The sequence below is a fragment of the Coregonus lavaretus genome (assembly GCF_964263955.1).
Source record: "Coregonus lavaretus genome assembly, contig: HAP1_SCAFFOLD_1065, whole genome shotgun sequence".
Taxonomy (NCBI): Eukaryota; Metazoa; Chordata; class Actinopteri; order Salmoniformes; family Salmonidae; genus Coregonus; species Coregonus lavaretus.
The window spans coordinates 1-144,179 of NW_028164086.1; the positions used below are offsets into that span (position 1 = coordinate 1).

Consider the following 144,179-nt stretch of genomic DNA (forward strand, 5'->3'; position numbering starts at 1 on the left):
TCCCATCCCTCTTCTCTTCCTCCCTCCCACTTCCTCCCTCCCTCCCTCCCTCCCACTTCCTCCCTCCCCATCCCTCACTCTCATCCCTCTTCTCTTCCTCCTCCCACTTCCTCCCTCCCTCCCTCCCATCCCTCTTCCTCCCTCCCATCCCTCTTCCTCCCTCCATCCCTCACTTCATCCCTCCTCTCTCCCTCCCACCCTCTTCCTCACTCCCATCCCTCACTCACTCTCATCCCTCCCACTTCTCCTCTCATCCCTCCCTCTTCTCTTCCTCCCTCCCATCCTCTCTTCCTCACTCCTTCCTCTCTTCCTCCCACCCTCTTCCTCACTCCCATCCCTCACTCTCATCCTCCCACTTCCTCCCTCCCATCCATCCCTTCCTCCCTCCCATCCATCTCTCTTCCTCCCTCCCATCCATCTCTCTTCCTCCCTCCCATCCCTCTCTCTCTTCCTCCCTCCCTCCCATCCCTCTCTCTTCCTCCCTCCCTCTCTCTTCCTCCCTCCCTCCCATCCCTCTCTCTTCCTCCCTCCCATCCCTCTCTCTTCCTCCCTCCTCTCTTCCTCACTACCATCCCTCTCTACCTCACTCTCCTTCCCATCCCTTACTCTTTCAAATTAAATTGTATTTGTCATATGTGCCGAATACAACACATGTAGTAGACCTTACATTAATGGTTACTTACCAGCTCTTTCCCAATGATGCCTACCTCTCTCTCACTCTCTCTCCCTAAATGCTGTCCACTACAATTATCTGTTACCAGCTTCCTCGGTCCCTGGGCTTTTAATACTTGGCATTAAGCGATGGATTTCTGCAACAATTACTTTGGAGTCTGGCCAAACCCTTGGCTACAGATACACATAGCTAACTCAAACTGCAACGCAACACTAACAGAATGGGACTTGTACTATGAGATATGGGTGTGTAACATAGCGAACTCGCTAGTGCATAAATACATTAACCTTACAGAACACCATAACAGCTTTAGCTAGAAAGTGCGTGCAGACACACACACTCCACTTAACGTGTCCAAGGTAAATCCAGGAACCCAAGGCAGCAGAGACTTGAGGGACGGTAGGGACAAGATCAGAGAGAAGAGATTAAGATAAATGGCGATAAATAAAGAGGGAAGAGATTCTGAAATGACGGAGGAGGGAGAGAAAATGGGAGGATGGAGCGAAAGTGGGGTTAGAGAGGCAGAGGTTTTCCCCCATTTTTATTTTCTGTGTTTCCATGGTAACAGCAGGAGGTGAACTGTCCAGATAAGGGATGAGAAACATGGGTCTGAGAATGACTTGAGGTAAGTTTCTGCAGAGGCCATGCTACTCACTTACCAATCTGCAGGTGTTTGTGTTTGTGTGTGCATGCGCGGTTGTGCGTGTGTATTAATCTGCTCCAACAAATGAATGATGCCTAAGCCAAGTTCTGAGAAGAGGGTTACTAAGGTCTCTGTGTCACAGAGGCAAGTACACAAAAACACATGCAGGATGCTGAGGGCTCGCTCAAGGCAGAGGAGTACACTGTGTTTTAGTAAACTCTGACTCACACTGCTGACTAAAGTGTAATTCCGTTAGACAATGAGAGTTAACACTGTGTTGTGTTACATCTCCTCTGGAAAAGAGATGAGAGGCTGCTGACAGAAACAGCATTCTAGGAAAGACGGCAAACAAAAAGGGATGTCCTCTCTCTTCCCCGTACTCTTTCTTACGCTCCCTCATTCTCTGCCTTTTATGCTCCCTCGCTCTTTATCTCTCCCTTTCTCTCTCCCTCTCTTTCTTGTCCCCAGAGGGCACACAGACATAAAGGAAGCAGAAAAGCGGGCGAGGGCTGGGATGAGTGTGTGAGTTTGTCTTTCCTAGAATAAACACGTGGCGGGGCTAGCTTCAGGGGAGAGAGTGCCGTCTAATGATAACAACACAGGAACTGGCTGTCGTGGCAAGCACAGAGACAGGAAGTCTCCATCAGTGTCATCTCTGGTCCCAATGAGGGCGGGACCACACGGAAAGAGAGAGCTGCTATTAGTGAACCGACTGATAAGTTACTGGCCCAGAATAGAATGTATGTATGCCACAGGAATACACACACACAAATAGAAAATGTGATGAAACGAGCTATTGAGCTATGAGTGGTTTGCCAGAACGCAGTTATGACTTGTGCATGTTGTTCAGTAGTGCATCAAATCAAAGTTTATTGGTTGTGTACACAGATCTGTTATAGCAGTTGCAGCGAAATGCTTGTAACTAGCGCCAACAGTCCATTAGAATGTCTCGCAAATACAATACAAATACACAAATAATCAAAACATCAAAACAAGAAATCAAGAAATGTCAGAACGATCAATTATAAACACGTGGTGTGTATAGGCAGTATAATTTCTAAAATAAAATGTTATGTACAGTAGTAGCTACACTGAGTGTACAAAACATTATGAACACCTGCTCTTTCCATGACATAGACTAACCAGGTGAAAGCTATGATCCCTTATTGATGTCACTTGTTAAATCCACTTCAATCAGTGTAGATGAAGGGGAGGAGACAGGTTAAAGAATGATTTTTAAGCCTGGAGACAATTGCGACATGGATTGCGTATGTGTGCCATTCAGAGGGTGAATGGGCAAGATGAAAGATTTAAGTGCCTTTGAACAGGGTATGGTAGTAGGTGCCAGGCACACCGGTTTAAGTGTGTCAAGAACTGCAACCCTGCTGGGTTTTTCACACTCAACAGTTTCCCGTGTGTATCAATAATGGTCCACCACCCAAAGGACATCCAGCCAACGTGACACAACTGTGGGAAGCATTGGTGGTAACATTGGCCAGCATCCCTGTGGAACGCTTTCGACACCTTGTAGAGTCCATGCCCCGACGAATTGAGGCTGTGCTCAGTGCAAAAGGGGGTGCAACTGTATATTAGGAAGGTGTTGTTAATGTTTCGTACACTCAGTGTATGTTAGGATGGACTATGTGGAGAATACAGTAGATACATACACAGTGAGTAAACAACAGTATAGAAACAGTACAAGAGGTGACCAGCGTTCAATGACTCTATATTCATGGAGCTTTAGTCTCATGGTGCAGGGCAGAGTACCGGGCAGGTAGCCGGCTAGTGATTGCTGGTCAACAACAGTCTGATGGCCTGGAGATAGTGTATGTATGAGTGTGTTTCTGTGTGTACCATTGTGTGTGTGTGTGTGTGTGAGTACAGTTAGTGTTTCCCCTATATTTATTTAGCAGGCGGTAGCCCACCGCTGCTAAATTGTTGCCACCACTGCAAAAAATAAAATATATATATAAATTATTTCTGCTGAGACACACTTTTAAATGGATAGTCGTTGGCTCAATGACTGGAAGTCTATGGGAACAGCTAGCATGTCATTGTGCTAACGCCCCACTACTACCAGTTTTAGTGTATACCACTGTGTGTGTGTGATAGTGTATACCACTGTGTGTGTGTGTTGTCTGGCTATCTGTAATGAATCTCTGAAAATGACTATGCCTGCCAATATGGGGCTGATCAGAGAGAGAGCGAGTGGGATATAGACAAAGAGAGGGATCGAGACAGAAAGAGAAAGCAAAAGATGAGAAGTCTGAATGACCTATCCAAGTTCCAACTGCCTTTATGACAAAACATACCATTATATTTTCATTACGATCAGCCTCAACTGTCCATCAACTGAGTTCTAAACATGGGGATTGGTTTCCATGGCTACAGACTGTGTAGCACGATGTTAGTGTGTGGTAGTGTGAGAGAAAATGAAAGTGGAGAGGTGAAAGAATCTCATACCAATAACCAAACATACACAACACTTCTACTCCAAGGTCAGGGTTGGGCTCAGTTCCGTTTCAATTCAGTCATGAATGGAAAAGTCCACATAGAAAATCCCTTTAAATGTATCTCCTGAAGTGGTCGACCCCAGATAAGTTGGTTGTAAACAATCCGTCAGAAACGGTATCTGTCAGGTAAAGGTGGAGATGTCTACCAGCGGTCTGATTCTTTCAGATCAGTATTGTTATGGTGATGGTTTTGTGAATAACTCTCCCCCTGCTGTGTTTTACAGTGAAAAGTTCTACATTCGGAAACATTTTATGCGTGAAAAACTTTATTTATCAAAACACAACCAGCAGATATCTTTAATAAAACAGAAACACAATAAATTAATCACTAAAGCATACTGCGATGTCAGGGATCAGACAAAGGCATTCAGGCCCCTGACAGTTGTTTTGATCAAACTAAAAGCTGTCACATTACTGCTCTTCTGCATTTCTTCTTGAAGGCTGCATTATAAACATTCAAAACAACAACAAAAACAGAAATTAACAAACCGGTTATTTGAACACAAAACAGAGTGGAATGTCACTTAGAACCCGAGGACAAAGGAATGTGCTGATAAAACTGGCAGCGCCAGAGGATGTACACACACACGCACGCACACACGCCTAACTGAATAAATATGTCTTGCAGAGACTGCAGCATTAGGTGAAGGAGAGACTAGCATACAGTAAGCTATGTATTATCCATTGTGCTCAGTCTATATCTGTCTGCAGTGACACTGACATACCCAATGAGAACAGTCACAGAAGGAATCAGAACAACATGAACATGGGAAAGGACATCAAACCAAAACAAAGAACTCAGGAAGTAAAATGTGAAGGGGCCATTTGAAATCAAATGGAAAGAAAACATGATCTATGGTTCGTGTGTGTGTGTGTGTGTGAACACGACTGAGACAGGGTAAAAAAACGGTCATCTATGTCTAATCTCTTGGAGCCTGACTGTCACACATAACCACATGCACGCGCATCGTATTTCACCAGTGCATGTTTCTGCACTAAAAGGCTCTCCCAATGTGTTTCAGATCACTCTTCAGCCAGCCGATAACCGTGACACACACACCCTCATCAACAGCTGGCTATTTAATAATTCTGCTCACCATATAAGTTGGTTGTAAACAATACGTCAGAAACTGCATCTGTCATAATGGTTAATCAACGCCTTTTCTTTTTTTACAACCAACTTATATGGTGAGCAGAATTATTAAATAGCTAGCTGTTGATGAGGGTGTGTAAAAGTCCCCCCCTCCCCCCTCCATCTCTCCATCTCTCAGTGCCCTGCTTTGCTTTTTAGTTTGTATTAATAGAGCTTCAGTCTGTATGGCTGGGGACTTGATGGTTGGGGCTGAGGCCAGCTCCCCAGTGTAATGTGAGTGGACCTTTATGAAGCCTAGAGGGGAAGCAGGAAGATCTTTGTTGTTTCTATATCACAGTGAGGGAGATGGGGAGGGATTGACTGATCTTGTGTTCTGAGAATGTTTCAAGGTCTTTGATACGCCCTCTCTCACACACAGATACACACACACACACACACACCCATGATCACAGATACACAGTCTCTCTCACATTCATTCCCTCACAAAAACACACACACCTAGAATGCAGAAGATTATGATGACTCGTGGATTATGTTTGGGGATTAATTGATTGAAGAATTTGTTCATTAAGACTACACAACTCAAGGTCCAAACCGAAATAGATCTAACAACCATGGTATAGTGCAGTACAGACACAAGGCCTGCAAATATTGCAGATATAAAACATTACACAAATTCCAACCACATACTCAACCCTTCCCCCTGGGGTGAACAATCTTTCTCTTCGTTTGGGATGAACAATGACCTTGCTCTTCGTTTGGGATGAACAATGATCTTGCTCTTCGTTTGGGATGAACAATGATCTTGCTCTTCGTTTGGGATGAACAATGATCTTGCTCTTCGTTTGGGATGAACAATGATCTTGCTCTTCGTTTGGGATGAACAATGACCTTGCTCTTCGTTTGGGATGAACAATGATCTTGCTCTTCGTTTGGGATGAACAATGATCTTGCTCTTCGTTTGGGATGAACAATGACCTTGCTCTTCGTTTGGGATGAACAATTCAGATTCTCCACGATGGAAACACTTCTGGTTTGGCTGTTGGTATGATCGGAACGTCGAAACGTTCCGGTCCAAACACATTCGTCTTTCATCTGCCGGAGTAGGGGAGATGGGGGGGAATATTTGTGGAGAGGAATAAAAACAGAATGTTTTTAACTCGGCCTGGCTCTGTATCCCTCCATCTCATCCCTTCATCTGACAAATGAAGGAGGACAAGAAAAAGAACAGCATCACAGAACAAAGCAGAACTTCACAGGAAAAGCAAAGAATTTCAAATAAATAATGTTGTCTTTAGGGTGGAATGAAGACCTTGGGTCTGCTGGAATGGTTTTGTGTGTGGTTGTGATGTTTTCCTCTCTATCCTTCCCTGGAACTCATTTCACATCGATTGTACAGAGCAAAAACGGTTGCAGGAAAAGGATGTTCAAATATGAACATGAAAAATAACACAGGCATAGATACTGTATGAACACATACGGACATACACACCAGTGGATGCTGCTGAGGGGAGGACGGCTCATAATAATGGCTGGAATGGCATCAAACACATGATGTCCATGTATTTCATACCATTCCATCTATTCCGCTCCAGCCATTAACACGAGCCCGTCCTCCCCAATTAAGTTGCCACCAACCTCTTGTGATACACACATTAACCCTTCAACAGCCCTTCATCAATACCTCAGTGGATTAGCCATGTTGGGGGCTTGGGACGGTGGGTGGGGGGTAATGAGCTGGTAGTGGAGATGGTGGGGTACATTTGGGGTTTGGCTGGGTGGAAGCATGACCAGGAGTATGGATGGTTGTGGGTGACTACGTTTGTAACAGGTTGGTATGTGGATGGATGGCAGTGGAGCGAGAGAGAGAGCGAGAGAGCGAGAGATGGAGATATAAACAGCAGTTAGTCCCAGAGCTGTGTCCCCTTGTCCCATTGTCTCTCAGCGGGGTGGTCTGGAGGGACAAACACAGTCGCAGCGCTCGTGGTGCGTCAAGTGGACCTCCTCTAGGGCCCAGCGGACACGAGCTGTCTGACGTCGCAAATAACCTCCCACCTCAGGAGCATACTTCAACACCTAGAGGGGCGTGATGGAGAAGAGGAGAGGGGGGAGGAGAAGTGAGAGAGGAAAAAATACAAGAGAGGTGGGGGAGATGGCAAGGAGAGGAGAGGGGAGATGGCAAGGAGAGGAGAGGGGAGGGGCAAGGAGAGGAGAGGGGAGGGGAGGGGCAAGGAGAGGAGAGGGGAGAAAATGACTTCAATGGAAAACAATGAGATGCTTGTTGGCTTGCTAACATCTTGTCTAATAGTTATCCCCCGTCTAATAGCTATCCCCCGTCTAATAGCTATCCCCTGTCTAATAGCTATCCCCTGTCTAATAGTTATCCCGTCTAATAATTATCCCCTATCTAATAGTTATCCCCGTCTAATAGTTATCCCCTCCCTCCCTCCCTCCTGTATCAAACCTCATAACAGCTATATTCACAGTCTGTTCTCACACACACACACTGGGGAGGAGGGTTCTGTTAACCCTAGCGGTTAGCGAGGAGAGCCATCAACCGGAGTGTTGCCATTTTGAATCTGGGGTTTGACTGGAAAAATCTATTGGGATGTGAGCTGGCAACCGGAGGGTTGCTGGTATCAAATCCTAAATGCCATTGCTGCCCGTTATGCCCTTGTGCAAGGCACTAAACCCCCACAACACCTGCTCCACTGGCTTCCAGTGTGGCAGCCCCCTGTTCCAACCTCTCCAGCCGTTATATGTATGTAACAGTCCCCTGTTCCAACCTCTCCAGCCGTTATATGTATGTAACAGTCCCCTGCTCCAACCTCTCCAAATGTAACAGTCCCCTGCTCCAACCTCTATATGTACAGTTGAAGTCGGAAGTTTACATACACTTAGGTTGGAGTCATTAAAACTTCGTTTTTCAACCACTCCACAAATGTCTTGTTAACAAACTATAGTTTTGGCAAGTCGGTTAGTACATCTACTTTGTGCAAGTAATTTTTCCAACAATTGTTTAGAGATAGATTATTTAACTTATAATTCACTGTATCACAATTCCAGTGGGTCAGAAGTTTACATACACTAAGTTGACTGTGCGATTAAACAGCTTGGAAAATTCCAGAAAATTATGTCATGGCTTTAGAAGCTTCTGATAGGCTAATTGACATAATTTGAGTCAATTGGAGGTGTACCTATGGATGTATTTCAATGCCTACCTTCAAAATCAGTGCCTCTTTGTTTGACATCATGGGAAAATCTAAAGAAATCAGCCAAGACCTCAGATTATTTTATTTTTTTACCTCCACAAGTCTGGTTCATCCTTGGGAGCAATTTCCAAACGCCTGAAGGTACCACGTTCATCGGTACAAACAATAGTATGCATGTATAAACACCATGGGACCACGCAGCCGTCATACCGCTCAGGAAGGAGACACATTCTGTCTCCTTGAGATGAACGTAAATCAATCCCAGAACAACAGCAAAGGACCTTGTGAAGATGCTGGAGGAAACAGGTACAAAAGTATCTATATCCACAGTAAAACAAGTCCTATATCGACATAACCTGAAAGGCCGCTCAGCAAGGAAGAAGCCACTGCTCCAAAACCGTCATAAAAAAGCCAGACTACGGTTTGCAACTGCACATGGGGAGAAATATCGTACTTTTTTGAGAAATGTCCTCTGGTCTGATGAAACAAAAATAGAACTGTTTGGCCATAATGACCATAGTTATGTTTGGAGGAAAAAGGGGGTTCTTGCAAGCCGAAGAACACCATCCCAACCGTGAAGCACGGGGGTGGTAGCATGATGCTGTGGGGGTGCTTTGCTGCAGGAGGGACTGGTTCACATCACAAAATAGATGGCATCATGAGGAAGGAAAACTATGTGGATATATTGAAGCAACATCTCAAGGCATCAGTCAGGAAGTTAAAGCTTGGTCGCAAATGGGTCTTCCAAATGGACAATGACCCCAAGCATATTTCCAAAATTGTGGCAAAATGGTTTAAGGACAACAAAGTCAAGGTATTGGAGTGGCCATCACAAAGCCATGACCTCAATCCTATAGAAAATGTGTGGGCAGAACTGAAAAAGCGTGTGCGAGCAAGGAGGCCTACAAACCTGACTCAGTTACACCAGCTCTGTCAGGAGGAATGGGCCAAAATTCACCCAACTTATTGTGGGAAGCTTGTGGAAGGCTACCCGAAACGTTTGACCCAAGTTAAACAATTGAAAGGCAATGCTACCAAATACTAATTGAGTGTATGTAAACTTCTGAACCACTGGGAATGTGATGAAATAAATCATTCTCTCTACTATTATTCTGACATTTCACATTCTTAAAATAAAGTGGTGATCTTTACTGACCTAAGATAGGGAATTTTTACTAGGATTAAATGTCAAGAATTGTGAAAAACTGAGTTTAAATGTATTTGGCTAAGGTGTATGTAAACTTCCGACTTCAACTGTATGTAACAGTCCCCTGCTCCAACCTCTATATGTACATGTGTCTTTCAGAGGGGTTGGGATAAAGTAGAAGTCAAATTTCGGTTTGGACCTTGTGTACAATTGACAAATAATATGATCTTAATCTTATTTGGTCAACGTGTTAGAGGGAGGCTACAGATAGGAGACAGGAAATGACTACCACACCGAACAAACCCAAACCCCTGCAGCATAAACAGAGGCAGATGCTTCCAGACAACGTTTCCATGACAGAAGAGAGAGAGAGACGACAGAAGAGGTGAAAAGGAGGGAGAGATAGACTGGTACTGCAGTGCTGTCTGATTGTTGATGTAGTGCTAGGCCTACAGTCTGTCAGGTACATCCGTACCACAGCCGTTCCTAATGCTACATAACAGGGCATGGTGTATGTACCTCGTGTAGTTTGTCACTGGTCTTGGCCGGGCTGCAGGTACAGCCGTTCCAGCTGTCCGTCCCACAGGCACAGTTCCCCCCACAGCGCTGCACCAGTAGGCATCGTGGGAAGAACACGGCGTTGGTGGCCCTCAGCTCCTCCCTCAGGTTGACAGAGTAGTTCCGAGGTGTACAGCTGTAGCGCTTCACGTCATCATACAGACGGTCCAGGTCAACTATGGGGGAGAGAGGGAGGGAGGGAGAAGCGGAGGAGAGAACATCATTGATTGCTGATTGCAATTTGTATTTACAGTTAATACCTTTGCATTAACTATATTGGCAACATTGTTTTATTTCAACAAAGCATCTGAATGTAAATTAATGGAACTGAATGAGAAGGGGAGGGGTAAATAGAGAGGGGAGGGGTAAATAGAGAGGTGAGGGTTGAATAGAGAGGGGAGGGGTGAATAGAGAGGGGAGGGGTGAATAGAGAGGGGAGGGGTGAATAGAGAGGGGAGGGGTGAATAGAGGGGGGAGGGGTAAATAGAGGGGGGAGGGGTAAATAGAGAGGGGAGGGGTGAATAGAGAGGGGAGGGGTGAATAGAGAGGGGAGGGGTGAATAGAGAGGGGAGGGGTGAATAGAGAGGCGAGGGGTGAATAGACAGGGGAGGGGTGAATAGAGAGGGGAGGGGTGAATAAAGAGGCGAGGGGTGAATAGAGGGGGGAGGGGTAAATAGAGAGGGGAGGGGTGAATAGACAGGGGAGGGGTGAATAGAGAGGGGGAGGGTTGTAGGTGGGAGAGAATATTAAATGACATTGATAATCAATAAACAATTGTTCAAGAAAACTAATCTTGATTGTTTCATGTAAGTGGTTCAATTGATTGGTTTTGTGTTTTGACCATATAGAGAATGCATTTTCCTAGCACTTAAGCATTATCAGTTGCAGAGTCAAAGAAAGAAGACATAACAGAAAAAGAATAAGGAAGAGACGGGGTTGGTGTCTGCTAGGTGTGTGTGTGTGTGTGTGTGTGTGTGCGTCACAGACAGTAAGATCTCTAATCCATGTGTAGTGTGTCTGTGTAGGCAGACTTTTCCTGGAGTGTTGGTTAGCGTGCTAGCAAGCAAACCAGTCAGCCTAGGCCCTATGGGCAGCATACTGTATGTGTGTGTGTGCGCATGCGTACGTGTGTGTACGGTTGTGTGTGTGTGTGAGCATGCGTGCAAAGGCTAAATCAGGACACCATTGGAAACAGACGGAACAGCTTCTACAGTAGCAGTTATCAACCCTAATACCACATCATGTAGATATGAGAGGATGGGTGTAAGTGCTGTGGCGGGGGCTCCAGCTAGCCTATCAGAGAGTGAGAAATGATGCATTGAGACCAACAAGATCTCAGGGTTTTACCAATTTGACTTCATATTCCGATGTTTGTCCAAACATCACATTTCGAAGTTTCTCTAAAAGTCAAATGAACACAAGACCCTCAGAGCCGGAGCTTCGGCTTACGGCCACAACACCCTACTATTGGTAATAGCGCTCACCGTTGCCCCTAGTGGGCGTTTTTTAAGCCATCTCCCGACATCCAGGGTACCTGGACAGATGTCGAATTTCGCCTTGGATCGTGAGTGACCTGGCTGTCGAGACAGCAGCTTTATGCTCCATAGATTCACCGAGCTGACAGACCCTGTACTGTCCTAATGTTGTACAACAGGGCAGGGGGCGTGTGTGCGTGTAGGGGTGTTCTAGGAGAATGAGTGTAATCTACAAAAGGCAGTGGTGTGGAACACTGCTCTGATACTGTCTCTGAGAGAGCGCGCCGAACAGAATGAGTATGTCACTCACACACTCCAGAGAAAATGAATAGTGTGTGTGTGTGTGTGTGTGTGTGTGTGTGTGTGTGTGTGTGTGTGTGTGTGTGTGTGTGTGAGCAGGTGTAAAGTATGTGTGAGTGTGTGTGTCCGTATGTGTGAGTGTGTGTCCGTATGTGAGTGTGTGTAAGCAGGGTTACTGGGTTCTGTACACCAGGAAGAGGCTTAGCTCTGCGTTCCTTGATAACATGGCTTGAGGAGAGCATTAAGATTGTTTTGTTCCCCACCACCTTATTGAAAACAAAGGTGAGAGACAGGAGTGTGTGTGTGTGTGTGTGTGTCTATATGTGTGTGTGTTAATGAAAACAAAGCTAGGTGCTGACTAGGGAACATTTCTGCTCGGCTGCACAGGTTGAATTTCCAATTAGAGTCTGATGTGGGTACAGCCTACCAAAGACATGCAGCAACCCTGCTAGTGCCGCAACACACACACACATACAGATCAAATCAAATCTTATTGGTTGCATATACAGTGGGGGAAAAAAGTATTTAGTCAGCCACCAATTGTGCAAGTTCCCCCACTTAAAAAGATGAGAGAGGCCTGTAATTTTCATCGTAAGTACACGTCAACTATGACAGACAAAATGAGAAAAAAAAATCCAGAAAATCACATTGTAGGATTTTTAATGAATTTATTTGCAAATTATGGTGGAAAATAACTATTTGGTCAATAACAAAAGTTTCTCAATACTTTGTTATATACCCTTTGTTGGCAATGACACAGGTCAAACGTTTTCTGTAATTCTTCACAAGGTTTTCACACACTGTTGCTGGTATTTTGGCCCATTCCTCCATGCATATCTCCTCTAGAGCAGTGATGTTTTGGGGCTGTCGCTGGGCAACACGGACTTTCAACTCCCTCCAAAGATTTTCTATGGGGTTGAGATCTGGAGACTGGCTAGGCCACTCCAGGACCTTGAAATGCTTCTTACGAAGCCACTCCTTCGTTTCCCGGGCAGTGTGTTTGGGATCATTGTCATGCTGAAAGACCCAGCCACATTTCATCTTCAATGCCCTTGCTGATGGAAGGAGGTTTTCACTCAAAATCTCACGATACATGGCCCCATTCATTCTTTCCTTTACACGGATCAGTCGTCCTGGTCCCTTTGCAGAAAAACAGCCCCAAAGCATGATGTTTCCACCCCCATGCTTCACAGTAGGTATGGTGTTCTTTGGATGCAACTCATCATTCTTTGTCCTCCAAACACGACGAGTTGAGTTTTTACCAAAAAGTAATATTTTGGTTTCATATGACCATATGACATTCTCCCAATCCTCTTCTGGATCATCCAAATGCACTCTAGCAAACTTCAGACGGGCCTGGACATGTACTGGCTTAAGCAGGGGGACACGTCTGGCACTGCAGGATTTGAGTCCCTGGCGGCGTAGTGTGTTACTGATGGTAGGCTTTGTTACTTTGGTCCCAGCTCTCTGCAGGTCATTCACTAGGTCCCCCTGTGTGGTTCTGGGATTTTTGCTCACCGTTCTTGTGATCATTTTGTCCCCACGGGGTGAGCTCTTGCGTGGAGCCCCAGATCGAGGGAGATTATCAGTGGTCTTGTATGTCTTCCATTTCCTAATAATTGCTCCCACAGTTGATTTCTTCATACCAAGCTGCTTACCTATTGCAGATTCAGTCTTCCCAGCCTGGTGCAGGTCTACAATTTTGTTTCTGGTGTCCTTTGACAGCTCTTTGGTCTTGGCCATAGTGGAGTTTGGAGTGTGACTGTTTGAGGTTGTGGACATGTGTCTTTCATACTGATAACAAGTTCAAACAGGTGCCATTAATACAGGTAACGAGTGGAGGACAGAGGAGCATCTTAAAGAAGAAGTTACAGGTCTGTGAAAGCCAGAAATCTTGCTTGTTTGTAGGTGACCAAATACTTATTTTCCACCATAATTTGCAAATAAATTCATAAAAAATCCTACAATGTGATTTTCTGGATTTCTTTTTCTCAATTTGTCTGTCATAGTTGACGTGTACCTATGATGAAAATTACAGGCCTCTCTCATCTTTTTAAGTGGGAGAACTTGCACAATTGGTGGCTGACTAAATACTTTTTTCCCCCATTGTATGTATGTTAGTGATGTGTGCACCGAGGAACTTGAAGCTTTCCACCTTCTCCACTGCGGCCCGTCGATGTGGATGGGGGCGTGCTCCCTCCGCTGTCTCTTGAAGTCCATGATCAGCTCCTTCGTTTTTTTTTTTTTTTTTATGTTGAGGGAGAGGTTATTTTCCTGGCACCACTCCGCCAAGGCCCTCACCTCCTCCCTGTAGGCTGTCTCATCATTGTTGGTAATCAGGCCTACTACTGTTGTGTCGTCTGCAAACTTGATGATTGAGTTGGAGGAGTGCATGGCCACGCAGTCATGGGTGAACAGGGAGTACAGGAGGGGGCTGAGTACGCACCCTTGTGGGGCCCCTGTGTTGAGGATCAGCGTAGTGGAGGTGTTGTTTCCTACCTTCAACACCTGGGGGCGGCCCGTCGGGAAGTCCAGGACCCAGTTGCACAGGGCTGGGTTCAGATCCAGGGCCCCAAACTTAATGATGAGCTTGGAGGGTACTATGGTGTTGAAGGCTGAGCTGTAGTCAATGAAGCGCATTCTTACATAGGTATTCATCTTGTCCAGATGGGATAGGGCAGTGTGCAGTGCGATGGCATCTATTGAGGCAGTATGCAAATTGAAGTGGGTCTAGGGTGTGAGGTAAGGTGGAGGTGATATGATCCTTAACTAGCCTCTCAAAGCACTTCATGATGACAGAAGTGAGTGCTATGGGGCGATAGTCATTTAGTTCAGTTACGTTTACTTTCTTGGGTACCGGAACAATGGTGGACATCTTGAAGCAAGTGGGGACAGCAGACTGGGATAGGGAGAGATTAAATATGTCCGTAAACACTGAGGATATGGCTAGGGAAGCCGTCTGAGCCGGCAGCCTTGCGAGGGTTAACACGCTTCAATGTCTTACTCACGTCGGCCATGGAGAACAAGTACCCACAGTCCTCGGGAGCAGCCCGCGTCGGTGGCACTGTTATCCTCAAAGCAGACATCGGTGTCTGAGACGTGGCTGGTTTTCCCAATCCGTGATTGTCTGGAGTCCCTGCCAAATATGTCTTGTGTCTGAGCCGTTGAATTGCGACTCCACTTTGTCTCTGTACTGACCTTTTTCCCCTGTTTGCTTGTCTTACTGTTTGTATTCAACCATATTCCCAGTCACCTTGCCGTGGTTAAATGCGCTTTCAGTTTTGCACGAATGCTATCCACGGTTTTTGGTTTGGGTAGGTTTTAACAGTCACAGTGGGAACAACATCCCTGTCATGAGAATTCTGTTATCTCAATGGTTGCACTCAAGCTTTGAATAATTCCCAGAGGGTGTAAGGCTCTGGTTTAATAATGAATGAAACAAAGTCCCGTTCTGCAATAGGTCAGTCTTTTTATTCATGAGAGCTCTGGCGCTAAAAACACACACAGCCTTTTTATATGCTTTCACACAAAGGAACTTTGCTCCGCCCACCTTTAGGCGGCCTGTGACTTTCCACAGTATAGAATGTTTATTTCAGCAGTTTCTAGGTCCCCCTTACTATGGAATGTTCATCTCCAACAGTTTCTACCCATCTTCCCTGTTAGTGGTTTTATTGTCTTATAACTAACACAGTTTACACATGTATACAGTATTGGGGTGGAAACACTTTAGTCATTACTTTACACATACAAATCTATCAATCCCCTACACACTTCCTGATGAACTCAGTCAGCGTATATGTCAATGTTATTCTCAGGGCCAACCCGGAACATATCCCATTCGGCATGATCAAAACAATCTTGAAGCATGGATTCTGATTGGTCAGACCAGCGTTGAATAGACCTTAGCAAGGGAACTTCCTGTTTGAGTGATCTGATTTGCTGAAGGGAGGGCGGGGGATGGCCTTACAGCCATCCCGGAAGGGGGAGTAACAATGGGCTGGAGTTTTTTAAGCACGAGTACCACAGGCAATGTGTTGATAGAACTTCGGTAGCGTTTTCCTCAGATTTGCTTTGTTAAAGTCCCCAGCAACAATTAATGCGGTCTCAGGATATGCGGTTTCCAGTTTGCACAAAGTCCAGTGTAGTTCCTTGAGGGCCGTCGTGGTATCGGCTTGAGGGGGAATATACATGGCTGTGACGATAACCAAAGAAAATTATCTTGGGAGGTAATACGGTCGGCATTTGATGGTGAGGTATTCCAGATTTGGAGAACAAAATTACTTGAGTTCCTGTACGTTACCACAAATCACACCATGAGCAGTTAATCATGAAACATACACCTCCGTCTTTATTCCTATCTGCACTATGTACTGAGAACCCAGCTGGCTGTATGGACGGGGACAGTATATCCAGAGAGAGCCATGATTCCGTGAAACAGAGTATGTTACAGTCCCTGATGTCTCTCTGGAAGGAGATCCTCGCCCTGAGCTTGTCTACTTTATTGTCCAGGGACTGAACATTAGCGAGTAATATACTCGGAAGCGGTGGATGGTGTGAACACCTCCTGAGTCCACTCCGAATACCTCTTCTCCACTGGCGGCGTCTTGGCGCAGCCTCTGGGATAAGTTAAATTGCCTTGGGGGGTACGAACAAAGGATCTAATTTGGGAAAGTCGGTTTTCTGGTCAGAATGCTGGTGAGTTACCGCCGCTCTGATATCCAAAAGTTATTTCCGGCTGTATGTAATAACACACAAAACTTTGTGCTAATAATGTAAGAAATAACACACACCAAAAAAAGATCTACTGCAAAGTTGCTTAGGAGCTAGAATCAGAGCTGCCATGTCTATTGGCGCCATCTTGCCAAAGACACACACGAACACAAACACAGATGCACACATACACAGACGCACACAATTGTCCACACACGCAGAACCATACACACATGAAAAAACCTACATACACAAACACGGATGTTCACACACTCTAAGCTCTGTATGGAGATACATAAACCCAACACACACGCATAGGAGTTGCTGACAGTAGTCAGAGTCTTAGCCAAGCCCAACTATTTACTCAGAAACAGGAAGTCCCTCAGAAACAGGAGTTACCTCAGGAACAGGAGTTACCTCAGGTGGAGAGAGCGAAAGAAGGAAAGAGCGAGAGAGAGCGAGAGCGAGAGCGAGAGCGAGAGCGAGAGCGAGAGCGAGAGCGAGAGCGAGAGAGAGAGAGAGAGAGGAAAAGGAGAGGGAGTATGGAAAAAGAGAGAGAGAGAGACTGTGTGGAAAGAAGAGAGAGTGTGGGGAAAAAAGAGGGGAGAAGGAGAGGAGAGAGGAGGAAATAAAGGAGGCAAGAAAGTGAGGGAAGAAGGGGAGAGAAACTAATAAGAAGGGAAGGGTGTGATGAGGAAATACAGGACACGACAGAGAACGAGGCGAGTGACAGTGTTGTGATGAGTCTGGTCCAGTCTGTTGAACACAGTCTCAGTGTTAATGTGTCTGGTCCAGTCTGTTGAACACAGTCAGTGTTGTGATGTGTCTGGTCCAGTCTGTTGAACACAGTCAGTGTTGTGATGTGTCTGGTCCAGTCTGTTGAACACAGTCTCAGTGTCAATGTGTCTGGTCCAATCTGTTGAACACAGTCAGTGTTGTGATGTGTCTGGTCCAGTCTGTTGAACACAGTCTCAGTGTTGTGATGTGTCTGGTCCAGTCTGTTGAACACAGTCAGTGTTGTGATGTGTCTGGTCCAGTCTGTTGAACACAGTCTCAGTGTTGTGATGTGTCTGGTCCAGTCTGTTGAACACAGTCTCAGTGTTAATGTGTCTGGTCCAGTCTGTTGAACACAGTCTCAGTGTTAATGTGTCTGGTCCAGTCTGTTGAACACAGTCTCAGTGTTAATGTGTCTGGTCCAGTCTGTTGAACACAGTCTCAGTGTTGTGATGTGTCTGGTCCAGTCTGTTGAACACAGTCAGTGTTGTGATGTGTCTGGTCCAATCTGTTGAACACAGTCAGTGTTGTGATGTGTCTGGTCCAGTCTGTTGAACACAGTCAGTGTTGTGATGTGTCTGGTCCAATCTGTTGAACACAGTCTCAGTGTTGTGATGTGTCTGGTCCAATCTGTTGAACACAGTCAGTGTTGTGATGTGTCTGGTCCAATCTGTTGAACACAGTCAGTGTTGTGATGTGTCTGGTCCAGTCTGTTGAACACAGTCAGTGTTGTGATGTGTCTGGTCCAGTCTGTTGAACACAGTCAGTGTTGTGATGTGTCTGGTCCAGTCTGTTGAACACAGTCAGTGTTGTGATGTGTCTGGTCCAGTCTGTTGAACACAGTCAGTGTTGTGATGTGTCTGGTCCAATCTGTTGAACACAGTCAGTGGTGTGATGTGTCTGGTCCAATCTGTTGAACACAGTCAGTGTTGTGATGTGTCTGGTCCAGTCTGTTGAACACAGTCAGTGTTGTGATGTGTCTGGTCCAGTCTGTTGAACACAGTCAGTGTTGTGATGTGTCTGGTCCAGTCTGTTGAACACAGTCAGTGTTGTGATGTGTCTGGTCCAATCTGTTGAACACAGTCAGTGTTGTGATGTGTCTGGTCCAGTCTGTTGAACACAGTCAGTGTTGTGATGTGTCTGGTCCAGTCTGTTGAACACAGTCAGTGTTGTGATGTGTCTGGTCCAGTCTGTTGAACACAGTCTCAGTGTTGTGATGTGTCTGGTCCAGTCTGTTGAACACAGTCAGTGTTGTGATGTGTCTGGTCCAGTCTGTTGAACACAGTCAGTGTTGTGATGTATCTGGTCCAATCTGTTGAACACAGTCAGTGTTGTGATGTATCTGGTCCAGTCTGTTGAACACAGTCTCAGTGTCAATGTGTTTTCTCTGAGAGGGAGGAAAGAGATGTGCTGACCTCTGACCAACTACAACAAGCAGCAACAGAGACAAACCTCACACACCTTCCCCTCCACCACACACACACACACACACACACACACACACACACACACACACACACACACACCACTCATGCTCACACACCTTCCCCTCCACCACACACACACATACACCACTCTCACATACGCTTGCCGACAAGCCCCAGTCTCCCTATAAGAGCTGGGAGAATTATTATAAATAATAATATGCCATTTAGCAGACGCTTTTATCCAAAGCGACTTACAGTCATGCGTGCATACATTTATTTGTGTATGGGTGGTCCCGGGGATCGAACCCACTACCTTGGCGTTACAAGCGCCGTGCTCTACCAGCTGAGCTACAGAGGACCACATTATTATTTTATTTTGGGGGGAATATTTAGCTTCTCTCATTTTCCCCAGGTTCACCTTGAAGGTTTTGTACTGGCAGACTAAGAAACTCACACTCACACATCTTGGTGCAAGGGAAGGAGGAAGGCTCAAGTCTTTGTGCTATCAAGGTCTCCCTTCACTGAAGCACAGACCACAATATGTCCTCCTTTGAAATTACTTTTCTTTGTGTGTGTAAGCTCCTGTGTGTGTGTGTGTGTGTGTGTGTGTGTTATTACTCTTGTTCTGTCTGCTGTTGTGGTGGTAGGCCCGGGGTCTGTACATGGCTGTCTCTCTGTACAAGCTGTCCAGGTCCTGTCTCCAGCTGTCAGGGTTGAGGTGGCGGAGGAGCTGTTCCACTGTGTTGAAGGCTGCTATGGTCTGGTCCAATGCTGCTGCCGTCAGAGGAACATCAGTCACCGCTGGAGCCAACACTGACAGACCGTCCTCCTGGAGGAGGAGAGGGAGGTGGGGGGGGGGGGTCAAAAGTTCAGAGCAGGGACACAAGGTCCTCTTTAGTCTTTGAGAGAGTTCTAGTGTGTCTATGTGACATATGTGTGTGTGTCTATGGACTGCTCAGCACCAGTATCTGAGCTGCCCTCTGAACTGTGCCTGTGAAAGGTTTACAAAGGTCAGGGGACAACCTTGATCTTTTAATCAGCCTAATGACTGGGCACTAGAGCCCTCTATCTATCTCCATGCTGGGACCAGGAGTTGTTCCTACTGCTGATCAGGAGGGTCAGGGGGTCTGACACTGGGCTGTGAGGGGCCAGGGGACCTTAGAGACTCACCTGCAGTCAGTCCCCCTCTTCTCCTGAGTAAGTGCAGGTGTGTGTGCATGTGTGTGTGGCGCATGCTTGCATGTCTAACTCACCATCAGGGTCACAGCCTCCCAGTTAGTCTTGGATGCTGTAGGAGGAGAATCATCCTGGAGGAAGGAAGGAGAGAGATAATGAAGGAGTGGTATTTGGGTTATTCTGGTGCATTTACATAACTCCTGTCAGAACATCAGGATAACATCAGGATAATCCCTGGTTTAATTCCAGGTGATGGGATCAGGAGTTGGTCAGGACATGTCTGTCTGTCTGTGTTGGATCAGAATTCATCTGTCTAACATTGTGCTAATGGGAGTTTGCTACAAAGTGCTGAGAAGAGTTCACAGACAGTCCCTAATGGTTGAGCAGCATTCCTCTCCTGGGCCCAGATTCACAAAACACTTCTTACACAAAAACTTAAGAAGCTTCTTAAGAGAAAAAAATAAGTTCTAAAGACTTTTCCTCAACAATATCTTAAGATGTAATGATTTTCTTACAAACTTCTCAAATATCTTCTTATGAATCTTCTTAAGATGTGTTGCTAGGCAACCTTTTTAGCTAGCTATCTAGCTAGCAATGGCAATCATGTTAGCATATTTCCTACTGAGATTACTGTTCTAAAACATCTTCTTGGTTAAAAATAATCAATACTGAAACTTTCAGATTAAGTTTGTGAGTGAATTAAACATGTTCAATTGCTTTCATGAGCTTATTCTCTCTGCCCTGAGTTTAGCTATCTTGGAATTAAGAACACATTTTCAAGAATCTAATTTCTTCTTAACGGTTTGCTAAAGGAGAAAAATAAGAAATAACGCAAGAACAATTCCAATAACATTTTTGAGGAATAGCAGCTTTGCTTAACTTTCTTCATAAGTCTATTGTGTAGAAAACAATGGCAGTTAAGAAGAAATGTCTTCTTAAGAAGGTTTTTGTGAATCTGGGCCCTGTTCTCCTCCCCGACCCCTTCATCAGACAGAGAGATGAGGTGCTCTATGTAGAGGAGAGGAGAGCCACCACCCTCAACTGTTTGTGAAAGGTGATTTGTGAACACACCCCTTGCAGATGTGCACCTGCTGCTGGTTGATCTTCTGTGTAATGCCTCTCCTAAAAACACAGGCTGCAGTTCATAGAGCGGTCCACCACAGACCCTGTTTACTGGTTTACCTTCAGCTCTGTTAAATTAAGTTCAAAGTGACCCTGAGGGAACAACTATACATCTGCATAACATGCAGTCTGATCTTTTGTTTTACAGCGTCTGTTTCTCGTGTGCAACCCACACGTGCTTTGACAGGAACCCCTCTGACTTCATCCACAGCTGCGGTAGTGAGCTTGTGTTGTGTGTAGACTTCCTCTTTGCTATGAGTCTCATAAATGAGTAGTGTGTGTATGTGTGTGTGTGTGTGTGTGTGTGTGTGTGGCCCCTGCAGCAGCCCCAGATGTGTATCAGAGTTAGCATCTGACCTTATTAGGTCATAAGCCATCAGATTCAGTAAACTGTCCCACAGTCCTGTGCTTCAGAGGGGAATGCAGGGACAGCTGGGCCTGGGCCACACACGCACCTGGGACTTTTAATAGGAAGAACAGTTTACAGTGCCTTTAGAGTTTACAGAGTAGGTCAACGGGGACATGAAGCCACGTCTGGTAGCTGGAGAGTCGTGGCACACTAGACTAGGTCCTCCTGGGTAGGAAAGGTTTCAGATGGTCACAGGGTAAGAAGGGTTTGGGAAGCAGTGCTTTCAGGGTGAAAAGATAAATAACAGATATTGCCATAAAAAGGTATATTGCCATAATTGACTTGTGTTTCTTTAGTATGTTTCCATGCTCCTGCTACTAATAACGTGTCAGTAAGACCTCCTCTCAGACATGATATTTCTGGAGGGGATTATTATGCTTTTAGTATCGTTTTGCCACAGACGGTGTTGGTTTACTGGGAATATCTATTTATGTATTTATGGGAAAACCTTAGTGGGTCCCAGAATAGCTGCAGAGCCTGGCAACATCTGGGAGTCTCCGGGAACAGAGTAGTGTTCCTGAATCATATTCCCGCCTGGTTCTGGAGGATTCCTCGTTAAGGAAATTAAGAAAAGCACTGCAGCATTCAGTCAGGGTCATGGTCATGTTGTTGTGCTTGTGTGAATGTGTGTGTGTGTGTGTGTGTGTGTGTGTGTGTGTGTGTGTGTGTGTGTGTGTGTATATATTGGAGGGGTTGGGTTAAAGCAGAAGACACATTTCCATCACATATGGACTAATAAAGTATATCTTATCGTATTGTGGTTTTGTTGTTTTGTGGTTGTGTTATGGTTGTTTTGTGGTTGTATTGTGGTTGTGTTATGGTAATGGTTGTATTGTGGTTATGTTGTTTTGTGTTTGTGTTATGGTTGTATTGTGGGTATGTGTTTGTGTTTTGTGGGTGTGTTATGGTTGCATGTGGTTGTGTAAAAGTTGTATTGTGGTTGTGTAATAGTTGCATTGTGGTTGTGTAATAGTTGCATTGTGGTTGGGTTTGTGGTTGTGATGACAAATGACTGATAGAGTCTAGTTCCTCTTTGAGAGTCCCTCCCACTCGCTTGTAACACTCCCTCTTTCTCTCTCTCCTCACACTCCCTCTCTCTTTGTTTTGGAGGAGTTATCGGCTGTCAGCTTGATAGGATCTGAGACACCTGTTCTCTACCTTTCTCTCCCCACCCTCTCTTTCTCTCTCTACCTCTCCTCCACCTTATCTATACAGCAGGGCAGAACAAATTAGAGCTGTTAAATGAAGCCTCTCACAGCCCTAGGAGGTGGCTACTGGGAGGCCAATCTAATGGCAGCTTCCCTGTCTGGGAAAGTGTGTTGCACACACACACAAACACACACACACAGTGTCACTGTGCTGAGGACACACAGCAGGCAGCTACACACAAGGACAGAGGAATGAAAAAGAACAACATGAGGCACTGTGGAGTAGGAATAATAACAGACATATGCCTACCTCTCCAGGCGAAAGACAGAGGAGAGGGGAGAGAGAGGAGAAGAGGGGAGATCGAGAGGAGAGAGAGAGAAGAGAGGAGAGAGAGGAGATCGAGAGGAGAGAGAGGAGAGAGAGAGAAGAGAGGAGAGAGAGAAGATCGAGAGATGAGAGGGGAGAGAGGAGATATAGAGAGAGGAAAGAGGGGAGAGAGAGAGGAGAGAGGGAAGAGAGGAGATATAGAGAGAGGAAAGAGAGGAGAGAGGGGAGAGAAATGAGAGAGAGGGGAGAGGAGATCGAGAGAGGAGATCGAGAGATGAGAGAGGAGAGAGGGGAGAGAGGAGAGAGGAAAGAAGGGAGAGAGGAGATGGGAGAGAGAGAGAGGAGAGATGGGAGAAATAGAGGAGAAATAGAGGAAAGAGGAGAAATAGAGGAGAGAGAGGAGATAGGAGAGAGGGGAGAGAGAGAGAGGAGAGAGAGAGGAGAGAGCGAGAAGAGAGGAGAGAGCGAGAAGAGAGGAGATAGAGAGGGTAAGAGAGGAGAGGGGGGAGAGAGAGAGGAGAGAGAGTGCAGAGAGGTATGGGATAATGTGTGTTTAAAGTCAAATGCTTTAAAGGGCAGAATAAAAACCTGTCTGTCTCTTCAGTGATGATAATGTGTTTGAAAACCAAGGGAACATCTCCACATCTAAATCTTCCTCCACTATCCAACTACTGACGTTGTGACAAAGCTAATCTTCTCATCCAGACTGGGCCTTTTAAAGAGCACATACTCAGCCTCCCTCCATCTCCCTCCTCTTTTGTCAAGTTAGACATCTTTCAAAAGAATGGGTTTAGTCATCTCCTAATTCAGGAAGGATTTTGGTAGCACCGTACTTGAACCCTCTGTCATACAGACTACATTAGACTGTCATAAGGATGACATAAGAGATTAATTGGCAGTTATAACACCAGCTTTACATCTTTACGTTTCAACACCATCTTTGTGGAACGAGATGCAGTCACATCCTGATGTTCACTCACCAGTAGAGAGTAGTGGAGTTTGAAGCCAGGCTTGGCCACGAAGTAGTCGTCTGACTTGAAGGTGACTTTGAGGATGTTGGTTTTGGAGGTGAGATGAGGGGGGACTCTATGACCACACCATCTCCCCCAGACAATAGTACTGGTCTCTGAGATGTCCTCCACCTCCACAAAGTCATACCTACAAGCGAAGGGGGAGAGGAGGGGGTCACTAACCTGTCAATCAATGGATTTAATTAATCAATTAATCATCACTGTTCACTAGAAAAGGGATAATTGTTGGAGAGCAGTCACCTCCCTCTCTCTCTCTCTGTTTCTCTCCCTCACATTCTCTCTCTTTCTGTTTCTCTCCCCTCTCTCTTGTCTAAAGTGCTTACAAAGACAGATGCCTTTGGTTTGGGGATTCAAATTATATTCTCTCCTCACCCTCAAGGACATATTCTTCATTACTGCAAAGAAAGCAACCTTCATCCCTCCCTCCACTCTTTAGTCTCTGTAGATGTCGATACCCGCATCAGAGGGATGCCAGCCTTCTCTCTTCACTCAAATCTCCCTTTTCATCCATAACAAACTCAGCTAACTTTCTCTCTCCCTGGCGCTTCAATCTTTCTCTACCTATCCTCCCTCTCTCACCTGCAGACTTCGTTCTCTGGTTCCTCCAGTGCAAAGTGGGAGTCAAACTCCAGGGTGATGCGGGTGTTGTGGGGAGACAGTAGTTTCCATGACAACTGCAGGTTCCGGGGGTAGGCGTTAGGGAAGCGGGGACTCTGGATGGTTCCCCCTGCTGCAGTTACCGTGACGACCTCTTCTTTCCGGTACAAGTCTGTAAGGTGATTGCTGTCTGTTAGCAGTTATAACTGGTATAGGTTGGTGAGTTTACTCTCTGGGATTTCATACACACACACACACACACACACACAGACAGACAGTTACAGAGTTAGAGTGAGAGAGACAGAAAGAGCGATAGAAAGAGCGATAGAAAGAGAGAGAGAGAGAGAGAGAGAGAAAGAGAGAGAGAGACAGAAAGAGAGAGAGAGAGAGAGAGAGAGAGAGAGAGAGAGAGAGAGAGAGCGTGCGAGAGAGAGAAAGAGAGATACAGACACAGACAGGACTAGGACAAACAAAGAAAAACAGTAAACTAAACTATTCCAATAAATAGTTTATATTCCTACATAGTCCTCCTAATGCTCTGTGACTGAATCAGAGGACATGAATCCATCTCTCTACCGCTCTCACCCAGTTGAAGTAGTTATTGTGACCTATTCAGGGGCACAGGGTTAGTGAGTGGTGTCAAATGAGGAAAGGCTTTGAATATCTGCTCGACCACACATGATCGCTAGCAACTCTATCAAACATGTCTGTTTCTGTAGAAACACACTTCTCTCCCCCTCCCTCCATCTCTTCCTCATGTCTCCCTCCATCTCTCCCTCATGTCTCTCTCCATCTCTCCCTCATGTCTCCCTCCATCTCTCCCTCATGTCTCCCTCCATCTCTCCCTCATGTCTCCCTCCATCTCTCCCTCATGTCTCCCTCCATCTCTCCCTCATGTCTCCCTCCATCTCTCCCTCCATCTCTCCCTGATGTCTCCCTCCATCTCTCCCTCATGTCTCCCTCCATCTCTCCCTCATGTCTCCCTCCATCTCTCCCTCATGTCTCTCTCCATCTCTCCCTCATGTCTCCCTCCATCTCTCCCTCATGTCTCCCTCCATCTCTCCCTCATGTCTCCCTCCATCTCTCCCTCATGTCTCCCTCCATCTCTCCCTCATGTCTCCCTCCATCTCTCCCTCATGTCTCCCTCCATCTCTCCCTCATGTCTCCCTCCATCTCTCCCTCATGTCTCCCTCCATCTCTCCCTCATGTCTCCCTCCATCTCTCCCTCATGTCTCCCTCCATCTCCATCTCTTCTCTCCCCCTCTCTCCCTCATGTCTCTCTCCCTGATGAGTGGACTGATGTACTGTAGTGCCTATATCCATAGTGATGTTAATTACGCGATGTGAAAGCAGGAATATGACGTGTGTGCTTCTGTCTGTGTGTGTACGGTGCGTACGTGCGTCAATAGAGCACACCATAGAGGGAGAGGAGGAGGAGAGCAGTGATGCATGGAGTGGCCAATCCAATTCTAAAATTGAACCATTTACATATACAGTGCATTCGTAAAGTATTCAGACACCTTGACTTTTCCCACATGTTGCTATGTTACAGCCTTATTCTAAAATTGATTAAATATAATTTTTTGTCAGAGCAAACGCCAATTGTCCATAGAGCTCCGAGACAGAATTGTGTCGAGGCACAGATCTGGGGAAAGGTACCAAAACATTTCTGAACACAGTGGCCTCCATCACTCTTAAATAGATAAAGTTTGGAACCACCAAGACTCTTCCTAGAGCTGGCTGTCCGGCTTAACTGAGCAATCGGGGGAGAAGGGCCTTGGTCAGGGAGGTGACCAAGAACCCGATGGACAGAGCTTGAGAGTTCCTCTGTGGAGATGGAGAACCTTCCAGAAGGACAACCATCTCTGCAGCACTCCACCAATCAGGCCTTTATGATAGAGTAACCAGACGGAAGCCACTCCTCAGTAAAAGGCACATGACAGCCCACTTGGGAGTTTGTCAAAAGGCACCTAAAGGACTCTCAGACCATGAGAAACAAGCTTCTCTGGTCTGATGAAACCAAGATTGAACTCTTTGGCCTGAATGCCAAGCGTCACGTCTGGAGGAAACCTGGCACCATCCCTACGGTGAAGCATGGTGGCAGCTTCATGCTGTGGGGATGTTTTTCCAGCAGCAGGGACTGGGAGACCAGTCAGGATCGAGAGAAAGCTGAACGGAGCAAAGTACAGGGAGATCCTTGATGAAAACCTGCTCCAGAGCACAAAGGAGTGAGAGAGAGAGCAGAGAGAGAAAAAGTGAATATGAGAGGTGGCAGAGTGAGACGTCCGGTTCCCACAGAGCCAGCAGAGAGCGGACAAAGATTCAGCAGTCGGGACATTGTGAACAGTATAAATATATGTTTCTAATAGGGGTGTGAACGTTTAAACGAAATTGGGATCGTTAATGTTTAGAAAAGTGAATCCAAGGCGCTGATACATACAGTTGGTCCTCTGTAGCTCAGCTGGTAGAGCACTGCGCTTGTAACGCCAAGGTAGTTTACATACAAGTCGGAAGTTTACATACAACTTAGCCAAATACATTTAAACTCAGTTTTTCACAATTCCTGATATTTAATCCTAGTAAAAATTCCCTGTCTTAGATCAGTTAGTATAACCACTTTATTTTAAGAATGTGAAATGTCAGAATAATAGTAGAGAGAATTATTTATTTCAGCTTTTATTTCTTTCATCACATTCCCAGTGGGTCAGACGTTTACATACACTCAATTAGTATTTGGTAGCATTGCCTTTAAATTGTTTAACTTGGGTCAAACCTTTCGGGTAGCCTTCCAGAAGCTTCCCACAATAAGTTGGGTGAATTGTGGCCCATTCCTCCTGACAGAGCTGGTGTAACTGAGTCAGGTTTGTAGACCTCCTTGCTCGCACATGCTTTTTTAGTTCTGCCCACACATTTTCTATAGGATTGAGGTCAGGGCTTTGTGATGGCCACTCCAATACCTTGACTTTGTTGTCCTTAAGCCATTTTGCCACAACTTTGGAAGTATGCTTGGGGTCATTGTCCATTTGGAAGATCCATTTGCGACCAAGCTTTAACTTCCTGACTGATGTCTTGAGATGTTGCTTCAATATATCCACCTAATTTTCCTTCCTCATGATGCCACCTATTTTGTGAAGTGCACCAGTCCCTCCTGCAGCAAAGCACCCCCACAGCATGATGCTGCCACCCCCGTGCTTCACGGTTGGGATGGTGTTCTTCAGCTTGCAAGCTACCCCCTTTTTCCTCCAAACATAACGATGGTCATTATGGCCAAACAGATCTATTTTAGTTTAATCAGACCAGAGGACATTTCTCCAAAAAGCACGATCTTTGTCCCCATGTGCAGTTGCAAACTGTAGTCTGGCTTTTTTATGGTGGTTTTGGAGCAGTGGCTTCTTCCTTGCTGAGCAGCCTTTCAGGTTATGTCGATATAGGACTCGTTTTACTGTGGATATAGATACTTTTGTACCTGTTTCTTCCAGCATCGTCACAAGGTCCTTTGCTGTTCTTCTGGGATTGATTTGCACTTTTCGCACCAAAATACAATCATCTCTAGGAGACAGAACGCATCTCCTTCCTGAGCGGTATGACGGCTGCGGGGTCCCATGGTATTTATACTTGCGTACTATTGTTTGTACAGATGAACTTGGTACCTTCAGGCGTTTGGAAATTGCCCCCAAGGATGAACCAGACTTGTGGAGGTCTACATTTTTTTTTTCTGAGGTCTTGGCTGATTTCTTTTGATTTTCCGATGATGTCAAGCAAAGAGGCACTGAGTTTGAAGGTAGGCCTTGAAATACATCCACAGGTACACCTCCAATTGACTCAAATGATGTCAATTAGCCTATCAGAAGCTTCTAAAGCCATGACATAATTTACTGGAATTTTCAAAGCTGTTTAAAGTCACAGTCAACTTAGTGTATGTAAACTTCTGACCCACTGGAATTGTGATACAGTGAATTATAAGTCTGTAAACAATTGTTGGAAAAATTACTTGTGTCATGCACAAAGTAGATCTCCTAATTGACTTGCCAAAACTATAGTTTTTTAACAATACATTTGCGGAGTGGTTGAAAAACAAGTTTTAATGACTCCAACCTAAGTGTATGTAAACTTCCGACTTCAACTGTACATAACATAGCCTACTGCTCTGGCCCCACTGGCCCAATCCACTGTGTCCTCATTGGCTGATGGTTCCTGACGCGTAAGCACCTTCACGACTGAATGGACATCACAGCCAGACCTCTGATTAACAGAGTGGAACAATGCCATTAGACACTCTCCTTCTCTCATCAGCCAGATTGCTCAAGATTGACTTTGAAATTGGATGTCGGGAAATGCCTTCAAAACTGGCCACTAGGGGCAACACTAATAACACTATTACCAGAGGGCGTTGTGGATGGGGGTGACGGATGGACGTAATCCAATGACTCCGGATCCGAAGGTCGTGTGTAATCCCATGACTCCGGATCCGAAGGTCGGCTGTTCAATCCCAGTGGTAGACACTTTTTTTGATGCCCTATCCCAAACCTTAACCCTTTACTTAACCATTCAGATTGAGAGCAGGGGGAGCAACACCTCGAAATTTGACGTTTGTCGGAAACGTGGATAAATGTCAGAATCTGAAGTCAAATTGGTAAAAATGGGAGATCTCATTGCTTTCACACCACAAGACATGCACACACACACACGCGCATGCCAACACGCACGGACAAACTATTTTGAATATTTAACACAGCTGAGCGACACGCATGACAAGATGAAAGACAGGAGGGAGGAAGGGATAGGAGAGGAAGAGAATGAAACGAGAGAGGAGAGAGAGGGGAGAGAGGAGAGAGAGGATAGAGAGGGGAGAGGAGAGAAAGGGGAGAGAGGGCAGAGGAGAGATAGGAGAGAGAGAGAGAGGAGAGGAGAGATAGGAGAGAGGGGAGAGAGAGGAGAGATGAGAGAGAGAAGAGCGAGAGAGGGGAGAGCGAGATGTCTCATTCTGTCTCAGCTGTGTATGCTAAACTCATCACCCAGGGGTGTAGGCCCAAACCTCATTATGCATGCTGCAACTCTCCACTAAAACCACAAACACCTCAGAAAATATAGCCCAGTCAGCCCACCAGGTCACGCAGTCCGTTTATGTGTGTGTGTGTGTGTGTGTGTGTGTCAGAGTTTCTGTTAGCCGGTAGGCTTAATAGCCGGCTTTTGGCCGATAAAAAAATGGAAAAGCCGATAAATAAAATAGGCACCGGTCAATTGTCCGGGAGAAGGAGAAAAAATCCCAATTGCGAAATAATGCTTTTTAGCCTATTCATTGATGGAAATACCAGCTGATGTAAATACATTTGACTGGTTGTCACGATCGTGTGAAGGAGCAGACCAACGCGCAGCGTGTTGAGTGAACATCGTAGACTTTATTAAGTTAAAGCACGAATAAACAATAAACCACGATCATGAAGTTCCACGGTGCACTCACCGTAACGGAAACAAAAACCCACCACCCCACAGGAAAACATACAGAAATAAATATGGCTCCCAATCAGAGATAACGAGCCGAACAGCTGACACTCGTTACCTCCGATTGGGAGTCATTGAACAAACCTAGAAAAACAACAACCTAGACACCCAACATAGAACACAAACACATAGACTGCACACACCCTGGATAAACAATAATGAGTCCCAACACCAGGGTGTGACAGTACCCCCCCCTAAAGGCGCGCACTCCGGGCGCACCAGCATACCGTCTAGGGGAGGGTCTGGGTGGGCGTCTGTCCAGGTGGCGGCTCTGGCCCAGGTCGTGGTCCCCACCCCACCATAGTCATTACCCACTTACTTAGCCTCCTACACATTACCACCCCCCAACTACACCCCACTGGGTTAAGGGGCGGCACCGGACTAAGGGGCAGCACCGGACTAAGGACCAGCACCGGGATAAGGGGCAGCACCGGGCTAAGGGGCAGCACCGGGCTAAGGGGCAGCACCGGGCTAAGGACCAGCACCGGACTAAGGACCAGCACCAGGCTAAGGAACAGTACCTGACTAAGTGGCAGCACCGGACTGAATGGCCGATCCTGGCTGGCTGGCTCTGGCGGATCCTGCTGCTCATGGCTGGCTGACGGATCTGGCTGCTCATGGCAGGCGGAAGGCTCTGGCTGATCCCGTCTGGCGGAAGGCTCTGGCTGATCCGGTCTGACGGAAGGCTCTGGCTGCTCCTGTCTGGCGGAAGGCTCTGGCTGCTCCTGTCTGACAGAAGGCTCTGGCTGATCCTGTCTGGCGGAAGGCTCTGGCTTATCCTGTCTGGCGGAAGGCTCTGGCTGATCCTGTCTGGCGGAAGGCTCTGGCTGATCCTGTCTGGCGGAGAGCTCTAGCGGCTCCGATCTGGCGGACGGCTCTGAAGGCTCATGGCAGACGGGCGGCTTTGTAGGCTCTGTACAGACGGGTAGTTCAGACGGCGTTGGGCAGACGGACAGTTCAGACGGCGTTGGGCCGACAGGCAGTTCAGGCGCCGTTGGGCAGACGGGCAGTTCAGACGGCGTTGGGCAGACGGGCAGTTCAGACCCCGTTGGGCAGACGGACAGTTCAGGCCCCGTTGGGCAGACGGGCAGTTCAGGCGCCGTTGGGCAGACGGGCAGTTCAGACGGCGTTGGGCAGACGGGCAGTTCAGACCCCGTTGGGCAGACGGACAGTTCAGGCCCCGTTGGACAGACGGCAGACTCTGGCCGTCTGAGGCGCACCGTAGGCCTGTTGCGTGGTGCCGGAACTGGAGGTACCGGGCTGAGGACACGCATCTCAGGGCTAGTGCGGGGAGTCGGAACAGGGCATGCTGGACCCTGGGGACTCCCATAACGCCTAGTGCGGGGAGCCGGAACAGGGCATGCTGGACCCTGGGGACTCACCTCACGCCTAGTGCGGAGAGCAGGAACAGGCCGGGCTGGGCTGGCGACGCGCACCGTATCCCTGGTGCGAGTGGCCGGAACAGGCCGGGCCGGGCTGGCGAAGCGCACCGTATCCCAGGTGCGTGGAGTAGGAACAGGCCGGTCCATACCGGGAACACACACCACTGGCCTCAACCGAGGATCAGGAACGGGCCGGACCGAACTGGTTACACACCCCAGTACCTCACGCCGTGCCTCAACACCTTCCCTCTCTGCTTTACCCAGTAGCCCCCTTGACCTGGTAGCCCACTGAATCCTACCCTTCTCTGCCTCCGTCAGCCCCCTTAACCTGGCCGCCTTCTGACTCTCCCTTGTGGCAGCCTCCTGCTGCTCCGTCGCCCAAGCCATGTGCCCCCCCCCAAAAATTTCTTGGGGTTGCCTCTCGTCCTTACGACGTTGAACCTGCTGCCGCCGATGCTCCTCTCTTGCCAGGGCCTTGATCTTCCCCCAAGGTCCCTTGCCTCCGAGCATGTCCTCCCAGGACCACACTGTGCCCACCTGGGCCATCGCCAGCCTCTCCATCTCTTTGCCCGGCGCCTCCTCCCATGTCCAGTCACCTTGCTCCTGGACACGCTGCTTGGTCTTTCTTTGGTGGGTTTTTCTGTCACGATCGTGTGAAGGAGCAGACCAACGCGCAGCGTGTTGAGTGAACATCGTAGACTTTATTAAGTTAAAGCACGAATAAACAATAAACCACGATCATGAAGTTCCACGGTGCACTCACCGTAACGGAAACAAAAACCCACCACCCCACAGGAAAACATACAGAAATAAATATGGCTCCCAATCAGAGATAACGAGCCGAACAGCTGACACTCGTTACCTCCGATTGGGAGTCATTGAACAAACCTAGAAAAACAACAACCTAGACACCCAACATAGAACACAAACACATAGACTGCACACACCCTGGATAAACAATAATGAGTCCCAACACCAGGGTGTGACACTGGTCCTGTTTATCGTCTTATAGGTTAATTGACATAATTTAGTGGAATTAAACTGGAGCGTGCGTACAGTATATTCATTATGTATCTAATTTATCACACGCGTACAGCATACAGATACAGAGACTTTGAGCGGAAAATCTGTCAGACATCGTGAAAGCTGCTGCTACTGCATCTCAAACAGCAGATACATAGGCAACGGAAGGCAGGCTTCATCAATACGTCACACAACACTTTACAATGAGCTGGAGGCAGTTTGAAAACATATACTTAATATTTTGAAACCTGAACGTTTTACTACATATTATGAGGCATGTCTTACCTTGCTTCAAAGTAGCCTACCCAAAATCAGACCATATCCGTGGAGGCAATTATTTTATATAAACTTTCTTTCATTGTTCAGTGACTAAAAGGCACAATACTAGTCATATTAGCAACCCATGCTAGTTGTTGCATATTAGATCTCCCCTCTTCCTACATTTCTAATGGATATTTTAATGTCTGTCACATGAAACCGCTGGCATGCAGTGGGCTTTTGACAACATTGTTTTCTCGCTAATTGCATTATGGAACAAACATTGGCGATTAGCCAATGATACTGCCTTGTGCGCATTGCTGCGCTTATAATGTGAAGAAATAGTTTTCCAACATTTTAAGCTAAACGTGCTGATCTGTTGCATCAGCCTCAATGCTTTTTAATGTTTTTTGGATGTAGCCTAGGCCTAATGGTTGTATAGATGTGGGTTTTATCGTCCCACAACTGTCCCAGAGTCTGTCTGGAATAGGCTATTCTTTCTCGACAAGCTGACCAATAACATAGGTAAACTTTTCTACTATGGGGGATAGTAGATTGACATTGGCTAATAACTTTTCTACTATGGGGGATAGTAGATTGACATTGGCTAATAACTTTTTTACTATGGGGGATAGTAGATTGGCTAATAACTTTTCTACTATGGGGGATAGTAGATTGACATTGGCTAATAACTTTTTTACTATGGGGGATAGTAGATTGGCTAATAACTTTTCTACTATGGGGGATAGTAGATTGACATTGGCTAATAACTTTTTTACTATGGGGGATAGTAGATTGACATTGGCTAATAACTTTTCTACTATGGGGGATAGTAGATTGACATAGGCTAATAACTTTTCTACTATGGGGGATACTACATAGGCTAATAACTTTTCTACTATGGGGGATACTACATAGGCTAATAACTTTTCTACTATGGGGGATCCTACATAGGCTAATAACTTTTCTACTATGGGGGATACTACATAGGCTAATAACTTTTCTACTATGGGGGATAGTAGATTGACATTGGCTAATAACTTTTTTACTATGGGGGATAGTAGATTGGCTAATAACTTTTCTACTATGGGGGATAGTAGATTGACATAGGCTAATAACTTTTCTACTATGGGGATAGTAGATTGACTAATAACTTTTCTACTATGGGGGATAGTAGATTGACTAATAACTTTTCTACTATGGGGGATAGTAGATTGACATAGGCTAATAACTTTTCTACTATGGGGATAGTAGATTGACTAATAACTTTTCTACTATGGGGGATAGTAGATTGACTAATAACTTTTCTACTATGGGGGATAGTAGATTGACTAATAACTTTTCTACTATGGGGGATAGTAGATTGACATAGGCTAATAACTTTTCTACTATGGGGGATAGTAGATTGACATAGGATAATAACTTTTCTACTATGGGGGTTAGTAGATTGACATAGGCTAATAACTTTTCTACTATGGGGATAGTAGATTGGCTAATAACTTTTCTACTCGTTACTCGTCCTGTTGGCACATCGTTGCATCCTCGACTTGCATGTTGTGATAATATGAGTTACCATAATCTAAAATGTGATTTCTGTCGTTCTGAGCACCGTTGGTGGACGCCCTAATCAGGTTACGCACTCAATGCATATGGGTCTGGTAAATTTCTCAAATGTCCAGTAAATTAAAATGCTGCCGGTCAAATGTCCAGCGCCACATTTTCCTGACGGAAACCCTGGTATGTGTGTGTGTGTGTGTGTTTGTGCGTGTTGGGTGTCCGCGTGTGTATATGTGCTTGTTCACCGTGTATGTGAAATAATGTACAGAATATTTCATACTCTATGACTAACAAAACAGCGTTGTCTTCAGAGCCATAGAGAGAGACTTAGTAAATAGTAAAGTAGTATTAAAAAAAAAAAAATCTAACTGTCTAAAGGCATGATGTCAATAGAGCTGATATAAATCACAGAGAGCAGGCGGAGTGACAAGGCTCCAATTAAACAGACATCACACTTCATTAAATAGATCTGACTTCCGACACTTACACACCCCTCACACTCACATTATGTAGGTTTGTGTGTGCGCACAGTGTGCATAGTGTTGCCTCTCACTGTGGGCTGAACCTGATCGTCACACCTACAGCAGCAGGGTGTAATGTTCTACCAGCACCCTGGAATCTATTTCTGCTGCGAGTGACGATCACAGCAACACATGACTGTCACCAGAAGAATTAGACTGCATTAAAACAGGGACACAGTGAGTTTGTATGTGTGCGCGTGTGTGCATGACATACAGTCAGGTCCAAAAGTATTTGGACATTGACACTTGTTGTTGTTTTAGCTCTGTACTCCAGCACTTTGGATCTGAAATTATACAATAACTATGAGGTTAAAGAGCAGACTGGCAGCTTCAATTTGAGGGTATTTTCATCCATATTGGTTAAACTGTCCAGCACTTTTTGTACATAGTCCCCCCAATTTAGGGAACCAAAAGTATTTAGACAAATTCAATTATGGGTCGTTCCATATGATTTCATTCACTTTGACTGCACCCCTTTTGATTTGAACGGAACCTTCCATACATGTTTGCCCAAGGTAGAAGTGCTCTGAAATCAACTTTTTGGACCTGAATGCCAAAACATTCAAGAGATAAAGATGCAAAGTTGACTCATTTTGCATACCCCATCCCACCATGATACAGCCACGTCTTCATCACTGAAAAATATAAAACTGTCGAGTTTGATATCATTTTAAAGCTGACAAAACAGGGTTGTCAAACTATTCTAGAATTTCTTGAAAAAAGTTTTTTAAATGAAAAATGAAGTCATCGTACATTTATCAGCCAAAGCATGACACCCACCCTGTATTCAACCGATGGCACGAACACAATCACCTCAGATTATGTAAAATAAGGTAAAAACTACAACATATATGAACATGAAAAAAATCGGAGTTTAAGCATGTTTAGATAGTTGACGTTAAAGTTTTAAAAAAGTCAATTTTTACATTTTTGTCAAGTAGTTTGACAACCCTGTTTGTAAGCTTTCAAGGGATATAAAACTCAACCGTTAATCTTTTCATTGATGGTGGGGTATGCAACATGGGTAAACTTTGAGTACCTCTAGCTCCTAAATGTTTTGGCATTCAAGTCCAAAACGTCACTTTCTGACTACTTTTACCAAGTGTAAGGTTTCATTCAAATCAAAAGGGGTGCAGTTAGAAAGTGATATAAATAATATGACCCTTATACAGTCTGTGTATTAAAGTAGTCGATCGAAAGAAACAAAAGGGATGTCCAGTGCATTAGCAGCTCCTTAAGAGATACACAGTACAGTAATACCTATCTAGCTACATACTGTAAATGATAGAGCAGGTATATAGGCAGCTATACACACACACACACACACACACACACACACACACAGAACAAAAATATAAACGCAACAATTTCAAAGATTTTACTTGAGTTACAGTTCATATAAGGAAAACGGTTAATTGAAATAAATTCATTAGGCCCCTAATTTCACATGACTGTGAATACAGATGCATCTGTTGGTCACAGATACCTTTAAAAAAAAGTTAGGGGCGTGGATCAGAAAACCAGTCAGTATCTGGTGTGACCACCATTTGCCTAATGCTGTGCGACACATCTTCTTCACATAGAGTTGATCAGGTTGTTGATTGTGGCCTGTGGGATGTTGTCCCACTCCTCTTCAATGGCTGTGCGAAGTTGCTGGATATTGGCGGGAACTGGAACACCCTACGTACACGTCGATCCAGAGCATCCCAAACATCCTCAATGGGTGACATGTCTGGTGAGTATGCAGGCCATGGAAGATCTGGGACATTTTCAGCTTCCAGGAATTGTGTACAGATCCTTGCGACATGGGACTGTGCATTATCATGCTGAAACATGAGGTGATGGCGGCAGATGAATGGCACGACAATGGGAGTCAGGATTGTGTCACGGTATCTCGGTGCATTCAAATTGTCATCGATAAAATGCAATTGTGTTCCTTGTCCATAGCCTAGGCCTGCCCATACCATACCACCACCGCCCCATGGGGCACTCTGTTCACAACATTGACATCAGCAAAAAACTGGCACAACGCCATACACATGGTCTGTGGTTGTGAGGCTGGTTGGCCGTATAGCCAAATTCTCTAAAATGACGGAGGCGGTTTATGGTAGAGAAATTAACATTAAATTATCTGGCAACAGCTCTGGTGGACAATCCTGCAGTCAGCATCCCAATTGCATGCTCCCTCAAAACATGAAACATCTGCGGCATTGTGTTGTGTAACAAAACTACACATTTTAGAATGGCCTTTTATTGTCCCCAGCACAAGGTGCACCTGTGAAATGATCATGTTGTTTAATCAGCTTCTTTATATGCCACACCTGTCAGGTGGAAGAATTATCTTTGCAAAGGAAAAATGCTCACTAACAGGGATGTAAACAAATGTGTGCCAAAATAAGCTTTTTGTGCATATGGAACATTTCTGGGATCTTTTATTTCAGCTCATGAAGCATGGGACCAACACTTTACATGTTGCATTTATATTTTTGTTCAGTGTATAATCATAAAGGCCAGCAGGATACATTATGTCCCATTCTCATCTCAACCCTCCGAGGACAGGCCAAGTCACAGTGTGACATACATCCATCTCTCCACTCAGACATCCAGAAACTGACACGCACACTGCAGGGCCACAGCTGATGTGAGGCAGACGGACAGGGTGCAGATTTCAGGAGCAGGATGGCTGTCAAAATATCACTGTCAGATATCAGAACACTCAGACGGAGCACACACACAGTTAAAGCTCAGAGGGGTCAGGTCTGACATTCAAATCAACCCTACTCCCGCTAGAGCCCAAGCAGGTTTACCAACAGAGTGTGTGTGTGTGTGTGTGTGTGTGTGTGTGTGTGTGTGTGTGTGTGTGTGTGTGTGTGTGTTCGTGCACTGTCAGTGCTGTGAACTAGATGTCTGTCACTCACTGATGGTGCATGCATGCTGAAGGCGTCTCTGAGTCAGACTCTCTCAGAGTGTGTGTGTGTGTGTGTGTGTGTGTGTGTGTGTGTGTGTGTGTGTGTTTGGTGTAGGGTAAATTAGCTTTTTGTGCCGCAGTAGCTTGCTGTCAGCACGCCTGTGTGTGTGTGTGTGTGTGTGTGTGTGTGTGTGTGTGTGTGTGTGTGTGTGTGTGTGTGTGATTGTTAATCATTACTTTGGGTTGATTCTAATTCAGGAGTGTTTGTATCGCAAAATCAATGACATTTAGCTAGGCTCTGTACACTTCAGATACAGACTCAAGATAAGACCATACACACACACACACACACACACACACACACACACACACATAACCTGCGAACGAACACACAAACATAACCTGCGAACATGCACACGGATGATGCTGTTGATGAATTATTGGTCCTACTGCTAGTGCTGGAAGTTTCCACAGGGATAGGTGTACTCCATCTCTCTTTACATTTTTAGTCCCTTAGCACAGGGCTTCCCAAACTCAGTCCTGGGCCCCCCCTCCCACCCTGGGTGCACGTTTTGGTTTTGCCCTAGAACTACACAGCTGATTCAAATAATCTAAGCTTGATGGTGATTTGGTTATTTGAATCAGCTGTGTAGTGCTAGGACAAAACCAAAACCTGCAACCAGGAGGGGCCCCAGGACCGAGTTTGGGAAAACCAGACTTATCCAGAGCCACTTACAGTAGTGAGTGCATACGTTTTTTGGTATAGGTCCCCTGTGGGAATCAAACACACGTACTTGTCGTTGCAAGCACCATGCTCTACCAACTGAGCCACATGGAAGACACCTCTAATCTTTCCTGTCTTTCTTTCTCTCATTCCCTCACTCCCACACCCACTGCTCCTTATTCAACCCTCTCTCTTTCTCTGTTTACTCTGTGTTCTTCCAGGGAATGTGTTATTCAATCTGTTTATTCACTTAAGGAGATGGATCACACACACACACACACAGACACACACACCACCGCTTATTGTGAGTGAGTGTGTGTGAGAGACAGCGAGATACACCACCTCTGTGACATTGTAGATTCAACATTAACACACACACACAGGACCCAGCCCTGTACAGAGTGGAGGCTTGTATAACATTCTTGCATCTTCACACTGATAGGGTAGAGTTACCAAAATGACATGTCGAGCTAAGAGGTAGCCACCAGCCAGCCCACATGACTTATGACATGGCATGCTTGTTTCAGTGTGTGTGTGTGTGTGTGTAAGTGTGTGTTTGTGTGACAGCCTGCCAAAGACAGTCAGCTTGTGTCCCTGATGGCCTGGCCAAAGCACCGAGTCAGCAAAGGTGCGATCTGCATTATTCAGCAGGTGTAGCCAAAGTGCTAAAGAGATGCCTCACTGGAGAGGCTAACGTGCTAACAGGACTAGCACGGGTCAGGGCTGACGAGAAAGGGGATGTGCTAGCCAAGCATGCTGACAGGACTAGCACGGGTCAGGGCTGACGAGAAAGGGGATGTGCTAGCCAAGCATGCTAACAGGACTAGCACGGGTCAGGGCTGACGAGAAAGGGGATGTGCTAGCCAAGCATGCTAACAGGACTAGCACGGGTCAGGGCTGACGAGAAAGGGGATGTGCTAGCCAAGCATGCTGACAGGACTAGCACGGGTCAGGGCTGACGAGAAAGGGGATGTGCTAGCCAAGCATGCTAACAGGACTAGCACGGGTCAGGGCTGACGAGAAAGGGGATGTGCTAGCCAAGCATGCTAACAGGACTAGCACGGGTCAGGGCTGACGAGAAAGGGGATGTGCTAGCCAAGCATGCTAACAGGACTAGCACGGGTCAGGGCTGACGAGAAAGGGGATGTGCTAGCCAAGCATGCTAACAGGACTAGCACGGGTCAGGGCTGACGAGAAAGGGGATGTGCTAGCCAAGCATGCTAACAGGACTAGCACGGGTCAGGGCTGACGAGAAAGGGGATGTGCTAGCCAAGCATGCTGACAGGACTAGCACGGGTCAGGGCTGACGAGAAAGGGGATGTGCTAGCCAAGCATGCTAACAGGACTAGCACGGGTCAGGGCTGACGAGAAAGGGGATGTGCTAGCCAAGCATGCTAACAGGACTAGCACGGGTCAGGGCTGACGAGAAAGGGGATGTGCTAGCCAAGCATGCTAACAGGACTAGCACGGGTCAGGGCTGACGAGAAAGGGGATGTGCTAGCCAAGCATGCTAACAGGACTAGCACGGGTCAGGGCTGACGAGAAAGGGGATGTGCTAGCCAAGCATGCTGACAGGACTAGCACGGGTCAGGGCTGACGAGAAAGGGGATGTGCTAGCCAAGCATGCTAACAGGACTAGCACGGGTCAGGGCTGACGAGAAAGGGGATGTGCTAGCCAAGCATGCTAACAGGACTAGCACGGGTCAGGGCTGACGAGAAAGGGGATGTGCTAGCCAAGCATGCTAACAGGACTAGCACGGGTCAGGGCTGACGAGAAAGGGGATGTGCTAGCCAAGCATGCTGACAGGACTAGCACGGGTCAGGGCTGACGAGAAAGGGGATGTGCTAGCCAAGCATGCTAACAGGACTAGCACGGGTCAGGGCTGACGAGAAAGGGGATGTGCTAGCCAAGCATGCTGACAGGACTAGCACGGGTCAGGGCTGACGAGAAAGGGGATGTGCTAGCCAAGCATGCTAACAGGACTAGCACGGGTCAGGGCTGACGAGAAAGGGGATGTGCTAGCCAAGCATGCTGACAGGACTAGCACGGGTCAGGGCTGACGAGAAAGGGGATGTGCTAGCCAAGCATGCTGACAGGACTAGCACGGGTCAGGGCTAACGCCCCGTTTGGGTGATGCGCGCATACAGCAGTGAGTGATTGATGACCATGAAAACACAAGACTGGTCTGGGCATACATTAGATGAGGTAAGTTTGTCATCATCAACAGGTCATGAGTCAGACTGGCCTGAGAGGCAGAGAGACGAGAGAGACTAGCACTAGACCGAGATGCTAGAGAGCTACTGTACCACAGACAGACAGTGGCCTTCCCTTTGAGTGTGATGACATACATCAGATAATGATGAATCAATGTACTTGAGCTCACATCAAGGGACACACTGACGATTTCATGCACGCACACTTACACACATCAATTGTCCTCATTTATTTATGAGAGTAAATATTTGTTGCTCTTTGGTAGGGCTGTCCCCCAACTAAAAAGAAATTGATTTGTCAAAAATGTTAAACGTTTATTTTTCCATATATAGACACACCCTGTGTTTTAATAAAATCAACTATATGCATTGAGCTTTTCTGATGCTTTAAGCTTACAGTTTGATGAAATAAGACACATGCCTCATGAGGGCACCAGAGATCTAGATAACCAGAAGAAAAACAAAACAACCCGACACAACTATTCTCCACCTGCTCCTGCTGGCTTTTGCAGATTCTGCAATCACTCTCCTGAAGTTGCCAGTAACAGGCTACAAGAGGAGTCGGCAACCTTTCTCATATGGAATGCCATGTCTACCGATCTGCATGCCAGTTATGGCATATAATAATGTCTTCATATCTCAAAATCATTGTCATCTGGTTGATCAAAATTCTATCCAAATCTGAATGAAAATGATACAAACCTAAAAAGTAACTTCTATTGCCAACTATGTAAAAATTGCCTACATGAAGCCAACAAATAAAAACACTGCAGCCTGCAGGTAGAACATATCCTGATAAAAATAAATATCCTATAAATCACATTGGCTACACATGGCCTGTCTGCAACAAACTTGAAACATTGTATCAACTATTGATTGAAACATTGTATAAACTATTAAGTTGGGTCCAGCCCCTGAAGCTTGTGCTAGCAAACTTGCAACATTATATACAATATTCTGGGCCCCGAGAGAGTTTCCCTGCCAGTGAGCTCGGGACAGACACAGCTGTAGGCTATTTGTGCAAGGGATAAGAAGCAGTGCTTGACTTGGACAGGAGTTCACCGGAGCAGAGTACCGGCACCTCAAATGTTCTACTGCTTGAGCTCCTGTTCTTCTTATAGAATATTAGCTCAAATGTATTGTGGAGCTCCTAAATATAAACAGTACCAGCACCCAAAATGAGTACCTGAACCTATTTCAGTCCAAGTCAAGCACTGATAAGAAGTAATCAGATAGGCCTATTTTTTGACATTTCCACTGGATCAGATCATTACATTTTTTGCTTTCATGCTGAGTGGTTATCAAAAGGGAGAGCTGGAAATATTTTTCAGGTAGCCTATAGGGCTACTTTCTACACGTTTGCGTTCTTCTTCAACATTGACATGAGCATTCCAAACAAAAGACAATGACTAAATTGACAAAACTTGTAAATGGAATGAAATAAACCAAAACTTGTTTCTCACAAGTGTAGCATATATTGTGCACTCTGCAAACAATGAGAACAGGAAGACTGGCATAATAATATTGAATGCATTAAAATAATGACCGTAACCAAAGTAACAAACATTGTAGATTAGAAATTATAGGAATTCATGGTAAATGTACTACTGGTGGTATGTAATGGGGAATTGATATACACTAACAATTCACACAATGAAGTTATGAAACAATGAATGTGCACAAATTGGTGGGAGAGAGCGCATTCTGGAGAGAGAAGTGCATTGTGCATCTACGTGCATGGTCAATTCGACGTCTGCATTGGCCATGCAGCATTAACAGTGATATGGCCTCAGCAGAAGTTAGGGCATTCATACTTCTTGCGCTTCACGGAACAGTGCAGAGCTGTTGTCAAGGAAGTGAGTTTGTGTTTATACAGGATGTACCGCCCCCACCTACAGTCAACCAATCATGTCACCATCATAGCAGCTCCACACCATCACACCTCCTTCTCCATGCTTTACGGTGGGAACTACACATGCAGAGATCATCCGTTCATCCACACCACTTCTCACAAAGACACAGCGGTTTGAACCATAAATCTCTCCAATTTGGACTCCAGAACAAAAGGACAAATTTCCACCGGTCTAATGTCCATTGCTCGTGTTTCTTGGCCCAAGCAGGTCTCTTCTTCTTATTGGTGTCCTTTAGTAGTGGTTTCTTTGCAGCAATTCGACCATGAAGGCCTGATTCACACGGTCCCCTCTGAACAGTTGATGTTGAGATGTGTCTGTTACTTGAACTCTGTGAAGCATTTATTTGAGGCTGTTAACTCTAATGAACTTCTCCGCTGCAGCAGAGGTAACTCTGGGTCTTCCATCCCTGTGGCGGTCCTCATGAGAGCCAGTTTAATCATAGTGCTTGATGGTTTTTGCGACTGCACTTGAAGAAACGTTCAAAGTCTTGAAATGTTCAGTGTTGACTGACCTTCATGTCTTAAAGTAATGATGGACTGTCGTTTCTCTTTGCTTATTTCAGCTGTTCTTGCCATAATATGGACTTGGTCTTTTACCAAATAGGGCTATCTTCTGTATACCCCTCCTACCTTGTCACAACACAACTGATTGGCTCAAACACATTAAGGAAATAAATTCCACAAATGAACTTTTAAGAAGGCACACCTGTTAATTGAAATGCATTCCAGGTCACTACCTCATGAAGCTGGTTGAGAGAATGCCAAGAGTGTGCAAAGCTGTCATCAAGGCAAAGGGTGGCTATTTAAAGAATATAAAATATATTTTGATTTGTATAAGACATTTTTGGTTACTACATGTTTCCATGTGTGTTATTTCATAGTTTTGATGTCTTCACTATTATCCTACAATGTAAAAATAAAGAAAATCCCTTGAACGAGTAGGTGTGTCCAAACTTTTGACTGGAAGTGTATAAGTGTATATATATATATATATGTATAAGTGTATATATATATATATATATATATATATATATATATATATATATATGTATAAGTGTATATATATATATATATATATATATATATATATATATATATATATATGTATAAGTGTATATATATATGTATAAGTGTATATATATATAGTTGAAGTCGGAAGTTTACATACACTTAGGTTGGAGTCATTAAAACTAGTTTTTCAACCACTCCACAAATGTCTTGTTAAACTATAGTTTTGGCAAGTCGGTTAGGACATCTACTTTGTGCATGACACAAGTAATTTTTCCAACAATTGTTTACAGACAGATTATTTCACTTATAATTCACTGTATCACAATTCCAGTGGGTCAGAAGTTTACATACACTAAATTGACTGTGCCTTTAAAAAGCTTGGTAAATTCCAGAAAATGATGTCATGGCTTTAGAAGCTTCTGATAGGCTAATTGACATCATTTGAGTCAATTGGAGGTGTACCTGTGGATGTATTTCAAGGCCTACCTTCAAACGCAGTGCCTCTTTGCTTGACATCATGGGAAAATCAAAAGAAAATCAGCCAAGACCTCAGAAAAACAATTGTAGACCTCCACAAGTGTGGTTCATCCTTGGGAGCAATTTCCAATCGCCTGAAGGTACCACGTTCATTTGTACAAACAATAGTACGCAAGTATAAACATGGGACCACGCAGCCGTCATACCGCTCAGGAAGGAGATGCGTTCTGTCTCCTAGAGATGAACATATTTTGGTGCGAAAAGTGCAAATCAATCCCAGAACAACAGCAAAGGACCTTGTGAAGATGCTGGAGGAAACAGGTACAAAATTATCTATATCCACAGTAAAACGAGTCCTATATCGACATAACCTGAAAGGCTGCTCAGCAAGGAAGAAGCCACTGCTCCAAAACCGCCGTAAAAAAGCCAGACATGGGGACAAAGATTGTACTTTTTGGAGAAATGTCCTCTCGTCTGATGAAACAAAAATAGAATTGTTTGGCCATAATGACCATTGTTATGTTTGGAGGAAAAAGGGGGCAGCTTGCAAGCTGAAGAACACCATCCCAACCGTGAAGCACGGGGGTGGCAGCATCATGCTGTGGGGGTGCTTTGCTGCAGGAGGGACTGGTGCACTTCACAAAATAGATGGCATTATGAGGAAGGAATATTATGTGGATATATTGAAGCAACATCTCAAGACATCAGTCAGGAAGTTAAAGCTTGGTCGCAAATGGGTCTTCCAAATGTACAATGACCCATGATGTCAAGCAAAGAGGCACTGAGTTTGAACGTAGGCCTTGAAATACATCCACATGTACACCTCCATTTGACTCAAGTGATGTCAATTAGCCTATCAGAAGCTTCTAAAGCCATGACATCATTTTCTGGAATTTTCCAAGCTCTTTAAAGGCACAGTCAACTTAGTGTATGTAAACTTCTGACCCACTGGAATTGTGATACAGTGAATTATAAGTGAAATAATCTGTCTGTAAACAATTGTTGGAAAAGTTACTTGTGTCATGCACAAAGTAGATGTCCTAACCAACTTGCCAAAACTATAGTTTGTTAACAAGACATTTGTGGAGTGGTTGAAAATCTAGTTTTATTGACTCCAACCTAAGTGTATGTAAACTTCCGACTTCAACTGTGTGTGTGTGTGTGTGTGTGTGTGTGTGTGTGTATGTATGTATATTTGTTTAACTGCTCGACTAAAACAATCTCGGTCGACCAACAGCCTAACGACCAAACAATCGACCAGTCGACTAATTGGGGTCAGCCCTACTCTTTGGAGTGTGGAGAGTTTGATGTGTTCAGTTTTGCTCTGTTATCTTGGTACTTTATGAACATATTGTTGGTTTTCCCCATGAGTAGTGCAAGCTATATCGCTCCACCTCTCTTCTTTTCCCTCCCTCTTTCTCCCTCCTCCATTTTTTATTTCTCTCTGTCTGAGGATGCTTCTATGGTGGGTATCCGAGCATATGAATAAATGAATTAGTTCAGTAAACAGGCTTTTAGCCTCGCCACTGTGTTTGTGTAACCCTCTCAGTGTCCGTGTCACTGGACATTAATTTGTCATGCTTAAAAGAAACACACACACACGCACATTCACACATACACAAACTACTCTCTCACATGCAGTCATACTTTTTCACCCCCCTAAGAGCGGCGAATGGAGCAGGCCACACACCCCCGTGGTGTTTTGGATTAGCCTAAAATTGCTCCTTTGTGGGGGGTTATGGAAACGTGTCTAATGTACTTTTATCCTCTTTGCCCTAGTGTGTGTGTGTGTGTGTGTCTGTGAGAATGAGAGAATGAGGGCATTCTGTAACTACTGGTAAACCTCCAGTGTTGTCCCATGAAGTTGACTCATGTTATGAGGATTCTGCTGAAATCATTCTGTTCTGATGATTCTTATTTTAGGCTCTCCAGATTTACGTCATCGAGCTACTAAAGTGGCCTTTAAATCTGTGTGCCTGTGTTAAAACACTCAGAGTCTGTTTGTGTGTGTGTGTGTGTGTGTGTGTGTGTGTGTGTGTGTGTGTGTGTGTGTGTGTGTGTGTGTGTGTGTGTGTGCTTTAGCTCAAGTGCAGCTAATGGAATTAAACCAATCAGAGCCTCTCTATTCTCTCTTTACCTCTGCAGAGGGATATGATGGATAAAAAAAGAGAGAGGGAGAAGAGAGAGAGGAGAGCGAGCACAGACAGACAGACAGACTTCCGCCAGCTTTCCAATGAGAGTTTCTCTATGTTAGGGATTTCTTCATACTCAGCATGTGACTACAGCGGCAGTGTGACTACTACAGCGGCAGTGTGACTACTACAGCGGCAGTGTGACTACTACAGCGGCAGTGTGACTACTACAGCGGCAGTGTGACTACTACAGCGGCAGTGTGACTACTACAGCGGCAGTGTGACTACAACAGCAGTTACCACTTCACTCTAATGTCTGCTAGATTGACAGGACCAACAAGGTCGCTTTCATCTCTGTGTGTGTGTGTGTGTGTGACAGGATAAAAAGTATCTTTCATCTCAGGTAAAGCTCTATCGTCAGTAACGGAAGCATCAGTCTTACACTCGAATGGAGTCAGCTACTAGACATAGACACCACACACACACACACACACACACACAGAGAGAGAGAGAGAGAGTAATCTCTCGCACACAGTTCTGAATGGCTTCCTGTCTTCACATGAACACTTCACGTAATTTCTGTCATTTATGGCATTCTGTCCATAATTTCTGTCATGTTCAATCATTCAGAATTCCACTACACAGCAGCTAACTCTCAGTAGGGAAAAGAGCAAGAGGATGAGGGAGAGGAAGAGAATGAGGGAGAGGAAGAGAATGAGGGAGAGGAAGAGGATGAGGGAGAGGAAGAGAATGAGGGAGAGGATGAGGGAGAGTGAGAGAATGAGGGAGAGAGAATGAGGGAGAGGTTGAGGGAGAGGATGAGGGAGAGAATGAGGGAGAGAGAATGAGGGAGAGGTTGAGGGAGAGGATGAGGGAGAGAATGAGGGAGAAAGAAGGAGAGGAAGAAGATGAGGAAGAGGATTAGGGAGAGAATGAGGGAGAGGGAGAGAATGAGGGAAAGGGAGAGGAAGGGAATGAAGGAGAAGAAGAGGGAGAATAATGAGGGAGGGGGAGAGGAAGAGGGAGAGAATGAGGGAGAGGAGGAGGAAGAGGGAGAGGAAGAGAATGAGGAGACGGAGAGGAAGAGGAAGATAATGAGGGAGATGAAGAGGGAAAGAATGAGGGAGAATAATGAGGGAGAGGAAGAGGAAAATAATGAGGGAGAGGAAGAGAATGAGGGAGAGGAAGAGAATGAGGGAGAGGAAGAGAATGAGGGAGAGAATGAGGGAGAAGAAGAGGGAGAGGAAGGGGGAGAGGAAGAGGGAGAGGAAGAGAATGAGGGAGAGGAAGAGAATGAGGGAGAATAATGAGGGAGAGTAAGAGGAAGAGAATGAGGGAGAGTAAGAGAATGAGGGAGAGAATGAGGGAGAGGAAGAGGGAAAGAATGAGGTAGAGGAAGAGAATGAGGTAGAGGAAGAGAAAGAGGAAGAATAATGAGGCAGAGGAAGAGGGAGAGAATGAGGGAGAGAATGAGGGAGAGATTGAGGAAGAAGGAGAGAATGAGGGAGCGGAAGAGGGAGATAATGAGGAAGAGAATGAGGGAGAGGAAGAATAATGAGGGAGAGGAAGAGAATGAGGGAGAGGAAGAGGAAGAGGAAGAAGAAGAGGAAGAAGAGGAAGAGAATGAGGGGGAGGGAGACGGAGAGGAAGAAGAAGAGGAAGAGAATGAGGGAGAGGAAGAAGACCAGGAAGAGAATGAGGGAGAGGAAGAGAATGAGGGGGAGGAAGAGAATGAGGGTGAGAATGAGGGTGAGAATGAGGGAGAGAATGAGGGAGAGGAAGAGAATGAGGGAGAATAATGAGGAAGAGAATGAGGGAGAGAATGAGGGAGAGGAAGAGAATGAGGGAGAGAATGAGGGAGAGGAAGAGAATGAGGGAGAGAATGAGGGAGAGGGAAATAATGAGGGAGAGGAAAATAATGAGGGAGAGGAAGAGGTAGAGGAAGAGAATGAGGGAGAGAATGAGGGAGAGGGAGATGATGAGGGAGAGGAAGAGAATAAGGAAGAGGGAGAGAATGAGGGAGAATAATGAGGGAGAGGAGGAGGAAGATGGAGAGGAAGAGAATAAGGGAGATGGAGAGGAAGAGGGAGAATAATGAGAGAGAGGAAGAGGGAGAGAATGAGGAAGAGAATAAGCGAGAGGAAGAGGGAGAGAATGAGAGAGAGGTAGAATGAGGGAGTTACTGTAGAATGTCACTAATTTCAAGCATCCATGCAAAAAGTAGCCAAATGCATACAGGAACACACAGCGTGATCTGCACTTTGTCCTTCTCATCAGGCAGTTAGAAACTGATGTCAGCTTTATTTATGTCAAACCGCATTGTCTCTCTCTCATCCCTTCTCTCTCTTCCGCCTACTTTCTCATCAGCTTATTTCTGTCAAACTGATGGAGTCCCCTCCTCTCACCTCCCTTTCCCCCACGTACCCTCGCTCTCCCCCAACCCATTCTATCTCCTCGTCAGCTGTATGTAAAAGTTGAGGGACAGCCTCTCAGCTTCTTTCTATCCCCGTCTTTCACCTGTCTACCCTCTTTCTCCCTCTCTCTCAATCCCTCCATCGTCACTGTTATCTCTATTGTGTCGTCAGATGGCTCTGGACCAAAGCTGACAAGGCACTAAGGTGACACCTTCTCTTACCCACACTCCTCTCTTCTGCTCCTCTGCTCACAGATTCATCTCCCTAAAAACTAAAGAAAGTTAGAAGAACTTGTAGGCACTCTAATAACCCAGATGCTATGCACAGACACATGGACGCACACACACAATCTTTCTCTCTTCCATCGTCAATTCCATTACTCAGTGTTGACAGGTGTCTTCAGCCTCTCCACACCACCCTATTGTCTACATAGAGGAGAGGAAAACACTGGCTGCCAAAGTCTAGGGGTGGGGGCTCTTTAGCTGTTACAATTTGGCGGCATGGTGTGTGTGTTAACCGGGGATTCCCTGGGAGGAGTGATCCTGTAATGTCGTGTGTGTGTGTGTGTGTGTGTGTGTGTGTGTGTGTGTGTGTGTGTAGGGTTGTCTCAGTTTAGCTCACTCTAACCAATGACTCATGAGTTTCTGGAGTTCAGATTACTTCACAGACCCCCTCCCTTCCCCCCACTAAGGAGACGCCCAAGTGTCAACCTATAGACCATCAAAATCACTTCAGAACCATACTGATCAAGTCCACATGGTTTGGAGAGTCTTTCACTCCAGTGGTAGAGTATGTGAGCATACCTGCGTGTGTGTTTTCCTTGGAGAGACGACGCCACCCAGAGTCCCCAGACTCAGCCAAGACTAATGACATACTGACACAATTCCGTTTAGTTTTTCCCAAATTCCACTTTCTCTGATTTGTTTGTCCATGTTTTTCCCAGTATTTTACTCTCAAAATCACACTTTTTTTTATAGAAAAACAACAACATTTCATGTTCTAAGTCCACAACCATGCTTAGAACACATCAGGAGACCACTTGAGGTCTGGGAAAAATAAAATAAATTATGGATTTTGGGGTGTAGTTACACTTTAATGCAAGTGTGCACCAGCAAGAGACCGTGGTTTGGTTAGCGATGTTCCTGTAGCGCTCATGTGATTGCAGAGTTTGCAAAACAAACGGCCACTGGATTGATGCAAATAATGATATAATTCTGCCAGGTAGGCATTGGCTACTTTTTTTAACATTTAATTGAGAAGGTTTTAGGAAAGCCTTTCCATCTCTACCATAAAATGGTTAACATTAGCATAATCGCTAACGGCTTCACAAAGTACACACACTTGTGCCGTTTCAGAAAGTTGCAACACATATGAATCATTGATGCATTTTGTTTATGTTAACTTGATTAACTTGAGCAAATTAATGCATTTTCAGTAACACTTTTTTGGATTGGCCATCTATAGATGCTCTACAGACTATCAGTAACAATTCAACCATCTACAGTCCTAACCCTAACCGTAGCTCTAAGCCTAACCCTTATATTAAGCCTAAACTTAACCCTTTCAGTTTATTGATAGTATGACCATCTGTAGAGCATCTACAGATGGACTATCTGACTATCCAAGTAAAGTGACCACATTTTCGAATAAGTTCAATACATTTACAGTGCCTTGCAAAAGTATTCATCCCCCCTTCGCCTTTTTCCTATTTTGTTGCATTACAACCTGTAATTTAAATGGATTTTTATTTGGATTGGTGAAGTGAAGTGAAATTGGTGAAGTGAAAAAAATAACTTGTTCCAAAAAAATTCTAAAAAATAAATAACAGAAAAGTGTATGTATGTATTCAACTCCTTTGCTATGAAGCCCCAAAATAAGATCTGGTGCAACCAATTACCTTCAGAAGTCACATAATTAGTTAAAGTCCACCTGTGTGCAATCTAAGTGTCACATGATCTGCCACATGATCTCAGTATATATACACACACCTGCTCTGAAAGGCCCCAGAGTCTGCAACACCACTAAGCAAGGGGCACCACCAAGCAAGCGGCACCATGAAAACCAAGGACCTCTCCAAACAGGTCAGAGACAAAGTTGTGGAGAAGTACAGATCAGGGTTGGGTTATTAAAAAATATCCGAAACTGAACATCCCACGGAGCACCATTAAATCCATTAGAAAAAAATTGAAAGAATATGGCACCACAACAAACCTGTCAAGAGAGGGCCACCCACCAAAACTCATAGACCAGGCAAGGAGGGCATTAATCAGAGAGGCAACAAAGAGACAATAGATAACCCTGAAGGAACTGCAAAGCTCCACAGCGGAGATTGGGGTATCTGTCCATAGGACCACTTTAACCCGTACACTCCACAGAGCTGGGCTAAATACAGGGAATTTCTTGCGGGAAACCTGTTTCAGTCTTCCAGAGATTTGAGACTGGAACAGAGGTTCAACTTCCAACAGGACAATGACCCTATGCATACTGCTAAAGCAACACTCGAGTGGTTTAAGGGGAAACATTTAAATGTCTTGGAATGGCCTAGTCAAAGCCCAGACCTCAATCCAATTGAGAATCTGTGGTATGACTTAAAGATTGCTGTACACCAGCGGAACCCATCCAACTTGAAGGAGCTGGAGCAGTTTTGCCTTGAAGAATGGGCAAAATCCCAGTGGCTAGATGTGCCAAGCTTATAGAGACATACCCCAAGAGACTTGCAGCTGTAATTGCTGCAAAAGGTGACTCTACAAAGGATTAGAGGTGAATAGTTATACATGCTCAAGCTCTGTTTTTTTTGTCTTATTTCTTGTTTGTTTCACAATAAAAAATATTTTGCATCTTCAAAGTGGTAGGCATGTTGTGTAAATCAAATGATGCAAACCCCCAAAAAATCAATTTTAATTCCAGGTTGTAAGGCAACAAAAAAAGGCAGGAACCTCGAGAGGAACCTAGAGAGGAACCAGGCTCTGAGGGGTGGCCAGTCCTCTTCTGGCTGTGCCGGGTGGAGATTATAAGAGTACATGGCCATTAAGGCCAGATTGTTCTTCAAGATGTTCAAACGTTCATAGATGACCAGCAGAGTCAAATAATAGTCACAGTGGTTGTAGAGGGTGTAGCAGTTCAGCACCTCAGGAGTAAAAGAGCGAGAAAAAGAACAGCAGGTCCGGGACAAGGTAGCACGTCCGGTGAACAGGTCAGGGTTCCATAGCCGCAGGCAGAACAGTTGAAACTGGAGCAGCAGCACGACCAGGTGGACTGGGGACAGCCAGGAGTCATCAGGCCAGGTAGTCCTGAGGCATGGTCCTAGGGCTCAGGTCCTCCGGGAGGGGAGGGAGAGAGGCAAGCTTTACACCACTCCAGCCGATGCTTGGCATTGCGCATGGTGATCTTAGGCTTGTGTGCGGCTGCTCGGCCATGGAAACCCATTTCATGAAGCTCCCGACGAACAGTTGTGCTGACGTTGCTTCCAGAGGCAGTTTGGAACTCGGTAGTCAGTGTTGCAACCGAGGACAGGTGATTGTTATGTGCTTCAGCACTCGGTGGTCCCGTTCTCTGAGCTTGTGTGGCCTATCACTTCACGGCCATAGACATTTCCACTTCCCAATAACAGCACTTACAGTTGACCGGGGCAGCTCTAGCAGGGCAGAAATATGATGAACTGACTAGTTGGAAAGGCGGCATCCTATGACGGTGCCACATTGAAAGTCATTGAGCTCTTCAGTAAGGCCATTCTACTGTCAATGTTTGTCTATGGAGATTAGATGGCTGTGTGCTCGATTTTACACCTGTCAGCAACAGGTGTGGCTGAAGTGCTGTTCACATACTTTGGTCTATATAGTGTACCTTAAAAAAAAAGGTAGGGGTGTGGATCAGAAAACCAGTTAGTATCTGGTGTGACCACCACTTGCCTCATTTGTTGGATATTGGTCAGGAACTGGAACATGCTGTCATACACGTCGATCCGGAGCATCCCAAACATCCTCAATGGGTGACATGTCTGGTGAGTATGCAGGCCATGGAAGAACTGGGAAATGTTCAGCTTTCAGGAAATGTGTACAGATCTTTGCGACATGGGGCTGTGCATTATGCTGAAAGATGAGGTAATGGCGGCGGATGAATGGCACGACAATGGGCCTCAGGATCTCGGCACGGTATCTCTGTGCATTCAAATTGCCATCGATAAAATGCAATTGTGTTCATTGTCCATAGCTTTTTACTGCCCATACGCTAACCCCACCGCCACCATTGGGCACACTGTTCACAACATTGACATCAGCAAACTGCCCGTTCACAAGACGCCATACACGCTGTCTGCCATCTGCCCGGTTCAGTTGAAACCGGGATTCACCTGTGAAGAGCACACTTCTCCAGTGTGCCAGTGCCATTGAAGGTGAGAATGTTCCTACTGAAGTCAGGTCAAGACCCTGGTGAGGACAACGAGCACGCAGATGAGCTTCCCTGAGACAGCTTCTGACAATTTGTGCAGAAATTATTCGATTGTTGAAACCCACAGTTTCATCAGCTCTCCGGGTGGCTGGTCTCAGACGATCCCGCAGGTGAAGAAGCCGGATGTGGAGGTTCTGGGCTGGTGTGGTTACACGTGATCTGCGGTTGTGAGGCTGGTTGGACGTACTGCCAAATTCTCTAAAACGACGTTGGAGGTGGCTTACGGAAGAGAAATGAACATTAAATTATCTGGCAACAGCTCTAGTGGACATTCTTGCAGTCAGTATGCCAATTGCACGCTCCCTCAAAACTTGAGACATATGTGGCATTGTGTTGTGTAAGAAAACTGCACATTTTAGAGTGGCCTTTTATTGTCACCAGCACAAGGTGCACCTGTGTAATGACCATGCTGTTTAATCATCTTCTTGATATACAACACCTGTCAGGTGGATGGATTATCTTGGCAAAGGAGAAATGCTCACTAACAAGGATGTAAACAAATTTGTGCACAAAATGAGAGAAATAAGCTTTTTGTGCATATGGAACATTTCTGGGAACTTTTGTTTCAGCTCATGAAACATGGGACCAACACTTTACATGTTGCGTTTATATTTTGTTAAGTATTAGTTAAATAAAAAATATATATATTGTTGAATTCCGTGTTAATGTCTGGATTCCGTGATTCAGTGCGGATTTTATAGGGCCCTAGAGAAGGACGCTGAGATCACCAATGGTCACCGCCTAACAGATTTCCATTCCATCCACCCTTCCTTACAATCAGGAACAGCCTCCCATTCTCCAGCAGACTTTGAAGTCTAAACAGACTGTTGTCAGTGTGTGTGTGTGTGTGTGTGTGTGTGTGTGCTATGTGCAAACATTCTTTGCCACATGTGATTTGCTCTGAGACCCACAGCGGAAGCAGCTTTCATTAAAGAAGACAAAGAAAGATAGAGAGATGGAGAAAGGAGTAAGAAAGAGCAAGATTGATGGTGGGGGTAGATGTACAGAGTGATATGAAATGATTGATGGTGGGGGTAGATGTACAGAGTGATATGAAATGATTGATGGTGGGGGTAGATGTACAGAGTGATATGAAATGATTGATGGTGGGGGTAGATGTACAGAGTGATATGAAATGCTGTAGACTAGATAGCGGGAGATAAGAGAGAGGATGTGAGAGAAAGATTAAATGGAGTGGTGGGCCTCCTCTGAGCTCTTTCCTTTATCGTGTCTTTACTAAATTAAAAACCCTTTGATTTGATGAGAGGAGTTTGGGAGTTTTCCAGTTAGTGTGTGTGTGTGTGGTTTTGTGTGTGTGTATGTGTGCGCGTGTGTGTTGCATAAGAGTGGTTAATCCAAAAAGTCAACAGGGGGTCCTCTCTAACAAAACATAACAATGAAGTATTATCACACATTCAAACACAGTTGCGCAACATTTTTCTCTGTGTGTGTTTGTCTCGCTGAGTGTGTGTTTGTCTCGCTGAGTGTGTGTGTCTCTCAGAGTGCGTGTGTGTGTCTCTCAGAGTGTGCGTGTTTCTCTCAGAGCGCGTGCGTCTGCGTGTGTGTGTGTGTGTGTCTCTCCGAGTGCGTGTGTGTCTCACTGAGTGTGTGTGTGTTTGTCTCCCTGAGTGTGTGTGTCTCTCAGAGTGCGTGTGTGTGTGTCTCTCAGAGTGTGCGTGTGTGTCTCTCAGAGTGTGCGTGTGTGTCTCTCAGAGTGTGCGTGTTTCTCTCAGAGCGCGTGCGTCTGCGTGTGTGTGTGTCTCTCCGAGTGCGTGTGTGTCTCACTGAGTGTGTGTGTGTTTGTCTTGCTGAGTGTGTGTGTGTTTGTCTCGCTGAGTGTGTGTGTGTGTGTGTCTCCCTGAGTGTGTGTGTGTGTCTCTCTCAGAGTGCGTGTGTGTCTCAGAGTGCGTGTGTGTCTCTCAGAGTGCGTGTGTCTCTCAGAGTGTGCGTGTGTTTGTCTTGCTGAGTGTGTGTGTGTTTGTCTCGCTGAGTGTGTGTGTGTGTCTCCCTGAGTGTGTGTGTGTGTCTCTCTCAGAGTGCGTGTGTGTCTCAGAGTGCGTGTGTGTCTCTCAGAGTGCGTGTGTGTCTCTCAGAGTGTGCGTGTGTTTCTCTCAGAGCGCGTGCGTCTGCGTGTGTGTGTGTCTCTCCGAGTGCGTGTGTGTCTCACTGAGTGTGTGTGTGTGTCTGTGTGTGTGTGTGTGTGTGTCTCTCAGAGTGTGCGTGTGTGTCTCAGAGTGTGCATGTGTGTCTCTCAGAGTGTGCGTGTGTGTCTCTCAGAGTGTGCGTGCGTGTGTTTGTCTCAGAGTGCGTGCGTGTGTCTGTGTGTGTCTCTCCGAGTGTGTGTGTGTGTCTCTCTGAGTGTGTGTGTTCTGCCACTAAGGGGCTGTAATTTGGGTCATCCCTTCTCCTCGGTGAAGGTGATGAGCTGCTTTGAACACAAAGGCCAAATATTGTTTCACACACACGTATGGTGAGGAGGGAGTGTGAATACAACGCTAAATTCCGCACCGTGTGACAGAGCATGCCAACCAAAATAACACACACTATACCAAATGATGTGTTTGTTCAATGCTGAGGGGGCTGTGTCAACCAGTACTAGCAACACGCATGCCCCGCCCACCTGAGGATCTGTCTTTATCAGGCATCTATTTCCTGTGTTTGTGGGGTGTAAAATCCACTTGTCACTTAAATCTCACTGGACTGATTGCTTTCATACTCATGCCTGTCGTTTTTTTCCCATTAACGTTACGACCGCGAGAATGTTCGTAATGACCTGTCAAACACACTCCGGTAATGGCTGAAATGGGCTCAATGTGATACATAGTCTTTCCATTGCACCTACAGTTTAAGTCGGAAGTTTACATACACTTAGGTTGGACTCATTAAAACTCGTTTTTTCAACCACTCCACAAATGTCTTGTTAAACTATAGTTTTGGCAAATCGGTTAGGACATCTATTTTGTGCATGACACAAGTAATTTTTCCAACAATTGTTTACAGACTGCTTATTTCACTTATAATTCACTGTATCACAATTCCAGTGGGTCAGAAGTTTACATACACTAAATTGACTGTGCCTTTAAACAGCTTGGAAAATTCCAGAAAATGATGTCATGGCTTTAGATGCTTCTGATAGGCTAATTGACATCATTTGAGTCAATTGGAGGTGTACCTGTGGATGTATTTCAAGGCCTACCTTGAAACTCAGTGCCTCTTTGCTTGACATCATGGGAAAATGAAAAGAAATCAGCAAAGACTTCAGAAAAAATATATATAGACCTCCACAAGTCTGGTTCATCCTTGGGAGCAAATTCCAAATGCCTGAAGGTACCACGTTCATCTGTACAAACAATAGTACGCAAGTATAAACACCATGGGACCACGCAGCTGTCATACCGCTCAGGAAGGAGACGTGTTCTGTCTCCTAGAGATGAACGTACTTTGGTGCAAAAAGTGTTGATTTTTAATCTGAAGGCATCCTGCTTTTGACACACGTGTTGAATTATGCAACAGAACGTGACAACAACAGTAATTAATGACGCATTCAAGACAGTGCAGGTGAGTGCATCAGGCCTAGACAGAGCAAATTTTGGGTGGTTGCAGCCCTGTTCCACCCCTTTATGTTAATCAATTCAAATATGCAAATACAACCCATTGTATCTATGCAAATCAGGCACATATAACTTACTTTATTTTAACAAGCAAAAAAAATAACCGATACCATTAGAAAATGTATATGAGTGCATTCTAAGAAAACAAAAGTAACATTTGACAAATTGAACACCTGAATTCCCACCAAAAGCCCTTAACTTTATTCATTATTTGTTTGTGCCAGTAAAATGTTTTATGTGCTATAATTCAGTAAAAAACAATTGGATTAAAATAATTATCAGAGTTTGGAGTATCTTCATCCATTGTCCAACTGTTGCATTTATTATAATTAATTTTAGAACCTTTTATAAATGTTGATGATCGTTGCTAATGTGTACACACACACACACCGACACACACTCGGTCCTGCCCCCCCCCCAAAACATGCACCCAGGGGGGGCCCAGGACCTAGTTTGGGAAACCCTGGGCTAGAGAACGGGTCCAGAGGCGAAAGTGATACTGTGGTATTTTCCTGTTTCTCTGCCAAGAAAGAGGCTAACAGCAGGCAGCTGTGTGTGATGAGAGGCAGACTGTTATAGTCCGTCTGCTGCAGATGTGGCTGTAGTCTCCAGGCCAAACTAAATGACACCTGTGGGTTGTTAAGTGTTACTATGGTTCTAGAACACAGAGGACAACCAGGTCAACAAGGTAGCTATGACCACCGGTCAGAAAAGAACACAGAATACTGAGGACAATGTTACTGTGGTTCTAGAACACAGAGGACAACCCGGTCAACAGGGTAGCTATGACCACCGATCAGAAAAGAACACAGAATACTGAGGACAATGTTACAGTGGTTCTAGAACACAGAGGACAACCCGGTCAACAGGGTAGCTATGACCACCGATCAGAAAAGAACACAGAATACTGAGGACAATGTTACTGTGGTTCTAGAACACAGAGGACAACCCGGTCAACAGGGTAGCTATGACCACCGATCAGAAAAGAACACAGAATACTGAGGACAATGTTACTGTGGTTCTAGAACACAGAGGACAACCCGGTCAACAGGGTAGCTATGACCACCGGTCAGAAAACTCAACTAGTATGCTCTCTTCTCCTCCTGCTGCCTGTGCCCTATATTCTAAATGATGTCTCTCTCCCTTTCTGTTTCTCTCTCCCCCCTCTTCTTTCCCTGGCCCCATGCAGCTCATCTGTCTTCCCTCCCCCTCTCTCTCAGACAAAGTAACAATAGAGTGTCTAGGTCATTTCAACAGTTCAACACAGGAAGCTGACTTCCCTGGAGTAGCCAGGTCATTTGTCACCACTGACTAAGACATACACACCACTAGATGAAACGACATCTAGGCTTCTCCTGACAGGCCACTTATGACATGGACTATCTATCAAAAGTACAATAAACTTATATATTCACCTTAAATTGTTTTATAATTCAATTGAGTAATGTTAATTTAGATATCTTGGAATTTATTGTATAAGTCTAATTGATGTGTCTAGGCCTAATCGTCCAACATTGTTCATAAGGACCTCTTTCAATGCTATCTGTAACAAAACAATTGCAAGTACAAATCCATTGTGATCAGAAGATTCAATTCACTAATAATAGTGACCATTTTACCGGCCATTATAGGCTACAGCCAGTCTGCCCAAAACACCAGTTGCTCTGTTGTTGAAACACTTGTTAATGTACATTCATGCAAAATAAACTTACACAAATCAAAAACTGGGACTCACCATCTTGCTTCACGTTAGAAGACCGCATCATCTTGACGGACATTACCTGGGCTTGTGTGCCCCGGGTAAAGCCCACCAGCAGCGCGAGCAACAGCGCTAATGCCACGGGCCCAGAGCTGTTCATTCTGTCCGTGGCGGTTACACACTGTAAACTTAAATCCCATACGTGGAAGAACCACTTACTCTTCTGAAAAGATACCAATTAGCTACGTGTGTTTTCCCTAGAGACTCAAGTAAAAGTTTGCTTAAAACGTTCGTTCTTTTCACATAATTTCTCCCGAGTCGTTTTTCACGGTGAGGTTAGACTGGAGCGAACTGCGGGTCTCAAACTCACCATGCACGAGCTCCACCGCTACAGAATGCCGAGCAGGTTCATAGACCAGGGACATATACTCCTGTCCACGGTCAAACACAAGCACCGGCGCCGACTTCTTATCGCTTTATCGCGTGTTAATCCACACTGGTAATTCCATGAGAAATAGTCCACATTACTTCAATTTCTCTGATATCAGAGCGAGCTAGAAATGCTTTCCAACAATTTCACTTCAAGGCTGAGAGTGTGCGTGTCTCTCGCTGTAGCTTTACACACGCACACGCGCGCTGGTGTGTGTGAAACTTAAATCGGTGAGTTGATCAGAGAGGAGGGTTGTCGCTTTTCCGCGAACTGGGACAAGGAAATAGACCAGAAGGAAGATTTTAGCGGCGACGAGGAAACTTGGAGGTAACAGTCAGACACACACAGTGAGAAGGAGATAGGAAGGGAATTTTCAGCGAGAAGGAAATTTAACTGGAGGAAAAGAGTGGGACAGTCACTGACAGCATTGGGCACTGACACAAATACGGTATGTACTCGGGGCAGAATTTGTCCAGGGAAGAACTCTGACATTAATTAACTTGTTGAAGTGCCGGATGAATAAGTGGAAACCATGAATGACAATGTTCTTCATTTCACTGAGCAAATGCAACAATGTCTATAACAGTTAAAGGATATTATACAGTATTATTACATCTCAACTTTTCACTAATTTGGTTTATGTAGGTCTTGTATTCTGTTCATTTACATGTAATAGCATGACGTTTGTAGCTTATTATTTTGCCAAGGGTAGCCCATTCAGGCTATTGAAGTTTATGCTAATATCTGCAGACATTTCTGTAATGCCTATATTATATTGAGTCCTTGTTATGAATGTATTCTCGTTTTGTAAATACTATAGAAGAGGCTTTGTATTGTGCCAGGACAACAGCCTCTCCCTCAATGTCAGCAAAACAAGAGAGGTGATCCACATCAATGAGCCTGCAGTAGAGAGAGTCAGCAGTTTTATGTTACTCTGCCTCCACATCACAGAGGACTTGTCATGGACCAACAACACCAGCACTCTGGTCAAGAGGGTGAAACAACGTCTCTACTTCCTAACGCGGTTGAAGAAATACAGCATGCCACCCCGGGTCCTCTCCAAATACTACCGCTGCACCATTGAGAGCGTCCTGACCGGTTGCATCACGGCCTGGTACGGGAATTGCTCCATCTTCGACCGCAAGGGCCTCCAGCGGGTGGTGAAGAGAGCCCAGTACATCACTGGGACCGTGCTCCCACCCGTCCAGGACACGTACTCGAAACGTTGCCTGATACAGTCCCGCAGCATCATCAAGGACCCCACACACTCCAGCCACGAGCTGTTTACTCCTTACCATCGGGCAGACAGTATTGGAGCATGAGGTCTGATACCAACAGGCTGAGACTGTTTCTACAGTATCTACAAGCCATCAGACTGCTGAACACTTGAACTGGACTGACCTCCTGGTCTGATTCTCCACACCTTAGCACACATGCACTCACTGATGCACACACACACACACACACACACACACACACATACACACATACATACATACATACATACATACATACATACATACAGTGAGGGAAAAATGTATTTGATCCCCTGCTGATTTTGTATGTTTGCCCACTGACAAAGACATGATCAGTCTATAATTTTAATGGTAGGTTTATTGGAACAGTGAGTGACAGAATAACAACAAAAAAATCCAGAAAAACGCATGTCAAAAATGTTATTAATTGATTTGCATTTTAATGAGGGAAATAAGTATTTGACCCCTCTGCAAAACATGACTTAGTACTTGGTGGCAAAACCCTTGTTGGCAATCACAGAGGTCAGACATTTCTTGTAGTTGGCCACCAGGTTTGCACACATCTCAGGAGGGATTTTGTTCCACTGCTCTTTGCAGATCTTCTCCAAGTCATTAAGGTTTCGAGGCTGACGTTTAGCAACTCGAACCTTCAGCTCCCTCCACAGATTTTCTATGGGATTAAGGTCTGGAGACTGGGCTAGGCCACTCCAGGACCTTAATGTGCTTCTTCTTGAGCCACTCCTTTGTTGCCTTGGCCGTGTGTTTTGGGTCATTGTCATGCTGGAATACCCATCCACGACCCATTTTCAATGCCCTGGCTGAGGGAAGGAGGTTCTCACCCAAGATTTGACGGTACATGGCCCCGTCCATCGTCCCTTGGATGCGGTGAAGTTGTCCTGTCCCCTTAGCAGAAAACCCCCCCCAAAGCATTCCTCCTCCTCCAAACACGGCGAGTTGAGTTGATGCCAAAGAGCTCGATTTTGGTCTGATCTGACCACAACACTTTCACCCAGTTCTCCTCTGAATCATTCAGATGTTCATTGGCAAACTTCATACGGGCCTGTATATGTGCTTTCTAGAGCAGGGGCACCTTGTGGGCGCTGCAGGATTTCAGTCCTTCACGGCGTAGTGTGTTACCAATTGTTTTATTGGTGACTATGGTCACAGCTGCCTTGAGATCATTGACAAGATCCTCCCGTGTAGTTCTGGGCTGATTCCTCACCGTTCTCATGATCATTGCAACTCCACGAGGTGAGTTCTTGCATGGAGCCCCAGGCCGAGGGAGATTGACAGTTCTTTTGTGTTTCTTCCATTTGCGAATAATCGCACCAAATGTTGTCACCTTCTCACCAAGCTGCTTGGCGATGGTCTTGTAGCCCATTCCAGCCTTCTGTAGGTCTACAATCTTGTCCCTGACATCCTTGGAGAGCTCTTTGGTCTTGGCCATGGTGGAGAGTTTGGAATCTGATTGATTGATTGCTTCTGTGGACAGGTGTCTTTTATACAGGTAACAAGCTGATATTAGGAGCACTCCCTTTAACAGTGTGCTCCTAATCTCAGCTCGTTACCTGTATAAAAGACACCTGGGAGCCAGACATCTTTCTGATTGAGAGGGTGGTCAAATACTTATTTCCCTCATTAAAATGCAAATCAATTTATAACATTTTTGACATGCGTTTTTCTGGATTTTTTGTTGTTGTTATTCTGTCTCTCACTGTTCAAATAAACCTACCATTAAAATTATAGACGGATCATTTCTTTGTCAGTGGGCAAACGTACAAAATCAGCAGGGGATCAAATACTTTTTTCCCTCACTGTACATTCATGCTACGCACACATCACAACTGCTGCTACCAGACTCTTATTATAATTGATAAATATTGCACAATTTAAACACTTTCCCCCCAATCCCCCCTTTCCCTAAACATGTCTAAATATTGGACTATAAATTGTGCCTTCCTGTATTATACTTATGCTAAAATGTTTATTCTATTCTACTGAGCCACTTAGTGTGTGTGAGTATATATGTACTCATGAGAGTGTCTATGTCTGCATGTGATTGTGTGAGTGTGTGTGTGTGTGTGGATGTGTCAGTGAGATATGTGGAGATACTCCCAGTGTCATGTGGATGTGAGATCTGAGGAGTGCTATTAACACTGATTAGTAACAGATACATTCATTTTACTTTTTCTCATAGTTCCCCCATAATCCTAGTAGTGCACACTGAGATCTAAACAGCAAGACATATGATTCTGGGACACCAGAAAGACGCCTCAGGATGGAGAGATGTCCTCTCTGTAATGTCTCCCAGACACACACAAATGCACACAGTTTGGAATTTACAGAAATAACTGGCATAAACTCAGATACCAGTCAGTCTATGATGGAGAGATTCCTTTGGGACATTCTGGTTCTATGGGAGGAGATTCCTTTGGGACATTCTGGTGGTCTTGAAAGACAGTCTGTATAATGTAAGAATATAACACTGATGGTTATTGTCACTCACTAACATTCTCATCCTGCCAGCCCACATCTCATAATTGACTTACAGTGGGGGAAAAAAGTATTTAGTCAGCCACCAATTGTGCAAGTTCTCCCACTTAAAAAGATGAGAGAGGCCTGTAATTTTCATCATAGGTACACATCAACTATGACAGACAAATTGAGAAAAGAAAATCCAGAAAATCACATTGTAGGATTTTTAATGAATTTATTTTCAAATTATGGTGGAAAATAAGTATTTGGTCACCTACAAACAAGCAAGATTTCTGGCTCTCACAGACCTGTAACAACTTCTTTAAGCGGCTCCTCTGTCCTCCACTCGTTACCTGTATTAATGGCACCTGTTTGAACTTGTTATCAGTATAAAAGACACCTGTCCACAACCTCAAACAGTCACACTCCAAACTCCACTATGGCCAAGACCAAAGAGCTGTCAAAGGACACCAGAAACAAAATTGTAGACCTGCACCAGGCTGGGAAGACTGAATCTGCAATAGGTAAGCAGCTTGGTTTGAAGAAATCAACTGTGGGAGCAATTATTAGGAAATGGAAGACATACAAAACCACTGATAATCTCCCTCGATCTGGGGCTCCACGCAAGATCTCACCCCGTGGGGTCAAAATGATCACAAGAACGGTGAGCAAAAATCCCAGAACCATACGGGGGGACCTAGTGAATGACCTGCAGAGAGCTGGGACCAAAGTAACAAAGCCTACCATCAGTAACACACTACGCCGCCAGGGACTCAAATCCTGCAGTGCCAGACGTGTCCCACTGCTTAAGCCAGTACACGTCCAGGCCCGTCTGAAGTTTGCTAGAGTGCATTTGAATGATCCAGAAGAGGATTGGGAGAATGTCATATGGTCAGATGAAACCAAAATAGAACTTTTTGGTAAAAACTCAACTCGTCGTGTTTGGAGGACAAAGAATGCTGAGTTGCATCCAAAGAACACCATAATTACTGTGAAGCATGGGGGTGGAAACATCATGCTTTGGGGCTGTTTTTCTGCAAAGGGACCAGGACGACTGATCCGTGTAAAGGAAAGAATGAATGGGGCCATGTATCGTGAGATTTTGAGTGAAAACCTCCTTCCATCAGCAAGGGCATTGAAGATGAAACGTGGCTGGGTCTTTCAGCATGACAATGATCCCAAACACACCGCCCGGGCAACGAAGGAGTGGCTTCGTAAGAAGCATTTCAAGGTCCTGGAGTGGCCTAGCCAGTCTCCAGATCTCAACCCCATAGAAAATCTTTGGAGGGAGTTGAAAGTCTGTGTTGCCCAGCGACAGCCCCAAAACATCACTGCTCTAGAGGAGATCTGCATGGAGGAATGGGCCAAAATACCAGCAACAGTGTGTGAAAACCTTGTGAAGACTTACAGAATACGTTTGACCTGTGTCATTGCCAACAAAGGGTATATAACAAAGTATTGAGAAACGTTTGTTATTGACCAAATACTTATTTTCCACCATAATTTGCAAATAAATTCATAAAAAATCCTACAATGTGATTTTCTGGATTTTATTTTCTCATTTTGTCTGTCATAGTTGACGTGTACCTATGATGAAAATTACAGGCCTATCTCATCTTTTTAAGTGGGAGAACTTGCACAATTGGTGGCTGACTAAATACTTTTTTTCCCCACTGTATCTTTCAACCACCTGGTCATCCTCCATACCCTCAACCTTTGACCTTACCCACAGATGCCACCTCCCTTCCCCCTGCCCTACCTACAGTGCCTTGCAAAAGTATTCATCCCCCTTGGCGTTTTTCCTATTTTGTTGCATTACAACCTGTAATTTAAATGGATTTTTATTTGGATTTCATGTAATGGACATACACAAAATATTGGTGAAGTGGAATGAAAAAAAGTACTTGTTTCAAAAAACTATACAAAATAAATAACGGAAAAGTTGTGCGTGCATATCTATCCCTTTGCTATGAAGGCCCTAAATAAGATCTGTTGCAACCAATTACCTTCAGAAGTCACATAATTAGTTAAATAAAGTCCACCTGTGTGCAATTTAAGTGTCACATGCTCTGTCACATGATCTCAGTATATATACACCTGTTCTGAAAGGCCCCAGAGTCTGCAACACCACTAAGCAAGGGGCACCATGAAGACCAAGGAGCTCTCCAAACAGGTCAGGGTTGTGGAGTTGTGGAGAAGTACAGATCAGAGGTGGGTTATAAAAAAATATCAGAAACTTTGAACATCCCACAGAGCACCATTAAATCCATTATTAAAAAATGGAAAGAATATGGCACCACAACAAACCTGCTAAGAGAGGGCCGCCCACCAAAACTCACAGACCAGGCAAGAAGGGCATTAATCAGAGAGTCAACAAAGAGACCAAAGATAACCCTGAAGGAGCTGCAAAGCTCCACAGCGGAGATTGGAGTATCTGTCAATAGGTCCACTTTAAGCCGTACACTCCACAAAGCTGGGCTTTACAGAAGAGTGGCCAGAAAAAAAGCCATTGCTTAAAAAAAAAATAAGCAAACACGTTTGGTGTTCGCCAAAAGCCATGTGGGAGACTCCCCAAATATATGGAAGAAGGTACTCTGGTCAGATGAGACTAAAATTGAACTTTTTGGCCATCAAGGAAAACGTTATGTCTGGCGCAAACCCAACACCTCTCATCACCCCGAGAACCATCCCCACAGTGAAGCATGGTGGTGGCAGCATCATGCTGTAGGGATGTTTTTCATCGGCAGGGACTGGGAAACTGGTCAGAATTGAAGGAATGATGGATGGCGCTAAATACAGGGAAATTCTTGAGGGAAACCTGTTTCAGTCTTCCAGAGATTTGAGACTGGGACGGAGGTTCACCTTCCAGCAGGACAATGACCCTACTGGTCAGAATTGAAGGAATGATGGATGGCGCTAAATACAGGGAAATTCTTGAGGGAAACCTGTTTCAGTCTTCCAGAGATTTGAGACTGGGACAGAGGTTCACCTTCCAGCAGGACAATGACCCTAAGCATACTGCTAAAGCAACACTCGAGTGGTTTAAGGGGAAACATTTAAATGTCTTGGAATGGCCTAGTCAAAGCCCAGACCTCAATCCAATTGAGAATCTGTGGTATGACTTAAAGATTGCTGTACACCAGTGGAACCCATCCAACTTGAAGGAGCTGGAGCAGTTTTGCCTTGAACAATGGGCAAAAATCCCAGTGGCTAGATGTGCCAAGCTTATAGAGACATACCTCAAGAGACTTGCTGCAAAATGTGGCTCTACAAAGTATTGACTTTGGGGGGTGAATAGTTCTGCATGCTCAAGTTTTATTTCTTGTTTGTTTCACAAGAAAAAATATTTTGCATCTTCAAAGTGGTAGGCATGTTGTGTAAATCAAATGATACAAACCCCCCAAAAATCCATTTTAATTCCAGGTTGTAAGGCAACAAAATAGGAAAAATGCCAATGGGGGTGAATACTTTCGCAAGCCACTGTATCTAGGCCACTCCCTATGCTACTGTTCTAGAGCCAGAGTTGTTGACTTTGACAGGATGTAGTTAATGTGTGACAGTCATTGACAGTGAGGTGTACACAGTGGATCATCAGGAGGCTGAGCACACAATCACAAGCAATTCTGTCTCCCTGGGAGACTAGTTAATAGAGATACACACAGCACGGCAGACAGGATTATTGTGTGTGTGTGTGTGTGTGTGTGTGAGAGAGAGAGAGAGTTCATCACCGATCCTCAATAGAGGACATTTAATTGTAAACAAACATGAGATTTATCCCTCTAACCAATCAACACGACATACTCGAGTCTAACCAATCAACACTGGATATACTCAAGAGTCTACCCAATCAAATACTGATGATCTACTGTACACCACTCATATGCAACAAGCTCTCACAGTCTCATGTCAGAATTAGACATTCATCCTTGTTTCTCAAACATAACATTTCAAAGTTGTTCAAAGCGTCAAATTTCAAAATGTTTAAGGTTAAGTTTAGGCATTAACTCCGAAATCTTAAGGTTAGGCATTAACTCTGAATGGTTAAGGAAAGGGTTAAGGTTTGGGACAGGCTTAAAACCAAAATCTCAAAAGCAACTTTCTATTGCTTGATTTGAACATGCAACCTTTGTCACCAGAGGCAGATGTTTTTGCCCATCCGCCATCCCCGTCCACAATGCCCTTGCAAAACTAAAATATTAACATTTTAGTCATTTAGCAGATGCTCTTATCCAGAGTGACGTAAAGGAGCAATTAGGGTTACAGTGAGGGGAAAAAGTATTTGATCCCTTGCTGATTTTGTACATTTGCCCACTGACAAAGACATGATCAGTCTATAATTTTAATGGTAGGTTTATTTGAACAGTGAGAGACAGAATAACAACAACAAAATCCAGAAAAACGCATGTCAAAAATGTTATAAATTGATTTGCATTTTAATGAGGGAAATAAGTATTTGACCCCTCTGCAAAACATGACTTAGTACTTGGTGGCAAAACCCTTGTTGGCAATCACAGAGAACAGACGTTTCTTGTAGTTGGCCACCAGGTTTGCACACATCTCAGGAGGGATTTTGTGCCACTCCTCTTTGCAGATCTTCTCCAAGTCATTAAGGTTTCGAGGCTGACGTTTGGCAACTTGAACCTTCAGCTCCCTCCACATATTTTCTATGGGATTAAGGTCTGGAGACTGGCTAGGCCACTCCAGGACCTTAATGTGCTTCTTCTTGAGCCACTCCTTTATAATAATAATAATAATAATATGCCATTTAGCAGACGCTTTTATCCAAAGCGACTTACAGTCATGCGTGCATACATTTTTGTGTATGGGTGGTCCCGGGGATCGAACCCACTACCTTGGCGTTACAAGCGCCGTGCTCTACCAGCTGAGCTACAGAGGACCACACCTTTGTTGCCTTGGCCGTGTGTTTTGGGTCATTGTCATGCTGGAATACCCATCCACGACCCATTTTCAATGCCCTGGCTGAGGGAAGGTTCTCACCCAAGATTTGACGGTACATGGCCCCGTCCATCGTCCCTTTTGATGCTGTTAAGTTGTCCTGTCCCCTTAGCAGAAAAACACCCCCAAAGCATAATGTTTCCACCTCCAAGTTTGACGGTGGGGATGGTGTTCTTGGGGTCATAGGCAGCATTCCTCCTCCTCCAAACACGGCAAGTTGAGTTGATGCCAAAGAGCTCGATTTTGGTCTCATCTGACCACAACACTTTCACCCAGTTCTCCTCTGAATCATTCAGATGTTCATTGGCAAACTTCAGACGGGCCTGTATATGTGCTTTCTAGAGCAGGGGGACCTTGCGGGCGCTGCAGGATTTCAGTCCTTCACGGCTTAGTGTGTTACCAATTGTTTTCTTGGTGACTATGGTCCCAGCTGCCTTGAGATCATTGACAAGATCCTCCCGTGTAGTTCTGGGCTGATTCCTCACCGTTGTCATGATCATTGCAACTCCACGAGGTAAGATCTTGCTTGGAGCCCCAGGCCGAGGGAGATTGACAGTTATTTTGTGTTTCTTTCATTTGCGAATAATTGCACCAACTCTTGTCACCTTTTCACCAAGCTGCTTGGCGATGGTCTTGTAGCCCATTCCAGCCTTGTGTAGGTCTACAATCTTGTCCCTGACATCCTTGGAGAGCTCTTTGGTCTTGGCCATGGTGGAGAGTTTGGAATCTGATTGATTGATTGCTTCTGTGGACAGGTGTCTTTTATACAGGTAACAAGCTGAGATTAGGAGCACTCCCTTTAAGAGTGTGCTCCTAATATCAGCTCATTACCTGTATAAAAGACACCTGGGAGCCAGAAATCTTTCTGATTGAGAGGGTGGTCAAATACTTATTTCCCTCATTAAAATGCAAATCAATTCATAACATTTTTGACATGCGTTTTTCTGGATTTTTTTGTTGTTATTCTGTCTCTCACTGTTCAAATAAACCTACCATTAAAATTATAGACTGATCATTTCTTTGTCAGTGGGCAAACGTACAAAATCAGCAGGGGATCAAATACTTTTTTCCCTCACTGTAAGTACCTTGCTCAATGGCACATTGGCCGAATTTTCACATAGTTAGCATGTGGATTTGAACCAGCGACCTTTCAGTTACTGGCCCAACGCTCCTAACTGCTAGGCTAGCAGCTGCCCTACTTGAAGGTAACTGTGCTCACTGTTGCCCCTAGTGGCCGGTTTCCACGTCATCTCCCAACGTCCTCAGACATGGATGGACATCAAATACTGACTTGTATCACAGGTGACCTGGTTGCTCATATGAACACACACTCACTACACACTTCCACTCATACGAACACACACTCACTACACACTCTCTACACACTCTCTACACACTTCCACTTAAACACACACTCACTACACACTTCCACTCATACGAACACACACTCACTACACACTCTCTACACACTCTCTACACACTTCCACTTAAACACACACTCACTACACACTTCCACTCATACGAACACACACTCACTACACACTTAAACACACACTCACCACACACTTCCACTCATACGAACACCCACTCTCTACACACTTCCACTCATACGAACACACACTCACAACACATTTCCACTGATACGAACACACACTCACTACAGACTCTCTACACACTTCCACTCCACTCACTCATCCCAGTTACCTGGTCTGGATCAGAAGAGCTGTTTTCCAACCGCTCTGCTTGGAGCAATAAAGCATGTTAGTTTTCATCCTTTATTTCCTCAGGTAATGGTTTAGGGGAAACAGTGTGATACGTGGCGATATGGAGGTTTTGGCTGAGGGAGAGGAGAGGTGGAGGAGGGCTAAAGGAGAGGGGGAGACAGAGAGTGGTGGTGGTTTTGGAAAAAGCTCCCAACTGAGACAGAGGGAGGAGAGGGGAGAAGAGGAGGGATTGTTAAAGAGGTAACGTCTCACGATCTTAAAGGAGTAATCCACTCCAAAACTATATTTAGCTATATTCTTCATTAGTCCACTGTTGATACAGTCCTGGAATGTTTTGCATGCCAGCAAGCAAGTTTTCAAGATAAAGAACGTTCAAGAAGCAACATGTAGCATGCCATATCATCATGATGATGCAAAATGATTTTGACTGACTTGATATATCTCTCCCTTTTTGTTCCTCCAACTTTCCTTTTCCCGCTCTCTACACTTTACCCTTTCATTCTACCCACTCTCCCCATCTCTCTCTCTGAGTGGTGTTGTCTGGTGACAGAGAAAGACTGGTTGTTTCTCACTCAGACTCAATCAGACAGTCAGTTAGTCAGACAGTCAGTGAGTCAGTCAGTCAGACAGTCAGTGAGTCTGGGAAGAGACAGTGAACCTTAAGCCGGGTGTAACCTTTATGATTTTGCCCCCGATTTAGCTGTCCCTGCCAAGTTTTTGAGATCGGAGGCAAAATGCCCATGTCGTTTCCTACTCGGGGCGCCGGGCATCACCAACGCTCGTTTAATGTGAGCGGGTCAGAGATGGAATCTGAGGGCTACCGATCATGTCTTTGAGTCGTCCTAGACCTCCCGATATTTTCAAACCTGTTTGATTTTATCGGCACAAACTCTGCAATGCTTTTGTAGTGTGAGATGTGCAACGACAAGTTTTGAGAACGGTGATCATCAATAGCCAATGAGAGCTCGCCAGAGAAGGAGACAGTGAGATGATGTTATCGCACATAGAATTCCTATTCAATAACTAGTATTCCTTATTCTATGGTATTGCATCACCCAGAATGTGTAGACTCTTGAGCTGGAGCGAAGACTACTACTAGTATGCTTTTGTCCTTGTCTTTTAAGGCAAAACCAAAGCCAAAGTGAAATTGTTAGAGCTCTGAAGTTCACAAGCAATGTTATTCAATTCAAAAAGTGGGCTGTTGATGGCTAGATATTTGAACTCTGTATGGCAAGTGTGAATGCCTGACAGAAAACGTTTGAGGCTGCTTTGAGCCACAGTTCGTTGTAGCTAATCGAATTACATCATCACTGTATCACATCATTGTTTTTGCGAGACAATGTGGTATGGAGAATCCTCAAGACCAAGTGAAGAGTCACTTTAACTCTACCCACATGTACATATTACCTCAACTACCTCAACTAGCCGGTGCCCCCGTACATTGACTCTGCACCGGTACCCCCCTGTATATAGCCTCCCTACTGTTATTTTATTTGACTTCTGCTCTTTCTTTCTCAACACTTTTTTGTTGTTGTTGTTTTATTTTACTTTTTTATGAAAAAATAAATGCATTGTTGGTTAAGGGCTGTAAGTAAGCATTTCACGGTAATGTCTACACCTGTTGTATTCGGCGCATGTGGCAAATAACATTTAATTTGATTTTAAGAGTCTTGTAGTGTGTGACCGTCCGTCTGTGCCACATCGTTAAGTGGCACAGCTGTAGCTCAGCTGGTAGAGCACGGCGCTTGTAACGCCAAGGTAGTGGGTTCGATCCCCGGGACCACCCATACACAAAAATGTATGCACGCACGACTGTAAGTCGCTTTGGATAAAAGCGTCTGCTAAATGGCATATTATATTATTATATTATATTACTACGTTGGCAAGACAACGAACTACAGGAAAGACGGTCGTTTAATGTGATAGGCTCAGCGATGTTAGGATTTTGAAAGTTGTGTAGTGTACACCCGGGATCAGGGTGACTTAAAGGGTTCTCAGACACGGAGAGGGGATTTAGGGGGGCTCACATCACTCATGGAGCTCTGAGTATAGCTGAGTAGGGGTGTGTGTGTGTGTGTGTGTGTGTGTGTGTGTGTGTGTGTGTGTGCGCGCCCATGTATGTGTGTGTCTGTGTACATGCATGGGTGTGTAGTCTTTGTGGATTGTCTAGCAACACAGAGGGGCATTGTGGCTTTCAGACACCCATGACTTTTCAGACAACCATTCCCCATCCAGAGCTGTGAGACCATGGGTCAGAGGCCAAGGAGCACAGATCCTTTCTTTCTTTCCTCTCCCCTCTCTTCTCCCCCCCTGTCCCATCCCCTCATCCCTGGGCTTACTGTCAGATGACAGAAGATTAGCTGTGTTGGTAGGGGAGGGATGGGGACTAAAGAGAGACGTGACCTGACTGGACTGTGTGCATGAGTTTTATTGTGGATGTGAGAAGGGTTTGTGTGTGTGAGATGGTTAACACTTTATTTGGATAGTCCTGTAGATGCTCTACAGACTATCAGTAACATTTCAACTAACTATCTACTAACCCTAGATCTAACCCTAAGCTTAACCCTTACCCCAAACTTAACCTTTACCCTAGCCTTAACCCTAAAATATGTATATATTCTTAATTCCATTCCTTTACTTTAGATTTGTGTGTATTGTTGTGAAATGGTTAGATATTACTTGTTAGATATTACTGCACTGTTGGAGCTAGAACCACAAGCATTAACACCTGCTAAACATGTGTATGTGACCAATCAAATTTGATTTGATTACCCTTATTCTAAACCTAACCCTAACTTTAGCAAGCAGTTGCTTATCAACAGATAGTTTGTTGATAGTATGACCATCCGTAGAGCATATACAGATGGAAAATCCGGACTATCCAAATAAAGTGTGAGCACGTTCAGTCCCGGGCCAGATCAGGTGAGTTACTCCTCTGAAGGTCAATGTTTTAATGTAGTCAGTGGAGCCAGGCCAGCAGGAGAACCCCACTAAGTGTTTATGTAATGTTACCCTCCGTTTAAAAGACTCCACTACCGCTATGCAGAGAGGGAGGGAGAAGATGGAGGAAGGGAGGGAGGTAGGGAGGAAGAGAGGAATGGGGGACAGAGAGAGGGATAACCAGATAAGATAAAGAAAGAGAGGGATAGTGGGGGAAAGAGGGAGGAGACTGAGAGAGAGAAAAGGGGAGAGAGAGAGAGAGAGAGAGAGAGAGAGAGAGAGAGAGAGAGGGAAAGATATGGGGGAGGGATAGAAAAAGAGAGAGAGAAGAAGGATTATTAAGATGGCTGGTAATGGGAGGTTTGGACAGCGGATGAGCATTTAATAAATCTATTCCTTAAACAGAAGTTAGAGACCCTGAAAGAAAACAAAAGAGAGGGTTCACAGTGTATAACGACCTTGGATGCTGAAACAGGATGTGTATTCTCTCTCAGATGTTTCTGGACTTCATTATTTTTCTCTCACCTCCCTTTTATTAGCTGTCATGATCGTACTATGTGCCCCTCTCTCTTAATCACCTCACCACCCCCAATCCTCTCTCTCCCGTTCCCTCCACCATTCTATGGAGAAGGTAGTTATTCTAAGGACACCATTGCATAGCTTTTTTGTCGTTATCTGCTTGAAGCAAGGACGTTATTCTCTCAATGTTGATCTGTCTGCCTCTCTGTCTCCTCCCTATCCTCTTACACATACTCCCTCTTTTGCTCCATATTCATCGGGCCTCTGCTCTCCTCTCCCCTCTCCTACTCTCTCTTCTCCTAACCTAACCTCCCCTCCTCTCCCCTCTCATCCCCTCCCCTCCCCCCTCCCCCCCTCTCCCCTCTCCTACTCTCTCTTCTCCTAACCTCCCCTCCCCTTCTCTATCTGTGTTGCGTTGTATGATTCTGTAGTGTTCCCACAGTACTGTTCCTCTCTCTGATACACTCTGGGAATGTGGGAATGTCTTCATGAGCCTCTCCCTCTCCGACACGCTCTGCTCAACCAGGAGCCTCTCCCGGTTTTCCTTATTAAGGGATTGACATCAGAACGTCGAACAGAGAGATGGCATCGGGCTGGAACAGGAACAGAGATGAGAGATGTGGTCCTGTGTGGCTCAGTTAGTAGAGCATGGCGCTTGTAACGGCAGGGTTGTGTGTTCGATTCCCGCGGGGAACCAGTGTGGGGGGAAAAGTATGAAAACGTATGCAGTCACCACTGTAAGTCTCTCTGGATAAGAGCATCTGCTAACATGTAAACGTGAACCTCTGATACACGTGTGATCAAACCTGTTGTCCAATCAGGCAAGGTTTTATTGTGACAGGCTTATACTGTAGAACTCCTGTCCTAGAGAGCTTCTGTGGTTGAACTAGATGCACCTGATGTTAAGGGAAAGTGTGAGTGTTTGATTAGTTTATATGAGAGTCATTGAGAACGTGCTCTATGAATATAACTCTGTGTGTGTGTACGTTTACGTGTGTGTGTGTGTGTGTGTGTGTGTGTGTGTGTGTACATCTGGCAGAGATGATCAACAGGTATTAGACAGGTTGGTAGAGCAGGCGTAGAGGATTATTAAGACTGACTTATCATCTCTGTTACACACACACACACATTCAAACACACAAGCTCACGTGCATTCACGTACATACACACACCGACAGCTTTCCCTGACAGAACAGATAACAGTTAATCATCTTAGCTCTTCATTATCAAACCAAGAGCACAGTCATAAAATTAAATCCTTTACGGTCATTACATAAACACTTCTCCTATCATAAAGCACATACAGTACACTAAAACAACAACGATATGCATTCAATATCACCAGAAATACATTGACACCAGTATCATTCCATAGACCATTCTTCCCTGTACTGCACATATCCCTTGATGTTATCTATGAAGGGGAGGGCAGGGGATGATAGGATTGGGGATGAGGGAAGTGGATGGCGGATGGGAAAGGGATTGTGTGTCTGCGGTCTCTAATCAGACCTGTAGCTGTATTGACATGGCTGTGTTTCTCTCCTAGCCCCATTAACTCAGGCTAAAGAATACCAACATGCTTCATCAAGCCTGAACACATTTCATCTCTGCTCTGTTTGCCTTCATTATATTATTACGATGTCTCTGCTATGTTTAGACACACACATTATATTATGGGACACACAAACATTCTTGCATGCACTGATTGTGTTAATCATGTTAATGTGTTTTCAGGGAAATCAACAAAGCTCAGATAAGGATTCTTAAGCCTATCAAACAGATAGTTGTGATAATGGCTAATATGCCACACCAGGATAGCGAGTGAAGAATGTTATCTCTCTCTCTCGCTCTCTCGCTCTCTCGCTCTCTCGCTCTCTCTCAATTCAATTTTAGGGCTTTATTGGCATGGGAAAGTATGTTAACATTGCCAAAGCAAGTGAAGTAGATAGTAAACAAAAGTGAAATAAACAATAAATATTAACAGTAAACATTACACTCAGAAGTTCCAAAAGAATAAAGACATTTCAAATGTCATATTATGTATATATACAGTGTTGTAACAATGTGTGGTTTGTTTTCGAATTCTTTGTGGATCTCTGTAATCTGAGGGAAATATGTGTTTCTAATATGGTCATACATTTGGCAGGAGGTTAGGAAGTGCAGCTCAGTTTCCACCTCATTTTGTGGGCAGTGTGCACATAGCCTCTTGAGAGCCAGGTCTGCCTATTCTCAACAGCAAGGCAATGCTCACTGAGTCTGTACATAGTCAAAGCTTTCCTTAAGTTTGGGTCAGTCACAGTGGTCTGGTATTCTGCCACTGTGTACTCTCTGTTTAGGGCCAAATAGCATTCTAGTTGGCTCTGTTTTTTTTGTTAATTCTTTCCAATGTGTCAAGTAATTCTCTTTTTGTTTTCTCATGATTTGGTTGGGTCTAATTGTGTTGTTGTTGTCCTGGGACTCTGTGAGGTCTGTTTGTGTTTGTGAACAGAGCCCCAGGACCAGCTTACTTAGGGGACTCTTCTCCAAGTTCATCTCTCTGTAGGTGATGGCTTTGTTATGGAAGGTTTGGGAATCGCTTCCTTTTAAGTGGTTATAGAATTTAATGGCTCTTTTCTGGATTTTGATAATTAGCGGGTATCGGCCTAATTCTGCTCTGCATGCATTATTTTGTGTTTTCGTTGTACAGTCGTGGTCAAATGTTTTGAGAATGACACAAATACTAATTTTTACTAAGTCTGCTGCCTCAGATTTGATGATGGCAATTTGCATATACTCCAGAATGTCATGAAGAGTGATCAGATGAATTGCAAATAATTGCAGTCCCTCTTTGCCATGAAAATGAACTTACTCCCCAAAAAACATTTCCACTGCATTTCAGCCCTGCCACAAAAGGACCAGCTGCCATGTCAGTGATTCTCTCGTTAACACAGGTGAGAGTGTTGACGAGGACAAGGCTGGAGATCACTCTGTCATGCTGATTGAGTTAGAATAACAGACTGGAAGCTTTTAAAGGAGGGTGGTGCTTGAAATCATTGTTCTTCCTCTGTTAACCATGGTTACATGTAAGGAAACACATGCCGTCATCATTGCTTTGCACAAAAAGGGCTTCACAGGCAAGGATATTGCTGCTAGTAAGGTTGCACCTAAATCAACCATTTATCAGATCATCAAGAACTTCAAGGAGAGAGGTTCAATTGTTGTGAAGAAGGCATCAGGGCGCCCAAGAAAGTCCAGCAAGCGCCAGGACCGTCTCCTAAAGTTGATTCAGCTGTGTGATCGGGGCACCACCAGTGCAGAGCTTGCTCAGGAATGGCAGCAGGCAGGTGTGAGTGCATCTGCACGCACAGTGAGGCGAAGACTTTTGGAGGATGGCCTGGTGTCAAGAAGGGCAAAGAAGCCACTTCTCTCCAGGAAAAACATCAGGGACAGACTGATATTCTGCAAAAGGTACAGGGATTGGACTGCTGAGTCATTTTCTCTGATGAATCCCCTTTCCGATTGTTTGGGGCATCCGGAAAAAAGCTTGTCCGGAGAAGACAAGGTGAGCGCTAACATCAGTCCTGTGTCATGCCAACAGTAAAGCATCCTGAGACCATTCATGTGTGGGGTTGCTTCTCAGCCAAGGGAGTGGGCTCACTCACAATTTTGCCGAAGAACACAGCCATGAATAAAGAATGGTACCAACACATCCTCCGAGAGCAACTTCTCCCAACCATCCAAGAACAGTTTGGTGACGACCAATGCATTTTCCAGCATGATGGAGCACCTTGCCATAAGGCAAAAGTGATAACTAAGTGGCTCGGGGAACAAAACATCGACATTTTGGGGCCATGGCCAGGAAACTCCACAGACCTTAATCCCATTGAGAACTTGTGGTCGATCCTCAAGAGGCGGGTGGACAAACAAAAACACACAAATTCTGACTCCAAGCATTGATTATGCAAGAATGGGCTGCCATCAGTCAGGATGTGGCCCAGAAGTGAATTGACAGCATGCCAGGGCAGATTGCAGAGGTCTTGAAAAAGAAGGGTCAACACTGCAAATATTGACTCTTTGCATAAACTTAATGCAATTGTCAATAAAAGCCTTTGACACTTATGCTTGTAATTATACTTCAGTATACCATACTAACATCTGACAGAAATATCTCATAACACTGAAGCAGCGAACTTTGTGAAAACCAATACTCTCAATTTGGTGTTTGTCCCATTTTGTGAATTCTTGGTTGGTGAGCAGACCCCAGACCTCACAACCATAAAGGGCAATGGTTCTATTTTTAGCCAGATCCTAATTGGTATGTTGAATTTTATGTGCCTTTTGATGGCATAGAAGACCCTTCTTGCCTTGTCTCTCAGATCGTTCACAGCTTTGTGGAATCTACCTGTGGCGCTGATGTTTAGGCCGAGGTATGTATTGTTTTTTGTGTGCTTTAGTGCAATGGTGTCTAGATGGAATTTGTATTTGTGGTCCTGGCAACTGGACCTTTTTTGGAACACCATTATTTTTGTCTTACTGAGCTTTACTGTCAGGGCCCAGGTCTGACAGAATCTGTGCAGAAGATCTAGGTGCTGCTGTAGACCCTCCTTGGTTGGTGACAGAAGCACCAGATCATCAGCAAACAGTAGACATTTGACATAAGATTCTAGTAGGGTGAGGCTGGGTGCTGCACACTGTTCTAGTGCCCTCACCAATTCGTTGATATATATGTTGAAGAGGGTGGGGCTTAAACTGCATCCCTGTCTCACCCCAAAGCCCTGTGGAAAGAAATGTGTCTGTTGCCAATTTTAACTGCACACTTGTTGTTTCTGTACATGGATTTTATAATGTCGTATGTTTTTCCGCCAACACCACTTTCCATCAATTTGTATAGCAGACCCTCATGCCAAATTGATTCAAAAGCTTTTTTGAAATCAACAAAGCATGAGAAGACTTTGCCTTTCTTTTGGTTTGTTTGTTTGTCAATTAGGGTGTGCAGGGTGAATACGTGGTCTGTCGACGGTAATTTGGTAAAAAACCAATTTGACATTTACTCAGTACATTGTTTTCACTGAGGAAAATAACTAGTCTGCTGTTAATGATAATGCAGAGGATTTTCCCAAGGTTGCTGTCTCTCTCTCTCCCTCTCTCTCTCTCTCTCTCTCCCTCTCTCTCTCTCTCCCCCTCTCTCTCTCTCTCTCTCTCTCCCTCGCCTGTCTCCTGCCCCTCGAGACCCGTCCCCATATTGGCAGTAGAGATGCACCATTCATCATTACATAAACTTGCTGAGGAAGGTTGAAGTGGTCTGTAGTGGGCTGAGCTGGGCTGAAGAGGCAGGTGACTCAAATTCTCCCTCAAATATCTACTCATTGACATCTTACCTATTGGCTTTAAAGGTGAGGGTGACAGAGAGACACATCACATCAGAGACATCAGCTGGTTGGGGTTGTTGGAACCTCCAATCTTTCTCTGCCTCCTGTTTACTGTTAATTCAGAAAGGGCTAGGGATGCAGAGAAATGACCCCAGAGACAGACGGAGGAATCATAGAATGAGTGAATACCTCTGGTAGTTTCAGGGTATTCTCAAGGCACCCACATAACCTGCTGATTCACCAGAAATTATCAAACGACCCCCCCCCCCCCCCCCCCCCCCCCTCTGTGCCTGAAAGCTCCTCACAGAAAAGCCTTCTGGGAGCTGAGAGAATCCCCCAGAATTCCCTGTCTATATTTATCACAGGTGGTAAATGATCTGTTGGTTAGGATCTCCATAGCATTGTAGCAAGGATCTGAATGTTAAACCAAGATCACGAGGCGTTTCAGAAAAAGTCTCCCCTCTCTTTCCATCCCCTCCTCCTCCCCCATGTAATCATCCATCCTTTTTAATTTATCCAGCAGACAGCTCCAGTGCTGGCCTCTTTAGTCACACTCTTTTAATTAAGAGGATGCAGATTAGAGGAGACCAGTTTCAGCCACTATCTAAAGACACACACACACACATTTTTTTTTTATTTAACCTTTATTTAACCAGGTAAGCCAGTTGAGAACAAGTTCTCATTTACAACTGCGACCTGGCCAAGATAAAGCAATGCAGTGCGATTAAAAACACAGAGTTACATATGGGGTAAACAAAACATAAAGTCAAAAATACAAACAGAAAATATATATACAGTGTGTGCGAATGTAGTAAGTTATGGAGGTAAGGCAATAAATAGGCCATAGTGCAAAATAGTTACAATTTCGTATTAACACTGGAATGATAGCTGTGCAAATGATGATGTGCAAATAGAGATACTGGGGTGCAAATTAGCAAAATAAATAACAATATGGGGATGAGGTAGTTGGGTGGGCTAATTTCAGAATGGCTGTGTACAGGTGCAGTGATCGGTAAGCTGCTCTGACAACTGACACTTACATTTAGTGAGGGAGATAAGAGTCTCCAGCTTCAGAGATTTTTGCAGTTCGTTCCAGTCATTGGCAGCAGAGAACTGGAAGGAATGGTGGCCAAAGGAGGTGTTGGCTTTGGGGATGACCAGTGAGATATACCTGCTGGAGCGCAGACTACGGGTGGGTGTTGCTATGGTGACCAGTGAGCTAAGGTAAAACAGGGATTTGCCTAGCAGTGATTTATAGATGACCTGGAGCCAGTGGGTTTGTTGACGAATATGTAGTGAGGGCCAGCCAACAAGAGCGTACAGGTCACAATGGTGGGTAGTATATGGGGCTTTGGTGACAAAACGGATGGCACTGTGATAGACTACATCCAATTTGCTGAGTAGAGTGTTGGAGGCTATTTTGTAAATGACATCGCCGAAGTCAAGGATCGGTAGGATAGTCAGTTTTACGAGGGCATGTTTGGCAGCATGAGTGAAGGAGGCTTTGTTGCAAAATAGGAAGCAGATTCTAGATCTAACTTTTGATTGGAGATGCTTAATGTGAGTCTGGAAGGAGAGTTTACAGTCTAACCAGACACCTAGGTATTTGTAGTTGTCCACATACTCTAGGTCAGACCCGCCGAGAGTAGTGATTCTAGTCGGGTGGGCGGGTGCAAGCAGCGTTCGGTTGAAGAGCATGCATTTAGTTTTACTAGTGTTTAAGAGCAGTTGGAGTCTACGGAAGGAGTGTTGTATGGCATTGAAGCTCGTTTGGAGGTGTCCAATGAAGGGCCAGATGTATACACAATGGTGTCGTCCGCATGGAGGTGGATGCGAGCTTCACCAGCAGCAAGAGCAACATCATTGATATACACAGAGAATAGAGTCGGCCCGAGAATTGAACCCTGTGGCACCCCCATAGAGACGGCCAGAGGTCCAGACAACAGGCCCTCCGATTTGACACATTGAACTCTATCTGAGAAGTAGTTGGTGAACCAGGCGAGGCAGTCATTAGAGAAACCAGGGCTATTTAGTCTGCCAATAAGAATGCAGTGGTTGACAGAGTCGAAAGCCTTGGCCAGGTCGATGAAGACGGCTGCGCAGTGGCGATTATAATATCGTTTAGGACCTTGAGCGTGGCTGAGGTGCACCCATGACCAGCTCGGAAACCGGATTGCATAGCGGAGAAGGTACGGTGGGATTCGAAATGGTCGGTGATCTGTTTGTTAACTTGGCTTTCAAATACTTTCGAAAGGCAGGGCAGGATGGGTATTTAGAGGGTAAATTCGTCAGGATGATATCTATGAGGGTGTCCATGTTTACAGATATAGGGTTGTACCTGGTAGGTTCGTTGATAATTTGTGTGAGATTGAGGGCATCTAGTTTAGATTGTAGGTTGGCCGGGGTGTTAAGCATATCCCAGTTTAGGTCACCAAGCAGTACGAAATCTGAGGATAGATGGGGGGCAATCTGTTCACATATGGTGTCCAGGGCACAGCTCGAGGCTGAGGGGGGTCTGTAGCAAGCGGCAACAGTGAGAGACTTATTTCTGGAAAGGTGGATTGGGCACAGACCTGGATAGTATGATAGAGCTCTGCAGGCTATCTCTACAGTAGATTGCAACTCCACCCGCTTTGGCAGTTCTATCGAGACAGAAAATGTTGTAGTTGGGGATGGACATTTCTGAAATTTTGGTGGCCTTCCTAAGCCAGGATTCAGACACTCAAATCAAATCAAATCAAATGTTATTGGTCACATGCGTCGAATACAACAGGTGCAGACATTACAGTGAAATGCTTACTTACAGCCCTTAACCAACAGTGCATTTATTTTTAACAAAAAAAGTAAAAATAAAACAACAACAAAAAAAGTGTTGAGAAAAAAAGAGCAGAAGTAAAATAAAATAACATTAGGGAGGCTATATATACAGGGGGGTACCGTTGCAGAGTCAATGTGCGGGGGCACCGGCTAGTTGAGGTAGTTGAGGTAATATGTACATGTGGGTAGAGTTAAAGTGACTATGCATAAATCATTAACAGAGTAGCAGCAGCGTAAAAAGGATGGGGTGGGGGGGCAGTGCAAATAGTCCGGGTAGCCATGATTAGCTGTTCAGGAGTCTTATGGCTTGGGGGTAGAAGCTGTTGAGAAGTCTTTTGGACCTAGACTTGGCACTCCGGTACCGCTTGCCGTGCGGTAGCAGAGAGAACAGTCTATGACTAGGGTGGCTGGAGTCTTTGACAATTTTGAGGGCCTTCCTCTGACACCGCCTGGTATAGAGGTCCTGGATGGCAGGAAGCTTGGCCCCAGTGATGTACTGGGCCGTACACACTACCCTCTGTAGTGCCTTGCGGTTGGAGGCCAAGCAGTTGCCATACCAGGCGGTGATGCAACCAGTCAGGATGCTCTTGATGGTGCAGCTGTATAATTTTTTGAGGATCTGAGGACCCATGCCAAATCTTTTCAGTCTCCTGAGGGGGAATAGGCTTTGTCGTGCCCTCTTCACGACTGTCTTGGTGTGTTTGGACCATGATAGTTCGTTGGTGATGTGGACACCAAGGAACTTGAAACTCTCAACCTGTTCCACTACAGCCCCGTAGATGAGAATGGGGGCATGCTCAGTCCTCTTTTTTTTTCCTGTAGTCCACAATCATCTCCTTTGTCTTGGTCACGTTGAGGGAGAGGTTGTTGTCCTGGCACCACACGGCCAGGTCTCTGACCTCCTCCCTATAGGCTGTCTCATCGTTGTCGGTGATCAGGCCTACCACTGTTGTGTCGTCGGCAAACTTAATGATGGTGTTGGAGTCGTGCCTGGCCATGCAGTCATGGGTGAACAGAGAGTACAGGAGGGGACTGAGCATGCACCCCTGAGGGGCCCCCGTGTTGAGGATCAGTGTGGCAGATGTGTTGTTACCTACCCTTACCACCTGGGTGGCCCGTCAGGAAGTCCAGGATCCAGTTGCAGAGGGAGGTGTTTAGTCCCAGGATCCTTAGCTTAGTGATGAGCTTAGAGGGCACTATGGTGTTGAATGCTGAGCTGTAGTCAATGAATAGCATTCTCACGTAGGTGTTCCTCTTGTCCAGGTGGGAAAGGGCAGTGTGGAGTGCAATAGAGATTGCATAATCTGTGGATCTGTTGGGGCGGTATGCAAATTGGAGTGGGTCTAGGGTTTCTGGGATAATGCTGTTGATGTGAGCCATGACCAGCCTTTCAAAGCACTTCATGGCTACAGACGTCAGTCCCACGGGTCGGTAGTCATTTAGGCAGGTTATCTTAGAGTCCTTGGGCACGGGGACTATGGTGGTCTGCTTGAAACATGTTGGTATTACAGACTCAGTCAGGGACATGTTGAAAATGTCAGTGAAGACACTTGCCAGTTGGTCAGCACATGCTCGGAGTACACGTCCTGGTAACCAGTCTGGCCCTGCGGCCTTGTGAATGTTGACCTGCTTAAAAGTCTTACTCACATCGGCTACGGAGAGCGTGATCACATAGTCATCCGGAACAGCTGGTGCTCTCATGCATGCTTCAGTGTTGCTTGCCTCGAAGCGAGCATAGAAGTGGTTTAGCTCGTCTGGTAGGCTTGTGTCACTGGGCAGCTCGCGGCTGTGCTTCCCTTTGTAGTCTGTAATAGTTTTCAAGCCCTGCCACATCCGACGAGCGTCAGAGCCAGTGTAGTACGATTCAATCTTAGTCCTGTATTGACTCTTTGCCTGTTTGATGGTTCGTCGGAGGGCATAGCGGGATTTCTTATAAGCGTCCGGGTTAGAGTCCCGTTCCTTGAAAGCGGCAGCTCTACCCTTTAGCTCAGTGCAGATGTTTCCTGTAATCCATGGCTTCTGGTTGGGGTACGTACGTACGGTCACTGTGGGGACGACATCATCGATGCACTTATTGATGAAGCCAGTGACTGATGTGGTGTACTCCTCAATGCTGTCTGAAGAATCCCGGAACATGTTCCAGTCTGTGCTAGCAAAACAGTTCTGTAGCTTAGCATCTGCGTCATCTGACCACTTTTTTATTAACCGAGTCACTGGTGCTTCCTGCTTTAGTTTTTGCTTATAAGCAGGAATCAGGAGGATAGAGTTATGGTCAGATTTGCCAAATGGAGGGCGAGGGAGAGCTTTGTATGCGTCTCTGTGTGTGGAGTAAAGGTGGTCTAGAATTTTTTTTCCTCTGGTTGCACATTTAACATGCTGGTAGAAATTAGGTAGAACGGATTTAAGTTTCCCTGCATTAAAGTCCCCGGCCACTAGGAGCGCTGCATCTGGATGAGCGTTTTCCTGTTGATTTATGGCCTTGTACAACTCATTCAGTGCAATCTTAATGCCAGCATTGGTTTGTGGTGGTAAATAGACAGCTATGAAAAATATAGATGAAAACTCTCTTGGTAAATAGTGTGGTCTACAGCTTATCATAAGATACTCTACCTCAGGCGAGCAAAACCTCGAGACTTCCTTAGTATTTGATTTTGTGCACCAGCTGCTGTTTACAAATATACACAGACCGCCACCCCTTGTCTTACCGGAGTCAGCCGTTCTATCCTGCCGATGTAGCGTATAGCCCGCTAGCTGTATGTTATCCATGTCGTCGTTCAGCCACGACTCGGTGAAACATAAGATATTACAGTTTTTAATGTCCCGTTGGTAGGATAACCGTAATCTTAGGACACTGCTAGGACATCAGGGTTGGCGGAGTGTGCTAACTCAGTGAATAACTCAAACTTAGGGAGGAGGCTTCGGATGTTAACGTGCAAGAAACCAATGCTTTTATGGTTACAGAAGTCAACAAATGATAACGCCTGGGGAGTAGGAGTGATACTGGGGGCTACAGGGCCTGGGTTAACCTCTACATCACCAGAGGAACAGAGGAGGAGTAGAATAAGGATACGGCTAAAGGCTTTAAGTACTGGTCTTCTAGTGCATTGGGTACAAAGAAAAAAAGGGGCAGGTTTCCGGGCGTTGTAGAATAGATTCAGGGCATTATGTACAGAAAAGGATTGAGCTGGGCTGTGGGATCTACAGTGAAATAGTACAATAAGAAATAACCGAAACAGCAATAAGCAAGGCATATTGACATGGGAGAGAGGCATAAAGTAATCACAGGCGTTATTCGAGAGAGCTAAGACAACAGCTGGTAATGGCGACAAAGTTTGGGCTGAGGCTAAACATAAACAGGATGTGGTACCGTATAAAGGAACTGTCCAGCAGGCATCAGCTGTATAGCTGAGTTATCATAAGGTCCGGTGAACAGCAATAGGAGAGTTCGGAGGTAGTTCGGGGGCTGCTATAGCACTGGCGAGCAAGAGGCCACGGCTAGCGTGTGCTAGTGGGCCGGGGCTAGCAGATGGATCTTCGTGGTCGACGTCGTAACGGGAAACCTGTTGTAATCGCATCAGACGATTTCGTCGGCAGACCAGTCGTGTTGGATCGGCGGGGCTCTGTGTCAACACTAGGAGGTCCCGTCCGGTTGACAGAGAGGTAGATAGCCGAGAGAAGGGTCTGGCTCGCGGCTAGCTCGAGGCTGATTAGCCAACAACAACGTCCATTTGATTGCAGCTATCTAGCTACGAAGATCCGGTGTTAAAGGTCCAGTGAATCAGTGATTCCGGCAGAAAAACCGATATGTTCTGGGTCGATAACGCGCTGTGCAGACAGTGCAGACTGGCCGATAATAGTCCAGGCTAGAGCTGGACTATGGTGAGAAACCGCTAGCGGTGGCTAATGGCAAGTAGCTAGTTAACTGGCTACTCCCGTCCGGTAGACAGAGAGGTAGATAGCTGGGATATGGGCCTGACTCAAGGCTAACTGGTGCTTGCTTCAGGGGCAGTGGTGATTAGCCAAACAGCAACATCAAATTCGGTTTGCGGCTAGCTAGTTGCTTTCCGGTGTTAATGTCCAGTGATTCAGTTATTCCGGCAGAAAATCCGATGTTCTGGGTGAAAACCGCTAATGGTGGCTAATAGCAAGTAGCTAGTTAGCTGGCTAGCTAGTTTCAACTGGAGATTCTAGATAAAAGGTAAGTCAATAATAGAATCCGTTTGTCAAGGGGTGCTGAAGGTGGGTGTGGTGCATGAATCAAGCGCAGGACGCAGAAGCTCAGTCCAAAAGACTTTAGTGCAATATTCACGTAGAAAATAAGCACAATAAGCCCGAAGGCGGAATAACAGCGCACACAGGCGTCAAACAAACGGCGCACTAACATGTGCGAAAAACCTATCCAAAACACTGGAGGGAAGCACGTAGCTCCAACACGAAACAGAAGAGCAATCACACACAAAGACAGACACACACAACGAGAACTAAATAGGACACTAACGAGGACTAACGAGACACAGGTGTACAACATCAAGACAAAACAAAACGAACATGAAACATAGATCGGTGGCAGCTAGTACTCCGGGGACGACGACCGCCGAAGCCTGCCCGAACCAGGAGGAGGAGCAGCCTCGGCCGAAACCGTGACACCGTTCCACATTGAGTGAGGCGGGTTGCAGGAAAGTATATTTTGTAGAAGGATGAAAAGTGTGATAGGGAAATATGTACGAAAAATACAAAAAATACAAAAAACTGGCTATTTACACAGACACACAACAAAGAACACGACCGCACTGCTATGCCATCTTGGAACAACACATGCACACAAGTGCACACACACATTCGCACAAATGTCTGTACACACACACACACACACACACACACACACACACGTCATCCCCATTACAATTTTGTGCAAAGGATCAAAGTGTGTGTGTGTGTGTGTGTGTACAGTAAGTGTGTGTTAGCATCAGTGCACCTGTTGTTACCTACATTGTGAATATGTACAACCCCCCACCAAATAAATAAATAAGAAACACAGAAACAGAAGATAAAGAAGACGTCATAGCAATCCATAACCAGTATGCATCTGTTTCCTCAAACATGCTTGCAAACATGCAAACTCGAGTCAGCGGCACAGGTCCTAATCCAGGCACTTGTCATCTCCCGTCTGGATTACTGCAACTCGCTGTTGGCTGGGCTCCCTGCCTGTGCCATTAAACCCCTACAACTTATCCAGAACGCTGCAGCCCTTCCCAAGTTCTCTCATGTCACCCCGCTCCTCCGCACACTCCACTAGCTTCCAGTTGAGGCTCGCATCTACTACAATACCATGGTGCTTGCCTACGGAGCTGTGAGGGGAACGGCATATCCTTACCTTCAGGCTCTGATCCTACACCCAAACGAGGGCACTACGTTCATCCACCTCTGGCCTGCTAGCTCCCCTACCTCTACGGAAGCACAGTTCCCGCTCAGCCCAGTCAAAGCTATTTGCTGCTCTGGCACCGCAATGGTGGAACAAGCTCCCCCACGACGCCAGGACAGCGGAGTCACTGACCACCTTCTGGAGACACTTGAAACCCTACCTCTTTAATGAATACCTGGAATAGTATAAAGTAATCCTTCTATCCCCCCCCCACCCCCCCACCCCCCCAAAAAAAGAAGACAAAAAGTGGTTGTCCCACTGGCTATCATAAGTTGAATGCACCAATTTGTAAGTCGCTCTGGATAAGAGCGTCTGCTAAATTATGTAAATGTAAAATGTAAATGAGTCACAACGGGGGTGTGTGTGTGTTTGTTTGTGTGTGTGTGTCCTTTACATCAGTGCTTCTACATGGCTGGTTTTCTCCAGAGAGCCCATTACAGGTGTGTGTGAACCCCAGGAGAGACAGCTCCAGCCTGGGTACGGAAGCCTGGCCTCGGGGGGTACAACCAGCCCTGGAGGAACACACACACTGATCAGCTCCCTGTGGATTCATAGTGACATGTTAACCCTCCCTTATCCACCAGTTCAGTTCAGTTCCGCTCATTATTAGAATTAGAATTAGAATGCATTAAATATTAGAAGCTATGAAAACATAGAAATTATATCAGAATAGTGTGCTATTAAATACACGATACACGGTACACGATACACATCACAGGAGGTTGGTAGCACCTTAATTGGGGAGGACGGGCTTGTGGTAATGGCTAGAGCGAAATAAGTGGAATGGTATGAAATACATCAAACACGTGGTTTCCAGGTGTTTGATGCCATTCCATTCGCTCCGTTCCAGCCATTATTATGAGCCGTCCTCCACTCACCAGCCTCCACTGATACACATATAATACATTAATACATTTATTAATGGTACCCTATGGAAATACAGCCTCCCTGACCACTGGCCTGACCACTGCACCTGACCACTGACCTGACCGCTGACCTGACCGCTGACCTGACCGCTGACCTGACCACTGCTACAAAGTAAACTACTCACTGGGAGGGTAGAAAACACATTGTGGATTGTAACTGTCAGTGGGAGGTAGCTACTGTATGTCTTGAAGCTTTCAGTGTGTGAGTGTTTTACTGTGTGTGAGTGTATTACCGTGTGTGAGTGTGTGTATTACTGTGTGTGAGTGTATATCATGTGTGTGAGTGTGTGTATTACTGTGTGTGAGTGTGTGTATTAGTGATTGTGTGTATTACTGTGTGTGAGTATATTACTGTGTGTGAGTGTATTACCGTGTGTGTTTGAGTGTTTTACTGTGTGTGAGTGTATTACTGTGTGTGAGTGTGTTACTGTGTGTTACTGTGTGTGAGTGTATTACTGTGTGTGAGTGTGAGAGTATTACTGTGTGTGAGTGTGTTACTGTGTGTGAGTGTGTTACTGTGTGTGAGTGTATTACCGTGTGTGAGTGTGTTACCGTGTGTGAGTGTATTACCGTGTGTGAGTGTATTACCGTGTGTGAGTGTATTACCGTGTGTGAGTGTATTACTGTGTGTGAGTGTATTACTGTGTGTGAGTGTATTACTGTGTGTGAGTGTATTACTGTGTGTTACTGTGTGTGAGTGTATTACTGTGTGTTACTGTGTGTGAGTGTATTACTGTGTGTGAGTGTGAGTGTATTACTGTGTGTGAGTGTTTTACTGTGTTTCAGTGTGTGGTATCTGAGGAATTTATGACTTTGCTAATGGTTTCAAATGGTTTTAGAGGATGTTGACTCAGCTTAAAGGGAGCATCTGGGGAGTAGTTCTATAGGGGACCCTAAAGCTGAGGAAGTCTGTTAGGTGGCCTCCTGGGATTGGTCTGTAGGGAAAACACCCATATTATGTTACATAGGGCATAGGATATAAATACCATGGTTAAAACAAAGGAGGACAGAATAATCATATTTGAGATTGGGCGGTTATTCTCCAGATATTCTGCAGATATCTGTAAATTGAAGCTGGAACCCTTTGATATAATAAACCTTTATAATCAAAGTACAGCGTCAGCAGATTTCCTTGTTTTCACAGCATAATTAGCAACGTTTTATCGACACCACAAAATGGCGACGAGGTATTTGGGTCGTGTTGCGTCTTTTCTCAGCGTTCCATTCATGGGCGCCGAGCTGACTCTCGCTCCAGAGTCCAGCAGATAAGGGTGAGTTTTCTCACTACTTTGGGCACTGGTCATTTCGTGTGTCTGTGTGTGTGCGTTGAATGAATGCACCGTTAAGAACTTGCGTGTGTGCTTTGCTGTTATTTGCTGTGGGATAGGAGTCTGTTCTAAATTTGTTTGCTTTGAACGCAACGCAAACAGGGGGGAGTGTCTATAGGGATATTTTGCTTGAATAAAATTCAAGAAGAATAGAATGAAGGAATAAGGTCAAGGTAAATGTATACAAATTAGGCCATTGCAAATCTATGGAAGCCCTCAAACGAGGCGATCATTAGGATGGGCCGAAAAATCCTAAAAGCACGTTAGGTGTATTTAGGTAAGTCCTAGTGGGCTTGAGGTTGTGGTATATATATATTCGGTTGCAAGTTACCGCTCAACGTATAGTTGACGAAGTATATGATTGATGTGACCGCTCATCGAATGTCCGCGGAACTCGTGGTAGCAGAAATTTAGGAACAATGGAATTATACGGTGCAATGGAGGTAGCATACTGCCTTAGAGGTCCATAGGAATGGGATACGCCTCTTAAACTGTATGTATGTATGTATGTATGTGTGTGTAGAAGAGAGTAGGATTTGTGTTCTATGTTTTGTGAGCTCTGTTAAATTGTTACTGTTTGTCTATGGGGGGTAAAAGAGAGGAAGTACAGCGGGACTGTCTACTTTCTGTTGTCTAGCTGGGAGAGAGCTGGGAGAGAGCTCCCTCCACTCTGAAATCGCAGTGGTGAATGTACTACGCATGCGTGTGATTTTATGACTTTAGAGTTACGTAGGGCAAATGTGCCACTCCTCTGCCTGCACTGAGTTGCTGGGAGACGCAGACTCAGAACAGAGCAGACAGAGAGAGAGTTGTTTCATATCCATAGATAGTTTCTGGACTGTGAAATCATTGGAGAGGAAGAGGAAGAGGAAGAGAAGGCTTAGGAAGAGGAAGAGGAGGAAGATTTAAGCCATACTTCCAGCAATCTTAAGAAGTGTGTTATGATTGTGGACAGGTTGGTGACTTTGCCTGTGAGTGCAATGGGCCAGGAGGAAACATAAGAGGGAATTTCAGAGGAAGATACAGGAGCAAGTGAAGATCATCTGGAGGACATGTGAACCCTTATAGGGGCAAGGAGCAAGGATTCTAGGGGTGCCTAGAAGATCCGAAAGGGGGGTGTCAGCTGGTAGCACCAGTTAAGGGGAAAAAGATCTAACAATTGAGGTGAAAATAAACAACGGACTAAGGGAAGTGATGATGGATAGCGGAACTGCTTTTATCTGTGTTCAGCCTGAAGAGGTTACACATCTCACTATGTCAAAATCTACTAAATTAGGATAGGGATTTGAGGGACTAAAACAGTTGATTACTCTTAAGGAACCAATTGAGCTCTGCTATGAAAATGAGAAAATTACAATACCCATACTGGTATCAGAACATATACCTATTGCATGGTTGGGAAGAGATGCATTGTGGAAATTGAATTGTAAAATAAGATGTACACCAGACGGCTGTCTGGTAGAAGTGCCAAAGAAAAAGGTTTACCAATTGTTGATGATGACAGAGATGGATTTGTCTACAGTATTCTGGATTGGAAATCTCAGTGAAGATTTTGAGGAGGCAGACCTCCTTGGAAGAATCAGTATCCATTGAAAGATGAAGCAATCCAAGGGATTGAACCAGGAATTGAAGGACTTTCAAAAGCAGGTGTTTTGAAGACAATAGAAAAAATCCTTAGAGTAAGAATGTTTGTTATTTTGGGAGAAACCATGAGGGGTTGATAGTAGCGCCTCTGGACCTATTAGGTCTGATGATTTAGGAAGCTAGGGGTTAGCTAATGTTGCAAGGGGGGAGATTAGGAGACAGATCATAAAGGAGTAGGGTTTTTGGGAACCATATTTGCTTGAATAGATTGACTATATCATAGGAAGGACGACAATCTGTCTGAAAAGTGATGTTTACAGGGGGTGACTGTTATTCTTGGTTACATTCCTACACCAAGAGGGGAATAAGATTTCAAACTAAGCTAAAAGATGCTCAATCGTTTGCCAAGTTTTTGTGTAAAGAAGTCATAAGCAGGTGGGGACTTCCGGAACAAATATCCTAAAATTTGTGGGAAAGTAATTTGTGGATAAATCCGTGAAATAGTTTTTGAAAAATTAGGAGAAAAAGTCTGACAAAAAAGTTATGAAAACTAGAATTGAAGGAACTCTAGGACAGTCAGCTAAACTTCAATGTTAGTAGTAAGAGAGAGAGAACAGTGGTGAAGGGAAATTTAGAGTTCAGTGGGAAGATAGATATGGTAGGAGTTTAGATCTGTAAGGAGCATTGAGAAAGTATGCGTTGTTGAATGATAAGAGAAGAGTGAAGATTGAGGGTGATTGTAGTATCTATATGTACAATTCCCAGCAGGGGGATCAAGGTGATTATACATGTATTTTTTATAATCAACAGTTTGAAAGTGAGGGATTAGAGTTGGGACTGAGAGTTAATGTAGTGACACTAGTGGTGATAGATGGAAATATCAAATCAAATCAAATCAAATTTTATTGGTCACATGCGCCGAATACAACAGGTGCAGACATTACAGTGAAATGCTTACTTACAGCCCTTAACCAACAGTGCATTTATTTTAAACAAAAAAAGTAAGAATAAAACAACAACAAAAAAAGTGTTGAGAAAAAAAGAGCAGAAGTAAAATAAAGTGACAGGGAGGCTATATATGCAGGGGGGTACCGTTGCAGAGTCAATGTGCGGGGGCACCGGCTAGTTGAGGTAGTTGAGGTAATATGTACATGTGGGTAGAGTTAAAGTGACTATGCATAAATACTTAACAGAGTAGCAGCAGCGTAAAAAGGATGGGGTGGGGGGGGCAGTGCAAATAGTCCGGGTAGCCATGATTAGCTGTTCAGGAGTCTTATGGCTTGGGGGTAGAAGCTGTTGACAAGTCTTTTGGACCTAGACTTGGCACTCCGGTACCGCTTGCCGTGCGGTAGCAGAGAGAACAGTCTATGACTAGGGTGGCTGGAGTCTTTGACAATTTTGAGGGCCTTCCTCTGACACCGCCTGGTATAGAGGTCCTGGATGGCAGGAAGCTTTGCCCCAGTGATGTACTGCGCCGTACGCACTACCCTCTGTAGTGCCTTGCGGTCGGAGGCCAAGCAGTTGCCATACCAGGCGGTGATGCAACCAGTCAGGATGCTCTCGATGGTGCAGCTGTAGAATTTTTTGAGGATCTGAGGACCCATGCCAAATCTTTTTAGTCTCCTGAGGGGGAATAGGCTTTGTCGTGCCCTCTTCACGACTGTCTAGGTGTGTTTGGACCATGATAGTTCGTTGGTGATGTGGACACCAAGGAACTTGAAGCTCTCAACCTGTTCCACTACAGCCCCGTCGATGAGAATGGGGGCGTGCTCAGTCCTCTTTTTTTTCCTGTAGTCCACAATCATCTCCTTTGTCTTGGTCACGTTGAGGGAGAGGTTGTTGTCCTGGCACCACACGGCCAGATCTCTGACCTCCTCCCTATAGGCTGTCTCATCGTTGTTGGTGATCAGGCCTACCACTGTTGTGTCGTCGGCAAACTTAATGATGGTGTTGGAGTCGTGCCTGGCCATGCAGTCATGGGTGAACAGAGAGTACAGGAGGGGACTGAGCACGCACCCCTGAGGGGCCCCCGTGTTGAGGATCAGTGTGGCAGATGTGTTGTTACCTACCCTTACCACCTGGGGGCGGCCCGTCAGGAAGTCCAGGATCCAGTTGCAGAGGGAGGTGTTTAGTCCCAGGATCCTTAGCTTAGTGATGAGCTTAGAGGGCACTATGGTGTTGAATGCTGAGCTGTAGTCAATGAATAGCATTCTCACGTAGGTGTTCCTCTTGTCCAGGTGGGAAAGGGCAGTGTGGAGTGCGATAGAGATTGCATCATCTGTGGATCTGTTGGGGCGGTATGCAAATTGGAGTGGGTCTAGGGTTTCTGGGATAATGCTGTTGATGTGAGCCATGACCAGTCTTTCAAAGCACTTCATGGCTACAGACGTCAGTGCTACGGGTCAGTAGTCATTTAGGCAGGTTATCTTAGAGTTCTTGGGCACGGGGACTATGGTGGTCTGCTTGAAACATGTTGGTATTACAGACTCAGTCAGGGACATGTTGAAAATGTCAGTGAAGACACTTGCCAGTTGGTCAGCACATGCTCGGAGTACACGTCCTGGTAATCCGTCTGGCCCTGCGGCCTTGTGAATGTTGACCTGCTTAAAAGTCTTACTCACATCGGCTACGGAGAGCGTGATCAAATAGTCATCCGGAACAGCTGGTGCTCTCATGCATGCTTCAGTGTTGCTTGCCTCGAAGCGAGCATAGAAGTGGTTTAGCTCGTCTGGTAGGCTTGTGTCACTGGGCAGCTCGCGGCTGTGCTTCCCTTTGTAGTCTGTAATAGTTTTCAAGCCCTGCCACATCCGACGAGCGTCAGAGCCAGTGTAGTATGATTCAATCTTAGACCTGTATTGACTCTTTGCCTGTTTGATGGTTCGTCGGAGGTCATAGCGGGATTTTTATAAGCGTCCGGGTTAGAGTCCCGTTCCTTGAAAGCGGCAGCTCTACCCTTTAGCTCAGTGCGGATGTTTCCTGTAATCCATGGCTTCTGGTTGGGGTATGTACGTACGGTCACTGTGGGGACGACATCATCGATGCACTTATTGATGAAGCCAGTGACTGATGTGGTGTACTCCTCAATGCTGTCTGAAGAATCCCGGAACATGTTCCAGTCTGTGCTAGCAAAACAGTCCTGTAGCTTAGCATCTGCGTCATCTGACCACTTTTTTATTAACCGAATCACTGGTGCTTCCTGCTTCAGTTTTTGCTTATAAGCAGGAATCAGGAGGATAGAGTTATGGTCAGATTTGCCAAATGGAGGGCGAGGGAGAGCTTTGTATGCGTCTCTGTGTGTGGAGTAAAGGTGGTCTAGAGTTTTTTTCCCTCTGGTTGCACATTTAACATGCTGGTAGAAATTAGGTAGAACGGATTTAAGTTTCCCTGAATTAAAGTCCCCGGCCACTAGGAGCGCTGCATCTGGATGAGCGTTTTCCTGTTGATTAATGGCCTTGTACCACTCATTCAGTGCAATCTTAATGCCAGCATTGGTTTGTGGTGGTAAATAGACAGCTATGAAAAATATAGATGAAAACTCTCTTGGTAAATAGTGTGGTCTACAGCTTATCATAAGATACTCTACCTCAGGTGAGCAAAACCTCGAGACTTCCTTAGTATTTGATTTTGTGCACCAGCTGTTGTTTACAAATATACACAGACCGCCACCCCTTGTCTTACCAGAGTCAGCCGTTCTGTCCTGCCGATGTAGCGTATAGCCTGCTAGCTGAATGTTATCATTGTTGTCGTTCAGCCACGACTCCGTGAAACATAAGATATTACAGTTTTTAATGTCCCGTTGGTAGGATAACCGTAATCTTAAATCGTCCATTTTATTCTCAAAAGATTGAACGTTGGCTAATAGGATTGATGGAAGAGGCAGTTTACTCGCTCGCCGTCGGATCCTTACAAGGCACCCGGATCTGCGTACGCGATATCTCCGTCTCTTCCTCACGCGAATGACGGGGATTTGGGCCTTGTCGGGTGTCTGTATGATACCCTTCGCGGCCGCCTCGTTGAAGAAAAAATCTTCGTCCAATGCGAGGTGAGTAATCGCTGTCTTGATATCCAGAAGCTCTTTTTGGTTATAAGAGACGATGGCAGAAACATTATGTACAAAATAAATTACAAATAACGCGGAAAAACAAACATAATAGTACAATTGGTTAGAGGGCTGTAAAACGGCAGCCATCTTCTCCGGCGCTGTTCTAAGTAAAGAGTTCAAAGCTTTAGGGAGAATGGATGAATCAACAACAATGACATCAACACTTCAGTCTATTATAACAACAGTGAGAAGCAATTAAACTCTTTCAACATTGACATTTATTAAAGCTATAAATATATCACATTTGATTACAAGGGAGCCAATTGCTCCAGCACCAATTTTAGAGGAAAAGACTGTCATTAGGTTTAGGATGGGTGGTACAGCTCATCTTCCTTGTAGATGTGAGAGAAGGAATGTGTAGAGGTGAGATTCCTCTCATGAGGAGAGATAATTATGGAGAAGAAGTGTTGTTATGAGGATAAGAAGTAGAAGCTGTTTCACCTAGTGAAAGGAAGTATATTTGTAGAATGATATGAAGTGGAAGAGGGTTATGAGTGATTGCTAACTTATTTTGAGTAATGTTAGAGGGAGAAAACTATCATTGTCACGATCGTCGGGAAGAGAGGAGGACCAAGGCGCAGCGTGGAAGGTGAACATGCTTTTTATTAATGTTACACGAACAAAACAACAAACGATACGTGAAGTCCTACGGTACAAACACAAACCAAAAGGAACAAGATCCCACACCATACTGTGGGAAACAGGCTGACTAAGTATGGGTCCCAATCAGAGACAACAAGCAACAGCTGATTCACGTTGCCTCTGATTGAGAACCACACTGGCCAACATAGAAACACAATACTAGAACGAACACAAATGAAAACTCACACCCTGGCTCAAAATACTAGAGTCCCCAGAGCCAGTGCGTGACAATCATGGAGGTACAGGATGAGTTGTTTGATTATAATGGAAGACAAGAAGATATATCTGATCAATACTGTTCGTTAGGGAAGAGAGAAACTAAATGGAAGGCATATGGATTTGATTTTTCTGTTTGGAAATTAAAGATGGATGGGCAGGTAGGAATCTTTGGTTTAAGGAGTTAACTCATACTGTAAGATCAGTGAGGAATCTTGAGGGTCCATGTCTGTTGAGAATTCCAGCATAAGAAACATGGGGTTGAATCTTAGAGAAGGTAACTCAACCTCTATCAAGTATGTGTAAATCTTATGCTTTATAATGGCTGTTGTATCAGCAACAATCATTAAGAGAGAAAATAATGTCGTTGTGGAAGCATTTGTTTAGGCCTAGGTTTAAGTGTTATTGGTTAAGTGAATTAACCTATGTGAATTTGTTAGATAGGAAGGAAAATCAGTTAACAGCGCTTCATGAAGCATTGGAGGTGAAACCAGTGAGGGCTAAAAGCTGTTTTTGTTCTAATAAAACATATGATGGAAAGGGGATGTTTAGGGGAATATCAGATGGTGATGATTATATGATGATTTGGGGTAAGCAGGAACATAAGGTTAGTAATGAGAAATATAATGTAACTTTTGATGTTGAATTTAGTAAGGAGAGAGAAGTTTTGCATGGTAATGTGACTATTGGGGATTTTAGAGAAACATCTGGGGTTTGTGGTGAGAAAGAATATATTCTTACCCTATGGATGGATAGGATGTTGTTACATGTTGAAGTTGAAGCTTCCATATGAGGTTTTTAAATTTTAAAAGAGGGGAAGCACAGGGAAAGAGATAAATCTGATTCTGAAAGAGAGAAGTTTCATAGTCTGGGATGCCTACCATTGGAGGATAAGTCTAGGAGAGAAGTGGGGAATTTTTCCATGGTATGGTGTAAAATTTGGGGAGATAAAATAGATAATGTTACCTATAATTTGAAGGGTTTTGCAAATGAAACGATAAGGGGGTTTAACCTTCTGTCAAGACTCAAAGGAGTATTGATAGATAGATATCCATTTTGAATATCCGATCATTTTTCACATGGTTTTAAATATTATGGTGATTTTGGTATTTTGTGATGAATCAAAGGTGGGAAATGGTATGTGATTCATTTTATATATAATTTTTATATTTTTAGTTGATATTGATGTTTTAATTTGAATGTGTTGTTTTGCAAAAGATACTGTTTGGTCTTTTCTTTTCTTCCAGAAGCATATGGGGGAATGTGTAGAGGGGATTCAAATACTCAAACATGGACAAATATGAAGGGACAAATATGAAGGGACAATATGAAGGGACAATATGAAAGGACAATATGAAGGGACTGGAGGAAGTGGAACAAGGAAGGTGTGGAAAGGTTCAGATTCCATCATCAACGATGCATTGGAAGTCGACACTGCTGAGGAGATGAAGTGTAGTGGACTACATTCCAGTGTCTGCAATGATATATAGACATATTTGCATGTGTAATACATAATTTGTGTCATATTCTTTCTGTATTAATTTTTGAAGAATGATATTTGCTGTTATTGGGTACATGTGGGGATCTCAGATGTTTTTGTTTATTTCGTGGAAGCTTAGGGATATTGGGTCTAGGCAGGGATAGAGAGAATCCACAGGAGGGTCCGATGGGTTGACCAGCCTGAATGTGGACATTTTTGATTGTATTTTGTTTGCTGAGGCTTTCATGTGTATTTAATTGCATCATAGTTTAAAATGCATTGATAAAGATGTATGAATTGATCTGGAGTACTTAAGTGGTTGCCTGGGGCAGAGGGGCCGTGAGAGAATTTTACTGTCTAAGATTGATGGAGGGATATTTGGAAAGAAAGCTGCCAGACAGGTTTTTTCGCTCTCACACTCCATAAAGATTTGTTCATATTTCATAGAAATGTATTCCCACTCCATAAAGATTTGTTCATATTTCATAGAAATGTATTTACACTCCATAGAAAAATTTGTTTTTGGTTTATTGTTAAAGTTACTCAATAAGAGAAAATTTGTTATTTGTCATAATCCTATTCTTTTTGTTTTCGAGACTTAATTTGTCTCGAAGGGGGGAATATGTGGTATCTGAGGAATTTATGACTTTGCTAATGGTTTCAAATGGTTTTAGAGGATGTTGACTCAGCTTAAAGGGAGCATCTGGGGAGTAGTTCTATAGGGGCACCCTAAAGCTGAGGAAGTCTGTTAGGTGGCCTCCTGGGATTGGTCTGTAGGGAAAACACCCATATTATGTTACATAGGGCATAGGATATAAATACCATGGTTAAAACAAAGGAGGACAGAATAATCATATTTGAGATTGGGCGGTTATTCTCCAGATATTCTGCAGATATCTGTAAATTGAAGCTGGAACCCTTTGATATAATAAACCTTTATAATCAAAGTACAGCGTCAGCGGATTTCCTTGTTTTCACAGCATAATTAGCAACGTTTTCTCGACACCACAAGTGTGTTACTGTGTGTGAGTGTGTTACTGTGTGTGAGTGTGTTACTGTGTTTGAGTGTATTACTGTGTTTGAGTGTGTTACTGTGTTTGAGTGTATTACTGTGTTTGAGTGTGTTACTGTGTGTGAGTGTATTACTGTGTGTGAGTGTATTACTGTGTGTGAGTGTATTACTGTGTGTTACTGTGTTTGAGTGTATTACTGTGTGTGAGTGTTTTACTGTGTGTGAGTGTGTTACTGTGTGTGAGTGTGTTACTGTGTGTGAGTGTATTACTGTGTGTGAGTGTATTACTGTGTGTGTGCGTCCTGCTGTTTGAATGATGACGGTCAGCAAACTGATCTCCAGATGTTTATATAGCCGTAACCTGTGTGTGTGTGTGTGACTGACTGAATAAACACCAGTCTTTTCTGGGGGTTTGTCCTTTCCCATTTCCTGCCCAGCAGGAATCATCCAGAGTGCGGGAAAGTAAATGCCATCTCCCCCCTCCTCTCCTGGCTCCTCAACTCCCTCCTCACCTCCCACCTCTTCCACTCCTCTCCCCGCGTCTCACCCCCCATGGAGAAGTTCCGCTGCGTCTAAATAGCCAATAGGGAGGGAGATGGCGGAGGGAGAGGGAGGGGAAGGGTGAGGGGGTTGAGGGGGCATTGGGCATGGATAAAGGGATGGCGGAGGCAGAGGGAGGGAAGGGTGTAGGATAAAACAATGATTTTAATAATCAAGCACTGCTTTTAAAACACGAGCCACAGCTCTATCACTGAGAGATGAGAATAAATTAGATTTAAAAGTGGCGTTCAGCATAACATGGCTTACATGATGAAACAGACTGGTATTAGCTTCCACAGCTAATGTCTAGGCTTTGGCTCAATAGGTTAACAATAAGTTATCAGATATAATTTACAGTGCGACCATTTTACTCACATTTGCGACAGACAAATTTACCCAAAAGACTAAAGTGAGACTTTGTCCTCGTGTTTCTTGGCTATTTAAATGGTTTTGTTCACATGCCTTAAAAGGGCAGCTGAAATGTTTTGTCTCACCTAAGTGACTCACATTTTTTTGGGTACATTGTACTTGATTGAGCATAGAACACCCCAAAAACATTTTATTCATGAATTTACTTTGTAATTTATTAGAATTAAAACACTCTTCCTCATAGACTGTCATTGTGCTCCTAAATGTATTTTTGTGCTCCTAAATGTATTTTTGTGCTCCTACATTTTTCAACATGTCAGGTAGAGCCCTGACTATAATTATTGTCTTCCTGACGCTCGTTGTTTTCCTGCCTCTCTCTTTGCCTCTCTCTCTTCCTCTCTCTTTGTCTCTCTCTATTCCTCCCTTGTTGCCTCTCTCCATTTGAGGATGCTTAAATGATCCCACAGAGTAAATAAGTGATGTGTTAATTTGAGCAGGAGAGAAAGCGGTTGTCTTTCTTCTGGTGTGTGCGAGTGCGTGGCTGGCTGGCTGCCTGCTGATAATACAGAGAAGGATCTGCCCTCTGCAGCTAATACCCAAACTGCGGCAGACAAACCAACCCTCTCGCTCTCACACAAGTGCACACTGCATAGCTCTGCTACAAAAAGTTGAGAAATTAAACGCTATGTAAAGTGATGAAACACCTTACTCCCCTCCTCTACCTCACTCCCCTCCTCTACCTCACTCCCCTCCTCTACCTCACTCCCATCCTCTACCTCACTCCCGTCCTCTACCTCACTCCCCTCCTCTACCTCACTCCCATCCTCTACCTCACTCCCCTCCTCTACCTCACTCCCCTCCTCTACCTCACTCCCATCCTCTACCTCACTCCCCTCCTCTACCTCACTCCCATCCTCTACCTCACTCCCCTCCTCTACCTCACTCCCATCCTCTACCTCACTCCCCTCCTCTACCTCACTCCCCTCCTCTACCTTACTCCCCTCCTCTACCTCACTCCCCTCCTCTACCTCACTCCCCTCCTCTACCTCACTCCCATCCTCTACCTCACTCCCCTCCTCTACCTCACTCCCATCCTCTACCTCACTCCCCTCCTCTACCTCACTCCCCTCCTCTACCTCACTCCCATCCTCTACCTCACTCCCTTCCTCTACCTCACTCCTCTTCTCTACCTCACCTTCCTCATCTCCCTCCAGTCCTCTTCTGTCCCTCACTCCCCTTTTCTCCCTCACTCCTTTCCCTCACGCCTCTCCTCTCTCTCCCTCCCTCCCCTCCTCCACGTCACTCCTCTCCTCTCCTTCACTACCCTCCTCTCCCTCATTCCCCTCCTCTCCCTCACTCCTCTCCTCTACCTCATCTCCTCCTCTCCCTCCCTCACTCACCTCCTCTCCTTCACTCCCCTCCTCTTATCTTCTCTCACTCCACTCATCTCCTATCCCTCAGTCCACTCCCTTATCCCCTCTTCTCCCCTCACTCCCCACCTCTCCCCACCTCTCCCCTCACTCCTCTCCTCTCCCTCACCAACCTCCTCTCCCTTGTCCTCTAACAGAGATGTTAGGGGTTGGTATACATCCTCCCTTCCACAGACACACACCCTCCCCACCATTCTGCACCGCTGAACTCCTCTTCAGCTCTGCGGTGCCCCCCGCCACCCTCGCCTGCAACTCCCCTAAAGAGCGACAGAAAGAAGATTAGAAGGGGTACATCTTTACCTCCCTTACTCTGCTCATTTCCTCCCTCTATCTTTCATCCCGCTCTGTTCTGCACCACTTCACTAGCTACCTTTATTCACCTCTCAGCCCAGAGACAGGTGAGAGATTAGAAGAGGAGAGAGGAGACACCAGGGACCAGCCAGAGACAGGTGAGAGATTAGAAGAGGAGAGAGGAGACACCAGGGACCAGCCAGAGACAGGTGAGAGATTAGAAGAGGAGAGAGGAGACACCAGGGACCAGCCAGAGACAGGTGAGAGATTAGAAGAGGAGACACCAGGGACCAGCCAGAGACAGGTGAGAGATTAGAAGAGGAGAGAGGAGACACCAGGGACCAGGCAGAGACAGGTGAGAGATTAGAAGAGGACAGAGGAGACACCAGGGACCAGCCAGAGACAGGTGAGAGATTAGAAGAGGACAGAGGAGACACCAGGGACCAGCCAGAGACAGGTGAGAGATTAGAAGAGGATAGAGGAGACACCAGGGACCAGCCAGAGACAGGTGAGAGATTAGAAGAGGACAGAGGAGACACCAGGGACAAGCCAGAGACAGGTAAGAGATTAGAAGAGGACAGAGGAGACACCAGGGACCAGCCAGAGACAGGTGAGAGATTAGAAGAGGACAGAGGAGACACCAGGGACCAGCCTGAGACAGGTGAGAGATTAGAAGAGGACAGAGGAGACACCAGGGACCAGCCAGAGACAGGTAAGAGATTAGAAGAGGACAGAGGAGACACCAGGGACCAGCCAGAGACAGGTGAGAGATTAGAAGAGGACAGAGGAGACACCAGGGACCAGCCAGAGACAGGTGAGAGATTAGAAGAGCAGAGAGGAGACACCAGGGACCAGCCAGAGACAGGTGAGAGATTAGAAGAGGAGACACCAGGGACCAGCCAGAGACAGATGAGAGATTAGAAGAGGAGAGAGGAGACACCAGGGACCAGCCAGAGACAGGTGAGAGATTAGAAGAAGAGACACCAGGGACCAGCCAGAGACAGATGAGAGATTAGAAGAGGAGAGAGGAGACACCAGGGACTGGTACTGTAGCTACTCCCCCTCTCTACTTCAGCTCCTCACCCTCTCCCTTAGCTCCTCACCCCCTCTACTCTTCTCTCCCTCACACTCTCTCCCTCACACTCTCCTCTCCTCTCCTCACCCCCCTCACCTCTCCTTTCCTCTCCTCTCCTCCCCTCATACCCTCTCCTCTCCTCTCCTAATACCCTCTCCTCACCCCCCTCTCCTCTCTCCTCACCCCCTCTAATCTCCTCTCCCCCTCTCCTCTCCTCACCCCTTCTCCTCTCCTCTCCTCTCCTCACCCCCTCTACTCTTCTCCCCCACTCCTTATCCCCCTAGCATGTTAGTCAGATATTTCTCTCTTTCTAGTAAGCTACACCATGCTCTTCTTTTAATGTCTTCTTCCCTGTTCCTGCCTCTCTCTAATCACCTCCTTCTAAAGGATATTTTGTAGTGCTGATCTTTTGTCTGTGTGTGTATTTGTGTGTGTGTGTGTGTGTGTGTGTATGTGTGTTTGTGTGAGTGTCTCAGTGAGTCGTGACAGGCACTCTGATGGGAAACTACCTGTCAGTCAAATGAAAAGATGTAGGTGGGCAGTCCCACCTCTCTCTGTAGCCCATGACAAATCGCTGCAGCTAATTAGCCATGATGCTAATGACCCCACTCTTCAGTAGAGATAGGGCTAACACTAATTAGCACTAATGCTAGTAATTCACAGCTGATAGTGTTATTAGTCATTACTCAAGCCCAATAGGCCACATTAAACTGTGCTTAACTTAATAGCTACAAATCACTCCCAGCTGTAACTATGAGAAATGCAGTGTGATTTGATATTGTGTGTGTGTGTATCATACACACCTCTCTCTCTCTCTCTCTCTCTCTCTCTCTCTCTCTCTCTCTCTCTCTCTCTCTCTCTCTCTCTCTCTCTCTTCTCTTTCTCTTTCTCTTCATCTTTCCCTCCTCTCCTCGTCCTCTTCCTCCTCATCTTCCTCCTCCTCTCCTCTCTTCCTCCTCCTCTTCACATCTTCCTCACCTTCCTCCTCCTCTCCTCTCTTCCTCCTCCTCCTCTTCTTCCTCTTCATCATATTCTTCCTCTCCTCTCTTCCTCCTCTTCCTCCTCCTTCTCTCCTATGTCTTTGTTGTTGTGAGACAGATTAAACATGATTAAAAAAGCTCAATTAAAAATACCTTCTGAAGTGGAGCATCAAGTGTGAGTGTGTGTGTGTGTGTGTGTGTGTGTGTGTGTGTGTGTGTGTGTGTGTGTGTGTCTGTGTGCGCCTTCGGTCCCCCTTGTCACGAGTCACAAAACTTGCCTGCGGCCACTTCCAAGAACAGCTGCTCACTCTTTTGTATTTATTTTTTATTCTGATCCTCTTTCTCTCTCTCTCTCCCTCCCGGTCTTTCTGGCTGTTCTTTGCTGTCTTGACTCTCCTCATCAATCCCCATACCTGTCTTATCTCCCCCCCTTCCCACACGCACACACACACACACACACATATATATATATAAATACAAAAACAACACACACACCCATTCCCCAAGGTTAGTACCAGTGCAGAACGGTACCCCTGTCAGTGTCCCGCCCCTTCCTCTCTCTATCTCCCCTACACCACTATTCAATTAGAGAGTGAATGGGATGGGAAATAGACAATACAGCTGCCTATTTCAGTTTGCTGAATAGCAGTCTATTTAATACTAGATGAAGGAAAGGGAATCTGCCGAGCTGGTAGATGTTATAGAACATGCTCAGCTCTCTCTCAGCTCTCTCTTGTCTCTAGATATTATAGAAACATGCTCATCTTGCTATATTTTTAATGAGCCTGTTTTTAGACATGCTGTATGTGAAGTGCTTTTTTTTTTAGTGCTTTTTTTCTGTTAGCACCACTTTCTCACATTAAAACAACACTCCCTCTCTTTATATCTCTTCTTCTCCCTCTCGTTCTATCGCTCCATCTCTCCCTTTCTCTAAAATGCATAATGACAGTAGGATTTATTAAATGCATTAGGGTTAGGATTAATGCATTGGTGAGGCCAAATATTATTGTAACCAGAACCCTTCCATTATAACAACTCTTTAATCCTTACCTCCCCCCTCACTCTTTCATCTAACTCTTTCTCTTTAACCTCCAGTCCTTTTATGACCCCATTTGTGCATGTGTGTGCGTGGTCTCTCTGTGTGTGTGTGTGTGGTGTGTGTGTGTGTGTGTGTGGTGTGTGTGTGTGTGTGTGTGTGTGTGTGTGTGGTTTGTGTACTGGGACAGAATACAGGGTGATTAGAAACAGGGAACTCTAGGAAATTCCAGAGTTTCACCTCAGGGGCATGGAAATAGGAGCCACAGGGAGCTGAAAGCGTGCCAGCCACACACACACATGCAGGCACAAACACACGCACACACAGTTTCCAGGGCTAGACAGAGGGAAAATCTGCAAACAACACAGAGGAAAACCTTCTGGAGAGTGGCGGGGCGGGCAGGGAGTGGAGTGGAGTATTCAATCAGGCTTGAAGGGGTCAGTGTAGCGCAGGAGTGTGTGGGGGGTCGTTTTGAGTTTCTGTCCGTCATGGCCACTGACCACCTTGGTGGGTGGGTGGGTGGGTGGTGGGGTGGGTGGGTGGGTGGGTGGGTGGGAGAGAGAGAGAGAGAGAGAGAGAGAGAGAGAGAGAGAGAGAGAGAGAGAGAGAGAGAGAGAGAGGAGAGAGAGAGAGAGAGAGAGAGAGAGAGAGAGAGAGAGAGAGAGAGAGAGAGAGAGAAGTGAGAGAGAGAGAGAGAGAGAGAGAAGATGAGAGAGAGAGAGAGAGAGAGAGAGGAGAGAGAGAGAGGAGAGAGAGAGAGAGAGAGAGAGAGAGAGGAGAGAGAGAGAGAGAGAGAGGAGAGAGAGAGAGAGAGAGAGAGAGAGAGAGAGAGAGAGGGAGGAGAGAGAGAGAGAGAGAGAGAGGGTGTATCACCACCAGCATTGAAATAATCATCACAGGGTGGTGATCACGATAGCCTCTAGCTGATGAACTACAACCAACCATAACATCTTATGATGGGCCTGTTTCAAGGCTTCAATTCTGTGGTTTTGTCATGGTTTTGTTATTGTCGCGGAACATTTGGTGCCTCATAATTTGCTGTTTGCAGTACTGTATTCTCTTAGTGTGTGCATGTGCTGCGTGCGTTGGGGTGTGAATGAGTGTGCTTACGTATGTGTGTGTGTTGGGGGGCATCCCTGTGAGCTAGAAGACTGATAATAGTGAGTTAACTCAAGTGGAAGAGCAATAAAGATGAGGGCAGCGCTAGCTTCAGCCCGATGTAGTGAGTGCTGCAGTACTCTCTGCTGGGGGGGGGTGTGCCTGTCCTCACATTTCCTCTCAGTGCCGAAAGGGAAGGGGATGGGGATCGCTCCGTTATAAATACAGAACAGAGACAAACCTAAAATACGTGAACACACAGACACAAAGAAGGGGGGATTGCATTGATAAAGAACTGGAGCGGAGAGCTGGGGAGAATCAGTATAGACATAATCCTCTCCCTTTCCTCTCTGTCAGACTCTTCCATATCAGGATCGATTGATTGGACTCCAATCAAGTTGTAGAAACATCTCAAGGATGTTCAATGGAAACAGAATGCAGCTGAGCTCACTGCTGCACTGCTGCTTGGATTCCACCTGGTGATCTGTTCACCGTCTGCCCTGGCCTGTCTCCCCCTGTCTGGTACAGGTACCCCCGCCACACTCCCCCCTCTCTCCCGAGCTTTCGCTCGCGTTCAGCACACACGCACTGTTGGGGTGAGTGACTCTGAACTTACATGGCTAGCCCGAAGTCGTTATATATTTTTATTGTGCATTATGCTATTTGCCTCATGACTCCTGTGTGCTTTGTTGACTATGAACTTTCTTGTTTACCCAACTGTGGGACAGACTATGTTTGTTCCCACACTCGGGACTCTGACTCTATTGGTTACACAGACTCTTGGCCTCCCATCCTATTCTAACCACCTCTTGCCGGCTTTGTATTCATGTTACCTGATTAAATTGCTGTACAATATGATCTTGTTGCCGTCTAATGCACATTCAAATGTCATAAATAAACTCTGCAGAGCTCTCCTTGTCCTCTATCATGCCCTGATTGTATTACTGCTGATGATATCTGGAAATGTGCATGTACACCCTGGCCCATTTACTGTTGCTAGCCCCAATTCTGACTTGTGCTCGGATATCTGCTTCACTGATTTCTGCTCTCGTAAAAGCCTGGGTTTTCTGCACATTAACACTAGAAGCTTAGAGTCGTGGTCAAAAGTTTTAAGAATGACACAAGTATTGGTCTTCACAAAGTTTGCTGCTTCAGTGTTTTTAGATATTTTTGTCAGATGTTACTATGGTATACTGAAGTATAAATACAAGCATTTCATAAGTGTCAAAGGCTTTTATTGACAATTACATTAAGTTTATGCAAAGAGTCAATATTTGCAATGTTGACCCTTCTTTTTCAAGACCTCTGCAATCCTCCCTGGCATGCTGTCAATTAACTTCTGGGCCACATCCTGACTGATGGCAGCCCATTCTTGCATAATCAATGCTTGGAGTTTGTCAGAATTTGTGGGTTTTTGTTTGTCCACCCGCCTCTTGAGGATTGACCACAAGATCTCAACGGGATTAAGGTCTGGGGAGTTTCCTGGCCATGGACCCAAAATGTTGATGTTTTGTTCCCCGAGTCACTGAGTTATCACTTTTGCCTTATGGCAAGGTGCTCCATCATGCTGGAAAAGGCATTGTTCGTCACCAAACTGTTCTTGGATGGTTGGGAGAAGTTGCTCTTTATTCATGGCTGTGTTCTTAGGCAAAATTGTGTGTGAGCCCACTCCCTTGGCTGAGAAGCAACCCCACACATGAATGGTCTCAGGATGCTTTACTGTTGGCATGACACAGGACTGATGGTAGCGCTCACCTTGTCTTCTCCGGACAAGCTTTTTTCCGGATGCCCCAAACAATCGGAAAGGGGATTCATCAGAGAAAATGACTTTACCCCAGTCCTCAGCAGTCCAATCCCTGTACCTTTTGCAGAATGTCCCTGATGTTTTTCCTGGAGAGAAGTGGCTTCTTTGCTGCCCTTCTTGACACCAGGCCATCCTCCAAAAGTATTCGCCTCACTGTGCGTGCAGATGCACTCACACCTGCCTGTTGCCATTCCTGAGCAAGCTCTGCACTGGTGGTGCCCCGATCCCGCAGCTGAATCAACTTTAGGAGACGGTCCTGGCGCTTGCTGGACTTTCTTGGGCGCCCTGATGCCTTCTTCACAACAATTGAACCTCTCTCCTTGAAGTTCTTGATGATCCGATAAATGGTTGATTTAGGTGCAACCTTACTAGCAGCAATATCCTTGCCTGTGAAGCCCTTTTTGTGCAACGCAATGATAACGGCACATGTTTCCTTGCATGTAACCATGGTTAACAGAGGAAGAACAATGATTTCAAGCACCACCCTCCTTTTAAAGCTTCCAGTCTGTTATTCTAACTCAATCAGCATGACAGAGTGATCTCCAGCCTTGTCCTCGTCAACACTCTCACCTGTGTTAACGAGAGAATCACCGACATGATGTCAGCTGGTCCTTTTGCGGCAGGGCTGAAATGCAGTGGAAATGTTTTTTTGGGATTAAGTTCATTTTCATGGCAAAGAGGTACTTTGCAATTAATTGCAATTCATCTGATCACTCTTCATAACATTCTGGAGTATATGCAAATTGGCATCATAAAAACTGAGGCAGCAGACTTTGTGAAAATTAATATTTGTGTAATTCTCAAAACTGTTATACCTGAAATTGATCAATTGAAATCCAGATGTGTTGGTCATTACTGAGACGTGGTTAAAAAAAGAGTTTGAACACTGATGTTAACCTTTCTGGTTATAACCTTTTTCGGCAAGACAGATCTTCCAAAGGTGGTGGAGTGGCAATCTTTACCAAGGAAAACCTTCAGTGCTCAGTTGTCTCCACCAAGTCTGTCCCCAAACAATTTGATTTGCTGGTTTTAAGCATTAAACTTTCAAATAGCTATTTGTTGACTGTTGCTGGGTGTTATCATCCACCATCAGCACCGGTCTGTACCCTAAATGCCCTAAGCTCTCTCCTGGCCCCTTACAGTTAGTCTGAATTTGTCCTGCTAGGTGACCTAAACTGGGACAAGCTTAAACCACTTGACCAAGTCCTAAAGCAATGGAACTCCCTAAATATTTCTCAGATTATTACCAATCCCACAAGGTATGACTCCAAACACCCATAAAAGGCTGCTCTCTTTGATGTTATCCTCACAAATAATCCTGATAGGTATCAGTCTGGTGTTTTCTGTAATGACCTTAGTGATCACTGCTTTACAGCCTGTGTTCGTAATGGCTGCTCAGTGAAACGACCTGTCATGATTTGTCATAGACGCTTGCTTAAAAACTTTAATGAGCAGGCTTTCCTTCATGACCTGGTCTCTGTAAATTGGTATAGAATCAGCTTGATCCCCTCTGTCGAAGACGCTTGGACCTTCTTTTTGGATATTTTCAGTGGTATTGTTAAACACGCCCCCATAAAGAAAATTATAATTAAAACAGGTGCAGCCTCTGGTTCGACCGTGATCTGGCAGAGTTACTCCACCTCAAGAAATACATTTGGTGAAAGGCTCGGCTCACGCATACTCAGGCTGACTGGCTCTCGTTCAGGCTGACTGGCTCTCGTTCAGGCAATGAGAAATAAGTGCACTCAGGCTATCCGGAAGGCTAAAGTTAGTTACTTTAAGGAGCAGTTCTCTCTCTGTGGGTCTAACCCCAAGAAAACGGTTAACGACCTGGAGAATAAACCCTCCTCCTCACAGCTGCCCATGTCCCTTAATGTTGATGATGGGGTTGTTACTGACAAGGAGCACATGGCTGAGTTCTTTAATCAGCACTTCATTTAATATATTTTAGAATAAGGCTGTAACGTAACAAAATGTGAATAAAGTCAAAGGGTCTGAATACTTTCTGAGTGCACTGGATATAACTCTCAAACAACATCTAGCACCCATCTGGGTGAAGCCGGCGGCCACTAGATTTCACTAGGGAGCCAGAAGCTCACTACACATCCATCATTGGGATAGTCCAACTTGGAGTGAGAGATCCACTCAAAACTACAAGCCTCTGTGTGATGTCCAAGCCTGTGCCAGCTCCAGTTTCAAATAAAAACAAACGCTAGCTAGCCTCTGGGTTATCTTCACAAAACTAACTGAAAAACAAACGCTAGCTAGCCTCTGGGTTATCTTCACAAAACTAACTGAAAAACAAACGCTAGCTAGCCTCTGGGTTATCTTCACAAAACTAACTGAAAAACAAACGCTAGCTAGCCTCTGGGTTATCTTCACAAAACTAACTGAAAAACAAACGCTAGCTAGCCTCTGGGTTATCTTCACAAAACTAACTGACTTGCCAGTCCTATGACAATGTTGAATCCATGTAAATAATCAGTACTTACTAAGCTAACCCCCAAAAAAGTTGATAAAAAAATGCTATATAAAAATACATACAATCTGTAAAATATTTACACATTTACAGGAGCTCTCTGCGTAAGCGACTTCACAGCGCCTAGGTTAACCCATTGGCAATTTGAATGGTTGTTCTTGTTTTAGTCAACTACAAACAACATTTAAGAAAAGTACAACATGTCTAAAGATTACTTTTCAACATTGCCTGTTCCCAAGCATTCTCACTACTTAAAAAAATATAATTGTAGGGCTTCCCTCATGCCCCTTTTAATGACGGTGCTAGCAGCCAAGTGAGAGAGTGCTACCTAGCTACCGACTGGAACATTAAGCTTTTCCACACACTTGGACACCGGGCCCCCACATTTCCCACTCTCCCATGCCGACTAGCCTGAAGCCACAGGGCTGTTCTCGCAGGCTCTATTTCCCTACGTGGGAGCATTGCAAACAGTAGGTTGGGATTTTATACCTGGTTACATGTACATTGAACAACACAGCAGCTTTTCTGCATGTTTTGTTATTTCTGTATGCTAATGTATGTGGGTTACATAGAAAAACAGTACATTCTCAATCCAACATTATTATTTGGAAATGGTACATTGATGATCATTTTGTTTTATGGTGGGGTGATACAAAACAGCTCCAGGTGTTCCATGCTTTTCTTAACTCTTGTTCTGAGCACCTGAGATTTACTATGACACAAGTTTCCTTGATCTTTTGATTTTGTGTGAGGATAATGTTCTATACACTGATCTTTACAGGAAACCTACTGATCGTCAAAGTTTGTTGAGGGCTGATAGCTGTCAGCCACTTCCCTTGAAAAACAGTTTGCCCTACAGCCAATTCTGTCTAATCAAAAGATTTGCAAAAAACTATCAGATTTCGACAGAAACATGGCTGAGATGCAAAGAAAATCCAAAGAGAGTGGGTACAAAAATGGTCAGATCAATACTGCCATTGAGAAAATCCAAAACAAATCGAGACATGATCTCTTTCAAGGACAGTCTCGCAAAAATAAGCATTCTTGCGTTCTTACTACATGCTATTTAAAGTGCTCTGAACAAATTAAGGGAATCGTTCACAAACATTGCGACATTCTAAGATCCGATGACAGTATCGGTAATGTGTTTTCGGACCCTCCCTTAGTCGTATTCTTGTGGGGCAGAAATCTCATCGATCAATTGGTAAACTCTGATTTAACACCCCAAAATACCACCGCACAACATCTATTTGCGCCTCTACTGGATGGAAACTACAAGTGTAATGGCTGTGCTCAATGCAAAGGCACTTACAAATGTAGATCCTTCAAACACCCTCAATCAGGGAAACAGATCCCAAGGTGTTATCACGTGCTCCACAAAGGCAGTTATTTATCTTATAACTTGTCATTGTGGTAAAAATGATGTAGGTAAAACGAAGCACGAATTAAAAGTAAGAATCTTTGAGCATCAAAGCAACATTAGGTGCAAAAACTCGACTTACCCAGTTACGGCCCACTTTTTGGAAGCAAAACATTCTATTTCGTCCTTTTGCTATACAGGAGCTTTATTTATCTGAATGAACTGCTGTATTGATAATGGCATTAAAGATAACACAGCTTTGTATGAATAATCCTGTACCATGCCTGTATGGAACACAGATATCATTAACTCTATAGTACACTGTGTCCCCGTTATTGAGGAAAAATGTACTTTCTATGCCTGTGATATGTGGTTGTCCCACCTAGCTATTTAATATTAATGCACTAACTGTAAGTCGCTCTGGATAAGAGCGTCTGCTAAATTACTCAAATTTAAAATGTTTAATGTAACCATACAACAGAGGAGGATGAATGCTTAGCACTAGCTACATACTGTACCTTAGAAAATAATACACATTTTATATGACTACTTTTGAAACAACATGCTATGATTTGAAGGAAAAAGAGAGGACAAAATAAAATGCGTTGCATGGGAGGGTTTGGGTAAACTGTGTTCAAGGTGATTTCATTGAAAGCCGACTCAAACATTTAAGAGTTTTTATAGCTGGAAAGGGAGAAATGGAGGTTGAGTTTTCAGAGCACTTTTCCAGTTTTCCATCTGCTGCTTCAGGATAAAAAATTCAGGAATTACCAGCAGAGACACAGAACACAGCTAATGCATTAAAGTGTGAGCTTGTGTGTGTGTGTGCTGGTGTGTGTGTGACTCAGTGTGTGTCTGTGTGCGATGCAGCTGTTCAAGGCCCTATGTTTATGGCTGCAGGTATATTTATGAACATCCCAGTGTCAACGTGTTTCCGATGAAAAATTAGCGGAATGGGGCAGTCATAACAACCCATGGTCAGATGACTGGAATGACCACCATGGTGAATGAGGAAGGTTATCCTATCATCATCTTCATCAACATCAGCTAATGTGCACACACACACACACACACACACACACACACAGTCTTGTACAACTAATCTTGTGGGGACACACCATTCAGTCCCATTCAAAATCCTATTGTCGCTAAACCTAACCCTAACCCGTACCCTTGCCCTAAACCTAACCTTAACCCTAACCCTAACCTTAATCCGAAAACTCTAACCCTAAACCTAACCCTAGCTCCTAACCCTAACCCTATGTCACGACTTCCGCCGAGGCTGCCTCCCCTCCTTGTTCGGGCAGGTTTCGGCGTTCATCGTCACCGGCTTACTAGCTACTGCCGATCCCATTCTCATCACTCCACTTGTCATGTCTTGTCTTGTCAATCACACACACCTGGTGCTCATTCCCCTAATTAGTATGTGTATAAGGTTTCCCTCTATTCCCCTTGTCTTTGTGAGTGATTGTTTCATTGTGAGAGCGAGTAGCTCGGTTGAGCAATTTGTTATTGCCAAGGTGGAATATTTCCCTTGTGATAGTTTCGTATTGACGCTGGGTGCGTTTTATGTATGTAAACGGCGACTAAATTACCACCTCGTCAGGAGGGGGATTGCGCGATAAACCTTTGTGTAGACACTGTACCTCCCAGGAGTCATTTGTATCCCCTGTCGCAGGCTGAAACGGAGGCTATGGAAACATACGTCACCGAGTCCCTGGGCCAGGGGTATATATGTCCCTCCACTTCACCTGCATCCTCGAGTTTCTTCTTTGTGAAGAAGAGAGATGGCGGTTTACGCCCGTGCATTGATTATCGACCACTGAATAATGTGACGGTACGATTTAGTTATCCTCTTCCTCTCATTCCTTCAGTGATTGAGTCAATGCATGGGGCCCGTTTTTTCACCAAATTAGACCTCAGGAGTGCCTACAACCTGGTGCGTATTCGGGAAGGGGATGAGTGGAAAACCGCATTCAGCACAACCTCGGGGCATTATGAATACCTGGTGATGCCCTACGGTTTGATGAATGCTCCATCCGTTTTCCAGTCCTTTGTGAACGTGGTGTTTCGGGACATGCTTAGTCGCGGTGTGGTGGTCTACATTGATGTCATCCTGGTATATTCCACTACGCGCGACAATCATGGGTCCCTGGTTCGCAAGGTACTGGTCCGACTGATGGAGAATGATCTTTTGCCAAGGCAGAGAAGTGTGAGTTTTTCCAGCAGTCAATCTCCTTCCTCGGATACTGCATTACTACCACAGGTGTGGAGATGGAGGGAGATCGCATTTCAGCCGTGCGTAATTGGCCGACTCCAACCACAGTGAAGGAGGTGCAGTGCTTCCTTGGCTTTGCCAACTACAATCTGAGGTTTATTCGGGGCTTTGGCAAGGTCGCAGCTCCAATTACCTCCTTGTTGAAGGGTGGGCCGTCCCGGCTCCGCTGGTCTGCTGAGGCTGATTTGGCCTTCAGTAGATTGCGGGGTCTGTTCACCTCAGCCCCAGTACTGGCTCACCCCGATTCATCACTACCGTTCGTAATGGAGGTGGATGCGTCCGAGGTAGGGAGAGGTGCTGTCTTATCCCAATGCTCGGGCACGCCACCCAAGCTCTGCCCCTGTGCCTTCTTGTCGAAGAAGCTCAGCTTGGCGGAGCAGAACTACAGCATTGGTGATCGGGAACTGTTGGCTGTTGTCCGATCTTTGACGGTGTGGAGGCATTGGCTCGAAGGGGCGAAACACCCTGTCCTCGTCTGGACAGACCACCGTAACCTGGAGTACATTCGGGCAGCAAGGAGGCTGAATCCTCGCCAGGCCAGGTGGGCCCTCTTGCATGGAGCCCCAGGCTGAGGGAGATTGACAGTTATTTTGTGTTTCTTCCATTTGCGAATAATCGCACCAACTTTTGTCGCACCAATGGTCTTGTAGCCCATTCCAGCCTTGTGTAGGTCTACAATCTTGTCCCTGACATCCTTGGAGAGCTCTTTGGTCTTGGCCATGGTGGAGAGTTTGGAATGTGATTGATTGATTGCTTCTGTGGACAGGTGTCTTTTATACAGGTAACAAGCTGAGATTGGGAGCACTCCCTTTAAGAGTGTGCTCCTAATCTCAGCTCGTTACCTGTATAAAAGACACCTGGGAACCGGAAATCTTTCTGATTGAGAGGGGGTCAAATACTTATTTCCTTCATTAAAATGCAAATCAATTAATAACATTTTTGACATGCGCTTTTCTGGATTTTTTTGTTGGTATTCTGTCTCTCACTGTTCAAATAAACCTACCATTAAAAATATAGACTGATAATTTATTTGTCAATGGGCAAACGTACAAAATCAGCAGGGGATCAAATACTTTTTTTTCTCTCACTGTATTCTTGTGGGGACTTCTGGTCCCCACAAGTATAGTTAAACACGTCCACACACACTCACACACACTATGCTGTGAATACTATTGTCATCATCTGCTCAACCATGCACAATTAATCAGAGAACATGTTCAAAAACAAAAACAAACTCCAACATAAAATAAAAACAGCCCATTGTTCTTTTGTCATGAAATATTGATAAGCCCATTCTTTACAGGCATAAGCAGACTGCTTATCTAGCACGAACGATTGTGTGTGTGTGTGTGTGTGTGTGTGTGTGTGTGTGTGTGTGTGTGTGTGTGTGTGTGTGTGTGTGTGTGTGTGTGTGTGTGTGTGTGTGTGTGTGTGTGTGTGTGTGTGTGTGTGTGTGTGTGTGTGTGTGTGTGTGTGTGTGTGTGTGTGTGTGCGTGCGTGCGTGTGTGTGGGTGTGTGCGGGGAATGTTCGTTGTGTAAACAGGCGTAAACATGGGTAATGTTTTTGTGCTTGCATACAGCATCAACCCCAACAGGAGCTAAGCATCCAAACAGCCTGTAGTTCTCAGGCCAATTAAACAGACGCTAGGGACTACAATTGTTCACGCTAGATTTTATCACATGCTAGAACTCTGGGAACTTCTGAGGTATGCTTAAATTAAGGGCGAAGAGTATTTCATAGCCAGTTTGGGTGCTTGAAATACGCTATATAAATATGATGTATTATTATTATATTTATATTTATTGTTATTGTTACTATTATTATTATTATTATTATTATTATTATTATTATTTATTGTTATGACTATTTATTGTTATTGTTACTATTATTATTACTATTGTTATAGTTATTATTATTTGTATTATTATTATTGTTGTTATTATTATTTGTTATTGTTATTATTATTTATTATTATATATTATTGTTATTTATTATTATCATTGCTATTATTATTATTATTGTTTATTGTTATTTATTATTATTATTATTATTATTATTATTATTATTATTGATATTATTAATATTATTAACCACATAATATGAGCAGGAAAATCTCCTGGCCCAGTATGCTGTAGCCTACATTGATGTTGTATGATAATCAAACATTATGTTTCGGCAGATGTGAAAAACACGAGTCACGACCATCCACACAGACGAGTGAGCTACAAGAGATCACATCATATTGCGGAAGCAGTTACGCTGTAGCTTCCCCTGTTGGTTGTTATATTTTCATTACTTAATGACGTTAGAATATAATCCTTTCCCCTCATCTTTCTCTCATCTGTAATATGAAAGGGTACAGCAAATCTCTCTCTCCCTCACACACAGGCACACAAAAAGAAACCATTCATCTTATCCTCAATGTGGAGAGATCATAAGTGTGTGTCTGTCTTTCTTTCTTTCATTCAGAAAAGCATCCTCTTCTCTCTGCAATGACATTCATATTCTCTGGGAATCTCTCCCACCCTCCCAGTCCATTATTTTCATACTATGGGCTCTTTTCATTGATTCAAAGCAGAAAAGGGAACAATGCAGCTCTGTTGAATGTGAAATCTGATTGCAGAGAGAGAGAAACTGTCATGCTGTGTACATACTGTAGAAAACTGGCAATGCCTGACGATGACAAAAAGCTCTGAAGAAAGGTCAAGAGGCCGCACATAAGCTTGAATAAAAACAGTGATACTACCAAGAGCAGTGTGCGGGTTTCTCTTTTCTTTCAATGCCTGATGATTATAATAACAAGGTTTAAGGACACGCTTCTATCCGTATCGCTGAAGTTCAGCTCTATAGCGCGATTTAAATGTAAAGGTAATTTCCGATTGAGCCGACCTATGGAGCGTTTACCATGAATGCAGTCTCCGCTGACCTGAACATTGTCTTTAAATTTTTATTAAGCTGTAGCGCAGCTCTACGGATTTAATGGAGCCCTAAAGCAGTTTTGGCAAAACCGAGTTTGGTGACATACTGTATGTGATTCTATATACATACATATACCAATATCTCCATCTTCCATAGTGATTTTGAATTGAGGTGTCACACACGAGAGGTAGCCATCGGCTGCCCAATGCTGATTTTTTTTCCCACTAATTGGTATTTTGATCAATCACATCAGATCTTTTCACATCAGAACTTTTTCAGAGCTGATCTGATTGGTCAACAGACGAATTAGTGAACAAGCGTTCAGAATAGGGCTGCCTGTGTAAACGCAGCCTATGAGGTTTATATTTTCTATCCATGCATCAAAGAGGATGTGAATTGTAAACTGTATTTCTGTGAGTATGTGGAGTGACTGCAGTAACACATTGGGTTGTTGTCAAAGACAAACACCTCTTTACTACAACACGAACCAGTACTGTGAAAACCTACCAGCACCTTTCCAGTCTGCCATTGAGCTAGCTAGGATGAGGCTAGTATGCCAATCAAGGTCTGATTCATTGAACAATCATCACCAATCCTTCAAAAGCTGCTACTGCTCAAATACAAGTGATGAAGGACTGTTGTTGAACATTTCAGTCAGTTTCATTATGACATGGTTTGATATTTTGAAGTGTTTACTCTGCCTCCCTGAATGCCTCTGAGACCCTGTCCAGGCCCTGCCACATGCACCTATACACATCTATGTGGTAACCTTTAAAACACGGCTATATTACCAACCCAACAAAAACACAGGAATAGTGTGTGTGCGTCTGCACGTGTATGTGCGTGCGTATATTTGATAGTAAAGTGAAAGCGTGTGAAATGCCATGATAGCTATAAATAGAGTAGAAGTCATACTCGTTTCAAAAGGAAGTGTACCTGTCTTTATCTATCCATCTACAATGGCCACCATCTCCAGACCACCTATGGTGACAGGGACCCAGCAGCACAGGGAGAGGGAGAGAGGAGGGAGAGGGGGGAGGGAGGGAGAGAGGGGGGAGGGAGAGAGTGGGGGTAGGGAGAGAGAGGGGGTAGGGAGGGAGGGAGAGAGAGAGGGTAGGGAGGGAGGGAGAGAGAGAGGGTAGGGAGGGAGGGAGAGAGAGAGGGGCTAGGGAGGGAGGGAGAGAGAGGGGCTAGGGAGGGAGGGAGAAAGAGGGGGGGAGAGAGAGAAGGGATAGGGAGGGAGGGAGGGAGGGAGGGAGAGAGAGAGGGGGGAGGGAGAGAGGGGGGAGGGAGAGAGAGGGGGAGGGAGAGAGGGGGGAGGGAGAGAGAGGGGGTAGGGAGGGAGGGAGGGAGAGAGGGGGGAGGGATAGTGAGGTGGGAGAGAGCGGGGAGAGAGCGGGGAGAGAGAGGGGAGGAAGAGAGGGGGAGGGAGGGAGAGAGGGGCAGAGAGAGAGGGGAGGGAGAGAGAGAGAGAGGATGAAAAAAGAGAGCAAGAGAGTTAGGTGCTGGAGAATGGAAATAATTAGCAAATAATTAAATACATATTCTATACATAAATAATGCATCACAAAACAAGGTCTTCAAAAAGGTTACATGTCGGTATTGTTGTGTATATACAGAAAGTCCTGCATGTCCTATACCCTGTTCCATTACTAGAAGGTTAACTATATTCCTAGAATTACAATAAATGGTCATTGCCAACACATGTACGGTGTCATAGTAATCTGCTTGAGTGGTTAGCAGTGTGTGTGTGTGTGTCTGTCTGACTGCCTTAACCATATGTTTCAGTTCTTCTCTGTTTTATGTTAAATATATATATATATCACAAAGATGAATATTGCTCATTCAGCAAGGCGAAAAGATAACGCCTTGACACTTTTACTGTGTTGTTTCACACGTGTATGTGTCTGTTCTCTCTCCCCTCCTCTTCTTTCACCATCTATTAATCCCTTCAGCATATGTTTCCACGGTCACCACACCCCGAACTCTCTTACACTTCCTCTTATTGTTCTTGTTCTTGTTCTTGTTCTTGTTCTTGTTCTTGTTCTTGTTCTTGTTCTTGTTCTTGTTCTTCTTCTTCTTCTTCTTCTTCTTCTTCTTCTTCTTCTTCTTCTTCTTCTTCTTCTTCTTCTTCTTCTTCTTCTTCTTCTTCTTCTTCTTCTTCTTCTTCTTCTTCTTCTCCTCTCTTCCCCTTTCAGATATTACAACAACATCTGGAGAGAGAGAGACAACATACAATAGCAGAATGAGATATCTTACACTACACAGAGTTCATATCTACCCTGAGATATCATACACTTAATGGAGTACATAATCTACCTGAGATATCATACACTTCAAGGAGTTCATATCTACCTGAGATATCATAGACTTCATGGATTTCATATCTACCTGAGATATCATAAACTTCATGGATTTCATATCTACCTGTGTTATGATAAACTTCATGGATTTCATATCTACATGAGATGTCATACACTACATGGATTTCATATCTACCTGAGATATCATACACTTTATGGATTTCATATGTACCCTGAGATATCATACACTTCATGGATTTAATATCTACTTGAGATATCGTACACATTAAATGGATTTCTTATCTACCCTGTGATATCATACACTTAATGGAGTTCACATCTACGCGTGATATCATACACTACATGGAGTTCATATCTACCTGAGATGTCATAAACTACCTGGATTTCATATCTATCTGAGATATCATACACTAAATGGAGATCATATATACCTGAGATATCATATACTACATGGATTTCATATCTATCTGAGATATCAAACACTACATGGATTTCATATCTACGTGAGATATCGTACACTTTATATGGAGTTCATATCTACCCTGTGATGTCACACACGTAATGAAGTTCACATCTACCCGTGATATCATACACTTCATGGAGTTCATATCTACCTGAGATATCATACACTTCATGGAGTTCATATCTACCTGAGATGTCATATACTACATTGATTTCATATCTACCTGGGATATCATACACTTAATGGATTTCATATATACCTGAGATATCATATACTACATGGATTTCATGTCTACCTGAGATATCATACACTACATGGATATCATATCTAGGTGAGATATCATACATTACATGGATTTCATATCTACCTGAAATATCACACACTTCATGGATTTCATATCTACCTGAGATGTCATACACTTTATGGATTTCATATCTACCTGATAAATCATACACTTCATTGAGTTCATATATACCTGAGGTATCATATACTACATGGATTCCATATCTACCTGAGATATCATACACTAAATATCTACCCTGAGATATCATACACTTTGTGGATTTCATATCTACCTGAGATATCATACACTTTATGGATTTCATATGTACCATGAGATATCATACACTACATTTATTTCATATCTACCTGAGATATCATACACTTAATGGAGTTCATATATACCTGAGATATCATATACTACCTAGATTTCATAACTACCTGAGATATCATACACTTAATGGATTTTATATCTACCTGAAATATCACACACTTCATGGATTTCATATCTACCTGAGATATCATACACTTTATGGATTTCATATGTACCATGAGATATCATACACTACATGGATTTCATATATACCTGAGATATCATACACTTAATGGAGTTCATATATACCTGAGATATCATATACTACATGGATTTCATATCTACCTGAGATATCATACACTTAATGGAGTTCATATATACCTGAGATATCATATACTACCTAGATTTCATAACTACCTGAGATATCATACACTTTATGGATTTTATATCTACCTGAAATATCACACACTTCATGGATTTCATATCACCTGAGATATCATACACTTTATGGATTTCATATGTACCATGAGATATCATACACTACATGGATTTCATATCTACCTGAGATATCATACACTTAATGGAGTTCATATATACCTGAGATATCATATAATACCTAGATTTCATAACTACCTGAGATATCATACACTTCATGGATTTCATATCTACCTGAGATGTCATACACATTATGGATTTCATATCTACCTGATAAATCATACACTTCATTGAGTTCATATATACCTGAGGTATCATATACTACATGGATTCCATATCTACCTGAGATATCATACACTAAATATCTACCCTGAGATATCATACACTTTGTGGATTTCATATCTACCTGAGATATCATACACTTTATGGATTTCATATGTACCATGAGATATCATACACTACATTTATTTCATATCTACCTGAGATATCATACACTTAATGGAGTTCATATATACCTGAGATATCATATACTACCTAGATTTCATAACTACCTGAGATATCATACACTTAATGGATTTTATATCTACCTGAAATATCACACACTTCATGGATTTCATATCTACCTGAGATATCATACACTTTATGGATTTCATATGTACCATGAGATATCATACACTACATGGATTTCATATCTACCTGAGATATCATACACTTAATGGAGTTCATATATACCTGAGATATCATATACTACATGGATTTCATATCTACCTGAGATATCATACACTTAATGGAGTTCATATATACCTGAGATATCATATACTACCTAGATTTCATAACTACCTGAGATATCATACACTTAATGGATTTTATATCTACCTGAAATATCACACACTTCATGGATTTCATATCACCTGAGATATCATACACTTTATGGATTTCATACGTACCATGAGATATCATACACTACATGGATTTCATATCTACCTGAGATATCATACACTTAATGGAGTTCATATATACCTGAGATATCATATAATACCTAGATTTCATAACTACCTGAGATATCATACACTTCATGGATTTCATATCTACCTGAGATGTCATACACATTATGGATTTCATATCTACCTGATAAATCATACACTTCATTGAGTTCATATATACCTGAGATATCATATACTACATGGATTCCATATCTACCTGAGATATCATACACTAAATATCTACCCTGAGATATCATACACTTTGTGGATTTCATATCTACCTGAGATATCATACACTTTATGGATTTCATATGTACCATGAGATATCATACACTACATTTATTTCATATCTACCTGAGATATCATACACTTAATGGAGTTCATATATACCTGAGATATCATATACTACCTAGATTTCATAACTACCTGAGATATCATACACTTAATGGATTTTATATCTACCTGAAATATCACACACTTCATGGATTTCATATCTACCTGAGATATCATACACTTTATGGATTTCATATGTACCATGAGATATCATACACTACATGGATTTCATATATACCTGAGATATCATACACTTAATGGAGTTCATATATACCTGAGATATCATATACTACATGGATTTCATATCTACCTGAGATATCATACACTTAATGGAGTTCATATATACCTGAGATATCATATACTACCTAGATTTCATAACTACCTGAGATATCATACACTTAATGGATTTTATATCTACCTGAAATATCACACACTTCATGGATTTCATATCACCTGAGATATCATACACTTTATGGATTTCATATGTACCATGAGATATCATACACTACATGGATTTCATATCTACCTGAGATATCATACACTTAATGGAGTTCATATATACCTGAGATATCATATAATACCTAGATTTCATAACTACCTGAGATATCATACACTTCATGGATTTCATATCTACCTGAGATGTCATACACATTATGGATTTCATATCTACCTGATAAATCATACACTTCATTGAGTTCATATATACCTGAGGTATCATATACTACATGGATTCCATATCTACCTGAGATATCATACACTAAATATCTACCCTGAGATATCATACACTTTGTGGATTTCATATCTACCTGAGATATCATACACTTTATGGATTTCATATGTACCATGAGATATCATACACTACATTTATTTCATATCTACCTGAGATATCATACACTTAATGGAGTTCATATATACCTGAGATATCATATACTACCTAGATTTCATAACTACCTGAGATATCATACACTTAATGGATTTTATATCTACCTGAAATATCACATACTTCATGGATTTCATATCTACCTGAGATATCATACACTTTATGGATTTCATATGTACCATGAGATATCATACACTACATGGATTTCATATCTACCTGAGATATCATACACTTAATGGAGTTCATATATACCTGAGATATCATATACTACATGGATTTCATATCTACCTGAGATATCATACACTTAATGGAGTTCATATATACCTGAGATATCATATACTACCTAGATTTCATAACTACCTGAGATATCATACACTTAATGGATTTTATATCTACCTGAAATATCACACACTTCATGGATTTCATATCACCTGAGATATCATACACTTTATGGATTTCATACGTACCATGAGATATCATACACTACATGGATTTCATATCTACCTGAGATATCATACACTTAATGGAGTTCATATATACCTGAGATATCATATAATACCTAGATTTCATAACTACCTGAGATATCATACACTTCATGGATTTCATATCTACCTGAGATGTCATACACATTATGGATTTCATATCTACCTGATAAATCATACACTTCATTGAGTTCATATATACCTGAGATATCATATACTACATGGATTCCATATCTACCTGAGATATCATACACTAAATATCTACCCTGAGATATCATACACTTTGTGGATTTCATATCTACCTGAGATATCATACACTTTATGGATTTCATATGTACCATGAGATATCATACACTACATTTATTTCATATCTACCTGAGATATCATACACTTAATGGAGTTCATATATACCTGAGATATCATATACTACCTAGATTTCATAACTACCTGAGATATCATACACTTAATGGATTTTATATCTACCTGAAATATCACACACTTCATGGATTTCATATCTACCTGAGATATCATACACTTTATGGATTTCATATGTACCATGAGATATCATACACTACATGGATTTCATATCTACCTTAGATATCATACACTTAATGGAGTTCATATATACCTGAGATATCATATACTACATGGATTTCATATCTACCTGAGATATCATACACTTAATGGAGTTCATATATACCTGAGATGTCATAAACTACATGGATTTCAAATCTACCTGAGATATCATACACTTAATGGAGTTCATATATACCTGAGATATCATATACTACATGGATTTCATATCTACCTGAGATATCATACAGTTTATGGATTTCATATCTCCTGAGATATCATATACTACATGAAATTCATATCTACCTGAGATATCATACACTTAATGGAGTTCATAAATACCTGAGATATCATATACTATATTGATTTGATATCTACCTGAGATATCATACACTTCATGGATTTCATATCTACCTGAGATATCATACACTACTTGGAGATCATATCTACATGATATTTCATACACTTCATGGAATTCAAATCTACCTGAGATATCATAAACTTCATGGATTTCATATCTACCTGATATATCATACACTTAATGGAGTTCATACATACCTGAGATATAATATACTACATTGATTTGATATCTACCTGAGTTATCATACAATTAATGGAATTCATATCTACTTGAGATGTCATACACTTCATGGATTTCATATCTACCTGAGATATCATACACTTTATGGATTTCATATGTACCCTGAGATATCATAAACTTCATGGATTTCATATCTACCTGAGATAACATACACATTATGGATTTCATATCTACCCTGAGATATCATACACTTTGTGGATTTCATATCTACCTGAGATATCATACACTTTATGGATTTCATATGTACCATGATATATCATACACTACATGGATTTCATATCTACCTGAGATATCATACACTTAATGGAGTTCATATATACCTGAGATATCATATACTACCTAGATTTCATAACTACCTGAGATATCATACACTTCATGGATTTCATATCTACCTGAGATTTCATACACATTATGGATTTCATATCTACCTGATAAATCATACACTTCATTGAGTTCATATATACCTGAGATATCATATACTACATGGATTCCATATCTACCTGAGATATCATACACTAAATGGATTTCATATCTACGTTAGATATCATACACTACATGGATTTCATATCTACCTGAGATATCATACCCTACATTGTTTTCCTATATACCTGAGATATCATACACTTCATGGATTTCATATCTACCCTGAAATATCATACACTACATGGAGTTCATATCTACCTGAGATATCATACACTTAATGGAGTTCATATATACCTGAGATATCATATACTACATTGATTTGATATCTACCTGAGATATCATATACTACATTGATTTGATATCTACCTGAGATATCATACACTAAATGGATTTCATATCTACCCTGAAATATCATACACTACATGGAGTTCATATCTACCTGAGATATCATACACTTAATGGAGTTCATATATACCTGAGATATCATATACTACATTGATTTGATATCTATCTGAGATATCATATACTACATTGATTTGATATCTACCTGAGATATCATACACTACATGGATTTCATATCTACCTGAGATATCATACACTGTATGGATTTCATATCTACCTGAGATATCATACACTTCATTGAGTTCATATATACCTGTGATATCATACACTTCACAGAGTTCACATCTACCCATGATATCATACACTTCATGGAGTTCATATCTACCTGATATTTCAAACACTTCATGGAGTTCATATCTACCTGATATAACAAACACTACATGGATTTCATATCTACCTGAGATATCATACACTGTATGGATTTCATATCTACCTGAGATATCATACACTTCATTGAGTTCATATATACCTGTGATATCATACACTTCACAGAGTTCACATCTACCCATGATATCATACACTTCATGGAGTTCATATCTACCTGATATTTCAAACACTTCATGGAGTTCATATCTACCTGATATAACAAACACTACATGGATTTCATATCTACCTGAGATATCATACACTTAATGGATTTCATATCTACCTGAGATATCATACACTTAATGGAGTTCATATATACCTGACATATCATATACTACATTGATTTGATATCTACCTGATATATCATACACTTCATGGATTTCATATCTACCTGAGATATCATACACTTAATGGAGTTCATATATACCTGACATATCATATACTACATTGATTTAATATCTACCTGAGATATCATACACTTAATGGAGTTCATATATACCTGAGATATCATATACTACATTGATTTGATATCTACCTGAGTTATCATACAATTAATGGAATTCATATCTACTTGAGATGTCATACACTTCATGGATTTCATATCTACCTGAGATATCATACACTTTATGGATTTCATATGTACCCTGAGATATCATAAACTTCATGGATTTCATATCTACCTGAGATAACATACACATTATGGATTTCATATCTACCCTAAGATATCATACACTTTGTGGATTTCAAATCTACCTGAGATATCATACACTTTATGGATTTCATTTGTACCATAAGATATCATACACTACATGGATTTCATATCTACCTGAGATATCATACACTTAACGGAGTTCATATATACCTGAGATATCATATACTACCTAGATTTCATAACTACCTGAGATATCATACACTTTATGGATTTCATAGGTACCCTGAGATATCATACATTTCATGGATTTCATATCTACCTGAGATGTCATAAACATTATGGATTTCATATATACCTGAGAAATCATTCACTTTATTGAGTTCATATATACCTGTGATATCATACACTTCATGGATTTAATATCTACCTGAGATATGATACACTTAATGGATTTCATACCTACTTGAGATATCATACACTTAATGGAGTTCATATATACCTGAGATATCATATACTACATGGATTCCATATCTACCTGAGATATCATACACTACATGGATTTCATATCTACGTGAGATATCATACACTACATGGAGTTCATATCTACCTGAGATGTCATAAACTACATGAATTTCATATCTATCTGAGATATCATACACTTAATGGAGTTAATATATATCTGAGATATCATATACTACATGGATTTCATATCTACCTGAGATATCATACAGTTTATGGATTTCATATCTACCTGAGATATCATATACTACATGGATTTCATATCTACCTGAGATATCATACACTTAATGGAGTTCATAAATAACTGAGATATCATATACTTTATTGATTTGATATCTACCTGAGATACCATACACTTCATGGAATTCATATCTACCTGAGATATCATACACTTCATGGATTTCATATCTACCTGACATATCATACACTTTATGGAGTTCACATCTACCCATGATATCATACACTTCATGGTGTTCACATCTACCTGATATATCAAACACTACATGGATTTCATATCTACCTGAGATATCATACACTTAATTGAGTTCATATATACCTGAGATATCATAAACTACATTGATTTTATATCTAACTGAGATATCATAAACTTAATGGATTTCATATCTACCTGAGATATCATACACTTTATGGATTTCATATCTACCTGAGATATCATAAACTTCATGGATTTCATATCTACCTGAGATATCATACACTTTATGGATTTCATATATACCTGTGATATCATACACTTCATTGAGTTCACATCTACCCGTGATATCATACACTTCATGGAATTCACATCTCCCCGTGATATCATACACTACATGGAGTTCATATCTACCTGATATATCATACACTTCATGGAATTCATATCTACCTGTGATATCATACACTTTGTGGATTTCATATCTACCTGAGATATCATACACTACATGGAGTTCAGATCTACATGAGATGTAATACACTAAATGTATTTCATATCTACATGAGATATCATACACTTAATGGAGTTCATATATACCTGAGATATCATATACTACATTGATTTGATATCTACCTGAGATATCATTAATTTTATTTCTACCTGAGATATCATACACTTAATAGATTTCACATCTACCCATGATATCATACACTTCATGGAGTTCATATCTACCTGATATTTCAAACACTTCATGGAGTTCATATCTACCTGATATAACAAACACTACATGGATTTCATATCTACCTGAGATATCATACACTGTATGGATTTCATATCTACCTGAGATATCATACACTTCATTGAGTTCATATATACCTGTGATATCATACACTTCACAGAGTTCACATCTACCCATGATATCATACACTTCATGGAGTTCATATCTACCTGATATTTCAAACACTTCATGGAGTTCATATCTACCTGATATAACAAACACTACATGGATTTCATATCTACCTGAGATATCATACACTTAATGGATTTCATATCTACCTGAGATATCATACACTTAATGGAGTTCATATATACCTGACATATCATATACTACATTGATTTGATATCTACCTGATATATCATACACTTCATGGATTTCATATCTACCTGAGATATCATACACTTAATGGAGTTCATATATACCTGACATATCATATACTACATTGATTTAATATCTACCTGAGATATCATACACTTAATGGAGTTCATATATACCTGAGATATCATATACTACATTGATTTGATATCTACCTGAGTTATCATACAATTAATGGAATTCATATCTACTTGAGATGTCATACACTTCATGGATTTCATATCTACCTGAGATATCATACACTTTATGGATTTCATATGTACCCTGAGATATCATAAACTTCATGGATTTCATATCTACCTGAGATAACATACACATTATGGATTTCATATCTACCCTAAGATATCATACACTTTGTGGATTTCAAATCTACCTGAGATATCATACACTTTATGGATTTCATTTGTACCATAAGATATCATACACTACATGGATTTCATATCTACCTGAGATATCATACACTTAACGGAGTTCATATATACCTGAGATATCATATACTACCTAGATTTCATAACTACCTGAGATATCATACACTTTATGGATTTCATAGGTACCCTGAGATATCATACATTTCATGGATTTCATATCTACCTGAGATGTCATAAACATTATGGATTTCATATATACCTGAGAAATCATTCACTTTATTGAGTTCATATATACCTGTGATATCATACACTTCATGGATTTAATATCTACCTGAGATATGATACACTTAATGGATTTCATACCTACTTGAGATATCATACACTTAATGGAGTTCATATATACCTGAGATATCATATACTACATGGATTCCATATCTACCTGAGATATCATACACTACATGGATTTCATATCTACGTGAGATATCATACACTACATGGAGTTCATATCTACCTGAGATGTCATAAACTACATGAATTTCATATCTATCTGAGATATCATACACTTAATGGAGTTAATATATATCTGAGATATCATATACTACATGGATTTCATATCTACCTGAGATATCATACAGTTTATGGATTTCATATCTACCTGAGATATCATATACTACATGGATTTCATATCTACCTGAGATATCATACACTTAATGGAGTTCATAAATAACTGAGATATCATATACTATATTGATTTGATATCTACCTGAGATATCATACACTTAATGGAGTTCATAAATAACTGAGATATCATATACTTTATTGATTTGATATCTACCTGAGATACCATACACTTCATGGAATTCATATCTACCTGAGATATCATACACTTCATGGATTTCATATCTACCTGACATATCATACACTTTATGGAGTTCACATCTACCCATGATATCATACACTTCATGGTGTTCACATCTACCTGATATATCAAACACTACATGGATTTCATATCTACCTGAGATATCATAAACTTCATGGATTTCATATCTACCTGAGATATCATACACTTTATGGATTTCATATATACCTGTGATATCATACACTTCATTGAGTTCACATCTACCCGTGATATCATACACTTCATGGAATTCACATCTCCCCGTGATATCATACACTACATGGAGTTCATATCTACCTGATATATCATACACTTCATGGAATTCATATCTACCTGTGATATCATACACTTTGTGGATTTCATATCTACCTGAGATATCATACACTACATGGAGTTCAGATCTACATGAGATGTAATACACTAAATGTATTTCATATCTACATGAGATATCATACACTTAATGGAGTTCATATATACCTGAGATATCATATACTACATTGATTTGATATCTACCTGAGATATCATTAATTTTATTTCTACCTGAGATATCATACACTTAATAGATTTCATATCTACCTGAGATATCATACACTTCATGGATTTCATATCTACCCTGAAATATCATCCACTACATGGATTTCATATCTACCTGAGATAAAATACACAACATGGAGTTCATATCTATATGAGATGTCATAAACTACGAGGAGTTCACATCTACTCGTGATATCATACACTTCATGGATGTCATATCTAGCTGAGATATCATACACTTAATGGATTTCATATCTACTTGAGATATCATACAATTCATGGATTTCATATCTACCCTGAAATATCATACACTACATGGATTTCATATCTACCTGAGATATCATACACTTCATTGAGTTCATATCTACCTGAGATATCATACACTTAATGGAGTTCATATATACCTGAGATATCATACACTTAATGGAGTTCATATCTACCTGAGATATCATACACTTCATGGAATACATATCTACCTAAGATATCAAACACTTCATGGATTTCATATCTACCTGAGATATCATACACTTAATGGAATTCATATATAACTGAGATATCATATACTACATTGATTTGATATCTACCTGAGATATCATACACTTAATGGAGTTCATATATACCTGAGATATCATATACAACATGGATTTCATATCTACCTGAGATATCATACACTACATGGATTTCATATCTAGGTGAGATATCATACATTACATGGTTTTCATATCTACCTGAGATAGCATACACTACATGGTTTTCCTATCTACCTGAGATATCATACACTTCATGGATTTCATATCTACCCTGAAATATCATACACTACATGGAGTTCATATCTACCTGAGATGTCATAAACTACATGGATTTCATATCTACCTGAGATATCATACACTTAATGGAGTTCATATATACCTGAGATATCATATACTACATAGATTTCATATCTACCTGAGATATCATACAGTTTATGGATTTCATATCTCCTGAGATATCATATACTACATGAAATTCATATCTACCTGAGATATCATACACTTAATGGAGTTCATAAATACCTGAGATATCATATACTATATTGATTTGATATCTACCTGAGATATCATACACTTCATGGATTTCATATCTACCTGAGATATCATACACTACATGGAGTTCATATCTACATGATTTTTCATACACTACATGGAATTCAAATCTACCTGAGATATCATACACTTCATGGATTTCATATCTACCTGAGATATCATACAATTCATGGATTTCATATCTACCTGAGGTATCATACACTTTATGGATATCATATGTACCCTGAGATATCATAAACCTCATGGATTTCATATCTACCTGAGATAACATACACATTATGGATTTCATATCTACCCTGAGATATCATACACTTTGTGGATTTCATATCTACCTGAGATATCATACACTTTATGGATTTCATTTGTACCATGAGACATCATACACTACATGAATTTCATATCTACCTGAGATATCATACACTTAACGGAGTTCATATATACCTGAGATATCATATACTACCTAGATTTCATAACTACCTGAGATATCATACACTTAATGGATTTTGTATCTACCTGAAATATCACATACTTTATGGATTTCATAGGTACCCTGAGATATCATACATTTCATGGATTTCATATCTACCTGAGATGTCATACACATTATGGATTTCATATCTACCTGAGAAATCATACACTTCATTGAGTTCATATATACCTGTGATATCATACACTTCATGGATTTCATATCTACCTGAGATATGATACACTTAATGGATTTCATAACTACTTGAGATATCATACACTTAATGGAGTTCATATATAACTGAGATATCATATACTACATGGATTCCATATCTACCTGAGATATCATACACTACATGGATTTCATATCTACGTGAGATATCATACACTACATGGAGTTCATATCTACCTGAGATGTCATAAACTACATGAATTTCATATATATCTGAGATATCATACAGTTTATGGATTTCATATCTACCTGAGATATCATATACTACATGGATTTCATATCTACCTGAGATATCATACACTTAAGGGAGTTCATAAATAACTGAGATATCATATTCTATATTGATTTGATATCTACCTGAGATATCATAAACTTAATGGAGTTCATAAATAACTGAGATATCATATACTATATTGATTTGATATCTACCTGAGATATCATACACTTCATGGAATTCATATCTACCTGAGAAATCATACACTTCATGGATTTCATATCTACCTGAGATATCATACACTTTATGGAGTTCACATCTACCCGTGATATCATACACTTCATGGATTTCATATCTACCTGAGATATCATACACTTTATGGAGTTCACATCTACCCGTGATATCATACACTTCATGGAGTTCATATCTACCTGCGATATCATACACTTCATGGATTTCATATCTACCCTGAAATATCATCCACTACATGGATTTCATATCTACCTGAGATATCATACACAACATGGAGTTCATATCTACCTGAGATGTCATAAACTACATGAATTTCATATATATCTGAGATATCATACACTTAATGGAGTTAATATATATATGAGATATCATATACTACATGGATTTCATATCTACCTGAGATATCATACAGTTTATGGATTTCATATCTACCTGAGATATCATATACTACATGGATTTCATATCTACCTGAGATATCATACACTTAAGGGAGTTCATAAATAACTGAGATATCATATTCTATATTGATTTGATATCTACCTGAGATAACATAAACTTAATGGAGTTCATAAATAACTGAGATATCATATACTATATTGATTTGATATCTACCTGAGATATCATACACTTCATGGAATTCATATCTACCTGAGAAATCATACACTTCATGGATTTCATATCTACCTGAGATATCATACACTTTATGGAGTTCACATCTACCCGTGATATCATACACTTCATGGATTTCATATCTACCTGAGATATCATACACTTTATGGAGTTCACATCTACCCGTGATATCATACACTTCATGGAGATCATATCTACCTGCGATATCATACACTTCATGGATTTCATATCTACCCTGAAATATCATCCACTACATGGATTTCATATCTACCTGAGATATCATACACTTAATGGAGTTCATATATACCTGAGATATCATACACTTAATGGAGTTCATATATACCTGAGATATCATATACTACATTGATTTCATATCTATCTGAGATATCATACACTTCATGGAATACATATCTACCTAGGATATCAAACACTTCATGGATTTCATATCTACCTGAGATATCATACACTTAATGGAATTCATATACACCTGAGATTTCATATACTACATGAAGTTCATATCTACCTGAGGTGTCATAAACTTCATGGATTTCATATCTACCTGAGACATCATACACTTAATGGAGTTCACATCTACCCGTGATATCATACACTTCATGGAGTTCATATCTACCTGATATATCATACACTTCATGGATTTCATATCTACCTGAGATATCATATACTACATGGATTTCATATCTACCTGAGATATCATACACTACATGGATTTCATATCTACCTGAGATGTCATAAACTACATGGATTTCATATCTACCTGAGATATCATACACTTAATAGAGTTCATATTTACCTTAGATATCATATACTACATGGATTTCATATCCACCTGAGATATCATACACTTAATGGAGTTCATACCTACCTGAGATGTCATACACTTTGTGGATTTCAAATCTACCTGAGATATCAAACACTACATGGAGTTCATATCTATCTGAGATGTCATAAACTACCTGGATTTCATATCTACCTGAGATATCATAACTTAATGAAGTTTATATATACCTGAGATATCATATACTACATGGATTTCATATCTACCTGAGATATCATACACTTCATGGATTTCATATCTACCTGAGATTTCATATACTACATGAAGTTCATATCTACCTGAGATGTCATAAACTACATGGATTTCATATCTACCTGAGACATCATACACTTCATGGAGTTCACATCTACCCGTGATATCATACACTTCATGGAGTTCATATCTACCGGATATATCATACACTTCATGGATTTCATATCTACCTGAGATATCATATACTACATGGAGTTCACATCTACCTGAGATGTCATAAACTACATGGATTTCATATCTTCCTGAGATATCATACACTTATTGGAGTTCATATATACCTGAGATATCATATACTACATGGATTTCATATCTACCTGAGACATCATACACTTTTTGGATTTCATATTTACCTGAGATATCATACACTTCATGGAGTTCACATCTACCAGTGATATCATACACTTAATGGATTTCATATCTACCTGAGATATCATATACTACATGGAGTTCATATCTACCTTAGATGTCATACACTTAATTGAGTTCATATATACCTGAGATATCATATACAACATGGATTTCATATCTACCTGAGGTATCATGCAATACATGGATTTCATATCTACGTGAGATATCATACGCTACATGGATTTCATATCTACCTGAGATATCTTACAATTTATTGATTTCATATCTACCCTTAGATATTATACACTTCATTGAGTTCACATATATCTGTGATATCATACGCTTCATAGAGTTCACATCTACCCGTCATATCATACACTTCATGGATTTCATATCTACCTGAGATTTCATATACTACATGGAGTTCATATCTACCTGAGATATCATACACTTCATGGATTTCATATCTACTCTTAAATATCATATACTACATGGATTTCATATCTACCTGAGATATCATACACTTAATGGAGTTCAAATATACCTGAGATATCATATACTACATGGATTTCATATCTACCTGAGACATCATACACTTCATGGAGTTCACATCTACCCGTGATATCATACACTTCATGGAGTTCATATCTACCTGAGATATCATACACTTCATGGATTTCATATCTACCTGAGATATCATATACTACATGGAGTTCACATCTACCTGAGATGTCATAAACTACATGGATTTCATATCTTCCTGAGATATCATACACTTAATGGAGTTCATTTCTACCCGTGATATCATACACTTCATTGAATTCATATCTACCTGAGATATCATACACTACATGGATTTCATATCTACGTGAGATATCATACACTTCATGGATTTCATATCTACGTGAAATATCATACACTACATGGATTTCAAATCTACCTGAGATGTCATAAACTACATGGATTTCATATCTACCTGAGATATCATACACTTCAAGGATTTCATATCTACCCTTAAATATCATATACTACATGGATTTCATATCTACCTGAGACATCATACACTTCATGGATTTCATATCTACCTGAGATATCATACACTTTATGGAGTTCACATCTACCCGTGATATCATACACTTCATGGAGTTCATATCTACCTGCGATATCATACACTTCATGGATTTCATATCTACCCTGAAATATCATCCACTACATGGATTTCATATCTACCTGAGATATCATACACAACATGGAGTTCATATCTACCTGAGATGTCATAAACTACATGAATTTCATATATATCTGAGATATCATACACTTAATGGAGTTAATATATATATGAGATATCATATACTACATGGATTTCATATCTACCTGAGATATCATACAGTTTATGGATTTCATATCTACCTGAGATATCATATACTACATGGATTTCATATCTACCTGAGATATCATACACTTAAGGGAGTTCATAAATAACTGAGATATCATATTCTATATTGATTTGATATCTACCTGAGATAACATAAACTTAATGGAGTTCATAAATAACTGAGATATCATATACTATATTGATTTGATATCTACCTGAGATATCATACACTTCATGGAATTCATATCTACCTGAGAAATCATACACTTCATGGATTTCATATCTACCTGAGATATCATACACTTTATGGAGTTCACATCTACCCGTGATATCATACACTTCATGGATTTCATATCTACCTGAGATATCATACACTTTATGGAGTTCACATCTACCCGTGATATCATACACTTCATGGAGATCATATCTACCTGCGATATCATACACTTCATGGATTTCATATCTACCCTGAAATATCATCCACTACATGGATTTCATATCTACCTGAGATATCATACACTTAATGGAGTTCATATATACCTGAGATATCATACACTTAATGGAGTTCATATATACCTGAGATATCATATACTACATTGATTTCATATCTATCTGAGATATCATACACTTCATGGAATACATATCTACCTAGGATATCAAACACTTCATGGATTTCATATCTACCTGAGATATCATACACTTAATGGAATTCATATACACCTGAGATTTCATATACTACATGAAGTTCATATCTACCTGAGGTGTCATAAACTTCATGGATTTCATATCTACCTGAGACATCATACACTTAATGGAGTTCACATCTACCCGTGATATCATACACTTCATGGAGTTCATATCTACCTGATATATCATACACTTCATGGATTTCATATCTACCTGAGATATCATATACTACATGGATTTCATATCTACCTGAGATATCATACACTACATGGATTTCATATCTACCTGAGATGTCATAAACTACATGGATTTCATATCTACCTGAGATATCATACACTTAATAGAGTTCATATTTACCTTAGATATCATATACTACATGGATTTCATATCCACCTGAGATATCATACACTTAATGGAGTTCATACCTACCTGAGATGTCATACACTTTGTGGATTTCAAATCTACCTGAGATATCAAACACTACATGGAGTTCATATCTATCTGAGATGTCATAAACTACCTGGATTTCATATCTACCTGAGATATCATAACTTAATGAAGTTTATATATACCTGAGATATCATATACTACATGGATTTCATATCTACCTGAGATATCATACACTTCATGGATTTCATATCTACCTGAGATTTCATATACTACATGAAGTTCATATCTACCTGAGATGTCATAAACTACATGGATTTCATATCTACCTGAGACATCATACACTTCATGGAGTTCACATCTACCCGTGATATCATACACTTCATGGAGTTCATATCTACCGGATATATCATACACTTCATGGATTTCATATCTACCTGAGATATCATATACTACATGGAGTTCACATCTACCTGAGATGTCATAAACTACATGGATTTCATATCTTCCTGAGATATCATACACTTATTGGAGTTCATATATACCTGAGATATCATATACTACATGGATTTCATATCTACCTGAGACATCATACACTTTTTGGATTTCATATTTACCTGAGATATCATACACTTCATGGAGTTCACATCTACCAGTGATATCATACACTTAATGGATTTCATATCTACCTGAGATATCATATACTACATGGAGTTCATATCTACCTTAGATGTCATACACTTAATTGAGTTCATATATACCTGAGATATCATATACAACATGGATTTCATATCTACCTGAGGTATCATGCAATACATGGATTTCATATCTACGTGAGATATCATACGCTACATGGATTTCATATCTACCTGAGATATCTTACAATTTATTGATTTCATATCTACCCTTAGATATTATACACTTCATTGAGTTCACATATATCTGTGATATCATACGCTTCATAGAGTTCACATCTACCCGTCATATCATACACTTCATGGATTTCATATCTACCTGAGATTTCATATACTACATGGAGTTCATATCTACCTGAGATATCATACACTTCATGGATTTCATATCTACTCTTAAATATCATATACTACATGGATTTCATATCTACCTGAGATATCATACACTTAATGGAGTTCAAATATACCTGAGATATCATATACTACATGGATTTCATATCTACCTGAGACATCATACACTTCATGGAGTTCACATCTACCCGTGATATCATACACTTCATGGAGTTCATATCTACCTGAGATATCATACACTTCATGGATTTCATATCTACCTGAGATATCATATACTACATGGAGTTCACATCTACCTGAGATGTCATAAACTACATGGATTTCATATCTTCCTGAGATATCATACACTTAATGGAGTTCATTTCTACCCGTGATATCATACACTTCATTGAATTCATATCTACCTGAGATATCATACACTACATGGATTTCATATCTACGTGAGATATCATACACTTCATGGATTTCATATCTACGTGAAATATCATACACTACATGGATTTCAAATCTACCTGAGATGTCATAAACTACATGGATTTCATATCTACCTGAGATATCATACACTTCAAGGATTTCATATCTACCCTTAAATATCATATACTACATGGATTTCATATCTACCTGAGACATCATACACTTTTTGGATTTCATATCTACCTGAGATATCATACACTTCATGGAGTTCACATCTACCCTTGATTTCATACACTTCATGGAGTTCATATCTACCTGAGATATCATACACTTAATGGATTTCATATCTACCTGAGATATCATATACTACATGGAGTTCATATCTACCTGAGATGTCATACACTTAATTGAGTTAATATATACCTGAGATATCATATACTACATGGATTTCATATCTACCTGAGACATCATACACTTTTTGGAGTTCATATCTACCTGAGATATTATACACTTCATGGATTTCATATCTACCTGAGATATCATATACTACATGGAGTTCATATCTACCTGAGATATCATATACTACATGGAGTTCATATCTACCTGAGATGTCATACACTTAAATGAGTTCATATATACCTGGGATATTATATACAACATGGATTTCATATCTACCTGAGATATCATACACTACATGGATTTCATATCTACGTGAGATATCATACACTACATGGATTTCATATCTACCTGAGATATCATACACTTAATGGATTTCATATCTACCTTAGATTTCATATACTACATGGAGTTCATATCTACCTGAGATATCATACACTTCATGGAGTTCATATCTTCCTGAGATATCTTATACTACATGGAGTTCATATCTACCTGAGATGTCATAAACTACCTGGATTTCATATCTACCTGTGATATCATACACGTAATGGAGTTCACATCTACCCGTGAGATCATACACTTCATGGAGTTCATATCTACCTGAGATATCATACACTTCAAGGAATTCATATCTACCTCAGATATCATACACTTCATGGAGTTCATATCTACTTGAGATATCATACACTTCATGAAGTTCATATCTACCTGAGATATCATACACTTCATGGATTTCATATCTACCTGAGATATCATACACTACATGTATTTCATATCTACATGAGATATAATACACTATATGGATTTCATATCTACCTGAGATATCATATACTACATGGATTTCATATCTACCTGAGATATCACATACTTCATGGAGATCATATCTTCCTGAGATGTCATAAACTACATGGATTTCATATCTTCCTGAGATATCATACACTTATTGGAGTTCATATATACCTGAGATATCATATACTACATGGATTTCATATCTACCTGAGATGTCATAAACTACCTGGATTTCATATCTACCTGTGATATCATACACGTAATGGAGTTCACATCTACCCGTGAGATCATACACTTCATGGAGTTCATATCTACCTGAGATATCATACACTTCAAGGAGTTCATATCTACCTGAGATATAATACACTTCATGGAGTTCATATCTACCTGAGATATCATATACTACATGGAGTTCATATCTACCTGAGATGTCATAAACTACCTGGATTTCATATCTACCTGAGATATCATATACTTCATGGAGTTCATATCTACCTGATATGTCATAAACTACATGGATTTCATATCTTCCTGAGATATCATACACTTATTGGAGTTCATATATACCTGAGATATCATATACTACATGGATTTCATATCTACCTGAGACATCATACACTTTATGGATTTCATATCTACCTGATATAATCATACACTTCATGGAGTTCACATCTACCCGCAATATCATACACTTCATGGAGTTCATATCTACCTGAGATATCATACACTTCATGGATTTCATATCTACCTGAGATATCATACACTTCATGGAGTTCATATCTACCTGAGATATCATACACTTCATGGAGTTCATATATACCTGATATATAATACACTTCATGGATTTCATATCTACCTGAGATATCATATGGACATGGAGTTCAAATCTACCTGATATATCATACACTTCATGGATTTCATATCTACCTGAGATATCATATACTACATGGAGTTCATATCTATCTGAGATGTCATAAACTACCTGGATTTCATATCTACCTGAGATATCATACACTTAATGGAGTTTATATATACCTGAGATATCATATACTACATGGATTTCATATCTACCTGAGATATCATACACTTCATGGATTTCATATCTACCCTTAAATATCATATATTACATGGATTTCATATCTACCTGAGATATCATATACTACATGGAGTTCACATCTACCTGAGATATCATACACTTAATGGATTTCATATCTACCTTAGATATCATATACTACATGGAGTTCATATCTACCTGAGATATCATACACTTCAAGGAGTTCATATCTACCTGAGATATCAAACACTTTATGGATTTCATATCTACCTGAGATATCATACTCTTCATGGAGTTCATATCTACCTGAGATATCATACACTTCATGGAGTTCATATCTACATGATATATAATACACTTCATGGATTTCATATCTACCTGAGATATCATATGGACATGGAGTTCATATCTACCTGATGTATCATACACTTCATGGATTTCATATCTACCTGAGATATCATATACTACATGGAGTTCATATCTATCTGAGATGTCATAAACTAGCTGGATTTCATATCTACCTGAGATATCATACACTTAATGGAGTTTATATATACCTGAGATATCATATACTACATGGATTTCATATCTACCTGAGATATCATACACTTCATGGATTTCATATCTACCCTTAAATATCATATATTACATGGATTTCATATCTATCTGAGATATCATACACTTAATGGAGTTCAAATATACCTGAGATATCATATACTAGATGGATTTCATATCTTCCTGAGACATCATACACTTCGTGGAGTTTACATATACCTGTGATATCATACACTTCATGGAGTTCATATCTACCTGAGATATCATACACTTCATGGATTTCATATCTACCTGAGATATCATATACTACATGGAGTTCACATCTACCTGAGATGTCGTAAACTACATGGATTTCATATCTTCTTGAGATATCATACACTACATGGATTTCATATCTACCTGAGATATCATACACTTAATGGATTTCATATCTACCTTAGATATCATATACTACATGGAGTTCATATCTACCTGAGATATCACACACTTCAAGGATTTCATATCTACCTGAGATATCAAACACTTTATGGATTTCATATCAACCTGAGATATCATACTCTTCATGGAGTTCATATCTACCTGAGATATCGTACACTTAATGGAGTTCATATCTACCTGAGATATAATACACTTTAAGGATTTCATATCTACCTGAGATATCATATACTTCATGGAGTTCATATCTACCTGATATATCATACACTTCATGGATTTCATATCTACCTGAGATATCATAAACTACCTGGATTTCATATCTACCTGAGATTTCATATACTACATGGAGTTCATATCTACCTGAGATGTCATAAACTACATGGATTTCATATCTAACTGAGATATCATACACTTAATGGAGTTCATATATACCTGAGATATCATATACTACATGGATTTCATATCTACCAGAGATATCATACACTACATGGATTTCATATCTACGTGAGATATCATACACTACATGGATTTCATATCTACCTGAGATATCATACACTTAATGGATTTCATATCTACCTTAGATATCATATACTACATGGAGTTTATATCTACCTGAGATATCATACACTTCATGGAGTTCATATCTTCCTGAGATATCATATACTACATGGAGTTCATATCTAACTGAGATGTCATAAACTACCTGGATTTCATATCTACCTGTGATATCATACACGTAATGGAGTTCACATCTACCCGTGAGATCATACACTTCATGGAGTTCATATCTACCTGAGATATCATACACTTCAAGGAATTCATATCTACCTGAGATATCATACACTTCATGGAGTTCATATCTACTTGAGATATCATACACTTCATGAAGTTCATATCTACCTGAGATATCATAAACTACATGGATTTCATATCTACCTGAGATATCATACACTACATGTATTTCATATCTACATGAGATATAATACACTACATGGATTTCATATCTACCTGAGATATCATATACTACATGGATTTCATATCTACCTGAGATATCACATACTTCATGGAGATCATATCTTCCTGAGATGTCATAAACTACATGGATTTCATATCTTCCTGAGATATCATACACTTATTGGAGTTCATATATACCTGAGATATCATATACTACATGTATTTCATATCTACATGAGATATAATACACTACATGGATTTCATATCTACCTGAGATATCATATACTACATGGATTTCATATCTACCTGAGATATCATATACTTCATGGAGCTCATATCTATCTGAGATGTCATAAACTACATGGATTTCATAATTTCCTGAGATATCATACACTTATTGGAGTTCATATATACCTGAGATATCATATACTACATGGATTTCATATCTACCTGAGATGTCATAAACTACCTGGATTTCATATCTACCTGTGATATCATACACGTAATGGAGTTCACATCTACCCGTGATATCATACACTTCATGGAGTTCATATCTACCTGAGATATCATATACTACATGGAGTTCATATCTACCTGAGATGTCATAAACTACATGGATTTCATATCTACCTGAGATGTCATAAACTACCTGGATTTCATATCTACCTGTGATATCATACACGTAATGGAGTTCACATCTACCCGTGAGATCATACACTTCATGGAGTTCATATCTACCTGAGATATCATACACTTCAAGGAGTTCATATCTACCTGAGATATAATACACTTCATGGAGTTCATATCTACCTGAGATATCATATACTTCATGGAGTTCATATCTACCTGAGATGTCATAAACTACATGGATTTCATATCTTCCTGAGATATCATACACTTATCGGAGTTCATATATACCTGAGATATCATATACTACATGGATTTCATATCTACCTGAGACATCATACACTTTATGGATTTCATATCTACCTGATATAATCATACACTTCATGGAGTTCACATCTACCCGCAATATCATACACTTCATGGAGTTCATATCTACCTGAGATATCATACACTTCATGGATTTCATATCTACCTGAGATATCATACACTTCATGGAGTTCATATCTACCTGAGATATCATACACTTCATGGAGTTCATATCTACATGATATATAATACACTTCATGGATTTCATATCTACCTGAGATATCATATGGACATGGAGTTCATATCTACCTGATATATCATACACTTCATGGATTTAATATCTACCTGAGATATCATATACTACATGGAGTTCATATCTATCTGAGATGTCATAAACTACCTGGATTTCATATCTACCTGAGATATAATACACTTAATGGAGTTTATATATACCTGAGATATCATATACTACATGGATTTCATATCTACCTGAGATATCATACACTTCATGGATTTCATATCTACCCTTAAATATCATATATTACATGGATTTCATATCTATCTGAGATATCATACACTTAATGGAGTTCAAATATACCTGAGATATCATATACTACATGGATTTCATATCTTCTTGAGACATCATACACTTCATGGAGTTTACATATACCTGTGATATCATACACTTCATGGAGTTCATATCTACCTGAGATATCATACACTTCATGGATTTCATATCTACCTGAGATATCATATACTACATGGAGTTCACATCTACCTGAGATGTCGTAAACTACATGGATTTCATATCTTCTTGAGATATCATACACTTATTGGAGTTCATATATACCTGAGATATCTTATACAACATTGATTTCATATCTACCTGAGACATCATACACTTTTTGGATTTCATATCTACCTGAGATATCATAAACTTCATGGAGTTCACATCTACCCGTGATATCATACACTTCATGGAGTTCATATCTACCTGAGATATCATACACTTAATGGATTTCATATCTACCTGAGATATTATATACTACATGGAGTTCATATCTACCTGAGATGTCATATACTACATGGATTTCATATCTACCTGAGATATCATACACTACATGTATTTCATATCTACATGAGATATAATACACTACATGGATTTCATATCTACCTGAGATATCATATACTACATGGATTTCATATCTACCTGAGATATCATATACTTCATGGAGCTCATATCTATCTGAGATGTCATAAACTACATGGATTTCATAATTTCCTGAGATATCATACACTTATTGGAGTTCATATATACCTGAGATATCATATACTACATGGATTTCATATCTACCTGAGATGTCATAAACTACCTGGATTTCATATCTACCTGTGATATCATACACGTAATGGAGTTCACATCTACCCATGAGATCATACACTTCATGGAGTTCATATCTACCTGAGATATCATACACTTCAAGGAGTTCATATCTACCTGAGATATAATACACTTCATGGAGTTCATATCTACCTGAGATATCATATACTACATGGAGTTCATATCTACCTGAGATGTCATAAACTATCTGGATTTCATATCTACCTGAGATATCATATACTTCATGGAGTTCATATCTACCTGAGATGTCATAAACTACATGGATTTCATATCTTCCTGAGATATCATACACTTATTGGAGTTCATATATACCTGAGATATCATATACTACATGGATTTCATATCTACCTGAGACATCATACACTTTATGGATTTCATATCTACCTGATATAATCATACACTTCATGGAGTTCACATCTACCCGCAATATCATACACTTCATGGAGTTCATATCTACCTGAGATATCATACACTTCATGGATTTCATATCTACCTGAGATATCATACACTTCATGGAGTTCATATCTACCTGAGATATCATACACTTCATGGAGTTCATATCTACATGATATATAATACACTTAATGGATTTCATATCTACCTGAGATATCATATGTACATGGAGTTCATATCTACCTGATATATCATACACTTCATGGATTTAATATCTACCTGAGATATCATATACTACATGGAGTTCATATCTATCTGAGATGTCATAAACTACCTGGATTTCATATCTACCTGAGATATCATACACTTAATGGAGTTTATATATACCTGAGATATCATATACTACATGGATTTCATATCTACCTGAGATATCATACACTTCATGGATTTCATATCTACCCTTAAATATCATATATTACATGGATTTCATATCTATCTGAGATATCATACACTTAATGGAGTTCAAATATACCTGAGATATCATATACTACATGGATTTCATATCTTCTTGAGACATCATACACTTCATGGAGTTTACATATACCTGTGATATCATACACTTCATGGAGTTCATATCTACCTGAGATATCATACAC

At 42.5% G+C, this 144,179-nt stretch overlaps 1 protein-coding gene across 1 annotated transcript; it reads right to left on the bottom strand.

Annotated features, from left to right (window-relative positions):
• Nucleotides 1–6,863: 6,863 nt before the first annotated feature.
• LOC311117481 (platelet-derived growth factor D-like) lies at nt 6,864–58,287 on the bottom strand (the record flags this gene model as incomplete). The annotated part of the gene is made up of 7 exons (XM_084192404.1): nt 6,864–6,998; nt 9,801–10,015; nt 19,144–19,354; nt 19,779–19,832; nt 23,689–23,866; nt 24,319–24,508; nt 58,164–58,287. 7 exons carry the CDS (start codon nt 58,285–58,287, stop codon nt 6,864–6,866), a joined length of 1,107 nt encoding a protein of 368 aa, XP_084048530.1.
• Between the last annotated feature and the right edge of the window lie 85,892 nt (nt 58,288–144,179).